This window comes from Mya arenaria, chromosome 6, assembly GCF_026914265.1.
Source record: "Mya arenaria isolate MELC-2E11 chromosome 6, ASM2691426v1".
NCBI lineage: Eukaryota > Metazoa > Mollusca > Bivalvia > Myida > Myidae > Mya > Mya arenaria.
Window position 1 is genome coordinate 82,103,676 of NC_069127.1, and position 144,179 is coordinate 82,247,854.

At 36.8% G+C, this 144,179-nt stretch overlaps 1 protein-coding gene and 1 pseudogene across 1 annotated transcript; one reads left to right on the forward strand and one right to left on the reverse strand.

The window, feature by feature from the left end:
- The first annotated feature begins 36,180 nt into the window (after window positions 1-36,180).
- LOC128238770 (protein kinase C-binding protein NELL2-like) lies at window positions 36,181-94,332 on the forward strand. The gene is made up of 13 exons (XM_052955010.1): window positions 36,181-36,508; window positions 37,207-37,411; window positions 71,707-71,829; window positions 73,888-74,038; window positions 74,348-74,621; window positions 78,916-78,997; window positions 82,812-82,894; window positions 84,263-84,391; window positions 87,590-87,689; window positions 90,786-90,865; window positions 91,322-91,433; window positions 92,203-92,322; window positions 92,508-94,332. Exons 2-13 carry the CDS (start codon window positions 37,342-37,344, stop codon window positions 92,753-92,755), a joined length of 1,572 nt encoding a protein of 523 aa, XP_052810970.1. The 5' UTR covers window positions 36,181-36,508; window positions 37,207-37,341; the 3' UTR covers window positions 92,756-94,332.
- A 37,406-nt stretch (window positions 94,333-131,738) lies between these two features.
- On the reverse strand, window positions 131,739-132,927 carry LOC128236591 (uncharacterized; annotated as a pseudogene).
- Between the last annotated feature and the right edge of the window lie 11,252 nt (window positions 132,928-144,179).

The window sequence follows — 144,179 nt, forward strand, 5'->3', positions numbered from 1 at the left end:
CTCGGTTTCGTGTTAATTCATAGTTCAAGTATTGAATATCCACTTCTCGGTTTCGTGTTAATTCATAGTTCAAGTATTGAATATCCACTTCTCGGTTTCGTGTTAATACATAGTTCAAGTATTGAATATCCACTTCTCAGTTTCGTGTTAATACATAATTCAAGTATTAAATACCAACTTCTCGGTTTCGTGTTAATACATAATTCAAGTATTGAATACCAACTTCTCGGTTTCGTGTTAATACATACTTCAAGTATTGAATATCCACTTCTCGGTTTCGTGTTAATTCATAGTTCAAGTATTAAATACCAACTTCTCGGTTTCGTGTTAATACATACTTCAAGTATTGAATATCCACTTCTCGGTTTCGTGTTAATACATAGTTCAAGTATTGAATATCCACTTCTCAGTTTCGTGTTAATACATAATTCAAGTATTAAATACCAACTTCTCGGTTTCGTGTTAATACATAATTCAAGTATTGAATATCCACTTCTCGGTTTCGTGTTAATACATAATTCAAGTATTAAATACCAACTTCTCGGTTTCGTGTTAATTCATAGTTCAAGTATTGAATATCCACTTCTCGGTTTCGTGTTAATTCATAGTTCAAGTATTGAATATCCACTTCTCGGTTTCGTGTTAATTCATAGTTCAAGTATTAAATACCAACTTCTCGGTTTCGTGTTAATACATAGTTCAAGTATTAAATACCAACTTCTCGGTTTCGTGTTAATTCATAGTTCAAGTATTAAATACCAACTTCTCGGTTTCGTGTTAATACATACTTCAAGTATTGAATATCCACTTCTCGGTTTCGTGTTAATTCATAGTTCAAGTATTAAATACCAACTTCTCGGTTTCGTGTTAATACATACTTCAAGTATTGAATATCCACTTCTCGGTTTCGTGTTAATTCATAGTTCAAGTATTAAATACCAACTTCTCGGTTTCGTGTTAATTCATAGTTCAAGTATTAAATACCAACTTCTCGGTTTCGTGTTAATACATACTTCAAGTATTGAATATCCACTTCTCGGTTTCGTGTTAATACATACTTCAAGTATTGAATATCCACTTCTCGGTTTCGTGTTAATTCATAATTCAAGTATTAAATACCAACTTCTCGGTTTCGTGTTAATACATAATTCAAGTATTGAATATCCACTTCTCGGTTTCGTGTTAATTCATAATTCAAGTATTGAATATCCACTTCTCGGTTTCGTGTTAATACATACTTCAAGTATTGAATATCCACTTCTCGGTTTCGTGTTAATACATACTTCAAGTATTGAATATCCACTTCTCGGTTTCGTGTTAATACATAGTTCAAGTATTGAATATCCACTTCTCGGTTTCGTGTTAATTCATAGTTCAAGTATTGAATATCCACTTCTCGGTTTCGTGTTAATACATACTTCAAGTATTGAATATCCACTTCTCGGTTTCGTGTTAATACATAGTTCAAGTATTGAATATCCACTTCTCGGTTTCGTGTTAATACATAGTTCAAGTATTGAATATCCACTTCTCGGTTTCGTGTTAATTCATAGTTCAAGTATTGAATATCCACTTCTCGGTTTCGTGTTAATACATACTTCAAGTATTGAATATCCACTTCTCGGTTTCGTGTTAATACATAGTTCAAGTATTGAATATCCACTTCTCGGTTTCGTGTTAATACATACTTCAAGTATTGAATATCCACTTCTCGGTTTCGTGTTAATACATAGTTCAAGTATTGAATATCCACTTCTCGGTTTCGTGTTAATACATACTTCAAGTATTGAATATCCACTTCTCGGTTTCGTGTTAATACATAGTTCAAGTATTGAATATCCACTTCTCGGTTTCGTGTTAATACATACTTCAAGTATTGAATATCCACTTCTCGGTTTCGTGTTAATACATACTTCAAGTATTAAATACCAACTTCTCGGTTTCGTGTTAATACATACTTCAAGTATTGAATATCCACTTCTCGGTTTCGTGTTAATTCATAGTTCAAGTATTGAATATCCACTTCTCGGTTTCGTGTTAATTCATAGTTCAAGTATTGAATACCAACTTCTCGGTTTCGTGTTAATACATAATTCAAGTATTAAATACCAACTTCTCGGTTTCGTGTTAATTCATAGTTCAAGTATTAAATACCAACTTCTCGGTTTCGTGTTAATTCATAGTTCAAGTATTAAATACCAACTTCTCGGTTTCGTGTTAATTCATAGTTCAAGTATTGAATATCCACTTCTCGGTTTCGTGTTAATTCATAGTTCAAGTATTAAATACCAACTTCTCGGTTTCGTGTTAATTCATAGTTCAAGTATTAAATACCAACTTCTCGGTTTCGTGTTAATTCATAATTCAAGTATTGAATACCAACTTCTCGGTTTCGTGTTAATACATAGTTCAAGTATTAAATACCAACTTCTCGGTTTCGTGTTAATTCATAGTTCAAGTATTAAATACCAACTTCTCGGTTTCGTGTTAATTCATAGTTCAAGTATTGAATATCCACTTCTCGGTTTCGTGTTAATTCATAGTTCAAGTATTAAATACCAACTTCTCGGTTTCGTGTTAATACATACTTCAAGTATTGAATATCCACTTCTCGGTTTCGTGTTAATTCATAGTTCAAGTATTAAATACCAACTTCTCGGTTTCGTGTTAATTCATAGTTCAAGTATTAAATATCCACTTCTCGGTTTCGTGTTAATTCATAGTTCAAGTATTGAATATCCACTTCTCGGTTTCGTGTTAATTCATAGTTCAAGTATTGAATATCCACTTCTCGGTTTCGTGTTAATACATAGTTCAAGTATTGAATATCCACTTCTCGGTTTCGTGTTAATACATAGTTCAAGTATTGAATATCCACTTCTCGGTTTCGTGTTAATACATAGTTCAAGTATTGAATATCCACTTTTCGGTTTCGTGTTAATACATAGTTCAAGTATTGAATATCCACTTCTCAGTTTCGTGTTAATACATAATTCAAGTATTGAATATCCACTTCTCGGTTTCGTGTTAATACATAATTCAAGTATTGAATATCCAGTTCTCGGTTTCGTGTTAATACATAATTCAAGTATTGAATATCCAGTTCTCGGTTTGGTGTTAATACATACTTCAAGTATTGAATATCCACTTTTCGGTTTCGTGTTAATATATAATTAAAGTATTGAATATCCACTTCTCATTTCCTCTGTGCATAAATCAAGTATTGAATATCCACTTCTCATTTCCTCTGTGCATAAATCAAGTACTGAATACCAACTACTCTCTTTCGTGTATACACATAAATCAAACTGTTTTGCATGGAATGTTTTGATGTCACGTAAATGCACGGATATTTTCAAGGAGACGACAAACTCGGAAGTCATTACATTGTATGTTATGCTTGTCTTAATCATCGGATATAGTGTCTGCCGGTTTGAATGATGTTTTAACGAAGGTGTTCAGTAGCAGTCTAAGTGAATGTTAAGGTTTTGTCCATTAATGCTGCATAACGATCGATGTGCAATGATAACTTATCTCGACAACAAAAAGATCTGCCTTTTTGTTGTTGATTCCGGTTATAAATGATGCTGATTTCTGTGCAAAATGAAGATGAACAGTCTAGACGTCTTCCATGAAGCGACAAAACAACGTCATTATTCAAGTCACATTGTGTTACTTTGAACCTTGGTTAACATTGGCTTGCACAGTTGTTTTAACTGAATCATATTAAAGGCAAACATCTATAAATATATTAACGGCTCTGTCATAATTAGTAATGTTAAACGTTAATGATCTATAAACAAAGAAGACATAAAAAATAATGGGTTCAATTATTGTTTTATGTCAAACATCTTTACAAACATAATTGTCGTGTGGAATTACATCAGTTTGAAATATGAAAGGAACACTCCATTAAAATCATTGAAGAAGTAATTGATAAACCTATATATACAAGGATAAATAAGTGTTACTTTTATCGCGCAAGTCTACTGCTACTGTTAAGTGAATCAAATGAACCGATATGGGCTGAGGACCGTTCGACTATTTGAAGTGAGTAAAATAAGACAGGGTCTTTTAGTCAACACATTCCATTTTTTGTGTAATTATCTATAATTAATTAATTATGATATACTCCCCTTGGTTCCTTAACAATTTTTATTTAAGATTCGTCAACTTGCTAAAAAAACTAACTTTGAGGTTGCACTATTTTAAACTGCTGAATTCCATACGTCATAGTTTTAACCCCGTTGCATTAATTCTTTCAACATTGTCAAAAAGTACATCTGACGATACATTATTTCGATTTCGCGATACTTAAGTCTAAATGTTTCTAGAAACAACTTGTAGAAACAACAGACAGTGAAGTGTATATACTTAAATAATGATGAAACGAAACACTGCCATGCAAAACTCTTACAAAATCTAATTTAGAATGACGCATAATTTAGAGGATACTTGTTTGTTTCAGCGAGATATCGATTTTATTTATCGAGTGAGCACCGAATGTCATATATATGAAAATATGAACTTTCGGTGATGTCGACTTATTACGTGGAAGTAAAGAAGTTTTTAGCTGCACTGCCACTACTGTCGGAAGTCTTGCGGATTCACACTTGTTGGCGGGGTGGAGCGTTATCGAACTGAGTAACTCGCGAATCGCGAATTTTTGGTAAAGGGAAAATGTGTTTGCTTTTAGTATCTGGTCTACATTAATACATTGTGAATCCTGTGTTTGCAGATAGTAATTTAAAAAATACAAATGGGCATGTGAATAAAATATTAATGTTTCTTGAAAACCTAGAGTTGCTAATTGTCCATATTGTATATTTTGTAGCGGGCGCCTAGAACATGTATATTTTAGACTACATGTTTAATCGAAAGGAAGTTACTTAAGAAATATTTTGTTTTGTATTAACTATGGTTACCACAAGGGGAAAAGCGACAATAGCAGTTTGTTTAAGGAACAAGAGGGACAAATCCGGGAAAAAGTACTTGCTTATTAAAAGAAAAACAAGGATCAAATATCAAAATGTTATATCACTATCTCAAAATCTTATTTCACTGTTTCAAAGCAGTGTAATATTAAATTTATTTCACTGATAAATCTCTATTAACCAGCGAAAAGCATAAAATAAAATATTGTTATTTAATCTCAAATTTCTTGCTTTAATTGTGTAGGGGATGTCTGAAAAAAGATGTCTTAAGATAAGTATGGATTAAAATGTTCATAATCACTCAGCGAACATTCTTATACAAAACAAGATAATATTGCTGTTCATCAATCGCGTGTGTGTATATTTCGGGATACCTGAAGTTCATTTTTACTGACGGTGGCCAGTTGGCATCATGCAGTTTACCACGGTTACCTAGACAACAGCCATGATAGACGCCGTTTACTGAGCCCATGTCTTGGTTGTTGCTTTCGTTAACATGGTAACCTGCATGACGTTAGCCGTCCACCATCATTAAAAAGAACTTCAGACATATCCAACACAAAAAAAATGCTTTGGAAACAAATACATACAAATACCTCAAGTGCTGGGACTAATTTTATGATTGTATTTTGGTGAATATGTATGGTATAGTGATTAAATACATCTAGCACCTTTAAGAATCCTTAAATTTGAAAGGTTTAAGATTAAGGCAAGCGAAAGGTAAATACGTTTCGATTGCTTTGCCGGCATGATTTACATTTACTACATACTATTATGCTTTCAGATGGTCTATAAAGATTCTTCAGTGAAATAAAAATGACAGTGAAATAACATTTTGATATTATTCACTTTTTATTATATAACAACTATCAATTCCAAATCAAACGTCAGCACGCACAGCGCTGTAACATAATTTCAACGACGTCACTTCCGAAATTACGTTATGTTCGCACACAAGTATGAGCGTTTTCCTGAAAGGAAACTTCAATAAACTTTCTTTTTAAATTATTTAAGGCGTATTATCAAAAAAGAAAAACAACAACAACTATCCTACATTTCTTGTTTTTCAATTTTGCGATACACAAAACAGAAAATAAGAACATTTTCTTCGGTCTTCAGCGAACGTCTTGCATAAATAATGCAAGTAATAAACGAGTTCTCGAAATGCGTCGACATGTTTTGACAAACACGACCGACTTGGCACTTACAAGAACAAGTCATTGTTTGTAAATGTCCTCTGGGAGCTGGAAAGGAAACACCATGTTTTACAATTGCTCCTGTTATCCATTTACAGGTGTTAGTTCATTGGAAATGTTAAAAGCTTGGGAGAATCTAGGTTCCCTTAAAAACTTTTGAACGATACGAAAACGAGGAAGTTTGCAAATATCTAATACAGGGAGATTCTGTTGCAACCATGGTGACGATTTAATATATTTACATGGTCAAACATGATTATAGAGAGGTTTCGTGTATAATGAGTACTACGTCATCCAGGTATATATATATATAGAATGTAAAAGTTGAATGCGTCTTGGCGATACCGATCACGCATGCGCAATGTCTGAACTACGTCACACTTGTTTAAGAAGGCTCACTGCAAGGCTAATTAAAATGTATATTTTGATGTCCGAATGAAAACTTAAACATCACGAGCTGACAAGTACAAAGAGGCAATCAAAAACGACATTTAAATCAAACTGAAACAATACACCTTATCAACAACAAAACATTTCCTTTGTATCTGATTCCAATTACTAATACAGTTGTTATATATGATATAGATGTTAATGTCCACAACACAGTTGTACTATATGATATAGATGTTACTGTTCAGAACAGAGTTGTTATATATGATATAGATGTTAATGTCCACAACACAGTTGTTATATATGATATAGATGTTAATGTCCACAACACAGTTGTTATATATGATATAGATGTTAATGTACTCAACACATTGGTTATATATGATATAGATGTTAATGTCTACAACACAGTAGTTATATATGATATAGATGTTAATGTCCACAACACAGTTGTTATATTTGATATAGATGTTAATGACCACAAGACAGTTGTTATATATAATATAGATGTTAACGTCCACAACAGAGTTGTTATATATGATATAGATGTTAATGTCCACAGCACAGTTGTTATATATGATATAGATGTTAATGTCCACAACACAGTAGTTATATATGATATAGATGTTAATGTACTCAACACAGTAGTTATATATGGTATAGATGTTAATGTCCACAACACAGTAGTTATATATGATATAGATGTTAATGTCCACAACAGAGTTGTTATATATGATATAGATGTTAATGTCCACAACACAGTAGTTATAGATGATATAGATGTTAATGTCCACAACACTGTAGTTATATATGATATAGATGTCAATGTCCACAACACAGTAGTTATATATGATATAGATGTTAATGGCCACAAGACAGTTGTTATAGATGATACAGATGTTAATGTCCACAACAGAGATGTTTATGGGTACTATTAACATTTCACCCCTAGCATTATTCATTATTAACTGTACATTACATTAAAATAGTATACTTAGTCTTGTATGTTATATCATAACTTGTAAAAATAAATGTTTTATACTTTATAAAGGAATGGAATAATTGGAAATGGCACCTGTTGAGTATTGCTAGATATATACTGTAGGTTATAAGCGATATTGAAAAATGCAGTTCTCTCCTAGGCATTAAAACGCTCTTGGGGTCTAAATGAAATGGCCACCAAAGAGGTGTGCTGCGAAACCAACCCATATTAACACTGAGCTGCATTGGTTGACACGATAAAAAGAATGCGTAGAGCGCGTGATGTTACATATATATATCCGGTCATTACAGCCATGGAAAAGTTCACGTATTTTCCATGGCCGCTCGCGTAAGATAGGTTAACCCCATCCCGAGCGTGGGGTGTTTTGCGGAAACGAGGTTTACCTTCGTTTTTAGTACCATCTGAAGTGATTTATTTGTATTTTAAATATTGCAACATGACAAGGTTTCCACGGTGCTTTAGACGACGGTCTTCAACAAGCGAGGTCATAGCGTGATGACAATTAAAAAAGTAGTTCCATGCGGATACTTTTTATCTACACACGTGGGAAAGATAAGGATTTCCAGCAAATAGTTGGATCTACATTCTACTGGGGTGGGAGGAACATCTATCTGCCATCCATACCAATGGAAAATACTTATAATCTGTAACGATGAATAACAAAAGTATGATGTGTTGCTAGCGCAGTGGTTTGCGCATTCGCATCTCACCTAAGCGACCCGGGCTCGACTCCTGACGCATGTGAGTTTGGTTTGTACTCACCTAGCCGAACAAGTGGTTTCCTCCGTTTCCCCCGCAATGCAAGACCACACTCGAGCGAAACATCGTGCAAACGAGAATGGTCTATACAATTTAGTAAAACTTGTTTCAAAATCATTGTTAAATACAGAATATTAAGCATACATTTTCTAAACAAATATTTACAGTTAAACCAATTTTTACTGTGTACCATACATAAAAAAATCATCTAACATAAATTCGACAAATATAAGCTACACTTAAAGTACCTTCCTGCATAGAGCTATATTAAGATAAACTTGTTTTAAATAAACAATGTTGTTAAAATTCTCCCGGAGATAATCGGAACAGGCTATTGGCAGCGTGGTGCCAAAACATCTTGAAAACTATTTCTGCGGTTAGCGCCTTGTGCGGTAAACGGGAAAACTGGAGAATAATGGTTATTTTGCTTTCATATTTCATCTGAGAAAAAACACTTGCAGTATAAGTTGAATAATTATTTTAATACTGACCTCATAGTTATTTCTGTAGTAGTATACCTGGGTGCATAAGAAATATGGTTTACAAGTAAAAGAAATATAATTGTACCACGTTTGAGAGTTGTTTATTTGTTATGTCTACAAGTTGCATATCAGAACGGTAACATAACGAGTGAGCGTAACCGTTCTATAAATACCGTATGGATAAGTAACATCGCTCTTCACTTATACCTTACACTATTTATTGAACGATGTTTTGACGACAGTGTACAAAAAAGGCGCTCGTGAATAATCTCAACAACTCTGATTGTTGGTGCCGTAACCAGTACATAGTTAACTTATTACTTTAATAACTTCAAGATTCCAAGTTTCAAGTTTATTCAGTTAAATATTGTCATACATGCAACACAAAATGAACATTGCAATGAACATATTATACAAAAAATAGGCTTTGAAAAATGAACTTTAACCATAATATAATAGTTAACATCATGTCCATTATATTCTAAAGTTAATTTTGCTAACGATATTGTATCGTGAATTTACACAACTTTAAAAAACATAATACAAACTAGATTTCATTTCATAACACGTTTAATGGACAATATATTTAGGGTTCTAAAGTTAAAGTGATAAATGGAACGTCGTCTTTCATTCATGAAATAACTACTCACTAACAAATGAAATTCATCACCAATACGATTAGAATCGCAAAGATGGTAATTTCTGTCATTTACATTTTTATTTCGCCAACTACCTACTTCAACTGGCAAATGATTGTTTCTTGGTCTATATCGTATAACATTCTTCTATAATTTTGGCGGTGTTTAAACAAGACAGTTTTTTCAATTTCAAAACGTTCTTTAAACACACTATAATTTACACATTCACTTCAAGCTCACAGTAGTGTACCATTCGTTTAAAAGCAAATCAGTGACAGTTTCTGCTTAACACTCTTTTGAAACCATTTTTAATTTGGGAATTCGTGGCTTTGCTCATCATAAATAAGACCACATTTGATGAAGATATTCATAACACGTTTAATCCATTTAAAGTCATTTGGTCTTACATTATCAGTATACAGGAGTTTACTCAATGTAACGTTGTTTTGAGATTGAAAGTTTATGGCAAGACTGTTCATGTTAGACCAGTAATGGACCATTCGTGAGTCTATATCTATTTGCAAAAGCTTAACACCCGTTTCACAATATATCATACATACTACTTTCAATTGAACCTTTTCGAGTATATAATTGTTACCAAATCCCCAACATTCACAACCGTATAGTAAAATAGGTTTAATAATTTTGTTGTACAAATCTATCTGTTAATCAATCGATAAACTTAAGCAAACAGAACATTGCCTTTGTTGCCTGTTTTACAATATAGTCCTTTGTTTTACAAAACGAACCACTTTTAGCAAGAATAACACCTAAATATTCACATTCAGTAACAACAGCTATAGTATCATTACATAAAGAAAGCGTATAAAGATTTACTGTACCTCTGGAAAAAATGACATCCTTAGTTTTTGAAGATTTTAAAGTTAAATTCCACTGGAAGCAATAGTTCTTATACAGGTATAGTGCATTCAGTAAATCTCTAGCTGATTCAGACAATTTAACAGTATCGTCAGCATAAACTAGTACAAACACCTTAAACAAATCAATTAATCTGCACTCATGTTCATGGTTAACAATAACAATATCATTTACTTCCAAGCTATTTAGAAAATATTGATGCAACTCATTTACAAGGGGTGAAATTACATAATGTAATTAAATAAACCCATTTGTACAATCTTAATGGAATATTATAAGTATCTTAGAGGTCGTATGTCAAAAATGAGCTATTTTTCTGATCGTGTTCATGGAAGTTACATCTTAATGTTGTTTTATTTCGTTTACCTACCTCGCAGAGTCTGGCTGTACTTCCGAAGGTGACTTGACTCTTGGTGTTCCAGGTTGCTGGGTTTCCCAAGCATAGCATGGGTCTGGTTCCCCTTGTTAAGGGTTGAATCTTTTCCTCGGAAGTTAATTATCTCGTTGGTGCTCCCTGGCTCAGCTATTCCCAGGGTATTTGTATTCGATTGTTTGACGAGGCGTCAGTTCTCGTAATACTTCAGATGACCGTACTGCTAGCATTCTCGCCCTTCAGAAGTGCCCCACATTTCCATCCAGAATGGCCGTGTCACAAGTCACCGCAGGCAGTTTTTACTATTCCTGTGAAGTGTGAATTACCAGGACGCATTTCAGAAAGTGGCGTGGCCAGACCCGGGTTTCAACCGGGTCCTATCGCATGCTAGACAGCGTCTTACTACCGGAGAAACTATCCAGCCCACTCTACTTCTTAATGTTGATGTTCGTTTTTTTAAATAAGGTGAGCAAGCACACACCGTTAACATAATTATAGTTGTTTGGTTACGATAACAAACAATTTATTTTACGTTTATTTATATTTTATTAGTCTATATTGTCATAAAAGGTCTGGCAACAATCGAACTGGCAATGTGTCGAGAGCTGTAAAGCCGTCACCAAAAACTGTTTGGCAAACTTTAAAGGATAAAAGCTAGGATAATGAAGCCTCCTGGCGAGGTATGAACTAAAGAAATATCATAATTTAAATAGAACGATTTAATGGTTAAGTTTCTGCGAAAGTTTTTAGCTCGAGTGTGACAAATATTGGGTAATAAATAGAATCACGAGAATCGAGTCCAGGCCGTACTGGCGTTTCCTCGGTAGCAGCCGGTACTCGCGTTTTCTGGGAAGCAGCCGGTACTCGCGTTTCCTGGTCAGTAGCCATTACTCGCGTTTCCTCGGAAGCAGGCAGTTCTCGCGTTTCCTGGGTAGCAGCCAGTACTTGCATTTTCTCGGAAGCAGGCAGTTCTCGCGTTTCCTCGGTGGCAGCCGGTACTCGCATATCCTGGTTAGTAGCCTGTATTCGCGTTTCCTCGGTAGCAGCTAGTACTCGCGTTTCCTCGGAAACAGGCAGTTCGCGCGTTTCCTGGGTAGTAGCCCAGTACTCGCGTTTCCTCGATAGCAGACAGTTCTAGCCTTTTCTGGGTAGAAGCCGGTACTGGCGATTCCTGGGTAGTAGCCAGTACTCGCGTTTTTTCGGTTGCAAGCAGTACTCGCGTTTCCTTGGTGGCAGCTAGTACTCGCGGTTCCTTGGTAGTAGGCAGTTTTCGCGGTCCCTGTGAAGCAGTCCGTACTCGCTCTTCCTGGGTAGCAGCCAAAACTCGCGTTTCCTTTGTAGCAGCCAAAACTCGCATTTCCTCGGTAGCAACCACTACTCGCGTTTCCTGGGTAGCAGCCAGTACTCGCGTTTCCTGGGTAGCAGCCAGTACTCTCGTTTCCTGTGAAGCAGCCATAACTCGCGTTTCCTGGGTAGCAGCCAGTACTCGCGTTTCCTCGGTAGCAGCCGGTACTCGCGTTTCCTGGGTTGCAGCCAGTACTCGCGTTTACTCGGTAGCAGCCAGTATTTGCGATTCCTGGGTATAGTAGCCAGTACTCGCGTTTCATCGGTAGTAGCCAGAACTCGCGTTTCCTGGGTTGCAGCCAGTACGCGCGTTTCCTCGCAAGCAGGCAGTTCTGGCGTTTCCATGGTATAGTAGCCAGTACTCGCGTTTCATGGGTAGTAGACAGTACTCGCGTTTCCTTGGTAGCAGGCAATACTCGCGTTTCCACGGTAGCAGCTAGTACTCTCGTTTCCTGGGTAGCGGCCAGTACTTGAGTTTCCTGTGTAGCAGCCAGTATACGCGTTTCATGTGTAGCATCCCAGTACTCGCGTTTCCTGTGCAGCATCCCAGTTCTCGCGTTTCTTGGGTAGCAGCCAGTGCTCGCGTCCATTTTGGGCGGGAAAGAGAATTTAACCATGTGTCCATGATTTCATATGTTTTGATTAATAGTATGATAAACTTTTGACTTCAAATGAGTATAAGTCATCTTGCATTAGTAATATATTGAGTGGTATTAAGAACTTAGGCATCGGTTCAAGTCAAAGTCAGAGCAAATTTGATATGGATTTGTCAGGTTGCACCAGACAATATATATTTAGCAATGCGAATGATTGCAGTTTAGAGCATATTTTAAAGTGTAGAAGGCTGTTTTTGATTTAGCCTGAATCAGATGAATGAGAAAATAATAGTTCACTGCAAGACCGACATTACGAAGCTCATTTACAATTTATCCTCTTTTTACCTTGTTTCATATCCATTTAATGCTAACCATTAGAAGACGTAGGTACCTGTTGCAATTAGTATAAACAGCTTTCTGATTATGAAGACATTGCCATGAAAACAGATGAAAGCCCCGGGATCGTAACGAACATGCAATGAAAATACAGGGGGAATGAACGTGCAATGTGTCCAAGTGCAAACATGAGCTGAACCACTGAGTGAATAGCGCAGAGGATTGAATCATTACGCAAACTATGACATCATTTGTCTTAATTAATGGTTTCACACGCTTCACCTTGTTTTAAGTTCAATACATCCATTACGGGCATTTTACATTACACAACTCTACATGGTATTCGAGAAACAAAAGAAATATACATAGAGACAAAATGACAACATTTTGAAGATATTTAAATACAGAATAATATAAAAGTCTTCTCAGAAGCATAAAAACGAGACTCAACAATTTATTTTTTATGTATTTTGACTAGGTAGCTTCTTTAAAAACCTTTCCTTTTTTATTTTAAAAGTGATGATAGCCGTTTTCCATTCTTAATGTGTTTTCAAATTGCTTTATTTTCTCTACGTGCATGCATTATAGCACTTTTACAGGAATATATTTTCTAAAAAATAGTTTACTTCAATTCTAGTTTTTTTATTTTTTTATTTTAACGCGGTACGGACATATACATGTATAACTACTGATAAAGTGTATCTGGGAATGGTATCCAAGTGATAGTTTAATGTTTGCACATGTGTATTTCAACCTTACTTTTATTGTTTATAATTGTATTACGTAATAGTTAGATGACATGAAGTAAATACGCGCCGCTCTCTCCGCCCCTTCTTTATCATTAAGATAACACTTTAGACATCTAACGGACTAAGAATACAACATCATTGGCTGACACATTCTCAATGACACAGGAAATTTGTATTAAAAGTCTTGCACTTAATGATTGCTTATCTGCAATTTCAGCGGCTGAAAAAGTATGTTGTATTTTAATCCGCATAATTGTTGAAACACAGATACTTGCTCAAATGGAATCGTTCCTGCAATTCATATTATTTAGCTTGTCGTTTTAATTGATGGTAAATCGTTTTATAAGTCTTCTACAATTTGTATAATACAAGGAGGTATAGTAGTCGGCACCGTATTTTGAATGGTTACCATAAACTTTTGTTTCCGAAATGTTTTTGTCAAGCGATACAAATGCATTCAGACAGATTCATCACTTCAAAGTTTTTCGTCTGTTACCGTAGAAACCGCCCCAGCAGCACATTCGGCCAGATTCATCCCTTCAAAGCTTTTCGTCTGTTACTGTAGAAACCGCCCCAGCAGCACATTCGGCCAGATTCATCACTTCAAAGCTTTTCGTCTGTTACTGTAGAAACCGCCCCAGCAGCACATTCGGCCGATTCACCACTTCAAAGCTTTCGTCTGTTACTGTAGAAACCGCCCCAGCAGCACATTCGGCCAGATTCATCACTTCAAAGTTTTTTGTCTTTAACTGTAGAAACCGCCCTAGAAACACATTCGGCCAGATTCATCACTTCAAAGCTTTTCGTCTGTTACTGCAGAAACCGCCCCGCAGCACATTCAGCCAGATTCATCACTTCAAAGCTTTCCGTCTGTTACCGTAGAAATCGCCCCAGCAGCACATTTGGACAGATTCATCACTTCAAAGCTTTCGTCTGTTACCGTAGAAACCGCCCCAGCAGCACATTCATACAGATTCATCACTTCAAAGCTTTTCGTCTGTTACCGTAGAAACCGCCCCAGCAGCACCTTCGAACAGGTTCATCACTTCAAAGCCTTTTGTCTATTACCGTAGAAACCGCACAAACTGCTCATTCGGACAGATTCATCACTTCAAAGCTTTTCGTCTGTTTTACTGTAGAAACCGCCCAACAGCACATTCGGCCAGATTCGTCACTTCAAAGCTTTTCGTCTGTTACTGTAGAAACCGCCCCAACAACACCTTCGGACAGATCCATCGCTTCAAAGCTTTTCGTCTGTTACCGTAGAAACCGCCCCAACAGCACCTTCGGACAGATTCATCACTTCAAAGCTTTTCGTCTGTTGCCATAGAAAACGCCCAAACAGCACATTTGGACAGATTTATCACTTCAAAGCTTTCCGTTTGTTACCGTAAAAACCGCCCCAACAGCACCTTCGGACAGATTCATCACTTCAAAGCTTTTGTCTGTTACCGTAGAAAACCGCCCCAGCAGCACATCGGACTGATTCATCACTTTAAAGCTTTCGTCTGTTACCGTAGAGAAACCGCCCCAGCAGCACAATCGGACAGATTCATCACTTTAAAGCTTTCGTCTGTTACCGTGCCGTTCATGAACTACGGTTTATTCGGTCGGTTACAGTCGATTTCAAGCGAAACGCACATTAATGAACACAAAAAAATGCATATTTTCTATCAGACCTTGTTTATATTATACGACCATATTTTTTATCCAAATGATGATAATTATGACACAATGTTTTTGTATCGGCTATGTGTCGAAAGAAGCTTTATTAACCCAAATCATGCACGCTACATTTTTTAAACATACCACATTTATTTATGTTTATTTCTCAAATATGATGGATTGATTGTTGAACATAGATATCGATAGCATACGCCGGTGCTGTGGGTTCTAGCAAATTTGCACCTACCACCACATGATGTGTCAGCGATGGAGACATTAATGTCACTCCTACCACCACATACGACATTACTGGTCATGGATGGTCACAATAGTGTAGACGTCAGTGTCGGTCAGACATTGATACAAGAATGCAGAGCATAGGCATAGGCAGCAGTATCTGACTACACGGTCATATCTACCGGAATAGGAGCAAGTATCGATCAGGATGACAAGAATGTTGTACCTACCATCATAGGCAACATTATATGACAACATGTTTACAACTACAATCATAGAAGCGAGTTTCAGTCAGTGTTGTTGATAACAAAGGCGCACCTACCATCATAGAAGTAGTAATCGGTCAGTGTACAACTCTTTTACATTTTCTTTTAAAGGCGGCATTATCGGTCAGGGATGGTGACAGCAATATTGCACCTACCATCACAGGCGGCATTATCGGTCAGGGATGGTGACAGCAATATTGCACCTACAATCATAGGCGGCAATATCGGTCAGGGATGGTGAAAGCAATATTGCATCTACCATCATAGGCGGCAATATCGTCAGGGATGGTGACAGCAATATTGCACCTACCATCATAGGCGGCATTATCGGTCAGGGATGGTGACAGCAATATTGCACCTACCATCATAGGCGGCATTATCGGTCAGGGATGGTGACAGCATATTGCACCTACCATCATAGGCGGCATTATCGGTAAGGGATGGTGACAGCAATATTGCACCTATCATCATTGGCGGCAGTATCGGTCAGGGATGGTGACAGCAATATTGCACCTACCATCATAGGCGGCAGTATCGGTCAGGGATGGTGACAGCAATATTGCACCTACCATCATAGGCGGCATTATTGGTCAGGAATGGTGACAACAATATTACTCCTATCATCATAGCGGCAATATCGATCAGGGATGGTAACAGAATTATTGCACCTATCATCACAGGCGGCAATATCGGTCAGGGATGGTGACAACAATATTGCACCTACCCTTATGGGCGGCAGTATCGGTCAGGGATGGTGACAGCATTATTGCACCTACCATCATAGGCGGCATTATCGGTCAGGGATGGTGACAGCAATATTGCACCTACCATCATAGGCGGCATTATCGGTCAGGGATGGTGACAGCAATATTGCACCTATCATCATTGGCGGCATTATCGGTCAGAGATGGTGACAGCAATATTGCACCTACCATCATAGGCGGCAGTATCGGTCAGGAATGGTGACAACACTATTACTCCTTTCATCATAGGCGGCAATATCGATCAGGGATGGTAACAACAATATTGCACCTACCCTAATGGGCGGCATTATCGGTCAGGGATGGTGACAGCAATATTGCACCTACCATCATAGGCGGCAGGTATCGGTCAGCAATGGTGACAACAATATTGCACCTACCATCATAGGCGGCAATATCGGTCAGGGATGGTGACAGCAATATTGCACTTACCCTAATGGGCGACAGTATCGGCCAGAAATGGTGACAACAATATTGCACCTACCCTAATGGGCGGCAGTATCGGTCAGGAATGGTGACAGCAATATTGCATCTACCATCATAGGCGGCATTTATCGGTCAGCAATGGTGACAACAATATTTTACCTGCCCTATTGGGCGGCAGGTATCGGTCAGGGATGGTGACACCAATATTGAACTTCTCTAATGGGCGGGAGTATTGGTCAGAGATGGTGACTACAATATTGCACCTTCTTTAATGGGCGGCAGTATCGGTCAGGGATTGTGAGAACAATATTTTTCCTAACCTAATCGCGGCGGAGTATCTGTCAGGGATGGTGACAACAATACTGAACTTACAATACTGCAACTACCGTAATGGATCTTATGCTTAGTATACATGTATATTTGCTTTTGGGATCTCATAGTTAGTATACATGTATATCTTTGCTTCTTGAATATCAAAGTAAGTATACATGAATGTTTTTGCTTCTTTAATATCAAAGTTAGTATACATGTATATTTGGTTCTTTGATCTCATCGTAAGTATGCATGCATGTATGCTTGCTTGTGTGATCTCAAAATAAGTATGAATGTATATTTGCTACTGTGATCTCATCGTTAGTATACATGTATGTTCTATACTGGGATCTCATCGTTAGTATACATGTATGTTCTATACTGGGATCTCATCGTTAGTATACATGTATGTTCTATACTGGGATCTCATCGTTAGTATACATGTATGTTCTATACTGTGATCTCAAAGTAAGTATACATGTATGTTCTATACTGGGATCTCATCGTTAGTATACATGTATGTTCTATACTGGGATCTCATCGTTAGTATACATGTATGTTCTATACTGGGATCTCAAAGTAAGTATACATGTATGTTCTATACTGGGATCTCATCGTTAGTATACATGTATGTTCTATACTGGGATCTCATCGTTAGTATACATGTATGTTCTATACTGGGATCTCATCGTTAGTATACATGTATGTTCTATACTGGGATCTCAGCGTTAGTATACATGTATGTTCTATACTGGGATCTCAAAGTAAGTATACATGTATGTTCTATACTGGGATCTCATCGTTAGTATACATGTATGTTCTATACTGTGATCTCATCGTTAGTATGCATGTATGTTCTATACTGGGATCTCATCGTTAGTATACATGTATGTTCTATACTGGGATCTCATCGTTAGTATACATGTATGTTCTATACTGTGATCTCATCGTTAGTATACATGTATGTTCTATACTGTGATCTCATCGTTAGTATACATGTATGTTCTATACTGGGATCTCATCGTTAGTATACATGTATGTTCTATACTGGGATCTCATCGTTAGTATACATGTATGTTCTATACTGTGATCTCAAAGTAAGTATACATGTATGTTCTATACTGGGATCTCATCGTTAGTATACATGTATGTTCTATACTGGGATCTCATCGTTAGTATACATGTATGTTCTATACTGGGATCTCATCGTTAGTATACATGTATGTTCTATACTGGGATCTCATCGTTAGTATACATGTATGTTCTATACTGGGATCTCATCGTTAGTATACATGTATGTTCTATACTGGGATCTCATCGTTAGTATACATGTATGTTCTATACTGGGATCTCATCGTTAGTATACATGTATGTTCTATACTGGGATCTCATCGTTAGTATACATGTATGTTCTATACTGGGATCTCAAAGTAAGTAAACATATATTTTAGTTTCTGGGATGTCATAGTTAGTATACATGTATGTTTGCTTCTGAGGTCTCGTAGTGTAGTATACATGGATTGTTTGATTCTGTGACCATTATCGAACCCAGAACGTCCATCCATTATCGAACCCAGAACGTCCATCCATTATCGAACCCAGAACGTCATCCATTATCGAGCCAAGATCCCATTCATTATTGAGCCTAGAGCCCCATCCATTATAAAGCCTAGAACCCCATCCATTATTGAGCCTAGAACCCATCCATTATTGAGCCTAGAATCTCATACATTATTGAGCCTAGAACCCCATCCATTATAAAGCCTAGAACCCCATCCATTATCGAGCCAAGAACCCCATCCATTATTGAGCATAGAACCCCATCCATTATTTAGGCTAGAACCCCATCCATTATTGAGCCTAGAAACCCATCCATTATCGAGCCTAGAACCCCATCCATTATCGAGCCAAGATCCCATCCATTATTGAGCCAAGACCCCATCCATTTCTAAGCCTAGAAACCCATCCATTATCGAGCCAAGAACCCCATCCATAATTGAGCCTAGAACCACATCCATTATTGAGCCTAAAACCCCATCCATTATTGAGCCTAGAACCCAATCATTATCGAGCCAAGAACCCTATCAATTATCCAGCCAAGAACCCCATCCATTATCGAGCCAAGGACCCCATACATTCTTGAGCCTAGAATCCATCCATTCCATTATTGAGCCTAGAATCCCATCCATTATTGAGCCTAGAACCCATCAATTATTGAGCCTAGAACCCCGTCCATTATCGAGCCTAGAATCCCCTCCATTATTGAGCCTAGATCCCCATCTATTATCAATCCTAGAATCCCATCTATTATTTAGCCTAGAACCCCATATATTATTGAGCCTATAACCCCATCCATTTCCGAGTTTAGAACCCTATCCATTATTGAGCATAGAACCCATCTATAATTGAGCCTAGAACACCATACATTATAGAGCCAAGAACCCCATTCATTATCGAGCCTAGAATCCCTCCATAATTGAGCCTAGAACGCCATCTATTATTAAACTTAGAACCCCATCCATTATCGAGCTAAGAACGTCCATCTATTATCGAGACAAGAATGCCATCCATTATTGAGCCATGAACCCCATCAATTATTGAGCTAAGAACCCCATCTATTATTGAGCCTAGGAACCCATCTATTATCGAGCTAAGGTCGTCCATCCATTATCGAGCCTATAACCCCATCCATTATCGAGCCAAGAACCCCATCCATTCTCGAGCCAAGAACCCCATCCATTATCGAGCAAAGATCCCATCCATTTTTTAGCCAAGAACCCCATCCAGTATCGAGCCTATGACCCAATCCATTATCGAGTCAATAACCACATCCATTATCGAGCCAAGATCCCATCCATTATTGAGCCTAGAACCCCATCCATTATTGAGCATAGAACCCCATCAATTATCGAGCCAAGAACCCCATCCATTATCGAGCCAAGATCCTATTATTATTATTATTATTATTATTATATACCATATTTCTATAGCACTCTTTTCATACATAAAGTATGTTCAAAAGTGCTTTACAATGTAATATAAAACAATAGACAAACTAAAATGCATAGTACATATGTACAAAATTAATATAATATAAAATGTTTGAAATAACTATAAAATAATAGAATAATAATTTCAGAGTTAGTGAAAACCAATAAAATTTAAAGATAAAGTAACAACAAGCTGTTAAATCCCGGATAGATCCATGCACTCGGAAATAAAATAATAAAACACTTATCGTCCATAATACTGTTTAAAATAGTGGGTTTTCAGAGCCTTCTTAAAACTTTGCAAGGTGTTACAGTCTCTGATGTCAGATGGAGGGCATTCCATAACTTAGCTGATGCTGACTGGAAACTTCTGTCACCATAACGCGCCGTCCGACATTTAGGCACAACTAACGTCAGTGACTTATTTTTCGACCTCAGATTTCTGGATGCTCTGTATATTTCTAACATGTCCACAATGTACGCAGGCGATTGGTCATGGAGCGCTTTAAATGTGTGTGTTAGAATTTTGTACTCTACTCTGCATTGCACAGGGAGCCAATGTAGTTCCTGTAGCACGGGGGTTATATGGTCGTACCTTGCTGTCCTCGTAACAATTCTAGCTGCCGTATTTTGAACAGTTTGTAGTTTGTTTAATATCTGCTTTGGAACACCGTACAGGAGAGCATTGCAGTAGTCTATGCGAGATGTAACAAGAGAGTTTACCAGAGATTTGGTTGCGTTCAGTGTTAGATAAGGTCTTATATGGCCAATGTGTCGCAATTGTGCGTAAGAATTTCTACAAACACTATTGACGTGTTGATCCAGCTTCATGTTTGAGTCAAGATAAGCGCCCAGATTCCTAACACTTGGTGATTGTTTGATTACAGAGCCATCGACGGTGACGGAGACATTTGAAACTGTTTTTGAGTTGTGCTCAGATGAGAATATGATTAATTCTGTTTTGTCCGCATTTAGTTGTTGTTCATCCATTTCACTATGTCATTCAGACAGTGTTCAATGCGATTGACAGATTCTTCAATTGAAATTGTGTTTAATGGTTTGAACGATAAGTATAATTGCGAATCATCCGCATAGAAATGGTTGTCCAAGTCATGGTTTCTACAAATAGCTCCAACAGGCTTTGTGTACATTGTATAGTTTTTGGGGCCAAGAACAGACCCTTGGGGTACGCTGTACTTCATCAGCACTGGGTCCGAGAGTTCACCATTAATGGCTACTGTTTGATAGCGATCACTGAGGTAGGACCTCATCCATGTAAGTGGTGTCCCTGTGATACCGAAGTGATGTTCTAAGCGAGTAAGAAGCGTCTCGTGGTCAATTGTATCGAAAGCAGCCGACAGATCTAACATTACTAGAATAGTTACATTATTTCTGTCCAGTGATTGAAGAATGTCATTTTGAACTTTCAACAGTGCGGTTTCGGTTGAGTGGAATTTCCGATAGGCTGACTGGTTGACTTCATGAAGTTCATTGTTTTTTAGATGATTTTCAATTCGGACATCTACCACTTTCTCCAAGATTTTTGATATAAAAGGCAAATTAGACACTGGCCTGTAATTTTTAAGAACATTTGCGTCTAGACTTGGCTTTTTTAGAAGTGGTCTTATTCGTGAGTGTTTGAATGATCGTGGCACATATCCAGATTGTAGGGATGCATTTATGACTTTGGTCATCACAGGTGTAAGCTCATCAAGACATTCTTTAAGTAACCATGTTGGGATAGGATCCAATTCACATGATTTACTGGCTGACTTACGGATTATCGATTTCACTTCATCCTCCGATGTTGGTGTAAACATCATATTCAACTCCTATATAATCAGCTTCTATATCACCAACACCAGATGAAGACTGCTTTTGTGAGGTAATATTGTCTCTGATATTTTCGATCTTCCCAATAAAGAAGTCGCTGAAATTCTGAGCGAGCTGTTTTGGAGACGAATGCAATGGTAAAATTACCTCATTTGTGTTTCCAAGAAGAGTTTTAGTTATTCTATGCAGACTTTTCTGGTCACTCCCATAAGATTCAATTTTGCTTGTGTAAAAGTCAACACGGGCTTGTTTCAGCATCCTATTTACCACAGCGCATTGTGATCTATAAATGTCATGATCAATTGAAAGTTTACTCTCACGCCATTTTCGTTCTAATTTGCGTTTCTGATGTTTTGCATCATGAAGCTGCTCAGAATACCATGGACATGAAGGTCTTAACGTGATAGTTTTGGTTGTCAATGGAGCGTGCTTGTCCAAAATTAACGTCAGTTCATTTGAGTATTCTTCAATGAAGTCATCAATATTTGAAGATATTCCTCGAGCGTTAAAAAATCTGTTTTCCTAATATCGTCTCTAAATGAATTAATGTCAATCGAACGCAACTTTCGGTAAGACACAGCTTTACGAATTGGGGGTGGCTTGGAAGCTTCCACATGAAATGTAACTGCGAAGTGGTCACGTGAGATCCTTCCGTTGGAATCTGACAGACCAGGATCTATGACTTCAACATTTGAAATGCATTGTTATTATCTCTGGTTATCACTACATCCAGTGTATGTCCAGCAACATGGGTTGGTTCTGCAACATGTTGATGCATGCCAAAAGCATCTAAATTGCTATTAAACTTTTTGGTGTCACTATTTGTAGGTTGGTCGAGATGAAAGTTGAGGTCTCCTACAATTACTGAAGAGTTGCCTTCTGTAGCATTTCGATAAGAAAAGGGGCCATTCTTGCTCTAAAAACGTGTTTGCGTTCAGGCCATTTTCTCTTGATGGGGGTGGTCTGTAAATAACAGCAAGCCGTATTGAATGTTTGCCTATAACCACATTGCAATCCATGAACTCAAACTGAGAAAAATCATGGTCTTTGCTTGATGCAATAATGTTGATGTGTATGGAAGCTTTGTGAATGATGGCTACCCCTCCGCCTCGCCTACCTCTACGAGGGACATGCTTCATTTTGTAACCCTCTGGTACTAGTTCACTGGTGCATGACTTATCTACAGAGCTACCGAGCCAAGTTTCGGTTATGGCACAAATGTCAAAGTCCTTTGTAAGGATAAAATCACATATTGATAATGTTTTTTTTTAACTGATCGAGTATTTACGGAGCAAATTCTTATGTTTTTCTTCCCTGCTGTTTGTGTGCAGTTGTCGGGCTGAATACGTATTATGTTTCCCCCATAGTGCTCACATATTTTAATTGACTTAGTCCCAATATTAGACCCAACAATACTTGTAATTTGTTGGGGCAGTAACTTTAAATTGTTGCTATTTACACCGTTGTTAGTGTCCCATGGTCGCCTAATCTGATAACTACCACCTCTAGTCCCTCTGTATTGTGCTAAGCCAATTTGCTTCAATGATTTGTAAGTCATAGGATTAAGCCTCCTTTGTGCACCTGATAATTGTCCAATACTGTACAGCTCTGCTCTTGTATACACCAACCGTGATGATTTTCGCTCAGTAAAACACATAATTGCTGCAGGTCATGAAATACTTTTCAAAATATGTCTCAAAATGTTTGTTTAAAATCCAAATACTCTAAAATCATTTACAAAATCCAGTTGAATTTTACACCACTGCAATCACAAAAATAATATCCAATATGTCCAACTTTCAGAATATAAGTCCAGGTATAAATCACTCAAACCTACTAATATTCAGGAGCTCTGAAAAATGCAGCCTACACCTGGCATATTAACTATCCATTTTTAGCCTAGAACCCCATCCATTATCGAGCCTATGACCCCATCCATTATCGAGTCAAGAACCCCATCCATAATCGGGCTAAGATCCCATCCATTATCGAGCCTAGAACCCCATCCTTTATTTAGCATAGAACCCCATCTTTTATCGAGCCAAGAACGCCATCCATTATCGAGCCAAGAACCCCATCCATTATTGAGCCTGGAACCCCATCTAATATTGAGCCTAGAACCCCATCTATTATCGAGCTAAGAACGTCCATCCATTCTCGAGACTTTAATCCCATCTATTATTGAGCCTAGAACCCCATCCATTATCGAGCCAAGAACCCCATCCATTATTGAGCCTAGAACCCCATCCATTATCGAGCCTAGAACCCCATCTATTATTGAGCCCAAAACCCCATCCATTATTAAGCGTAGAACCCTATCCATTATTGAGCCTAGAACCCCATCCATTAATGAGCCTAGAACCCCATATATTATTGAGCCTAGAACCCAATCCATTATCGAGCCAAGAACCCCATCCATTATCGAGCCTAGAACGCCATCCATTATTGAGCCTACATCCCATCCATAATTGAGCCTAGAACGCCATCTATTATCGAGCTAAGATCGTCTATCCATTATCGAACCTAGAACCCCATCCATTATCGAGCCAAGAACCCCATCCATTATCGAGCCAAGAACCCCATCCATTATCGAGCCTTGATCCCATCCATTATTGAGCCTAGAACCCCATCCATTATTGAGCCTAGAACCCCATCCATTATCGAGTCAAGAACCCCATCCATTATCGAGCCAAGAACCCCATCCATTATTGAGCCTAAAACCCCATCCATTATTGAGCATAGAACCCCATCCATTATTGAGCCAAGAACCCCATCCATTATTGAGCATAGAACCCCATCCATTATTGAGCCAAGAACCCCATCCATTATTGAGCCTAGAACCCCATCTAAAATTGAGCCAACAACCCCATCCATTATTGAGCATAGAACCCCATCGATTATCGAGCCAAGATCCCATCCATTATTGAGCTTAGAACCCCATCCATTATTGAGCTAGAACCCCATCCATTATTGAGCCTAGAACCCCATCCATTATTGAGCCTAGAACCCCATCCATTATTGAGCCTAGAACCCCATCCATTATCGATCCTAGAACCTAATCCTTTATTGAGCCTAGAACCCCATCCATTATCTATCCTAGAACCCAATCCTTTATTGATCCTAGAACCCCATCCATTATCGATCCTAGAACCCAATCCTTTATTGAGCCTAGAACCCCATCCATTATCTATCCTAGAACCCAATCCTTTATTGATCCTAGAACCCCATCCATTATCGAGCATAGAACCCAATCCATTATTGAGCCTAGAACCCCATCCATTATCGATCCTAGAACCCAATCCATTATTGAGCCTAGAACCCCATCCATTATCGATCCTAGAACCCAATCCATTATTGAGCCTAGAACCCCATCCATTATTGAGCCTAGAACCCCATCCATTATCGATCCTAGAACCCCATCCATTATTGAGCCTAGAACCCCATCCATTATTGAGCCTAGAACCCCATCCATTATTGAGCCTAGAACCCCATCCATTATCGATCCTAGAACCTAATCCTTTATTGAGCCTTAAACCCCATCCATTATCTAGCCAAGAACCCCATCCATTATCGAGCCCAGAACGTCCATCCATTGGGCATAGAACCCTATCCTTTATTGAGCCTAGAACCCAATCCATAACTGCGCCTAGAAACCAATCCGTTTTTGAGCCCAGAACCATTTGCGGTGATAAGCCGCTACCTGCATCCATCCCCATAACAACCACTAGATCTAGACCATGGCCGTATTTATACAAAATTTTAGGAATGTTTCGCCCGCTAGACCGTTTAAAGTCACCCTGAGTTCCTGTTTATATCACAGAAATGATCAAAATAAAAATAAGACTTTCATTAGGTCATTAAAAACTTAAATTAGAAATCCCATTGGTCATTGTAAAATTAGTCATACAAAAAGGACTATCGGAAACGATTGATCGTTTATAATAAAAACGATTTCATTTCACAGCGAACGATTTTCTAGATAAAAGTAAGACAGGTCCTCTTTCAAGGGCAAACACAGCGAGTACAACGCTAAAAATAGTATATATCTCACCTCCTACATGAATGACGCTATCCGATTGGCCTAGAGCGGTTACGTTCACGACGTGTATAATCCATACTCCCCCCCCCCCCCCCCCCCCCCCCCCCCCCCCCCCCCCCCCCCCCCCCCCCCCCCCCCCGTATTTTCCAGTATGTATCATACCACCTCTGTAACTTTCATACTCCGCAGTAGACGTAACAAAATGGCGGCCGGATTTTTTTTAACTTCTCTCTCGGCTTATCTTTTCACTGTAGGGGAGCTAACTCATGCAAGTTATTGAATATTCATTTTATTCAAGCAATCTGTTGTGTGTAAACCGACTGTTTACATGAGTCATTGGTTACAAAATGGCGACTAAAAAACGGTTTACAAGCACAACAAGTAAAACTAAATTCAGAAGAGGCGCTTCGATGCAACAAGAAATCTGCAAATGTGCTGAGGAGCTACCTTCAAGAAATTTTAAAAATTAAGTGTTAAAACAGTTAATTGATAAACTGTTGTTGTTTTTTTATTATTACATTTATTAAATGTGATACATCTTTCTTGTACAGATATAATTTAATGTAACCTTACTGAGAAAATATATAAGCTGTTAAACAATTTTATTACTATATTTACATTGTTATTGTATTTGTTCTAAATAAACTTGATTACATAAACTTTTTGTATTTCTTAAAATTTTGAGACAATATTTAAGCGTCACTGAATATTTTCATAACAAATACATTATATCTTAATATAATCTATTATGAAAAGTACTCGGTGAGATATATTCGTTTCACTGTTAATAGGTGTATATCACATACCCCCCCCCCCCCCCCCCCCCCCAAGCTACTAACAGTGAAACTAATAATACATTCTTTCCGGACTTGGTCGTTTGGTTTCCTTCCTTGCGTTGCGATCTACTAACCAAAAACGTCATTTTCGGTTGTGCTAAAGTGCTGACCATTTACCTGACGATGTAGTGCAAGCATTATATGCTATTGCAAATTGCAACAGAATTTCTTTTAACTGGTTTATTTTCATAAATATGTCCTGCAAAACATATCAAAAGTCCTAAATTAAGGAATCCAAGTCGTGGGAAGTATTCAAAAGAACGGAAATCGGTGATGGCATTTTTTTCCGTTGCCACCCATGTTGAAAAAAAGTGATTTTTGCATATCTGCTTGGCTGATGCCCACATTAATGGTTCAGTACTATCCACAATCAACCAGAAACTTTGATTAAAATGAGCCATGAGTTTGGATGCAGTACAGTGCATGTCCCGGTTTCATTTTTCCGGTCAGCTCCTTCTTTAACACTTATCTGATTCATAAAAAAGTATTAGCACGAGAAACAAGATTTTCATAGCACTTTTAATAAGCAGCAATGTAAGTCCATAACTTTAAACTGCTGTTACGATATGTTCTAGCTTCTTGTCATTGCATTATGTTTGAAAAGATAGATCAGTCTTTACAGCACATTTAATTTCTATTCTCCGTATATTCGGATAATCATATTTTTCTAATAATTGCCTCATTTGTTGTAACATTTAAATAAATTGTTGGTTCATTTGTATTTTAATAATTATACAACTGATAGCTGTACGGTCCAATGACAATTTTGTTAACTGATACAAACCAGTTACTGTATGAATAATCATTGTGTTTTATTCGAGATCTACTCGGATCAATGTGAGCAAATGTGCAAACTTCAGGTGTCTACCAGAAATTTGAAGGGGGAAACCATGTAGTCAGAAGACGTGATAGCCTATGGGCTGGCCTCTCAGTATATCCTATCATCGAACAGGTGCTAATGAGGAGTATAAAGACCATTGATGGCCTCACGAGAGGGCGAGGGATGACAGAGGAGCAGCGTGTAACAGGACCCCTCGCTATTCCAACTTGTGCTGAAGTCAACGATACCATGCAAGAGCTAACAATAGTCAACTACAACACTGGTGGGCAGAACAAGGACATGGCAGATACAAGACAAACACGTGACATGAAGGACACAAACATAGTTCTGAACCATATTCTTGAAAGAAACCCCTTCTACCCAGATCCAAGCGAAGTTGTGTCTAGACTGGGGTTCATGCACACATAACTGTGAAAGTTGACAAAGCGAAGACCATCGGGAACAACGTCTTGACCAGGGTGCATAGACACCGCTCCGCTGAGTACACATTCAAGAAGAAGGATAAGGCAGTCGTATTGGGCATATAGTACTCAGTGAAGATTGGTGGCGAAGCAGTAGAGGTGGATGTTCGACTTCTTTTCCAGCGACTCACAGTTGCTGCATCAGTGTTCAAGTATGAGCTGTGTACTCACCCGCCAGCACTTTTTGACACATCACTGATGTTTTGAAAACCACAGAAAGCAGTGTTAGCAGATGCCATATGGGCCCTTCTTACACCTGACCTTCCAGAGATCACAGGCCAAGTTCAGGATGTGCTAGATGGTGGAGCACTTGTTCAGCGCAACCTATGGACACGTGGACCCACATACAATTACATATGCAGGTTGTATACTGAGTACGTCAAAAGTAAGTGTGGAGAGGCAATTGATGTGTTTGATGGTTATGAAGCCACGAAGGACATGACAAACCAGAGACGAGCCGGTGGAAGAACTGGATCAACCATGACTTTTAATGAGGATATGCCTTTACAATGAAGAAAGATGAGTTCCTCGGAAATTAAACAAACAAGCAACAGTTCATCAACATGATCCGTGGCCACCTGGAGAAGAAAACCTGTCGGACGTTTTATGCCCAAGGTGATGCTGATATATATACATATAGCATTAAGCAGTGGAGTCTGCGACCACAACAAACCGTGCTCATTGGTGAGGATACAGATCTGCTTCTATAATGATGATACTTCTCATCCACCATACCAACATCGAATCACATGACCTCTTCTTCCAACCTGAGCCAAAGATGAGCACGAAGAATCCACGTGTTCGGACAGCTAAGTTCTCAAGCAGCAGCTGGGTTCCAGAGTGTGCACTCACATCCTCTTCATGCATGCGATCCTTGGGTGTGACACGACACATCGCCTGTGTAGCATTTGTAAAGAGCCGCCCTCAAGAAATCCATAACAAGTTATGATTTCCTTTATCATGCCACAGTTTTGGTACACCGTCAGCATTCACAGCAGATGGTGGCATCAGAAGAAAATGCTTTGGTGCGTTTGTACAATGGGAAGCCTAGGGACTCAACTTACTACGGTAAAATCGTTTTTTGTTTGTTTGAGGAGGTGGCTATAACACTTCTCATGTACAGCCACAGAGCCTACCACCTACCTTGACAGCAGCAAAATTCTCCGTGTGTACTACCAGGTGCAACAGTGGAAGGGAACCGTTGATGATTTCTGCCAAAAGACTGGGGATATAGAGAGAATGATGGGACACTGACTGGGGATATAGAGAGAATGATGGGACACTGACTGGGGATATAGAGAGAATGATGGGACACTGACTAGGGATATAGAGAGAGTGATGGGACACTGACTGGGGATATAGAGAGAATGATGGGACACTTTTCCCTGTCCAAACTGACTTACCACCAGCTCCACTGGAATTCCTGCAGGTCATCAGATGCTGCTGCAAGACAGATTGCAGCAGCCTGAGGTGCACATGCAAGTAGCATAACTTTGAGTGTTCGGTTGTATGTATCACTGCAAAGGATCAGGGTGTGCTAATTCATTTCAAGAGGCTGAATGTGATAACGTTGAATTTGATCATGAAAACATTGACTTCAGAGCAACCAGACAATGTCTGACAACTTAACAATTTATGTTGCCTTATTATAAAGTTTAATAATAGTGATGTTTCTATACAATTTTGTTTTAGAAAAAAACGATTTCTAGTCGTTTTGCATTATTATTTGTGTTGAACATCAGTGCATGCACTATGGAGGTGTTTATAGGCCTTATCTGAAGGCAATGGTCATCTAACTAATAAAACCATCTCCCAAATATGTGTTTAGCTATAAATATATTGTAAGAAAGTCGCTAAATATTCCATTATAACGTAGCAAAAAGTGATATCAAAGAAGGGTTAAGAATCAGTTTTATTAAATACTCTCCACCACTCGAATTCGTTAGGACCTTTTTGGTTATAGATGACACTTTTATGAGTAAAAACAAGTGTCAGATATTCTGTTGCAATCTGTGGTAGGTTCAGACCTTATCTATATGTATATTAGTTTCTTAAATATCAATTCTATAATAACATTTATAAAGGCTGATATTTATTAGAGGATTTAGCTGTAAGCTTTAAGCAAACTGGCTATCGATCATTATAGTCTCAACAAATGTTCTCCAGAACGCACATCCTTTCGGTCAAACATATTGTCACCTACAATAAATCTAAAAATACTGCACATGGCGTTTCGTTGGGAGTTTAGGGGTGAAAACATTTATGTGTTGAAATTATGTGCGCGCGCCCCCTCTAGAATCGTCCAAGTTTACTTTTTATATCAATAAGGGTTAGGGAAAGTACAAAATACGCTTATAATGCACCACTTCCGTCAACAAATTGTTATTTTTTTCTTAAGGTATTAACTCCAAATCACCATGCACACCGTGGCAGTTTATGCAACATACTTTCGGTTCTGAGGGAGAGGCGCTTGTCAAAAGGTTGCTCCCCCTCTCAGTTACGCCCCCTTTAACGTCAAAGCCTGGAACCCCACTGAATACCCACTATTATTCATCAAGATTTATTAAATGCATTTACAAATAGGACCTCTTTCTTGCTTATTGTCATACGTCTGTTAAAACAGTTTTCGTTTTCTTTATAATATACCTACACAACAATACAAATATTTTACTACAGATTGAACATGTTCACTACGATACTCCATGAATACGGCACCAGGTTACCTTCTACCTTACCTTACTCACAGACACAGCACTGGGGAGAAAAATATTCCGTTCGATGATCTCAGCTTTAATGTCCCGCTCGTCTGCTCAGCTTAAACGTACTGCGCGTCTGCGCTCTTACATAATACATTGAACAAAAAATCGGAAACTCATTCAAGTATCTGATTTTCCCTGACAAAATTTATTGTTGCTATCTGTTAAGATGGTCTAAAATCAAGAGTGTCTGTCTGGAGTGGCTCTGCTGGTTTTAATATCATCTCCGAGAATACAAACTTTGAAATCAATATATAATTCACTCCGTTATAAGATTCAACAAAAGATCATGATATCTCAAGAAATAATATTTTTTTATGCGAGGAATTGGATTTCGTAGTGCACAACTGCCTTTACTGTAAAGTGCTTAGTTAATATTCGAATGTAACAGAACATATTTACAATATTCAAGAGAATTTAAATATTAATAGGTAAGTCTCCTGTGAGTCTACAAACTACCTTTATATCGCCAGAACGGCCTGCCTGGTTGAGCAGAATTCACGTACATGTCCTGATTTGTAGGGAGTTAGTGTCAGACCCGGTTTTGAACTGTTACATATTTACTTATGTGTTTTTCAAAAGAAATAAAATACGTTTTATTGATGTGATTTGTATCGCGCTTATAGTTTCCATCTATAGTTGACTGTTTAATCTATATATTAAGTCCGTATAATAGCGATAATATCGGGAGTCACAGGCAACACAGGTTTGTGGAGAGAGGTTTATTGTACCAGTACATTACTGTGGCAGGTGGTTTATTGTACCAGTACATTACAGTGGCAGGTGGTTCATTGTACCAGTACATTACTTTGTACCAGTACATTACTTGGTACCAGTACATTACTGTGGCAGGTGGTTCATTGTACCAGTACATTACTGTGGGGTGGTTCATTGTACCAGTACATTACTTTGTACCAGTACATTACTTTGTACCAGTACATTACTGTGGCAGGTGGTTCATTGTACCAGTACATTACTGTGGCAGGTGGTTCATTGTACCAGTACATTACTGTGGCAGGTGGTTCATTGTACCAGTACATTACTGTGGCAGGTGGTTCATTGTATTAGTACATTACTGTGGCAGGTGGATCATTGTATCAGTACATAACTGTGGCAGGTGGTTCATTGTATCAGTGCATTACTTTGTACCAGTTCATTACTGTGGCAGATGGTTCATTGTATCAGTACATTACTATGGCAGGTGGTTCATTGTTTCAGTACATTACTGTGGCAGGTGGTTCATTGTATCAGTACATTACTATGGCAGGTGGTTCATTGTATCAGAACATTACTGTGGCAGGTGGTTCATTGTATCAGTACATTACTGTGACAGGTGGTTCATTGTACCAGTACATTAATGTGGCAGGTGGTCCATTGTACCAGTACATTACTTTGTACCAGTTCATTTCTGTGGCAGGTGGTTCTTTGTACCAGTACATTACTTTGTACCAGTTCATTATTGTGGTAGGTGGTTCTTTGTACCAGTACATTTCTTTGTACCAGTTCATTACTATGGCAGATGGTTCATTGTATCAGTACATTACTTTGTACCAGTTCATTACTGTGACAAGTGGTTCATTGTACCAGTACATTACTGTGGCAGATGGTTCATTGTACCAGTACATTACTTTGTACCAGTTCATTACTGTGGCAGGTGGTTCTTTGTACCAGTACATTACTTTGTACCAGTTCATTACTGTGGCAGGTGGCTCTTTGTACCAGTACATTTCTTTGTACCAGTTCATTACTGTGGCAGGTTACTGTGGCAGGTGGTTCATTGTATCAGTACATTACTGTGGCAGGTGGTTCATTGTACCAGTACATTACTGTGGCAGGTGGTCCATTGTACCAGTACATTACTTTGTACCAGTTCATTACTGTGGCAGGTGGGTCTTTGTACCAGTACATTACTTTGTACCAGTTCATTATTGTGGTAGGTGGTTCTTTGTACCAGTACATTTCTTTGTACCAGTTCATTACTATGGCAGATGGTTCATTGTATCAGTACATTACTTTGTACCAGTTCATTACTGTGACAAGTGGTTCATTGTACCAGTACATTACTGTGGCAGATGGTTCATTGTACCAGTACATTACTTTGTACCAGTTCATTACTGTGGCAGGTGGTTCTTTGTACCAGTACATTACTTTGTACCAGTTCATTACTGTGGCAGGTGGTTCTTTGTACCAGTACATTTCTTTGTACCAGTTCATTACTGTGGCAGGTTACTGTGGCAGGTGGTTCATTGTACCAGTACATTACTGTGGCAGGTGGTCCATTGTACCAGTACATTACTTTGTACCAGTTCATTACTGTGGCAGGTGGGTCTTTGTACCAGTACATTACTTTGTACCAGTTCATTATTGTGGTAGGTGGTTCTTTTTTACCAGTACATTTCTTTGTACCAGTTCATTACTATGGCAGATGGTTCATTGTATCAATACATTACTTTGTACCAGTTCATTACTGTGACAAGTGGTTCATTGTACCAGTACATTACTGTGGCAGGTGGTTCATTGTACCAGTACATTACTTTGTACCAGTACATTACTGTGGCAGGTGGTTCTTTGTACCAGTACATTACTTTGTACCAGTTCATTACTGTGGCAGGTGGTTCTTTTGACCAGTACATTTTTTGTACCAGTTCATTACTGTGACAAGTGGTTCATTGTACCAGTACATTACTGTGGCAAGTGGTTCATTGTACCAGTACATTACTGTGGCAAGGGGTTCGTTGTACCAGTACATTACTGTGGCAAGTGGTCCATTGTACCAGTAAATTACTGTGACAAGTGGTTCATTGTACCAATACATCTGTGGCAAGTGGTTCATTTTACCAGTACATTGATGTGGCAGGTGGCTCATTGTACCAGTTCATTACTTTGTACCAGTTCATTTCTGCGGCAGGTGGTTCATTGTACCAGTACATTACTGTGACAGGTGGTTCATTGTACCAGTACATTACTTTGTACCAGTTCATTACTGTGGCAGGTGGTTCTTTGTACCAGTACATTACTTTGTACCAGTTCATTACTGTGGCAGGTGGTTCTTTGTACCAGTACATTTTTGTACCAGTTCATTACTGTGACAAGTGATTCATTGTACCAGTACATTACTGTGGCAAGTGGTTCATTGTACCAGTACATTACTGTGGCAAGGGGTTCGTTGTACCAGTACATTAATGTGGCAAGAGGTTCATTGTACCAGTAAATTACTGTGACAAGTGGTTCATTGTACCAGTACATCTGTGGCAGGTGGTTCATTTTACCAGTACATTGCTGTGGCAGGTGGCTCATTGTACCAGTTCATTACTTTGTACCAGTTCATTTCTGCGGCAGGTGGTTCATTGTACCAGTACATTACTGTGGCAGGTGGTTCATTTTACCAGTACATTGCTGTGGCAGGTGGCTCATTGTACCAGTTCATTACTTTGTACCAGTTCTTTTCTGCGGCAGGTGGTTCATTGTACCAGTACATTACTGTGGCAGGTAGTTCATTGTACCAGTACATCACTTTGTACCAGTACATTACTGCGGCAGGTGGTTCATTGTACCAGTACATTACTGTGGCAGGTGGTTCATTGTACCAGTACATTACTTTGTACCAGTTCATTACTGCGGCAAGTGGTTCTTTGTACCAGTACATTACTTACTTCCAGTTCATTACTGTGGCAGGTGGTTCTTTGTACCAGTACATTTCTTTGTACCAGTTCATTACTGTGACAAGTTGTTCATTGTACCAGTACATTACTGTGGCAAGTGGTTCATTGTACCAGTATATTACTGTGGCAAGTGGTTCGTTGTACCAGTACATTACTGTGGCAAGTGGTTCATTGTACCAGTACATCTGTGGCAGGTGGTTCATTTTACCAGTACATTGCTGTGGCAGGTGGCTCATTGTACCAGTTCATTACTTTGTACCAGTTTTTTTCTGCGGCAGGTGGTTCATTGTACCAGTACATTACTGTGGCAGGTAGTTCATTGTACCAGTACATCACTTTGTACCAGTACATTACTGCGGCAGGTGGTTCATTGTACCAGTACATTACTGTGGCAGGTGGTTCATTGTACCAGTACATTACTGTAGCAGGTGGTTCATTGTACCAGTACATTACTGTGGCAAGTGGTTCATTGTAGCAGTACATTCCTGTGGCAGGTGGTTCATTGTAGCAGTACATTACTGTGGCAGGTGGTTCATTGTATCAGTACATTACTGTGGCAGGAGGTTCATTGTACCAGTACTTTACTGCGGCAGGTAGTTCATTGCACCAGTACATTGCTGTTGCAAGTGGTTCATTGTACTAGTACATTACTGTGGCAGGTGGTTCATTGTACCAGTACATTACTGCGGCAGGTGGTTCATTGTACCAGTACATTACCAGTACATTACTGTGGCATGTAGTTCTATGTACCAGTACATTCCTGTGGCAGGTGGTTCATTGTACCAGTCCATTACTGTGACAGGTGGTTCATTGTACCCGAACATTCCTGTGGCAAGTGGTTCATTGTAGCAGTACATTACTGCGGCAGGTGGTTTTATGTTCCAGTACATTCCTGTGGCATGTGGTTCATTGTACCAGTACATTACTGTGCAATGTGGTTCTATGTACCAGTACATTACTGTGGCATGTGGTTCATTGTACCAGTACAGTACTGTGGCAAGTGGTTCATTGTACCAGTACATAACTGTGGCCAGTGGTTCCTTGTACTCGTACATAACTGTGGCAAGTGGTTCCTTGCACTCGTACATAACTGTGGCAAGTGGTTCATTGTACTCGTACACTTATAGTTGGGGATGGTTTAAAGTTACATCGTTGATTACATACAACAAAATTATTTGTATCTTCAATAATATGTGAATGAAAAAACGCGTATGTTGCTTGCTTCGAAGTATTCACGGGACGCGTTTCTGTACACCCATTGTTGCAGGTCGGTGCGGTGTATTGCACTCTCTGAATATTATAAAAATACTGTCTGCTATGAGCCTCTTCCAAGTCGGAGCGTTCATGGAATTTCTGACTGTCTATACAAAAAGAACAGAATTTCTCGCCTGCAAATTGTTGCAGACGATACTTAGCCCCGCTCGTGGAAGTCGTGTGGGGGTATCGACGCGGCGCGTGCTTCCGTTATAGAATTGTCAGAGACGTTCAGGGTCTGTCATGAGGATACAGTTGTGTTAAACGTCCTCAAAGTGGATCATATGATATTAAAAATGGTGAAAATAATTAGGCAGTGATAATTAGTTTAAATTAATGTTGATACTTGTCTTGAACCTCAATATTGGGAATGTTTGTGAAAATTAAATTCAAGAGAATGGATTTTGTGTATAAATGTGATTTTAAAACAGACAGGAATTACAGCAGAATATCTTGAAAGAAGACAATCAGCCAAAACTCGTCTGAAACGGTGAGTAAGCGCGGAATTCTGCATTGCGCAAGGTGGTTTCCTCTTATGTAAGCGGGACATTTTTTTTTCAACAGAGCAACGCGACGTTCTATCAGAGGGTAGGATATTGTCAGTCAAATATTAGCTAGTTATGAGATAAAATACTGATGGTCAATCCAAAAATGTTGATAACAAATGTTTGTTTATAGATATGTCAACGCTAAGTACCCTTAATGTGACTAATTTGAGAATTCCTAAACTAAATATTAATTCCGTACCACGCACTCCTTATTCAGACAAGTATAACTTATTGTGACAGCAGAATTTAATAAACATATTCAACTTCAAAAGCGCTTTACTTGGGGTTAATTTAACATCGGTTATATGGTTAAATATATATTTATATATGCCCGACCATAGAATGAGAAAGCAAACATCATTCTAAGCAAAGGTGGTTCGGGATTGTTAAAGGTTTCGTCAGCTCTAAAATAATGGTAATGAGTAAGCTGTAAAGGGTTTCACAATGCCTATGTGGCTTATGAAAATGTGTTTTCAGAATGGCAAAACAACAGGTAACATTGATGTAGGTGGTCGATAGATTTCTTCTTAAATATACAGGTGTTCAATTAAAGATAATTTAATTTGATAGCAAAAGTTGTATACATTCGAAAACGGTTTGTTATCGATTTTCTTTTAAATTTTATTGATCACATTTACAGGAAACTACCGTGGCACCAGAACAAGTCGGAACTGTGCTTAAATCTTTAGGGATTTACGAAAAATTGGAACAAGTTTGGATATGACAGTATGTATATTATAAAAGGATCTACTGGTCACATCGACACAGGACAGGCATGGGCTTTAGGATTCGTCTATGTATCGTCGTGTCTAGTCTGGCCTTACTGCTGGGTACTATAGTTTCCGGTGAGTACTTACATTCATGTTTTACGTTTTTATTGTAGCTTGATTGTGGTATTCTAAACGAGTGGCCTATTGGGCGAACTTAGGGAAATGGCGGGCACCTATAGTTCGTGCTACTACAACTCTCGCCCCAAAATAACACGTCTTTGACGCTATAATCCTTTTCAAATCTGTACCCCCTCTATAATAATATGATATATCATCCTTATACTTGCCTCAATGTCGTCTTCTTAAACATCATTAAATCATTATATCTTTATTTTTAGTTTATTCTACACCGTGATTATAATCCCCTTTATTATTATTATGATCATTAGATTTTATTGTATTGTTTGCAATAACTCACAATCGAGTCGATTTATGATTTCATCATCATCATCATCGTCGTCGTCGTCGTCGTCGTCGTCGTCGTCGTCATCACTACAACGTCATTGTTCACTTGCAATCATGAACTGTTCACGAAACAATACCATGAAACCATATAAAATAGTGTTATAATTATTACGAAACTGGATATCACTCGCATTGTTTCTGTGTCACTGGAGGATACATGCGTTCTACGTTTGCAATTGTAACATCTGGTTTAAAGTATTCTTCCAACATAGTTTGTCTCAAACATAAGGCCAATAACATGTCAATGTCTGCTTTCGAGAAAATTCTTTACCTAATTCTACCCTATTGTATTGCGTTGGACGTATTTGTATTGCGTTCGGCATATCACCTTCGACTAACTGTAGTGCGTTCCACACATACGATGGTAATTCAGACATTAGTTTGGATCTCGTATTATGTTTTCATCAAGTTCTTTCTGATTTATGTCACAGCCATCAATGACCCGAGGCGGTCCTATTTCATTACTAGTCCATTTCCTCGTGGTGTTGTCCGTGCCATTATTGACACAAGATATTGCGGACATTGATTAAGAAATCCCCCGAAAAAAAATAAGTATGGACGTCAAACATCGCTGTGAGCATTAGAACCGCTGTATTATAAAATATGAACTGTAAGGTGATTGGTCATAAGTGAAAACTCACTACTGTAATCTAGTTTGGAACACAGTGATCACACGTCATACAAGTACAACTTCCAGGGGCAAAAAGCCACGACACACAAGTTGAACATTAAAGGGTAACCAGACACGACACACAAGTTGAACATTGAAGGGTAACCAGACACCACACACAAGTTGAACATTGAAGGGTAACCAGACACGACACACAAGTTGAACATTGAAGGGTAACCAGACACGACACACAAGTTGAACATTGAAGGGTAACCAGACACCACACACAAGTTGAACATGAAAGGGTAACCAGACACAACACACAAGTTGAACATTAAGGGTAACCGGACACCACACACAAGTTGAACATTGAAGGGTAACCAGACACCACACACAAGTTGAACATTGAAGGGTAACCAGACACCACACACAAGTTGAACATTGAAGGGTAACCAGACACCACACACAAGTTGAACATTAAAGGGTAATCAGACACCACACACAAGTTGAACATTGAAGGGTAACCAGACACCACACACAAGTAGAACATTGAAGACACAAGTTGAACATTGAAGGGTAACCAGACACCACACACAAGTAGAACATTGAAGGGTAACCAGACACCACACACAAGTTGAACATTGGAGGGTAACCAGACACGACACGCAAGTAGAGCATCGAAGGGTAACCAGACACGACACACAAGTAGAACATTGAAGGGTAACCAGACACCACACCCAAGTAGAACATTGAAGACACAAGTTGAACATTGAAGGGTAACCAGTCACCACACCCAAGTAGAACATTGAAGACACAAGTAGAACATTGAAGGGTAACCAGACACCACACCCAAGTAAAACATTGAAGACACAAGTAGAACATTGAAGGGTAACCAGTCACCACACCCAAGTAGAACATTGAAGACACAAGTTGAACATTGAAGGGTAACCAGTCACCACACCCAAGTAGAACATTGAAGGGTAACAGACACCACACACAAGTTGAACATTGGAGGGTAACCAGACACGACACGCAAGTAGAGCATCGAAGGGTAACCAGACACGACACACAAGTTGAACATTGAAGGGTAACCAGACACCACACACAAGTTGAACATGAAAGGGTAACCAGACACACAAACAAGTAGAGCAGAGGGTAACCAGACACGACACACAAGTTGAACATTGAAGGGTAACCAGACACCACACACAAGTTGAACATTAAAGGGTAACCAGTCACCACACACAAGTATAGCATTAAAGGGTAACCAGTCACCATACACAAGTAGAATATTGAAGGGTAACCAGTCACCACACACAAGTTGAACATTGAAGGATAACCAGTCACCACACACACAAGTAGAACATTGAAGGTAACCAGTCACCACACACAAGTATAACATTAAAGGGTAACCAGTCACCACACACAAGTTGAACATTGAAGGGTAACCAGTCACCACACACAAGTTGAACATTGAAGGTAACCAGTCACCACACACAAGTAGAACATTAAAGGTAACCAGTCACCACACACAAGTATAACATTAAAGGGTAACCAGTCACCACACACAAGTTGAACATTGAAGGGTAACCAGTCACCACACACAAGTAGAACATTAAAGGTAACCAGTCACCACACACAAGTAGAACATTGAAGGTAACAGTCACCACACACAAGTATAACATTAAAGGGTAACCAGTCACCACACACAAGTTGAACATTGAATGTAACCAGTCACCACACACAAGTATAACATTAAAGGGTAACCAGTCACCACACACAAGTAGAACATTGAAAGGTAACCAGTCACCACACACAAGTAACATTAAAGGGTAACCAGTCACCACACACAAGTTGAACATTGAATGGTAACCAGTCACCACACACAAGTATAACATTAAAGGGTAACCAGTCACCACACACAAGTAGAACATTGAAAGGTAACCAGTCACCACACACAAGTAGAACATTAAAGGGTAACCAGTCACCACACACAAGTGAACATTAAAGGGTAACCTGTCACCACACACAAGTTGAACATTGAAGGATAACCAGTCACCACACACAAGTAAACATTAAAGGGTAACCTGTCACCACACACAAGTAGAACATTGAAGGTAACCAGTCACCACACACAAGTGAACATTAAAGGGTAACCTGTCACCACACACAAGTTGAACATTGAAGGATAACCAGTCACCACACACAAGTATAACATTAAAGGTACCTGACACACAACAAACAACATAAATATACACACATTAAAAGTAACCTTACCACACACAAGTGAACATTAAAGGGTAACCAGTCACACACACAAGTTGAACATTGAAGGTAACCAGACACCACACACAAGTTGAACATGAAAGGGTAACCAGACCACACACAAGTTGAACATTAAAGGGTAACCAGTCACCACACACAAGTATAACATTAAAGGGTAACCAGTCACCACACACAAGTAGAACATTAAAGGGTAACCAGTCACCACACACAAGTAGAACATTGAAGGGTAACAGTCACCACACACAAGTTGAACATTGAAGGGTAACCAGTCACCACACACAAGTTGAACATTGAAGGATAACCAGTCACCACACACAAGTAGAACATTGAAAGGTAACCAGTCACCACACACAAGTATAACATTAAGGGTAACCAGTTACCACACACAAGTTGAACATTAAAGGGTAACCAGTCACCACACACAAGTTGAACATTGAAAGGTAACCAGTCACCACACACAAGTGAACATTGAAAGGTAACCAGTCACCACACACAAGTAGAACATTGAAGGAATGAGACACTTTTTGCAAAACGAATAACAACATACTGGATATCGGAGGACAGCACTTGTGTTAAAGAGTTAAGCTTACGTTATCCCATAAACACACTAAGCAGGCTTTGTTAAATTAATGGAGGCATCCCTGTCATAATGTCTGGTATAATGTGACTTGACCCAGACATAGAGCAGACAAGTTTAGAGTGATATTTCTAGTAATCACCATAACTCATACATTATTACCCCCGAGTCTCAGGCATGATGGCAGTAAATATCTTTCCTAAATACTTTCGACCATTGATGGGGGCAGTGATTAAAATCGTGATTGAAATTGCTTGTCCGGATTGATGATGTTAACTGGACATCTGTTTCTCTCATCCTTCGGTCGGTCATGGTGAATTATTGTGGTAAATGGTTTAGTAGTATGATGGTTCTGGGAACATAATTGGTTCAGTATATTTGATATATTTCACTGTCTACTCGTAACCATGCACCATTTAAATGATGTCTGGATAGTTTGCAATTTACTTAATGCAATGTGCACGGTTGTTATCTGTTAGCTATACACTAAACCAGACAAAGCCATACACACCAGGACCCAATACCACAGAAATACTTAAGTCAAATCTCAATCTCAATCACAACTCAATTTACCATATAAAAGCAAAGAATGATTCAAAATATTACATGTTTTTTGTAAACGTATTTTCTCATATAGAATGTGATAAAACCTTTTTCCATACTTCAGAGAAAACAAATATATAGCAAAAATGTACTTAAGTAATTGTTAAAAAACAATGAATTACACTCAAATACATTATTTGCTGTAAAATATTTTCCCCTAAGGATCTTAACCATAGGCGTTAATCAAGATAATATTCCATGCTAGAATGCGCTTTTAAAAGGTGTAAAAACATATTCATTTTTAACAACTTTTGATGCTATGTGAAAAACTGAGATTGAGATTTGACTTAAGTAATTTTGTGATATTGGGGTCTGCCCAATCTTCTCACTGACCAAAACAAAACATATTCCATACTTTAAATGTTCAAAATGTTTTATTTTTGTCCAATGGGGTGGCGATATCTTTCACCAATTTGTACATGTACATTAATTTTCGCAAATCAGCAGACAGCCGTTATTGATTTAAATCAGGTGAATCGGTAGATTTAAACAGAGGCTGGGCGTTTTCAATAAGCAGCTTAAATTTAACTTAAAAACGAAGTTATGCGCCAGTGATTCCAATCAGACTATTGGACAGCTAAATATACAGGCCCATCAAAAACACTTAATGTAATCTTAAACTTAAGTTCAATTAAAGTTGCTTATTGAATGTGGCCCTTGTCCAGTATACAAACTATAATCTCAAGTCATAATTAAAACTTCCAATATAATTAGTGTAGTGTTTAAATATATTGATTGCTGTTATGATTTGTGTCCGGTGAACCATTTTATTAACTTTGTGGGGTTCGCAAATACCTCTTTAAATACTACTATCGTATTTGAACAGATGGGTATGATTAAGTGGTTAGGATGTTATCACTGGAAAGTAATGTTGGAAATAAACATGATGAAACTGTACAGGAATTCCACGCATAAGTAGGACATATTCAACATGTTCCCTTTTTTACTACAAGCTGTGCTTCAAGTTTACTGAGTACGATCAGGGCAAGGAAATATATTATCAATTGTATAGTTGTTAGTTTTTGAAGCGAAATTACATTACTTTATTGCTCAATTTATTTTATTATTATCTTGAACTTTTTTCGATTGCTATTTTATTGAATACGGAGGTAAAAAAACTACTATTGATACAGCCACTACCACTACCACAACCACTACCACCACCAACACCCACACTTATTATACTTGTTTAGTTTCAAGTTTGAAACATATTTAATAATATCACCAATTTTCAGAATGATCCAAAAAGTGTAGTAAAAGTTGATGTGTTGATGCAAATTAGTTTTAAAGCTGCACTCTCACAGATTGAACCTTTTGACAACTTTTTTATTTTTTGTCTTGGAACGAGCCAGTGTATGTGAAATTCCATGGAAACCAGTTATATAAGACTGCTGACAAAAATCAGACCGCAGATTTTCATATTTAAGTTCAAAATATGATGATTTATGCGTTTTTTGAAACCGTTAGTAGCACTTTTAGCCACAAAACATTAATTTTCGCACGGAAATATGAAATTCTGCGGTCTGATGTTTTGTCAGCAGTATTATTTCATTGGTTTGCAGATTTTTACGCAAACATTTGCTCATACCAAGAAAAAAAGTTGTATCTGTACGGTGTATCTGTGAGAATGCAGCTTTAAACATTGTATTATGCCTGTTGAATTTACCATACGGTGAAAAGTTCAAAGAATAAGCCCAACAGTAACGGTTCACTAGGGGTCACAAGTATGGGAGCGTTTGTTACACTGACCTGACATGACCCCCATACATGAAAGCCAGTGCCCACGACGTCACAGCGCTCGAGCTTCGAGCATGCACGTGGCTCACTATGGGATCGGCTCGCGCCAGGCTCGCGTGCTGTAATTAGCCGGAACCTCAGACCGGGAGCAAGTGCACATTGTTCAATTTAATGTACCGTGATACCGCGAAAAACAGGCAACATGCCTTCTTAGAATTTGCCCCCCCCCCCCTCCATCTCTTCACTGTTTTTACGCCGCTAGTGATTCCTAGAAATTCGTAATTTTGTTACTTTGTCATCACAGCGAGGCATTTCAGGAACGTATTCATTAAGTTGGCCGTCCTCCAGTAGGAAATGGCTAGTTATGACAATTCACTGACACGTAAAGTCTACAATTATTCCGAGCCAACCATGTTGGTATATGACTTTATACCAGAAACCCGAAACTATCCGAATGCTATTCATCACGATCTGATCGATATAACGTTTTACAGTTCGGATCTGGAGGGCATATGCAGACAATATCAAATTAAGCAAACTCAATTATACAAATACTGGTATGCTCAGTCCAAAATTAAAGCTTTATCCAGTCTAAAGACGCACTTAATTCAAGGAATTATTCTCAAATTACGAGTGGATGTGTTTTGATTACAGGAGTTGATTTATGGGGAGCCTCGGCGCACAGTTAGGAAAACAAAATTATCGGTCCAACAGACGGCAATTATGCCAGTGTTTGAAAAATGAATCATACCAATACATGTACAGGCAATACATTGTATTAACGCTTCTATCTTATTTTCATTTCATTAGCAAAATACTATCAATTATGATTGACAACTAATCTGTTAAACTTTGGGAGCATTTAGAATCTGATTGCTTGGGTGATTACGCAGAATTAATTTCGCAATTAAGATGTAATACTTGGTTTTATATTAATTCCGGTATGATATATTAGAGAGTTTTCATAGTTTTGAAAGTATTATAAAATATAAAAAATACCCGACTTCAACACTTGAACCGCGTTGTTCCCTAAAAACCAGAAGAATATCAAGTGTTTGGCAAAATCGCAAATTTCCGAGAACATTTTGCAGAGCTTTCAAAATTTGACCTTTAAGTCTGGCATTCGAAAGTCATCAAACTAAAATCGTCATTAAAGTGGTTTCGATCTGCAAACAAGACATATCTATTTCCTTGCAGCAGCATATTTTCCCAGTTCAAAAAGATAATATTTATCGCAATTTCATCTTCTTAAAATGACAGCGTGATACATTTGTCCTATTTATACCGAATCACGTGATTGGTACTAACTACTCTAGTGTACTGTTTCCAACGCCTTCATTTTCTTCGTCTATCTGTGTATGTTACTTTTCTCTGTGGTGATTATCTAGTTTACATCATGACATTCCAGATTTGTTTAATCTGTTCGATCTTTAAAACCGCCGTGAATTTCATTCGAAACCGTAAATGCGTTCTATAAATAATTTATATTCGACTGTTGTCTGCATCCTTCAGTGAGCTGCACCGTTATACACTTTTATAGTCTTTTCCCTCTTGCATGTTTGACGTAATTGCGGTTGCACTCAATAAACAAGGCGATGTAATTGTACTCTTTGTAACATGAATATTGGGGATCAATATCACCAAGTTTGTACAACAGCTAATTAGTTTTAATGATACTTCTAATTTATTAATCGACTTGCTTTACTGAAATTCATTTTCGAAATTCTTCTTCATTTACGGTGGTCTTATATTTCTAATTTATTTGCTGATAACACAGGTTATGAATGTAGGTAATCGGGTTCGAATGTGGCAGACAATATAGTTATGCAATCAATATTCAGTTGTTTCTTCTAGCCTTGGCGAAAAGTTCTCATTTTGCACATTTATTTATCAGTGCTTAGTGCTGACGCTCATGTCTCTGACAAGAACAACCGCCAAATTTCCATTAAGTCACTAATAAAGTGGGTTATTGAAAGTACGCGCATGCGCAATGGCTAGTAAAGAGTCATTCCACGATCGACTCTAAGGAAGTTAGCATTTATTTTGTTTAGAAGACTAAAAATAAACAGTACCAATTAAAAAGAAACAATGTGCAATAGTTGTTCAAATTAACGTTCGGCCTTTTCTGGTGGTTGGATAAAAGTGGCATCAATGAAAACGCACTATAACACCAGGAAACCTTAGAAGAAGGGTCTCGTATCGGTCAGGCCATAAAAACTTCATTAATCCCTAATGAAAGATATATCTGCATTAGATTAGCGGGCGATGATATGTTTGTTTTATGATGAAAAGTTATGGCAATATTAAGCCTTAATCGCATCATGTTAAATAAAAGGCTTTTGCATAAATCACAGAAGCATCAACAGGTATCGTGTTGTCAAAGGTGAATAGGTTCCTCCTCTCGACATATATCTGCTGATTAAAGTGTAAAATCAATTGAAGTTTCTTCCTAGCATTTGCAAATGTAAGAGCATCACACAAAAATGTAAGCCGTGGCTTTTAGAAAGATCATTTCTTAATGTAATATGAATATGAGTTATACATGAACGCAACATCTTCGGATAAGAACGGATCGCGAATCATCGCATAACACTATTCATGATAATTGTTGACCTTTTTATTGTTTGAATTGTGTCAGAAGGTCACGTAAAATAAATAAACATTTACGAAAGTGTTAATTTATGATATGATTATTGTATTGTTGCCATTAGTGTTTCATATTTAACGTTTATAACCGATTTCAAGTGGTTGATCTTTTCCCGCGTTATTGTGACGTCGTTTGATAAAATGTTTCCGGTTACAGGATCTTCTAGAATGATGATCATGATTGGTCCTTTTTGAACAGCAACTGTCCAGAGGTCTGTGAATCTGTATTTTTTTACCGTAATGTCATGATTATAATTACGTCTGTAGAAATACAATATTCGCCAAAAACATCCGATTTTTTTATAATTGATACTGTTGTATTTATAGCAGACAAAAATGATAAATTTAGACAACAAGACATTCCAGCGTACAGTTTCAATTAGTAAACAGGTAAATGATAAAACTGCTCCAGACAAGCTGATTAAGTGTGCAAATCAAAGAATATGCAGCTGTTAATTAGTGCTTTATCGTTGCAAAAGAGCCACAGAGTGGTTTGTCTACACCCACCCACACTTGTAAGAATCACTTTCTATTGTTTCTAATTGTATTAGTAGGCATTGAACTCCTCCGGTTTTCGGTTAGGTTCTAGTTACTTGTTCACTCTTGCGCACAGTGGTCAGAAATTGGCTCATGGTGAGCATTATTTGATAAGATTATAGAGTGCTGAATTTTCTACCTTCTGTACCCTGTGCGTAGGAGTGTGTTGGCCTTTTGACGTAAAGCTACGTCTGCTTGCCGAGGACAATTGGGATGTAGTGTATAATTATGGTACGTTATAACTAAATGCCAAGTGCCCGGATGCCCTTTTTTTGCATTTGGAATTCCTCGGCCATTTTTATCGAAAACAACCTCGGATGTATGCCGGAACATCGGTAGAAGTAGTTCGTAACACTTTGAATAATATCATAAATTAAATGTATTAGTTTAGCTTATATTTGTCGATCTAAGTTTAATTTGATTGCCAGTGAAGTGTATCATTGCAAACATAATTAAGATAACCAAGATTAGCCATTAACTTTAACAGCAAAATTTAATAAGTACGCGATCTAATTGCAGCGGACTAATCATATCAATTATTCAGTATGTAAACCGTTAAAATACATCCGAGGTTGTTTTCGATAACAATGGCCGAGGAGTTCCGAATGTTTTTTTTTGTTGGCCAGTGAACTATCCACTCGTTCATGAACTGTGTCTATTGTTTAATCATGATTCTTATAGAAAAAATCACATGATCAAGTGTTTAAAATGCTAACAAAATCTTTTCCATCGCCACGTTTAAAATAAGCGATATTATATCTAGTAGAATACCGTAACCACTTATAAAACAAGCATTTCAGAAAGGTACCCATACGCGGGTGCCGCTTTCTGTGATAGCTTGCTCAGCAGTTGAAAATCCTCCAAGTACGTCTTGAAGTGGATTACCTAGCACGGATGCCGAGAAGCAGCTAAAATTTACACAATATCCCATTAACGTAAGCATTATTTACACGTTCTTTGATCAGTCATTTCTACTATAATCACATTATTTTTAGATTTTGCTCTCTCGGCGTGAATCACAGAATGGGCCATATGAAATTCCTGTGGCCTGGTAGGTTTCCGGTAATCTGTATCTTGCCAAAAAAGTGTGTAGGTGGCAAAACATTGTTTGCTTAAGTTTATACTCTTTAATGGCTTATGTGATTTAACTCTTTTTCATAATTTTTACTTTTTTTCATCTCAAACACGGGTGGGGATCGCACTTCGCTTACTTCTGAGGTGTTACAATTTGAAAGGGTACACATATATAGTATAATAATTTTACATAATACATAATCGTTTGAGGTGCAAAGTTATAATGTTAGCTTCAAGAATTGTACTCCTGTATTTTCATCATTTTTGCGTCTGTATTAACATGTACTTGAAATTTTAACCAGTTGATCTTATTTTGTTCAGCTCTACTTCACACCAGAGATAAATACACTTTAAAGGGCATAACAAGTTTTCGAAAGTTTCATTTATTTAATTTCTTTTTAAGCGGTTTAGAACAGAAGTTAAACTTGTAACTACGATGTTCTACCGGTACTGATAGGCCCACTGTTATGGGTTTTTAATTGTCTGTCTGCATCCTACCAAGTTTCATAAAACATGTAGCCCTATGTCATTAAATATTTGTCTGAAGGCGTTTCCTAACCACTTCCGCATTCTAATTGCTGAAATTCAGGAGGAGAGGTATTTTCATTAAATGTTACTTTATTTATATCCAGTAGGAAACAAAGAGATTGGAGTTTTTATCTACCTGGTCGTGATCTGAAACTCCCACAATAAAACCAAGCTCCTCGGCCTTGCATTCTTATTTAACTCATCGCCCTCATGACAAAATTGAATGGAATATAGTACACCATTCAATAGAATAGAGTCAATCATTGAATGGAATATAGTACACCATTCAATAGAATAGAGTCAATCATTGAACGGAATATAGTACACCATTCAATAGAATAGAGTCAATCATTGAACGGAATATAGTACACCATTCAATAGAATAGAGTCAATCATTGAACGGAATATAGTACACCATTCAATAGAATAGAGTCAATCATTGAACGGAATATAGTACACCATTCAATAGAATAGAGTCAATCATTGAATGGAATATAGTACACCATTCAATAGAATAGAGTCAATCATTGAACGGAAAATAGTACACCATTCAATAGAATAGAGTCAAAAATTGAATGGAAAATAGTACACCATTCAATGGAATAGAGAAAATCATTCAATGGAATATAGTACACCATTCAATGGAATAAAGAAAATCATTCAATGGAATATAGTACACCATTCAATAGAATAGAGAAAATCATTCAATGGAATAGAGTAATAGTAAATCATTGAATGGAAGAGAGTAAATCATTGAATGGAATAGAGTCAATCATTGAATTGAATAGAGTAAATCATTGAATGGAATAGAGTAAATCATTGAATGGAATAGAGTAAATCATTGAATGGAATAGAGTTAATAATTGAATGGAATACATTAAATTAGTCAATGGAACAGAGTACGACATTGAATAAAAAAGAGTAAATCGTTCAATGGAACAGAGTACGACATTGAATGGAATAGAGTAAATCATTGAATGGAATAGAGTAAATCATTGAATGGAATAGAGTTAATAATTGAATGGAAAACAGTAAATTAGTCAATGGAACAGAGTACAACATTGAATAAAAAGAGTAAATCGTTCAATGGAACAGAGTACGACATTGAATGAAATAGAGTAAATCGTTCAATGGAACGGAGTACGACATTGAATGAAATAGAGTAAATCATTCAATCGAACAGAGTACGACATTGAATGAAATAGAGTAAATCGTTCAATGGAACAGAGTACGACATTGAATGAAAAAGAGTAAATCGTTCAATGGAACAGAGTACGACATTGAATGAAATAGAGTAAATTGTTCAATGGAATATCCTCGCTTTAAATTTCTCTTAATACAAATGAGAAACGATTATTTTTTTCTGTAAAAAGAGAAAGAAGGACAAATGATGCTCGAATTGCGCCATTTTTATGCAAAAGGTGTTAATGAAGTATGTTCTGTCTCCATTATTAACACGAGACCCCCTTCCTTGATAGGTGTACCTGTTGGTTTCATCTAAAGCGGCTTGAATTAGTCTAGACATTTCATTTTCAACGCGAATTATGAACAGCTCTTATACTCTAATTACCTGTCACACCTCAAGGTCTTCATCAGCCGCGGTAATTGGGGCGACAGGTATCCGTCATTACAACAGCCTGCGAGCACCTTGCCTCTGTATTAACTTAACTCGTATGCTAATCTCGCTAATCCGCGTGCATGTTAGCATGGACAGAAGCACATGTTTCTGACAGGGGAATGTTAATGGGATTAATCGTTCTTTTGAAATAATGCTAAGGCTTTGAAACTTTTCAAATAACTTGAGTTGATGTATGTCAGCCGTAAACTGTCGCCCAGTACCTCGTCCACTGTGTAGTGATTCATATTTTGGTCATTCTTGATCATTGGATATAACTTGGTGATTCCTGAAAATGGAGTGTTTCAGCCTTTCCTAGGCTGCACCAATTTGCTTTCTACGAAAATTCTCAGTCGAGCTGAGATTGCTGTGTGCATATTATACTTTGAATGTAGTGTATGCCTTGGCTAAATAAAACAGTTCATACTAAGTGGATGTTAGAATCTTGCGGTCCTTATTTCCGGTTGCTTTACTTTGCTTTGTAGATATTTGGGTTGATAAAGAGTGGTACCGTCTACATAATAGAGAGAACTCGGTAATTAGTGCTTATCATCATTGTTTTGAAATAATGTAAACTTTCTATACAAATTTTGGCAAGCATTCTCTCTGTTGGTCAACTATTCAACCAAGGTATTTATGCAACGAAACGTTATTGTGAATCGAAATGATGTACACTTCCGTGAGACCGCGAGTTTATACGTGACTACGATGACTTCCTTACCGAATATAGCTCCAAATCAAGATCAACATAAAACTGATGATGATGTGAGATTGAGATATTGTAAGACAGTAAAACAAAGTCTTATCTTTATCATTGCATTTCACTTCAATCATTAAAGGGGCTGCACTCCGTATGATGAAATAGCGGCAAAAAAGAAAATTGTCGAAAACTGACATAAACTTGGTATCGATGTTAACAATGCATTGAAACTAACTAACTGTAGTACCACATAGTTTACAATTAATTTATTTTTCGCATTTATTTCGTATTTTTTTCCATTAAAAAAGATTACTAGGTATGTCTACCTAGTAGAATTCATTCCTAATGCGTAATTGGCTTGTCGATGTTATCACGTGATATTACCAAATTAGGTGTATAGCTTAAATATTCCTGCCGTTTAGGGTATGCCTTCGTAGCACCGTGGATGCAACACTGGAGTGAAATTTTGGTGACACTGGTTCGAACCCGGTCTCCGTCACAATTATATTTTACATTTTTTTTTTACAAGTATGATATCAAAAAGTAAAACATTTTATTAAATAATTGTCCTGAGATTCGTTACAGAAAAAAAACTTTTTTTGGTGCCAATCTGGTGTATAGTCCCTTTAACAACATTACAGCGAAAATAAATATGTGTGTTTCCTATTTCATTGCCATACATATAATGTTCTTTTATTAATGTTTTCTTCGATAAAGTTCTGACTGATTATCTTTGTCACACTTCAAAACAGCGCCGTTTTGTCTGTATAAACGTTGATCAGAGTGCTGTTTAAGTATTAAAACACCACATCTAGCCATCTTTTCCGAATAAAGAAACAACCGAAAAGATCATGAACCATTGGTATGTGTTTTGTGTGTATAACGATAGCTTTATATGTTCAGGTTAAATAGATACAATGTGCTTTTCTATTCTGTTCTGTTTTTGTTCAGTTCTATAAATTTCTGTTCTGTTCTGTTCTGATGTAATCCGAAAGAAAAGAAAGTATCGGATGGCAACAAAAAACAGGTTTGAAAACTAGGATATGTCGGAAAACCGTAAACACATTTCTCTTGTTATGCATTCATATCCTGGTTTAGCTTAACACCTTTAATTCAAAGATTACGTATTCTCTTTAATATTATTAAATATTAGGTTTATTTAATCTCTAGATCTTTATACGTTAACGCACAAAAACAACTTCAAAGAACACTCGTTCTGTCTTTTAAATAAATGCCTTGTTTCAAAAAATGCTTGGAGAAAGCGAGGAAAATAGCATTTGGAACTTGATGATATTTACTGTCAAAAGTTATCCTTGAAATCAAAAGTGTTGAACAAGGTTGAGTTAAATCTCGTATAATGTTAAGTAAACCGTAACAGCAGACTGATACAGCTTCCAATCTTGCAATCTGTAGACGTTGGATGACATCCAATAAAACAAATGATCCTGGAATTCCATGGAGTTCGTGTTCTTTATCAGATGCTGGTGTTATTCTGTATTTATATATTTATGATGAAATACAAAGAATTGTTGAGCATTATATTTGTACAACATTGCCCATTGAAATGTCAATGTAATTTAATATAAGCCTTAAAGGTAACGACAATTGCCGTCTGAATTTACGAACATTATCATAAATAGCGAAACTCTCATTTGTGAAATACTAGACAACTTATACCTTGATCCCTGAGATAACATAAGCAGCTATAGTATCTGTGTCAGAGTACGTGGCGGATCCGTGGTCTAGCGGTAACACACTTGACTGTCAACCCAAGGGTCGCAGGTTCGATTCCCCGCCGCACCACTTAAATACTAATCGTCTTTCAGGAGGGACGTCATATGGGGTCTCATGTGACAGTCCTATTCACTGGTACACGTAAAAGAACCAGGGTTACATTCTGTCTGTACACTATGCTCCAAAAACAAAATCACAATCTTATCGGAGTACTCGCCCAATGGGCAAGGCCCGAGTGCGAGTATGAATTAGCTTACATACACACACATGTCAGTGTTTCATTTACAATACTTACTCGCAGCATACCACATGTTGACTTAACAAATCATTGTCCTTATATTTGATATTCACACATGCCTCTGATAAACCGACCTCCTAGCTGCTTACACCAGCTGCAGTTTCCGGGTAACAAGGCACTTTAACATTATGACTTTCCATGTAAATGTACATTATAGTACGAGAAAAAAATATATGGGATTTTACCAATATGAGACTCTATCATAGTTATATACCCACGTTAATTCTAATTTTTTCTCTCTAATTGTTTAAAAGTGGCTCTGGGACTTTAACATATACTGACGACTATACTCGCACAGATACATCCAAGTAGGAATATTTTATGTTTCTTCAAATCATAGTCTTAATTCAACTGCATTATGTCCAAGGTGCCAGTTCCAGTTTGTAAAGGCAAGGCTAGTATATGTTGATAGGTAAATGCAGATATGTTTCCAGTATATATAGGTTATTTTTCAGTATATGTTGCTAAGTTTGCAGTATCTGTAGGTAAGTTTCCAGTATATATAGGTAAATTTCAAGTATATAGGCTATTTTCCAGTGTCTGTATTTAAGTTTCAATTATATATATATATATATGTTAGTTTCCAATATAAGTAGATATGTTTCCAGTATATATAGGTTAGTTTCAAGTATCTGTAGGTAAATTTTCAGTATAAGTAAATCAGGTTCCAGTATATAAAGTGTAGGTTCCAGTATATATAGGTTAGGTTCCAGTTTATAAAGGGTAGATTCCTGTATATATAAGTTAGGTTCCAGTATATATAGGGTAGATTCCAGTATATATAAGTTAGGTTCCAGTATATATAGGGTAGATTACAGTATATATAGGGTAGATTCCAGTATATATAAGTTAGGTTCCAGTATATATAGGGAAGATTCCAGTGTATATATAGGGTAGATTCCAGTATATATAAGTTAGGTTCCAGTATATATAGGGTAGATTCCAGTGTATATATAGGGTAGGTTCCAGTATATATAGGTTAGGTTCCAGTATATATAGGTTAGGTTCCAGTATATATAGGTTAGGTTCCAGTATATATAGGTTAGGTTCCAGTATATATAGGTTAGGTTCCAGTATATATAGGTTAGGTTCCAGTATATATAGGGTAGGTTCCAGTATATATGTGGTAGGTTCCAGTATATATATAGGGTAGATTCCAGTATATATGTGGTAGGTTCCAGTATATATAAAGGGTAGATGCCAGTATATATAAGTTAGGTTCCAGTATATATAGGTTAGGTTCCAGTATATATATAGGTTAGGTTCCAGTATATATAGGGTAGGTTCCAGTATATATAGGGTAGGTTCCAGTATATATAGGGTAGGTTCCAGTATATATAGGTTAGGTTCCAGTATATATAGGGTAGGTTCCAGTATATATGTGGTAGGTTCCAGTATATATAGGGTAGGTTCCAGTATATATAGGGTAGGTTCCAGTATATATAGGGTAGGTTCCAGTATATATAGGTTAGGTTCCAGTATATAAAGGGTAGATGCCAGTATATATAAGTTAAGTTCCAGTATATATAGGGTAGGTTCCAGTATATATGTGGTAGGTTCCAGTATATATAGGGTAGGTTCCAGTATATATGTGGTAGGTTCCAGTATATATAGGGTAGGTTCCAGTATATATAGGTTAGGTTCCAGTATATATAGGTTAGGTTCCAGTATATATATAGGTTAGGTTCCAGTATTATATAGGTTAGGTTCCAGTATATATAGGGTAGGTTCCAGTATATATATAAGTTAGGTTCCAGTATATATAGGTTAGGTTCCAGTATATAAAGGGTAGATTCCAGTATATATAAGTTAAGTTCCAGTTTATATAGGGTAGGTTCCAGTATATATGTGGTAGGTTCCAGTATATATATAGGGTAGATTCCAGTATATGTAAGTTAGATTCCAGTATATATAAAGGGTAGATTCCAGTATATACAAGTTAGGTCCAGTATATATATATAGGTAAAGTTCCAGTATATAAAGGGTAGATGCCAGTATATATAAGTTAGGTTCCAGTATATATAGGGTAGGTTCCAGTTTTTAAGGGTATATTTCAGTATGTGTACGTTAGTTCCAGTATATATAGGGTAGATTCCAGTGAATATAGGGTAGGTTCCAGTATATATAGGGTAGATTCCAGTGAATATAGGGTAGGTTCCAGTATATATAGGGTAGGTTCCAGTATATATAGGGTAGGTTCCAGTGAATAAAGGGTAGGTTCCAGTGAATATAGGGTAGGTTCCAGTATATATATAGGGTAGGTTCCAGTATATATATAGGGTTGGTTCCAGTATATATATAGGGTAGGTTCCAGTATATATAGGGTAGGTTCCAGTGAATACAGGGTAGGTTCCAGTGAATATAGGGTAGGTTCCAGTGAATATAGGGTAGGTTCCAGTGAATTTAGGGTAGGTTCCAGTGAATATAGGGTAGGTTCCAGTGAATATAGGGTAGGTTCCAGTATATATAGGGTAGGTTCCAGTGAATATAGGGTAGGTTCCAGTGAATATAGGGTAGGTTCCAGTAAATATAGGGTAGGATTCAGTATAATTATATAGGCCAGTATATAGGGTAGGATTCAGTATAATTATATAGGCCAGTATATATAGTGTAGGATTTAGTATAATTATATAGGCAAGTATATATAGGGTAGGATTTAGTATAATTATATAGGCCAGTATATATAGGGTAGGTTCCAGTATATATAGGGTAGGAATTAGTATAATTATATAGGCCAGTATATATAGGGTAGGATTCAGTATGATTATATAGGCCAGTATATATAGGGTAGATTCCAGTGAATATAGGGTAGATTCCAGTATATATAGGGTAGGATTCAGTATAATTATATAGGCCAGTATATATAGGGTAGGATTTAGTATAATTATATAGGCCAGTATATATAGGGTAGATTCCAGTGTATATAGGGTAGATTCCAGTATATATAGGGTAGGATTCAGTATAATTATGTAGGCCAGTATATATAGGGTAGGATTTAGTATAATTATATAGGCCAGTATATATAGGGTAGGATTTAGTATAATTATATAGGCCAGTATATATAGGGTAGGATTTAGTATAATTATATAGGCCAATATATATAGTGTAGGATTCAGTATAATTATATAGGCCAGTATATATAGGGTAGGAATTAGTATAATTATATAGGCCAGTATATATAGGGTAGGATTCAGTATAATTATATAGGCCAGTATATATAGGGTAGGTTCCAGAATATATATGGTAGGTTTCAGTAAATACGGGCAGTATATTCAGGGTAGATGCCAGTATATTTAGGGTTGGTTCCTGTATATTGGGTAGATTCCAGTGTATATATAGGGTTGATTAGGTTTCCCTGACTTGTCGTTAGGGTAGTTTTAGTGAATACTATCTTAACAGTCGTGCTATCTCAATGTTACCTGCTAGAGAATCCTGTCTCGCTGTTTTTGCGCTGTGTCTTTTTATCGTGAAGTGGTCTTGATCGAATTGAATTATTGAATTAGATTCACTATACAGATTTCTTGGACGCTTTATATTCAAAATGCTTCGTATTAACTTTGATGCACTCAATTTGAATCTACCACAGAGTGGTTTACTGTCCTCAAATGCTTGTTTTTTACTGTAGCAATAAGCATTGTTTGCATTGTTACTGCTGCCACAGTATGGGTAATATATGAATGAACACGTGTTGCGAAAGCATTCCCAAGACGCTATAAATATAGGACAGAAATATTTCTGTATTCGTAATTTATGCAGCATTGATGAAACAGTTGAATACAAAGACACTGATGAGGAAATGTGTATGACAGTTACTTTATCCAGGAGACCCACATCAACACACCAATTACATGAGATAGTGTACGATTGTTTCACTAATATATGAGTAGATGGCCAAAAACGATAAGGCTGTGGGGAACAGTGGAGGTGGTTGACGAGATCATGCACCTGCACCACACCTGTAGCAAGGTGAGGTATGTTCCGAGCCTTTGATATCGCCGCTACGCAGACGGGACGACACTTCCAATATCCTCTGAGCGACCTGACGGCAGGGCTTACCAGTCGCCCGGAATGCCTTTACAATCTCGTCTGTCGTTTAGATATTATCCCACCCGAGAGATGCTACAGTCTACCAGATTGCGTTGTTCCAATAATATGTCTCAATAATATGTTCCTTGTCTGGGCTCTTTTATTTACATTTTTCTCGTCTCAACGGTGAAAACCACCTTCTGATCTTCTTGAAACGAATTTATCTTATCATTCTTTACCAGAGGTATGACCTGTTCATCTGCTTGTACGTTTGTGTTGACCTTTCATTTTTCTTGTTGCGTTACACTACAAGTCATTATCCAGATTCCGACCTGAAGTCATGGAAAAATCTATGAATTTATTGGTTTAGTTTCTAAAGTAACTATGTCGCCTGCGTTGCATTGCACAAAAAGGATCTTTTGCCTGCATTTGTCATCGTCCGCATTGTAATACTTTCATGTCCGCTCTTTAATTTTTTATGCTTCTGGAGTTATTGCCCTTGATTTAAAAAAGCACCCAAACTTGCCTAGAGCGCTGTCAAACTTGATCCACCTTTGTTAAGCAATCCTTACTATATTGAGTTATAATGTTCAAGTGCGTACTATCTCGACCCACAGCCTGGGTCAACTATTCAATATGAAGTTATGGACCTTAAAAAAGCAGCACTCTCACAGATTTGCTGTTTTGACACTTTTTAACTTTTGTCTTTGAATGAGCCAAATTTTGCGTAAATATCTGCAAACCAGTGATATAAGACTACTGACATAGGACAACATCGCAGATTTTTCATATTTCCGTTCGAAAATTAATGTTTTAAAAGCGTTGCTAACGGTTTAAGATAAATGCATAAAACATCAGTTTTTAAACGTTAATATGAAAATCTGCGATCTGATTTTTTGTCAGCGGTCTTATATGACTGGTTTCCATGCATTCTTTGCATAAATTCACTCGTTCTTAGACAAAAAAGTTGTCAAAACATTAAATCTGTGAGAGAGCAGCTTTTATTTGGCCAGATTCCAATGGTAATGGCTATCTCATTTCCTTCTGGTAAACAGACGTATTGACTTACTAATTCCACAGTTACCGTCCATGAGTAGTCAAAACTTGATCAATTGAACACAACAACAATAGCTACATTTAGCATTTTTTGTTAACTATTTGATGTAACACCATGCATAACGCTGGAGCTTCCTATAGCAAGACACTAACTTTATCTAGTAAAAACGTACGGGGGGGGGGGGGTCGGAGTGGCCCGATAAGGCAGGTGACCCTTTCAAGCAGGTGACCGTTCAACCAGGTTTGACTGTACTTCTTTACACTGTATGATATGGGCATATCTTAAATGCGTGATCACGATAGGGATATGTGTTTCGTATGTTTAAGTGGCCGCGTGGGCGATAGGAACCTGCAAATCATGAAACAATGATAGACACAACAGTTTGAAAATCTTTATGATACGTGGTGCAGTTTTATTGCACACTAGTCTAGATTTAGAGAAGTTTGTACTGTTATGAAAAACTTCTTGACATAAGTGTCTGTACAGACACCTGCTTGTAAAAGTACTACGTTACAAAACTTATGTATAGTTTTTGTCTCGTTTTGTTCTCATTTTGTTCTCGTAAATTGCACATAAAATTTTAAATACTTATATCTTATGACCCAAACACATCCAATGAGCCGCAATTGTTTACATTATTATTTTATTATGCTTATAGCATGCTCGGAAATGATGTATAACAGTTTAACAAGGAAGTGTGGTCTGTCCTATGGCTCAATGTAGGGTTTTGATTTAAAGGCACAGCTTGTACGCCCCTATCCGTTACACCGAGGACCTATAAACGACTGTAACAACCTGTTGGTAGATCCCGTAGTGAACAAACAATCAGGCCGCCATCCAGACATTGTGTAATCTAAACACTGGATCTCAATGTAACCCTCGAAACCGCCTGTCAGGACACCTGCCTTCATCTAGATGCAATACGCTTCACAAGTCTTACCCTAGTTCAACTGTTATTTTTTCAATGGTTTTTAACATGATTACAAGATGAGTCAGAAAACCTCGTTATAACTGCTGCATAGAATATGTTCATATCCTCACAGTTCCCGCAATAATTCCATTTACCGAGATTTAAAAATGTTGATATGAAGGTTTTCAGACAGCAAATCAATAACAGGTCTTCTAAACGTTTCGAGAGCAGAATTGGCAGAGGTATACACACTATGCACGCATTCTACAATCTCCACTCATGAATGCTAATTTATTGATGGTGGGCTATGATCGTCTTGCATTGTTTAGACTTTGAGTAATGCATTGCTTGCTGCATGAAATTTAAGAAACAGATGTTGGAAGTTTCAAACTTTTCAGGATAAGTATTTAAATTCGGAAAATCTGACATATTTTCACAGGTTAAATCTACCGCCTCTACCTTACATCTGCTACAAGACAAATGTTTCCACTCGTATTTGTTTGTAAGATTTAGCATTTATATAATTGAAACAAGTCAGCGGCCTTGTTTGAAGACAACGTTCAAAGATATGTTCTAGCAGAATATTATTTGGAAATAGAATTGTTTATAATTGAACAATTTATTTGTATATTTCTTTGCAATTGTCTGATGCATATGTTCTGGGTCCGTAATCATAAACGACATGAGTCTGACTTTCAGACTCAGGCTCAGATAAAGTTAATATTAAGTGTTATGAATTATTTTCGATATAGTTAGTTTTGACAGAAAATATGTACATGCTTGTTAAACATGGTACTTGCAACATGTATGGCCAGTTAAACCATTGTTGCTTTCCAATAGGAACTGTACAATAAATTGAAGACATGTAATTTTGAGTTTTGAATCACAAAATCAGACTCAAGACATTAGTGTACACGGACCAAGCACTCTTGTTTTTAATGTTCTATTACAGAATTGAAATACAGAATTGAAGAACATACATCGTTAATCTATATTTTCATCCACGGGAATATTTTCCCAGAATTGGTCCGCCTTAACAGTGACCCAATCATTCATTTAAACATTTATTCTGACTTTATCAGTGTTGCTAAATTTATTAATTCTGTACATCTCTTATCCGATATGTTATCAGATATCCCAGTTAGGGACTACTTTCTTTTTCAGAGAATCATTTTCATTTATGTATTTGCATGAATAATCGTGATTTTCTTCTCGACATTATCATATGCATTGTAATCATTTGAATAATGCGAGTGTAGTCCTCATTGAAATGAAATGTACTATTAATTGTGCAGTGAATACTACTTGTTAAAACATTGATTATGACATATTAGTATTTTTAACTTAACTGACTTGACTTACAATGAATTGTAGAACTACTATCAAAGGAAACTGCAGTCGGAAACTATTTCTTTTATCTTATCGCCACCATTGTAAATTTCTCTATTTTTAGCAACGTGTCTAAATTAAAGGTTGCAACATCTCTCTTTCTCTGATAAAAAACCTATACTGCTTGCAACAATTTCAGAAAGAATTTTCTTAAAGAAGTACTATAATATTCATGTAGTTATAATGAACATGCGTTGTAAGAAGTATTATCTAGATGACATGAAGTAAATTCTTAATGAATAAGAATGGGTTGAGTAAGCGTAGCGAACGAGCCCTTCTTAATAATTAAGAAATTACTTCAGGTCATCAAAATGACTTAGAATACAACCTTTATTGGCTGATACATTGTCAATGCAAAACTTATGACCTGACGCACGGAGTGTGTATCGGATGAGTGGCAGTGGGCAGACCTTTAAACACCCGCGTAAAGGTGAAACTCTTAATGATTTAATCCAATTTCATTGGCTGAACATTTAGGTTGTATTCTAATAACCCTTTGAACACAACACAGGGCCGATTGTCAATGTATATGTTGCGCTTGCCAATGATTACATTGAACCACTGGGCGGGATGTCTACAACAATAGGTACGTACGATTACAGATGCCAAGGCTGAATGTCTGGAAAAACCATTCATCGATTTGGATGGCTGCCTCCAGACAGAGAATGTCTTGCCTCACGAAACGAGTTTTTTCTCTTCCTTTTGTTTTGTAAAGTTTGATGAACAACTGTGCTTAGAAAGCGTTATTTCAATACCACAATATTATTATTATACAATAGAACACGTCCAGAGGGAATAATGTAAATATATATAAAAATATATATTTACAATATTCCCAGTTAAAAAAGCAAAGGGTTTAAGTCATAACAACCACTGAACGAGACACACACAAACTGACATAACGTTATACAAAGACAGCACATCAATTTAGTTATACTATTAATGTTTACGACTCGTTGTTAATATAAGAAGCCTTGCGGCATATTCTTTGAAAAAGATGTACTTTAAAGGCATGACAGTCAACATAGAACAGCAACAAGCCCAATTCCTCGCACTAGAATAGGCCGGTTCAAGTATCATATTCCGAAGTAAGCCCAATTATAAACTTGCTCACTATTGATTTTGAAAATATCTTTCTTCAATAAAACAATGTATGAGTCTGGTGGTAACAAAATGAATGTTTCCCAGTTCATGTTTGAGTTTGGTGATAGCAACTGGAATGTTTTCCAGTTCATGTTTGAGTTTGGTGATAGCAACTGGAATGTTATCCAGTTCATGTTTGAGTTTGGTGATAGCAACTGGAATGTTTTCCTGTTCATGTTTGAGTTTGGTGATAGCAACTGGAATGTTTTCCTGTTCAGGTTTGAGTTTGGTGATAGCAGCTAGAATGTTTTCCAGTTCAGGTTTGAGTTTGGTGATAGCTGGAATGTTTTCCAGTTCAGGTTTGAGTTTGGGGATAGCAGCTGGAATATTTTCCAGTTCAGGTTTGAGTTTGGTGATAGCAGCTGGAATGTTTTCCTGTTCATGTTTGAGTTTGGTGATAGTAACAGGAATGTTTTCCAGTTCAGGTTTGAGTTTGGTGATAGCAGCTGGAATGTTTTCCTGTTCATGTTTGAGTTTGGTGATAGCAGCTGGAATGTTTTCCTGTTCATGTTTGAGTTTGGTGATAGCAGCTGGAATGTTTTCCTGTTCATGTTTGAGTTTGGTGATAGCAGCTGGAATGTTTTCTTGTTCATGTTTGAGTTTGGTGATAGTAACTGGAATGTTTTCCTGTTCATGTTTGAGTTTGGTGATAGCAGCTGGAATGTTTTCCTGTTCATGTTTGAGTTTGGTGATAGTAACAGGAATGTTTTCCAGTTCAGGTTTGAGTTTGGTGGTAGCAACTGGAATGTTTTCCTGTTCATGTTTGAGTTTGGTGATAGCAACTGGAATGTTTCCTGTTCATGTTTGAGTTTGGTGATAGCAGCTGGAATGTTTTCCAGTTCATGTTTGAGTTTGGTGATAGCAACTGGAATGTTTTCCTGTTCATGTTTGAGTTTGGTGATAGCAACTGGAATGTTTTCCAGTTCAGGTTTGAGTTTGGTGATAGCAACTGGAATGTTTTCCTGTTCATGTTTGAGTTTGGTGATAGAAACTGGAATGTTTTCCTGTTCATGTTTGAGTTTGGTGGTAGCAGCTGGAATGTTTTCCTGTTCATGTTTGAGTTTGGTGATAGCAGCTGAATGTTTTCCAGTTCATGTTTGAGTTTGGTGATAGCAACTGGAATGTTTTCCTGTTCATGTTTGAGTTTGGGGATAGCAACTGGAATGTTTTCCTGTTCAGGTTCGAGTTTGGTGATAACAACAGGAATGTTTTCCAGTTCAGGTTCGAGTTTGGTGGTAGCAACTGGAATGTTTTCCTGTTCAGGTTTGGGTTTGGTGATAACAACTGGAATGTTTTCCAGTTCAGGTTTGAGTTTGGTGGTAGCAACTGGAATGTTTTCCTGTTCAGGTTTGGTTTGGTGTAACAACTGGAATGTTTTCCTGTTCATGTTTGAGTTTGGTGATATCAACTTGTTTTCTTGTGCAATTTTGTTCAGTTCAGTGTACTGCCTTGTTCGATTTAGGGCTTGTGCTTGAGCAAGTTCAATTTGACAATCAAAATACACCGGTGTGATGGTAGAATAGTAAGAGTGAGGAAACAACAAACAATCAATTTTAAAATTATGCTTGGCCTGAAAGAAAAGAACGTACTAATAACCTATTTAAATGAAAAAAGTGAAATGAGTCGGATAATTAGTTCCACGGCAAATGCTAGCCAGGTAAATAGGACACACTTTATTAAATATTTTATGTTTTTTTAATACATTTCTTCAATTTTTGAGTGAAATACTCTTGAACCACTTAAGTGCACTGAAGACACTTTCCGAAAATCTACAGGTAGCGTTCCTAAAATACTGGTAGGCTTGGCTTATCAGGAGATTATTACAGGCATACCTAACACAAAGTATAGGAACTTTTGATACGGTATAAAAGGAAAGCAAATAAAAGTTGATGCTCTGTATATGAAATCACAGAACTACTTGTTCGCTGGATAAATTTAATTGCCTAAGGAATTCCTGAGTGGCGGAGGGTTTCCGCTGCATTCGTTCATTCATAAATTCCCCAGTCGGAGCCTGCAGGTATAGAAGCTTGAGACATATGGTAGGTTCATTTAGGATTTTTGTGATGAGTCAGCGGAAAAGAAATTAAATATAAGGTTCATTGTTGCGCCGCGCTTTACACAGAACCCCGGGGAGACTGATCTATATTTTCATACGTCTTACATCAATATTTAGCCCAACAGTAAGGGCTTGTAATGAAAGTTTCATTCATGACTTTGTATCATAAGCCCTATCCACTTTCAGATAGATCTCTCAGATTCGATCAGCTTTGATAGATCTTGTTCATGCTGTGATAATGGCATCGGTTGTGGGTGATAACCTGTTCTAATTGATTTTAATTGTCTAATCAGCGGCCATCATCGGGTGATTATGTTCTAATATAACAATAACTGTACCTACAAGGTCTCCTTTCGCCGTTCGTTCAGTGACATTTGCACCTTCTGAATATTTAAGAATACAATTTATGTGAGGTGAAGAAACTATCAACAACGAGCAGAACTCGGAAAAAAAACATTGGCTTGTTCAAGTTAGCTTCATCGTTATCATTTTCACCACCACCACCACCACCACCACCACCACCACCACCACCACCATCATCATCATCATCATCATCATCATCATCATCATCATCATCATTATCATCATCATCATCATCATCAGACCACCATCATCATCAGCAGCATTTGAAGCATCATCATCGCCGTCATCGTAGTGCATCATCATCATCATCAGCAGCAGCAGCAGCAGCAGCAGCAGTAGCAGTGTATATAAATAATAAAATAATAATAATAATAATAATAATAATAATAATAATAATACTAATAATAATAATAATTATTATTATTATTATTTTTATTGTATTATTGTAAATTATTATTATTTTTATTGTTATTGTTATTATATTATTATTGTTTTCATTTTCTAGACCATTTGTGACCATGATTTATTTTGTTATTCTTACTTTTTGAGTTTATTTTCATTAGGAATAAAGGAAGAGAGAATCATTTCCTGGGAAGAAAGATCTGTCTGTTTATTGTTATATGACACCCTCTTAGTAAAACGGCCGGTATAAGCTAATTTCTACAGGTGTTCCTCATAACTGGGCTTTAATCTGCGGGCTTCTGTCAAAACATTTACACAGTTAGCGGACATGTGGTCACTCCAGTGGTGAGAAACCTTTCGACGAGAGATACTGTAGTTGTTTCTCATGTTGCAGACTGTTGAAAGCGTCTTGTACAGTCATCAGTATCTGCCGGAGGAATAATGTAAATTGTAATTGCAGTTACCATGATTAAAAGGTGCACTATTACTCCCAAATAAGATTTAACACATTTAATACCATTGTTTAATATACCAAAAAGGATGAACAAATGTCGAAGACGATGGTTCTTATGGAGGATACCGAGTTTAATTTGAAAGAAATGAGCATAAAACACGGTATTTCTACCTTATGAGGCTATGGTAGACACAGTAAATGTTTTAACATTCACCTATCATTTAATGTTTTTGTACTTTCTGCTATTAAATACACGGTTACAATCTTGTTATCAGTTATTAAAATTTTCCATATAGGCATTTTTTAGTAAGTAGTTAAAGATGTATGAGTAAAAAATGTATGTTTATTATACATGTGTATGTATTGATTTTGAAGTGTCACTCTAATATTCACGTGAAAATTACTTAATAAACTCTAACCCTCACTTGGAGAACACATTTAAACGAAAGGCAAAAAACCTTCTGGCAGCTTCGCCTTTTTAAAAAATATTTGATTTTCAGCTAATGATTTTATAATTATGAATGGCATATTGCATCTCGACACACGTTTCGCTGCCAAACATATTAACCCAATCCTATTAAATGCCCATCTATTGCTCATGTTTCTTACTACGATTAACAAAAACATGGCTCTATCAAAGGCCCTTAGATTCTAACGTATTAATCTGATTCTCTTTATGTACTGAATAATAATGTATGGGCAATATTCCAGTTAATTTAATGTGTCTGTCTAAGTTTGAAGACCCCCAGTTGAAATTGCTTCCCATTACGTACTATAAAGGGTGAGTTCGTCTTAGTAGTAAAATTGATTAACAGTGATATAACATTTCAGTATACACAATTTAATTAAAGATGTAAGTCCGGGGTTATCTTGTTACCTACCTGTTGGTTGATTCTGATGCCAAATTCTATGAGTTCTAAATGAAGGAATAATCTGGCACCGCTCATGTAGGTAAATGTGTCTGTTAGTACGACATGAACACAGGTTCTAAACTATTTTATGAATAAAAGACTGCTCAAATATTCATTCAAATTTTTTAACTTTAAACTTATTTATTTAATAACGATTGTAATACAATTTATAACGAAAATATATTAAAGTTGCACTCTCACAGATTTACCGTTTTGACAACTTTTCTAATTTTTGTCTTGGAATGAGCCAATTTTTGTGTAAATATCTGCAAAGTAGTGATATATGACTGCTGAAAAAAGGTCAGATCGCAGATTGTCATATTACTGTTCGAAAATTCATGTTTTATGTCTTAAACCGTTACTAACGGTTTAAGGAAAATGTATAAAACATCAATTTTTGAACTTGAATATCTGCGTTCTGAATTTTTGTCAGCAGTCTTTACACTTGTTTCCATGGATTTTCGAATAAATTGGCTTGTTGAAGGACAAATATTATAAACACATCACGTTGAAAATAACTATATGCGCATGCGTTGTTATAGCAATTTACTTAATTGTGCAGGGACGTCTTCAACAATAAGCAACGATTCCTTTCGAATAACAGACTAAACATGTTAAAATCTAGCGCCCCTGATTGGCTGAAAATAAAGGCCAAACACATATGAAGAGTTGGTCAATATATTGACTGTCAATATTATTAGTATACTACTACTATAGAATGGTTGTCAGGGTACATATGAATCAGGAATGTTAGTAAAAAGTTTGCACATTCGGTTGGAAAAAGAATATTTTATTCAGTTAATATTATTGTCAACTTTACTGAATGTTGATTGGTTGAAAATATTTACATCAGAATCATTGGAAGCAGAATACCGGTCAAGCCGGAACACTGCGGCCATTTGTATCAGTTGGCGTGGACAGCATATTAGACTGCTATCTTTTCTACCAGTAAAAATATATAGGGCCTACAAGAAGCTCTGTAGTTATAAATTATTTTAATCAGTTTTTTTTTTGCTGTCTACAGATTATTTAATTATCATCGCCTAATTTCTCCTTATTTAAACAAAACACACACTGAAAGAAAAACAAATAATGGACTACTTGAATGTTCTCTTTTCATTGAAAGTCAGCCTAATAATTTAATCCTGTGAAACGAAACAACTACATAGTAAATATTAGGCTGTTGGGAATTAAGATTAAATATTTATTCTACACATTAAAAAAATACTACAGCAGATAATCATAAAGAATCAAAATCATTGTACCCGGACCCATAAAAAAACATATAATTATTACTGGGATCCAAAAAGCTCAAATAATTATTTGGCATAATTACTTAGATCTAAAATGGCAATAAAAATGGCAATCTGGTGTTAAGCTGTGTGGGAGGAAATACAAAGGAAGCACGACAGACGAACAGTAACTAGGTCTTTGTTTATGATGTCTGCTCCTGCTTGGCTCTTATCGCATTCCGACACCTTATGCCATGCGCTCAGTGAGAATACCTCCATTTGGTTTTTTATCAAGAATTATTATGTTTCTTCATTCATTAATATCATTAAAGATTGGCCATCATGTTATAATACCATTTACCTGCTGTAGTTGCCTTCTAAAAATAGTTTACTGGGGTTTAGTTTTTCCGCAAACAAAGGATTCCTTAAGTAAAGAGAAGTATGCAATTTTAGTGGTATGTAATTATACATACGCGTGTTCCAGCTCACTAATTGGCAATACAGTAAAAGGTCAACCCAAACCTCGACCACATCGGAGTCTCCTATGATGCAATACAGTAAAAGGTCAACCCAAACGTCGACCACATCGGAGTTTCCTATGATGCAATACAGTAAAAGGTCAACCCGAACGAGGCCCACATTGGAGTTTCCTATGTGGCAATACAGTAAAAGGTCAACCCGAACGAGGCCCACATCGGAGTCTCCTATGTGGCAATACAGTAAAAGGTCAACCCGAACGAGGCCCACATCGGAGTCTCCTATGATGCAATACAGTAAAAGGTCAACCCGAACGAGGCCCACATCGGAGTCTCCTATGATGCAATACAGTAAAAGGTCAACCCGAACGTGGCCAACATTGGAGTCTCCTATGTGGCAATACAGTAAAAGGTCAACCCGAACGAGGCCCACATCGGAGTCTCCTATGTGGCAATACAGTAAAAGGTCAACCCGAACGAGGCCCACGTTGGCGTTTCCTATGTGGTAATACAGTAAAAGGTCAACCCGAACGAGGCCCACATTGGAGTTTCCTATGTGGCAATACAGTAAAAGGTCAACCCGAACGAGGCCCACATTGGCGTTTCCTATGTGGCAATACAGTAAAAGGTCAACCCGAACGAGGCCCACATTGGAGTTTCCTATGTGGCAATACAGTAAAAGGTCAACCCGAACGAGGCCCACATTGGCGTTTCCTATGTGGCAATACAGTAAAAGGTCAACCCGAACGAGGCCCACATCGGAGTCTCCTATGATGCAATACAGTAAAAGGTCAACCCGAACGTGGCCAACATTGGAGTCTCCTATGTGGCAATACAGTAAAAGGTCAACCCGAACGAGGCCCACATTGGAGTTTCATATGTGGCAATACAGTAAAAGGTCAACCCAAACGTGGCCCACATTGATGCTTCCCGTGTTCAAGACTTTCAGGGGTATTGCACATATGAATTCGTGATTCTTGATAAAACAAAATACCGCTGAAGAGAGTTTTTGGTCGTTAAGATTTCTGTCGCTCAATTCAAGTTCTTTCTGCATTTAAGGATTCCGAAGGATCTAGTAGAGTGCCGCTTCAATGAAGGATTTTATTCGTAACTTTAATTATCCTTAATCTGTATAAACCTCACAAATGACCATACATTTCCCCAACTTTGTGTTTATGTTCAATTCAGGGTAGACTTCAATTCACACAAAAATGTAGCAAAATAATGCACTTATGACACTAACATAATTTCAATTTGCGACTAAAAATGACTTAAATTTTTGGAACGGCCCATCACACAGAAGAAATTTCGTAACACCTGGTATTAGAGTATTTGATATTTCACCGTTTTAATTGCACATTGCTGTTGTCACATTTTAATCAAGTAAACTGCTATGCCCGGTGCCTAGTTGATGGAGGAATATAAGTTGTTGCTTCATTATTATGATATGGCGAACGAGTGTTACAACATTCTGGAAAGGAGCCACCCTTCTAGGTACGAATTACATCCAAAGTCATCCTCGGCACCCCAGCGTATCATAACCTATTTGATACCCTGGGCAAATTGGCTAGGGAAACTTCGCAAATCTTGAATATTCATAAGCATTTTCCGACCAATGGAATAGCCGATAACAAAAAGGCAAGACTCTCGTATGTGAAGAGCCGCCGGCATATTTAATAATGTCCTGCCTAAAACGATTTGTAAGCCGTGATCTCATTGGGTTATTTCGAACCGAGATTACAGCTGTAACTTTTCGGCCATTTCCACACTGCATGAGGTGTGTCTCATGTGACCAATTAAGCGGCTGGATTTTACCTTATTAATTATTCATGAGTACGAGATTTTTACAGCTGATTTGCCCAGGGTGCCGAGGATTATCCAAAGTATGGACAATGTAGTTTCGGTTTTGTTAAACCTGTTCATTGATAGAAGTCAACACAGGGGATTTCAGCGTTTTAAACACATCTTTGTTTGTTCAAGACATACGCCGCGTCTATATGACGAGATTAACCCTCAACGCCAAATTCCCCACAGGGGCTGTGTGAGCATATAAACGCAAATACCTACGGATTTGAATTTACTCTGCCCAAATGTCTTGGGGTGGGGTAAAGCTAACGCGGTCGGTATTTAATCTGTTATCATAACATATCCATACAAATGACCTTTATAACTGAAAATTGTTTTATTGTCTGAAAATAAACACATATATAAAAATAATTCTTTGTGAAGAGAACACCTAGCCCAAACTGATGCTGTCTCTGAGATGGTTATCTAGACAGCTAGGGCACAACTACACATCAAATGAGAAACGATATTGCTTTACCAGATTTAAGAAGCGTTCTTCGTGGTTGGAGTTGCAATGATTAAGTACCAGGCCTCGATTTGTTCTCTTAAAAACATAACGGCGGTCGCAAAGCACAAGGAAGAAAACAACAAGGTTGTACTGTTAAATAGTTATCACATTTGTGTGTTTTTTGTGTGTTTATTCTCGATTGTTTTGACTGTTTTCTTGACGTAGGTTAGGTTATCGAGTTCCTAGTCAGGGGCGTAGCTAGCACTCTACTCATGTGTATTCATTATTTGCTGGGGCGGGGGGGGGGGGGGTCAGTGTGTATGCCCCCTCGGACAATTTTAAAAACCATGGTGCAATCTGGTGCCTTGTGGTCGTTCTGAGGTGCTTTTTTAGAAAATAGACAGTTATAGGAGCATATAGTCAATTACGCATACTGCAACTTTGCTTGATTTATTTCTCAGAATATTATGGATTCAGCCGCGTAATCGCGTATAGGCAGCTACGCCTATATTTATTCCCGTTTGTGGTCTTGATTTGACTGCTTTCTTGACGTGTGGTAATGTTTTATTTGGAGGACTAAGCAAACATACTGTAAATGACCATGCAAAGTTACTCACAGTTTGAACAGTTTTAATATTCCAAAAAGGATGAATAAATGTCGAAAACAATGATTCTTATACAGGATACAGAGGTTAATTTAAACGAAATAAGCATAAAACACGGTATTTTTACCTTATGAGAATATAGTAGATCACAGTAAATATTTTAGCATTCACCAATCATTTAATATTTTTGCGTTTCTGCTATTAAATATACGGTTACAATCTTATAACCAGTAATTAATATTTTCCATAAATGCATTTTTTAGTAATTAGTTGAAGGTTTATCAGTCAAAATTGATATTCGTTATACATGTGTTTGTATTGATTTTGAATAAGTGTTTATTTAAACTGACAAATTACGAACAAAATAATGTCTAGAGACTGCAAATATAATAAAAAACCCAATTAAAACAATAGTATGAATTCTTAAATAGTGTTCACTTACCAAAACCATGCGTCTTGGGGAGTTCGCCTGTTTTCACGCATCACAATACAAGCATTCTGAGAAGATGTTGCCGAAACTAGAAATTACAAGGCAAGCCCAGCTTCCTTAGATTTAGCCATGATTCTGTTTGAAGATACAACGGATCAAGGTCAACATACACCAACAACATAAATAGAAAAAAATTTCGTTATTAAATATTGGGCTTATCGCCTTGGATGAAGGTATCCAAAACTGTTTTCATACCTTTCCCAAAAGAATAATGACCACAAACCTGCACTGAATTTTTGTTTGTGTTACTCCAAATGTTCAGGTTTATTGTGCAAGCGATGCAAACGGTTCTGTTTACCTTCTTATTATGTACATGTATATACTAATATGAAATATATTTTGCACAATCGAAACTGCTACCTATGCCATGGTAATGTAGCATCCCTGACCGACACTGCTTCATATGCCATGGTACAGTGACGTCCCTGACCGATACTGCTTCATATGCCATGGTACAGTAACGTCCCTGACCGATACTGCTTCATATGCCATGGTACAGTAACGTCCGGACCGACACTGCTTAATATGCCATGGTACAGTAACGTCCCGGACCGACACTGCTTAATATGCCATGGTACAGTAACGACCCGGACCGATACTGCTTCATATGCCATGGTACAGTAACGTCCCGGACCGATATTGCTTCATATGCCATGGTGCAGTAACGTCCCTGACCGATACTGCTTCATATGCCTTGGCACAGTCACGTCCCGGACCGATACTGCTTCATATGCCATGGCACAGTAACGTCCCGGACCGATACTGCTTCATATGCCATGGTACAGTTACGTCCCGGACCGATACTGCTACCTATGCCATGGTACAGTAACGTCCCGGGCCGATACTGCTTCATATGCCATGGTACAGTGACGTCCCGGACCGATACTGCTTCATATGCCATGGTCCAGTGACGTCCCGGACCGATACTGCTACCTATGCCATGGTACAGTAACGTTCCTGACCGATACTGCTTCATATGCCATGGTACAGTAACGTCCCGGACCGATACTGCTTCATATGCCATGGTACAGTAACGTCCCGGACTGATAGTGCTACCTATGCCTTGGTTACATAGCATCCCTGACTACGTGTACTTATATATATATCCTTAAGTACGTGTACTAATATATAATTGTTCACTTCTCTTTTTCAGGGTTAAGTCTTGGCAGTGCAAGAACAACGACGATTGATTTCCTCCAGTATCTGAACAGATCAAATACAAATATCACGTACACAATTGGTCCTGAACCACCACTACCTGCTATCTACATTCAGGGTGAGTTCTTGTTTTTATACCTAATAAGGGGTTATACATTTTCTCAAAGGTCTGATGAGAAAGAGTTGGAATTTGATTCATGCATAGATTTCCTAAGTTTGCAGTCAAAAATAAGTTCATCAAGAGGCTACACCTAGTTCAGTGTGTCCATCAAGAGGCTACACATAGTTCAGTGTGTCCATCAAGAGGCTACACCTAGTTCAGTGTGTCCATCAAGAGGCTACACCTAGTTCAGTGTGTCCAAGTTCAGTGTGTCCATCAAGAGGCTACACCTAGTTCAGTGTGTCCATCAAGAGGCTACACCTAGTTCAGTGTGTCCAAGTTCAGTGTGTCCATCAAGAGGCTACACCTAGTTCAGTGTGTCCATCAAGAGGCTACACCTAGTTCAGTGTGTCCAAGTTCAGTGTGTCCATCAAGAGGCTACACCTAGTTCAGTGTGTCCATCAAAGGTCTATATTTCCTATATATGATTGAACCTTGATCCGGATGTCTGCTTCATGTTCAGGTGTTTACTTCTTTAAGAACAGTCTCAAGACCGAGTCAAGTCTCAAGTGTCAATTTTCATTTATATTTTTTGTCCCATTTACCACAAACATTTCCATTCACAATTTTTACTATCATTTACATACGCAAATGATGTAAAAATGATGGATTTATTTTCATTTAAAGATGTATGGTTTCCTGAGTTTGAGTCCAGGCTGAGAAATACTAGTAAGATTGTTCAATAGCATAGGGCCAGGGGATTTTAAGAGTGGACGAAAGGTGGGGCAGAGGTCGTACGTGTTGACTATCCTTTGGGTGTGTGCATTTTGCCTGAACAGCTACCAGGAAATAAAAGCCCGATCATATCTTCAGCTTCATTTCTAGAGATCTGTTACCGTAGTATAGACCTGTCTTTCGTGAGCGCTATCTCATTCATGTAAAAATCAAAGAGCTCTCGCAGACATCATATCATCCAAAAATGCTCCTGAAACTAAACAGAACCCGTCTGTGAATAACACTTGATATAACTAAATGGTGGTCCATATTACTAGAAATTTTATGGCAAATAATTTGTTTGAAAACATAAATACGTATATTTGATCTGCCGATAAACCGGCTGAAGAGCTGAGTTCTGGCCAATAAGTTACCGCCGTCGTCTTGAAAATGAAAAGATACAGGCCACTGATAAAGTCTGTAGGCTCAGCGGTGTTCTTGTACACATGGACTACAGCACGATCCCACTGAGAACATAATGTACAACTAACTATCTGCCAGCTGTATTGATCTTCACAATAAAGATAGATATTCATGGTCATTTTATTGTGTGTTTTTGTGTTTAATTGTTTGAATAAGATGAAATTGCGTTGCACTGCCTAGTATATTTTTGCAATATTTGGTTGAAAAAATCACAATATTTGTATGTTTCACATTCTACAGAATCAAGGTTTCTCTGAATTTCATCTGTTACAGTATTAATCAGAATTTTACAATGAAACTTAAAGGAATTTTTAATAAGGGATTTGTCAACTGTCTCTGCAAGTTTTTTTTTCAAATCAAAATCTGTATTTTTTTAAGGAAAAGGTGAATTTTGATTAACTTCTTCTCAAATGTCCTAGCTTACACATCGTACAAGGTTTACGATTAAAGGTCCACTCATTATGAAACAACCCATGTATTTTTTTCACTTTTACTATTCAAAATAAGACAGGAAACTCCTATTGGGTATATAAAGCTTACATATATAGGTATGCACAGTTCAGCCAAAATTGATAGGTTAAAACGAAATAGCACCACAACTTTGGTCCTGAAGTATGTGAAACACAAACTTAATCATTTATATTTACGCTTAAAGCAAATTGAAATGCAGTAACAGTCGAATGTGGTAAACACACTATAAACACGCGACTTCAGCCATACAATATATATTATTGGTACACCTATTAAAGGCATATCTTCTGCTTCGAATACAACATGTTCATACAATTCAGAACATGAAACTCTTTTTCTCAAAATTCTCCTCATTATGTCTAAAACATTCTTCACTAAGTTTAAAAATAATTCACCTTCGTTTTCCAGATTCATCTCGAGGTCTCGTTCTCCCAGAGAACGCTGTACGTGACGCCTTGATGTTGCTGCATAACAACGATGACGTCACATTCCTGGCGACCATCAGACAGGAAGCCGGTGATTCCGGGAGCATATTTTCCTTCACGGCCGGAGTTCATAGGTTGGTGAATGTTTTCGGTTTAAAATGCTTTGCCAGTGTCACTTTTTATTTAATGATTTGTTAATATCTAAGAACTAATTACATTTTTTTCATGCGAGTATGAATAACAATATAAATTCAAACATGTCATATTGAACAAAGCGCATTAGAAAGTGATACAAATTACCATATTTAGTATAGTTTGTTAAATATACTGCAACAATCCAAAGACACTTTGAAACTGAACATTTCCAAATGATTGGTGAAAAAGTTACCTAAACTTTATAGATACAAAATACAACTAATGAAAATGTTAACTTTCGTTTTCAGATATCTGGACTTACAAATAAGTGGTGGCCGTGACGAGCTGATATTGTATTATTCGCATGACCAACAAATCCATTCGGCAACATTCCCATACAGACTTGCAGACGGCCATTGGCACGAGATAGCATTAACTTTCAAAGGTGCAAGCTTGACTTTAAGAGTGAACTGTACAAATGTGTATGAACGAGTGCTATCGTCTCTAGATATACAATCTTTGGCAGGGAATTCTATACAAATCCACATAGGAGGTCGCGGTTCGCATGGTTCCCATTTTAGGGTAAGTACAAATACCATTTATTAAACTGTTGCGTTCAAAAATGTATTCCTTATTGTTTAAAAACCTTGGAAACCTCTTCCAATTCCATGTGCTTGTGGTGTTTTGTCAATTTATTTAAAAATGGTCGGAGCGCAACAAAAAAAAATCCCACACCTGCTGTTGACATAATTTTTGATACAGAGGTTAAATATACACATTTATCTTGATGACTTTCATCTGGGACTTCTAGGATCTGTCATCAGGCGATTTTCATACCTGTAGGTCAAACCGTACATATGCGCAAATCCATGCTTGTGACCTTGACCTCTGTGAACAATAGCGGTCATTTACTGGTCGAGGGCATCCTAACACTACAAATTCATGATCAGACGTCAATCTGTTCCTGTATCATGCGGACATTTTTTTCTAAAGCAATAGCTTTGATCTTGTCTTTTGCCCAAAGGCCCTCCAAAATAAAATATATGGTGTTCAATGGCAATTTACCAGTGAGGTATCATGTTGTTTGTTTGTTCAAAGACAGTTTTTAAGTTTTATAAGACTGTTGTTCGTGACACAATGACCCCCAAAGCAAAAGCGGTCATCTTCCACTGAACTTCATGGTCATGCACCAAACCGGTTCGAAATATGATACGGACGCATTTTGCATAAAACCCTGTCCGTTACCTTGACGTTAGACATACTGACCTTCAAAACAGTAGGCTTATCTACTGGCGAAAGGAAAATTTGATTTTTTTCTGTTCAAACTGCTATTGTGCGAACACGATATGGTCTACCGACCGACAGACATACCGACCGACAAACCTACAGACCTACCGACCGAGGGACCCACCGACCGACAGACCATCCGACCGACAGACCTAGCGACCGAGGGCCTACCGACCGACAAACCTACCGACGTACAGACCTACCGACCGAGGGACCTACCGACCGACAGACCTACCGACCGAGGGACCTACCGACCGACAAACCTACCGACGTACAGACCATCGACCGACAGGCCATCCAACCGACTGACAGACCATCCGACGGACAGACATAACAACCGACCGACATATCATCCGACCGAAAGACCTACCGACGGACTTACCCATATTTTTCGAAAGGTAGGGTTCGGAAAACTGATAAAACTGAGTAATAATAAATGACATATATAGTCTACTGCTTCTTGCAAAAGAAAGAGTCTAAACTGTAATACTTTCGAGGTTATTTCAACAGTTATTATGTTTTACATTGATTTAATACGTGTACTAATTCATGTTTCCTAGAAAGCAACAATTGTCTGATCTCTCCATGAATGTTATGCTATTTCATGTTCACCAACCACGCGAAAATAAATGACAAAATAAGTACAGTTAATAATTGACACGTATTGTTAATAATAGCTCGCACACAAATATTTCTAAAGGTACCCAACATCTGTTGAAATGATTATTGTATATATAACAATGATGTCTGCTTCCATTAATCATTTTGACTGCTTTCCGAGTGGAATAAACGGCGAATGAGAACTCATTTTGCAGATGCTGTAGTACCTATAGTTTATGAGCATTGTACCTAACGGGGGTTAGAACGCTTGGGTTGAAAAGTTGAGTAATATCGAGACATGTTTAAATAAATAAATCTTTCTTTTTTGTTCCCGGTTAAATACAGTCATCACGTGTTTTTTTCTGTATTACGCATGTGTATATAACATTGCTTTATTTCCGTTGGTCAGAAAAAGTATCACTCCGCGTACTTTTTAACAAAGTAAATGGCAAAAATAAATTGACTGTCAATATTCCGTCATACGTTTATTTTCATTATTTTTAAAAGATTTGTTTGAATACAGTAGTTCTTTTTTTTTCTTAATCTTAAGAGAAAATGTGATGTTTTGTCCCGATTTCGTGAAAAACATTTTTAAGACGTTCGGTATTTCATTTTAAACAGAAAATTACGTCATGAACTTATAACAAATTTAAAAGAAAGAAGATTTCGTCAAAAGTATAGTGTTTTCGTTGTAATTTTTATGTGATTTAAAGAATATGACACAAGTCATCATATAATACACAATTTTATCAAACTCGCCCTGGAAATATGTTAGCCAAAGGCTCGCTTACATTCCCTGAACTAGTTGGTTAAAAGTTAAAGATAAACGTTGTTCGCCCTTGCCAGCACATGACGCCTATTGTTTTTGGGGGTCTACAGGTTAACGCTCAAGGTCACAGTGTTTGTTTTATTTTTTGAAAGCAGTTCATACAATAACTCGAGATAGTAGATGACCCCTATTCTATCATTTTATCAACAATAGCGGCCTTGAATGGTTTGGACAACAACGGGTTTCCCATAATATATCCAAGACACTTGGTCCTCAAACTTAGTAGGACTATTGATCAAAACTAGTTTATAAAACCTATTTATTTTGAGGTTAGTATGTAAGGGGTGGTTGTTGTGATCCCTTTTACATCAAACTTGGTAATGCATTGATTTCGACGATGTTTGAAGTAGGTCGTTTCTTGAAACATACCACATGCTCCTGACAAAGCGGCGTTCAGTGAGCATACTGTTTGACAGACATTTCTAATATTGTATTAGATTCACTATTTTCTGCTCCTTTTTAAAAGGTTTGCTCGTTTCATTTTAATAAGTACAAACCTTCAACCTCTTGAACAAGTCATCCCTTCACCCTTTGATTGATATTTGAACTGTTCTTTTAACGTTTCGAGATATTTCAAGCTAATTTACGCTTTCGATTACAAACCCAGTCAAAAGGTAAATGGAGTTTTCATGTAAGTTAATTATCTCGAATGTTTTAATTGGCTTCAAGTGCCCTATGGTAGTGACAACAAGTGGAGTCACTCAGAAACATCCGACTGTAAAGTAAGAATGCTTCACTTTGAAAAATGTTTATTGATAACAGATTTATGTCAAACATGTCCGATATGTATAGTAAATTTGTTTTCATGACCCAGAGTACTTCCCACATCAATTGTCTGTGTTTGAAGGAATGTGAATTGCAGCTCTCTATATATAAACCCAGTCAAAGAGTGTCTCCTGAAACTAAGGGTTTCAATTATAAGAATAAAACCTACATTTTCAGCTAATGAAACTGCAGGTATGCAATTATTAAGTGCTGGGCTTAATCATTAAACATTTCAACTTTCGCGGGTGTTTTAAGGTCCACCGCTTCTACAACTCTTCCGATACACAATCCTTGCGCCAGATTTCATCCGATACACAATCCTTGCGCCAGATTTCATCCGATACACAATCCTTGCGCCAGATTTTACGTTAGTAACGTGTCAACCAAGGAGACCGTATTCTAAATCAGTAACATGACCTGAAGTAATATCTTTATGATTAAAAAGGGCTCGTTCGCAACGCTCACTCAGCTCAATCTTAATCATATTTTTTTTACTTCAGGTCATTTAATATAACTTAAAATCGTGCTTATAAACATTAAAATGGAAATAGGCATTGTTCGCTATTCTGTTCACTTTCTGCAAACAGAGAGACAGAAAACACACTCGTGAAGCAGAAATTTGCCCCAGATCATGAAAATGTGCTAAAACATTCGTAGACATTGCCAATTCTTCGATTTACCTTTAACTATTTACTTCCGGCGATTACCTGGTTAATTTCAACATAATCGTCTTGATCTTCATCGATTTACAGAGTTTTTGTTTATATATTATTACATATGCTTTTCGTAGAGCAAAGATTACGTCATTTTCAATAAATAGAAACCAAACTATTTTGTTGGAATTTCGATAAGAGCGGAAGCCTCAATTATTTAAATAAATTAATCGTACTTGGCTGTTTTAAGTCTTAAAATAATCCACTTGATATTACGTGTTTAGCTCATCCGTACCAAGTGTTCCCGGTTACATACCATCAGAATTCCGGTTACATACCATCAGACTTCGTGTTACATACCATCAGACTTCCGGTTACATGCCATCATACTTTATTATCTTTATGTCAAATTAAACTTTAAATAACTCTTATGTGAATCGCTTACATCTTTAGTTAATTCTATGTTCTATTTCGGTGAACATTTGCAGATATTTAAGTTCATGTTGGAAATGAGTACAGTAAAACTGCGATCGCTCGAGGACGCCGTGGTCCGAGCTGAAACCTCGAGGAAACCGATGTTTCGACGAATTTTAAAAACTAGAAATGTTTGTTTGCCTTTATTTGGTGCTACAGGAGTCACACCTGGTGGCATCAAAATCCATTTTAGGAGATTTATTAAACCCACATTCAGGTAAACTTTTTTTTAAACTAAAAATGTTAATTTACGTTTTCTTCCCTGTAGGTGGCGCTGCAGGAGTTACGCCTGGTGGCCTACAAAGACGGTCTCCAGCAGGATCCATGTCCACCTCAACAGGAAACCATAGGTCAGTTCTGTACCGCATGGTGAAATTATTCTCTAAACATCTGAATGATTACAGGACAATCCTATTTATACTCAAATATATATGAACACAATTTAATTGGTTTAATTTATCTTTACATATACATTCTTACTAACATGTATATATAAAGCGGAATTGACATTATCTCGTCATTAGCCTGGTCCCTTATTTCTCGATACATCTTAAGTTTCTTCTAACAGGATAAGGCTTACAATTTTTGTTTTAGTGTTTATGTAAGAGTCTACAGTGGTATTCGGGCTCGCACGGAAAATTGAGGAGCGGGTACCCGGAGCCGGACTGTCCACTTGTCCATGCCCTATTTGTAACTATTGAAACATTGTTAATATATATTCGTATCAGTGAGGACAAGAAGTCATGCAGTGATTTTCTCAATTGTGAAAGCTGGCAGATTAAATTCCCTCAAATATTGGACAACACTGATCAGTTGTATAGTGTATACCTTGACCGATGTAATAATTCAAACAGTATCGAGCTTGATCTAAATTAGATAGTAGATAACTAGTATATGTTCCTCATTACTTCACATACACAGATTTGTTTTTATTAAACCAATATCTCAAGTGTTCCATAATCTGGCAAGAGCGCCGAATCATTTTTGAAAAATGTTGTACGTGCCTCTTACAATGTTCTTGAAGTTTGAACACCTATGTGGTTAGACGATGGTACAGACATGTTCAAGTACAGATATTAATGTCTCGATAGTTCTGTGAACAATAAGTGTGCAGCCCTACCGCATTCATTTACCGACAATAAACTACAGAAATAAGTCATATTTATTGCACATTAGATCTTTTTTATGGGAAAAAGACTAGGAATTGTGTAGAGTTAGCTAGCGATCCAATGCATGGTGTTTGTACATACTAGAATAAAATAAACTGAAGAAAAAAGCACTTCGGATTGCTATCTTTATTACCGAATGGCAATATTCCGGAACAACTACGTTCATAGCTGAATGTTTAAATGATTTTCAACTACCTGTTGATTTTACTCCGGTTATCATTTTAAATTCGAAGATAAATGTATCTGTTCTGTTATATGAATATGCACCACCCTGAACTCGTATTCTGTTTCTATTTAAGAGCCTTCCAAAGTGCTAAAGCTGGCCCCAATGTCTCGAAATTTCTTAAGCTTAACAGGCTTGAGTAGCTTATTTCACATATCCCACACACATTCTTGAATTGAATTTGTATACATGATTTTTTTTAATTGTGATTATCATTAATATAATTCCTATATACAGTCTAAAAACGTTGAAAGAAGTAAATATTACGCAAATTATTGAAAAACCAAAATAGTGAGCTTAGCTTAATTCTTATATAAGGTATTAAAGAAGTTTCGAGAAATTTGAGCCAGGTGTATAGGACCAAAACATAAATGTTTCAATAATTCATTTTGTGCCCCCATAAAATACAGGGGTGGGGGGGGGGGGGTCGGTGCCAATAGATTTCCTCTTGGCCGTCCGTGCGTGAGTCAGTGAGTCCGTGCGATAGTCCTTGATTCCGTCCGTGAAATCCGTCCGTGAATCCTTGTATCCGTCTGTAATCAATATGCGAACCTGTGTCGCTGAAAACTCCAAAACTATATTAGCTAGAGACATTCCCTACAGGGCATGTTTATGGGGTGATAAAGTTTTGCACCTGGGGTTTCGTTTCCCGCTGCACTTAGTCAAACTATAGCTATTGCCCTTTGATTAGCAAGAATTAGCAATTCTGTAAATGAGTCGCTCATAACTGCAAAACTACATTTTATAGAATTATGAATTCTTAGGAGAATGTTAATGGGATGATGAAGTTGTGCATCTGCGATTTTGTTTGCCGCTTTTATCGTATATCCAAAGTTATGGCCCTTGAATTAGCAACAATTGGCATTTCTGGATTTATGTCGCACACAGCTCCAAAACTGTATAACCTAGAGTCATGAAACCTAACGGGAAAGTTAATGGAGTGATGAAGTTGTTCACGTAGGGTTTCACGTAGGGATGTTTGGATGTGCAACTGTGGTTTTGTTTCCCGCTGCACTCAGTAAAACTAGAGTTATGTCCCATGAATAAGCAATTTGTGTTTTTGAACCTTTGTCGATAAAAACTGCAAATTTATTTCACCTATAGTTATGAAACATGGAAGAATATTGTTCAGTTGATGAAGTTGTACACCTGCGGTTTTGTTTGCCGCTGCACAAAGTATATCCAGAGTTATCGCCATTGAATAAGCAGAAATGGCGTTTTTGAACTTGCTGAACTTGTATCGCCATTATTAAAAATGTATAGTCCTACACCCATGAGATCTTTTCAGGAAGTTACTTGATGTTATAACGTCATGGATCTCATACTTATAATACACATTTAGGAGAATGGACAAAATAATGGCCCTTGGTTTCATGCAAATGCGGCATATGGGGGTTTCCGTTTCCTATGGAAACACGGTTTTGTTATTGCATATTGCATACATTCTTTGCAATATATAATAAAAATATAAATGAGTTATAAAGAGTTAAGCAAATTCTCAGAAGTAATATTTAATCAAAAGTTCTGAACAACTTTACGACTGGGTGTCCGGTTAAATTGTAAAATAAAAAAATGTTTTATGTAGAGAGAAAACAGTGACTGTATTTTGGAAAAAACTGCATTTACAGAAATTAACTTGACCCTTCAAAACTCCAGATATGATCAAAGTGATCAAAAAAATGATGGCTAGGCTCTTAGCTAAGGGTAACATTAATGGAAGACTAACAGAAGTCTGTGATTTACTAGCTTATAAGCCTTTGCTGAAGGTCAGAAGCATTCTTGTATGAATGCATAGGGTTTAAAAAATGTGTGGTTAAGGTTGCATTTTGTCAAAAACCAGGTAGGTAGGGTGGTCAGCTTTTCTTGAGGGGCTCGATGTAAGAACGTTATTATCATCATTGGCTTATGGCATTAAAGTAATCAGATTGTCAGTATTCATCAGTATAAAGATTTACAAACTACAAGTTTTAACACACATATTTTCTGTTTACTGTTTTAACCAACGGACTTTAAATACAATAGGGTCGGCGCCTATTTCGTAGATAAGGGCGGGTAACCCAAACCAGAAGTATTTTTAGGCCAAGACCCTGGATACCAGGTAGTGGTCGTTTACCAACACACAGCCACTATATAGTTGACGAGTCATTTGAATCGTGTGAGCGATATATGGTCGTTTTGGCCCTCTTGTATTGTAGGTTTTGTAAATTGCTAAAACAAATAATCCTCAACTGCATAAACAAGGATGTTTGCATCCCGCCAGCGGTACAATGTCTTGGCCGCTGTAAACAAATACTGATAATAGATTCTACAGAAGAAATGTATCGATCGATAGTTACTCCTATATCCTCTTAGAATATTAACAGTTGAGCTAAATTCAAAGATGCACTCTTACCACCAAATCAGATTTACCACAATTTTTTTTTTTTAATATTCCAAAAAGGATGAATACATGTCGAAAACAATAGAATACCGACTTTAATTTGAAAAAAAATGTGCATAAAACACGATTTTTCTACCTTATGAGACTATTGTAGACCACAGTAAATCTTTTAGCATTCACCATTCATTTAATATTTTTGCATTTTCAGCAGTGAAATACACGGTTACAATCTTGTTATCAGAAATTGATATTTTCCATAAATGCATTATTTAGTAAGTAATTAAAGGTTTATCACTCGAAATTTAGGTTTGTTATACATTTATATGTATTGATGTTGAATTAGAGTGTAACTTTACCTAATGTAACTGATCTAACAAGTCTGTTTGTTTCAGAATGCCCAATGTGTGCAGAATTCCAATCTTTCCAGAACAAAATGAACCTCTTGTATAACAGATTCCAGAAATACAACATAACCGTAAGTAATCGTTATTTTAAACAAAAAACCACAAGGCAAAGTATCGTATCTCACACGAATTGTTTTATGAGAGGGACAAGTCAACAGGTGCACATTTTTATAAATCAGTTGTGTTTTCTTCGCTAGCTTTTTATGTAGTTTGTTTTGCAGATTAGTCACGATCTGTTTTTAATAGACTTTTTTTACTTTTTATAGAATTATAAGGTAGTGTACAGCAAATGTACTTGGACTAGGAATGGTCAAAGTAGTAAAGTTGCCTATAAAACATTGCACATTCACCTCTATCTAGCATTGAAATTTATACCTTGTATCAAATTCAATTGTTTTCACGATACGAAGGTATTATAAAGAATGTCAATGTCTTTTTCAACCTTTGAATATACTAAAATTTGAACTCTGTAAACAATCTAGTTCCAATCATCCCCTCTGTAAAGGCCACAGATTGTTAACATATAGTCAGAGTACATTTGCATTATTATATATAATATAATTTATTGTAACTAACTAACTGTATTAAGGTATTTATGTAATTTGGGCTTAATGTCATTTGATATTGTGTTGGTTGTCATTTGACTGTTTTGGTTGTCAAATGACATTGTATTGGTTGCATTTGACTGTTTTGGTTGTCATGACATTGTATTGGTTGTCATTTGACTATTTTGGTTGTCATGGCATTGTATTGGTTGTCATTTGACATTGTATTGGTTGTCATTTGACATTGCATTGGTTGTCATTTGACTGTTTTGGTTGTCATGACATTGTATTGGTTGTCGTTTGACTGTTTTGGTTGTCATGACATTGTATTGGTTGTCATTTGACTGTTTTGGTTGTCATTACATTGTATTGGTTGTCATTTGACTGTTTTGGTTGTCATGACATTGTATTGGTTGTCATTTGACATTGTATTGGTTGTCATTTGACATTGCATTGGTTGTCATTTGACTGTTTTGGTTGTCATGACATTGTATTGGTTGTCATTTGACATTGTATTGGTTGTCATTTGACATTGTATTGGTTGTCATTTGACTTTGTATTGGTTGTCATGACTTTGTATTGGTTGTCATTTGACATTGTATTGGTTGTCATTTGACATTGTATTGGTTGTCATTTGACTTTGTATTGGTTGTCATTTGACATTGTATTGGTTGTCATTTGACATTGTATTGGTTGTCATTTGACTTTGTATTGGTTGTCATGTTTATTGCTAGACATTTTGGTAAGGAAAAAATAGTGAGACATCCATGATGATTTATTTGCACAGCTTTACTACTCATCTTTGAAACATCAGTGTATTATTTGCAACAGATTGCGCGTTTGAGCGCTACCCTACCCTAGATATGCTTAATGTCACGATTACCACCTTTACAGTCCGTGCAGCAAGCAGAGGAGGACGCTGGGCTAGAGCGGTGCGAGTGTCTCAAGTCCTGTGAGCAGCTAAAGCAGCTCGTTCCCCACACCCTCTTCCAAATGGACCAGTGTAGGATATGTGCCTGCAACGTAAGTGAATGCAATAGCAAACAAGTGTCTGTTTTATATATAAAACTAAACCTTTAGATATGAACAGTATGTGGACAAATAGGTCTTACACGAAGGCGAGGTTAAAATGTTACAAATGTGTTGATACCAGACATGTAGCATTGCAAAAGCGAATCATTTATATCAACATGACCAGTTTCTTGCATTTCTTTTGCAACATATTTACCCAAAGTTCTACGCTAATTTTTACCCTCGCCTTCGGGTAAAACCCATTCGGCGTGCATACTTGTTTTGATTTAAGTTGTATGCTTTAAATAGATACTTTTTGGCTTAGAAAGTATGCTCTTATTCTATTGTTTTGTTTCTTCTAAACATGCAGTTAATTCTAAAGTAGCCAACTACTTTTTGCCACTCGTAATACCAGGCATGTATTACGCGTTCACTTTTAAAACGAATAACCGTATACATAATTCTTCGACAAAACGCACCATGTTAGCCAGCTGTTCATTTAACCTTTTTTTATTATAAGAGTAAACAACCATCCTTGTACTATACAAACTGTTAAAAACGTCATATCATGACTAATATTTTCTTGGAAAACTGGGGAACACAACCTTGTATTGCCAGATTGTCCAACTATTCGGATCATCTTGAGTTATTTTATCTCATAACAGCATAGCGCGATTCAAAATGATATACCGTCGAACCTTGTTGGCTCGAACTCCCAGGGACCGGAAAAAAAACCTCGAGCCTCAGAAAACTCGAGCCAAGCGGGATTGTCTACCTTCAGTATAAAGATTTGATCCTTTACATCTAGTTTGAGCCAACGAGGAATTCGACTGTATGTTTTACTCTCTTTAAAAGTGCATTATCTAATGAATTATGTTGAAAATCAACATCATTTCTCAATAATCTGAAGAAGAGTTATTCAAGTGAAATATTGTATGAAAGTAATAATTAAAAAGCAATGAATTGTACGCAATTGCTTAAAACATGGTTATCGGCATTATTAAGATTTCCTGCAAGATTTCACATTATTAGATATTGATGTTTCCGCAATAAAAAAGGGATTTGAAACAACCATAACACATTTACTACCCTTTTGCATTATTAATAATATTTGATATTTCCTGTCTTTAGTGTTTCAGTGGCATTGGAGCGAGCTAAATTCAGATAGAAAACTATCTATGCACAAATATATATATAAATTAATTACATCAAGCCAAAATACAGTGAATGCTGAATAAACTTCACAATTCATACATTTTACAGAATATATTTTTTCTTCATATCCTAATACAATAGTTTTCAAGTGATTATACGAAAAGGTACTTCAATTTGATTTTATTTTATTTATCTCATTTTAAAATATTCTAGGAAAAACGCAGAATGTATGGGTTCTAGAAATGGTAGTAACAATTGTCTTTTTTTCTGGCTGTTATCTCATTTCTTAGACTAATAGTGGCACAATCAAGTGTAGTCTGGGCCAAGTTCAAAGAAAACTAATGTAAACTGTGAGTGGCGGGGTGGGGTATTTTTGGAAAAGAGCTCGCTAATCATTCTAGCAGACCAAACATGAACTGTTGTGTGCAGCAAACTAACCAAGAGAAGCACTTGGGGGGTCGGTGGTTGCGTTATGTATTGTAAATGTTCTAAATGTGCTGACGGAGGTAAAAAAGCTGCCATCGATACCCGTTTGTTTCTATGAAATATTAAAATAAATGAAAGCGTCGTTTCGTTTTTCAGATGGGAATATTATCTTGTAAGAGCATATTTCATCTTTCACTTAAAAGTTAAACAAACGGATTTTTATATTAATTCAAAATGTTTATGATAGCAAAATTGATCATAAGAATGTCCAAATGTACCTACCGTTAAATGTACCATAATACCTTTGCTGTAAAGCTATCCTTATCTCTGATGCTGGACACTTAATATTCACAATACCGCAACAATGCATATTTAAGATACGGATTCAATTTCTCATAAGCTTTTACCCAGTGTAGTTTTGTACCTTCGTGTTCTTTCGAATCATTGAATACGTCTTGATGGCCTTTACCAGTGTTTAGCAAACTCTTATTACGCAGTGACCTCCCTTGACCAGCAGATTATAAGTATCTTCCATGGCCGAGAGTGTAAGATAGGTTCATTCCGACGCGAGCGTAGGGTGTTTTGCGGAAACGAAGTTTACCGAGTTTCCGCAAAACACCTTGCGCTAGGGTTGGGATGAACCTATCTTACACGAGCGGCTATGATAGATGCTTTTTCTCCCACCTCAGTTTAAAATTAAGTAAAAATGTATTTTTTTGCTGGAACTCTTTTGTGCTTAGTGAAAATAATTGCGTATGGATATGTTATAATTTGTGGTTGTCATGGATACGCGCGCAGTGATTAAGATTATGTTAATAGTCAAATCGGTCTTTAAATAGTTCTAAGGAAAGTGAAGCATGATTTCTTGAAAGGTGCGTGAAAACTGTTTTATGGTAACATTTGAAGCGAGAAATAATTAATTAGCGTTCTAAATATTGTCACAAGGCAATGCTACAGACGAAAGTCTTCAACTATAACGGGGTAATTACAATGTGGCGACCATTAAAAAGGAGTTCCATACCGGCATTTAATCTTCGCCCGTGGGCAAGATAAGAATTTATAGCATGGTTGAATTATTGGATCTACAATGTACTTATCTGAGGTGGGAGAAAAAGTCGTCTGCCACCATGTACAAAAATAGCTGGATTTCAGCTATATTAGTTCCTTTAATAAAACTATTTTGTTTACGTCTTAATGCACTCTTGTATTAAAAGATCATAAAATTAACGTTGTTTTCGAACATTTGTTTTATAGTTTCACATGAAAGAAACAAATAGTTTTTGAATGACGTCACGTGATTTTGATCGTCATCGGTGGCAGTGATTACTGTCCAGCAAAGGGAAGTAACCGCTGTATAGAGTTTGTTCATCATCACGTGACATGCGTGGTGGCAGTGATTACTGTCCAGCAAAGGGAAGTAACCGCTGTATAGAGTTTGTTCATCATCACGTGACATGCGTGGTGGCAGTGATTACTGTATGGCAATGGGAAGTAACAGCTGTGTGGTTTTGACTATGACCGTCATTGAACACTCTCGATCCAAGACTGTTGTTTTTAATACTTTGGATGTAGTCAGTACTCCCAAAGAATTTCTCTTCTTAAATATATTATTGTTGTTTTATTTTACAGGGGAGCACCCTGGAGTGTCGATCTCAGCCGTGCCCAGAGCCAGAATGTGCGAACCCAGTGATAAATGATGGCGATTGCTGTCCCTCATGTCCAATGAAACGTACGTCCGACGATATGTGTTTTGTTCGTTCTTATATAAAGTCATCAAAACTATCCGCGTCCTTCAAAACATTGTACACTTTTTTGAATGTCTTGTTAAACGTCAAACTTCTTGCTTATTCTATATTTAAATATGTAGTCGTCTTTTATAAAGCTGCATTGTTTTTCTTCCAAGAACTTTCATCTTTGTTACTTAGGGAATGCCAAATTGCTTGTATGTTTAATGCCATGTTCCAGTTTTAAAACCTCCCAACCAGGCAGAAAAAAACAAACAAACGTCAAGCAAATACAACAACACAATAAAGGAAGAACAGAACATGAAGTTTAAATTTGACTTTAGAATAAACAGCTCATCGTCTCATTACACAAATACAAAATACACACACACACAATCAATAAACACTTTCATACTTACATTATTATGCGTTTTAACTGACTTTTGTAATAGTATATAAAGCTTTTTTAGAAATTACACACGTCAACCAATGTTACCAACATGTTAGCGTGTACGATAGTTGATATAAAACACATACTCCGAACTTTATTTAAGATGTACAATTGGCGCCGTCAATTTAAAACATCAAAATAAAATTATTGACTTGCAGGTTTTTACAATTCTGGCGCATGCTGTTTTTATGGTAATCAAATTATTTCCTAACGTTTTTGTTGATTATATTGTTTATATAAGCAGATCCATTGCTTAATTATTTTATTTTTGGTTTGGGCAGCCTTAAAGCTGCACCCTCACAGATATACCATTTTGACAACTTTTTTATTTTGTGTCTTGGAAACAAAATATTTTTTTGCGTAAATATCTTCAAACCAATGATATAAGATTGCTGACAAAAATCAGATCGTAGTATTCCATTTGAAAATTAATGTTTTATGGCTTAACCGTAACTAACGGTTTGAAAAAAAAAATGTATAAAACATCATTTTTTTTTAACTTAAATATACAATTCTGCAATCTAATTTTTTGTCAGCAGTCTTATATTACTGATTTCCATGGATTTTTCGCAAAAATTGGCTCGTTCCAAGTAGCCAACAAATAAAAAAGTTGTCAAACCGTTAAATCAGTGAAAGTGTAGCTTTAAACCTACTAGCCAGGTGATGATAAACAAAAAACTTAATTTGGCATGGCCTAAGATGTATTTGCATAAATATGAATAATATGGCTGTGTTCAAATGCATTCGTGTGTGTTACAAACACGCTATTTTCACATACAGTTAATGTTAAAAAGAACGCATGGACGTGCTAAAAGAACATTATCATATCAAGACTCATTCCATATGCCCTAACGCAATCTTCAGTCCGAGTTTTAATTCTCCTTCACAAAAAGGGAACTTACAAATAATGACTCATCGACAATATATCTATATGTGGATGATTTGCAGGAGAAATGTTTTGTCCAATTCAATTTTGTCTCGAAGTCATAACATTTATTCATCAATCTATATTTCTCGTTCATATCTACAGCAAAACAATAAAACATGACAGATGAATCACTGGTTATGACTCAGAAGAAAAACACAATTGAGATTTTCTGCTGGTAAATATCAGACAGTTTGTCAATGGAAATAAAGAATCATCTCTTGTTTTTGAATATTATACAATTGTTGACTTATAAGCCACTACATACGAACTAATATGCTCTGGCAGAAAGACATATTTTCTGCACATCATTTTTGACATTACATCAGAAGGAGTAAATCGAAGATAACAGGATTTTATATTCACATGTGGAAGCAGTAGTGTTATCATATTTGATTAAGTCCGTAAATGTGTTATTATATTTCATTTGTATTTTGATATTTTAAGTTTAAAGTGAAGTTAGTAAAAAAACACTTAATTACTTAATTTGTTAATTGTGCTGCATTCTGTTTTACCATGATTAGCAGGAATTAACATAATGTTCTATTTTTAGAATTTTCACTGTGACGGTAGAAAACATCTTAATTGCATTGCATTCTGTTTTACCATGATTAGAAGGAATTAACATAATGTTCTATTTTAGGAGTTGTCACTGTGACGTTTACCCCTAATTGAGATTAAATAATAGAATGTTCTTTCTCCCACCTCAGATAAGTAGATCCAATAATTTAACCATGCTAGATATTCTTATCTTGCCCACGGGCGAAGATAAAATGCCCATATCGAACTCTTTTTTAATGGTCACCACATTGTAATAACCTCCCTTGTTGAAGACTGTCGTCAGAAGCATCAAAGAAATCTTGTCTTATGGTAATATTTAGAACGCTAATTAACTATTTCTCGCTTCAAATGTCACCATAAAACATTTTTCAAGCACCATTCAAGAAATAATGCTTCATTCTCCTTAGAACTATTTAAAAAGACCGATTTGAATATCAACATTAACTGGAGCATTGCGCGCATATCCAGGACAACCACGTGCTATCGCATATCCATACGCAATTATTTTAACTAAGCACAAAAGAGTTCCAGCAAAAAGTACATTTTTACTTAATTTTGTTTAACTGAGGTGGGAGGAAAAGCATCTACCATAGGCACTCTTGTAAGATAGGTTTATCCCGACCCTCGCGCAGGGTGTTTTGCGGACAACCCTACGCTCGGGTCGGGATGAACCTATCTTACACTCTCGGCCATGGAAGATACTTTTATCTTACACTCTCGGCCATGGAAGATACTTATAATCTTACACTCTCGGCCAAGGAAGATACTTATAATCTTACACTCTCGGCCATGGAAGATACCTATAATCTTACACTCTCGGCCATGGAAGATATAATCTATATATAGAATTGTCACTGTCACGTTTTGCCCTTATACGATTTTTTAACAGAATGTTTTATTATTAGAATTGCCACCGATTGTCCTGATTGAGAGTAATTAACAGAACGTTCTATATGTAGAATTGTCACTGTGAAGTTTTGCCCTAACTAAGAGTAATTAAAAAGATTAGAAGCGTTGCTTTGATATTGCATTAGGAAAAAAAACTAAGCGAATATGGCAACACATATATTGGTTTTACAGAAAGTGTATCGGCCAGTTGAAAAAAAGTTTAATTTTAAGATCAATCAAATGATAAAGATCAATATCTCTTTTTTCTATTTCCAGGAAAGTGCCGTTACCAAGGAGTGTTCTATGAACACGGGACGACCATGAGCCCCAAATCCTGCCATATATGTGTTTGCGACGTAAGTGTTCATTTTACCACATGTATGTGTGGTACATGGCTATAAATGTATGTTGATTCTTACAGAGCAAATAAATACATACAGCTGATGATGATTGACAATAATTGTTAAGGGCAACCATGTCATCTCACTAGCCCGGTCTTAGGAATCATTCAAAATATCCATCCGTCTGTCTGTCTGTCTGTCTGTCTGTCTGTCCGTCCGTCCGTCCGTCCGTCCGTCCGTTCGTCCTTCCATCCGTCCGTCCGTCTCTCTGTCTGCCTGTCTGGCTGCCTGTCTACCTGTATGTATCTCTACAAATACCAAAATTTAATACAACTGACCAGCGTTTACCTTTTGTCGAAGGAAATATCTTTCACATGGTCCTCATCACATATATACACGCACAAATGAGATGTTAACGATATATAATTCTGCATAAATTGTAACATCTATTGTGTTTCTTCTCGCCTTCAGGATGGTGTTATGCAGTGTGACCGACAAGACCCGATGACGTCATGCCCACGACTCGATTGCCCCGTCGAAGACCTTTTACATGTGCAGGGTCAGTGCTGTCCAATTTGCAGAGGTAAAGATGTCCTTCTATTATGGTAGTCGACATTTAAGAAATATAACACACCACTGAGGGTCATATGACATTATAAGGACCGGTCAGTCAGCCCCCGAAGGTGAATGGACCTCGGCTAACGCCACCGAAGGCGTATATGGACCGAGGCGTTAGCCGAGGTTCATTCACCTTCGGGGGCTGACTGACCAGTCCTTATAATGCCATATGACCCGAAGTGGTATATTTCTTTTATTATACCGAACACTTTTCATTACAATTCAATATTTTTAAAGCGATTTAAATGTGTTTTATTGAACAAAGCTAATAATGTTCACTCGCGACAAGTTTTCGCCGTTATTAAAATAGCAAAGCGCACTTACCAATTGTATGACGTCAGCGGTCCATATTACATTTTTGGCGAGGTCCGGACCGGCCAAAAACATATATGGACCGCTGACGTCATTAAACTGGATTTTCATAAAAATACAGTGATATACGGACCGATCGAGTTTATATATACTAAGAAGGGACACATTTATGTGAGGTATAATATATATTTCATTTTGATTTAACGGTTCTGTTTTTTGTTCATTGGCACGACATTCGATTAAAACAACAAAGATTATATTATTTCACCTTTGGTCGCAACTACAGTATTTATTGGCCTATTTTTAAAATAACATACTTTTACAACTAATGGTCGTGTTGTCTAAAAAGGTTAGTAAGATGTCTTCATTGAAACGTTTCTGAAATAGATTCTTTGTATAACTTACAGAATTGCTTTTTTCAGGAACTGATTTCTGTTCAAGGGGACACAACTGCCATTCAAATGCAACCTGTATAAATCTTTCTACAAGATTCACGTGCCAATGTCGCCGTGGTTTCCAGGGAAACGGAAGTTACTGCGAAGGTACCAAAATTGTGAAAAATGCCTAAATTATGTTCAACCCGTTAGTACTCAGATCGTTTGGAACGTCGGAATGTCGTTTGCCTCTGTTTCATTTCCAAAACATTTATTAAGAATAATGACAATAGATTAGTTACTGTTGTTTAAAAATGGATCTCTGTCTATAATTTTTGTTCGTTTGTTTTCAGATATAAACGAGTGTTTGGAAACTGGAGGAAGGAATGGACATTATTGTCATACTGATCAAAAATGTGAGAACACAATAGGATCTTACAAGTGTAAATGCATGACTGAACATAGCCACCACGAGAACCAATCGTGTGCGAGCACTCTGAATGGCCAGATGGCGCTGTTCCCGATCACGTGGGTAGTCACGTGGTTTGTTTCTGTGATTACTTTGTGGCTGTGTAAAAACATTCAACTAAGGATGAGATGATCACCACCATTTGTAATCGTCGACTTTAGTTAGTGCACAAAATAGATACTAATTATTAAATTGGATGTAATAGTTGTGTATATATTGTTGACATTCATTGTCAATGTGATTATTGTTCTAAACAATTCCGTCGCCTTGTGTTGTGATGCACGCGTTTAAATGTTATGTTTTGGTTATTATGAAATCGTTAAAAATAAATTTATTTTATAGATTTATCAAAATATGAACAGTTCATAATGTAAACTGAAAGATATAGAATAATTATAATATCTAATAGTTTCGATCAATCGTATAAAAGTAGTTTATATTTGATAAGACAGAGGCAACACTAAGATTGTTTGTTAATATTTTAATGAAGATTTTTTTTATATAAGTATTTTTCAATCTGATATACATCACAAGCATATTGACTTAAATTTGACAATTGCCAATGTATCTTTTATGTATAAAAAATGAAATTGTTCCATAATTATATGTGCAAGCACAAGTTGTTGTAAGTATGTATTAAATAAAGTGATCGAGCGTTTAAAACATGTAAACAATCACTCATAAGTCGTTCATTATGATTTTTTGTTTAAATTAAATACTTTCATTGCCACACATAAGAAACATTTTTACTAGCTGAATTCATCATTTATAAAAGTCTTGACTTACTATACTGCTTACTATTCTATTACTTGTATAAGTTCCATTGTCTGTAATGTACTATTCTATTACTTGTATAAGTTCCATTGTCTGTAATGTAGTATATAATTTCGTATGTTGATTTTCCTGTCAGGTAAATTATTACACTCGTTTCTTTGTTTAATAAGTATTGCTTATAATTACACCATTTATACATATATGTGTAAACGTCATTTAGGAGGGTATGTCTTGCTTATATGAAAAGATAAGAAACTTTTAATCGAACATTATGGTTTGGGTTTCACTTTTGTATATATACTCTCTAGCTCATACAACTTTTAATATGTATTGTCATCTTAATACAGTTTATCATACACATGCGTGTTTAAAATATTCATATATACGGTACACATACGACACGCTGTTCGTTTGTTGTTGTTGCTATTACAATATATATTATGTTGTTTAAGCATGAAACGTGCACACCATTCGTACGCTGTCTCTGATACACTCTCTGCGTTGACGTGTGAAATATGTACCCAATTTTGTCCAGGGTGGTTTTCATTAAGGGGCAGACTATACAATCAACAACGTAATCACATTATTCAAATAAGAGGAAAAGTCATAATGACGTTGGTTCCGCCTGCAAATGATATGTTAAACATTGAAAAATAAACAACATTTTATGTTTAAGAAGCCAATGAAGATAAAATTCTGATCGAAATGTAGCAAATAATGTTATACAATAGTACAAAATTGCAAAATGGATTTTTTTTAAATATATTACAAGGTTACAATTCCCTTAGAAAACTGTACGTGCTCACACGAGACATGCATCTGTAGTGGCAATCTTGAAATCTGTTCATCGCCTTATTTAATTAGAGATTCGGTGGGTTGACTTGAGACCCAACCTCGCTACTACCTCGGGTATTATTTTGTAAATATTTGAAATAATAAAATCATTTACACATTTGTGACTTTGTTGTTCGGTGGTATGATACTGTTATTACACAGTTAAAACTCTATTTTGAATTTAATTTCCTTATGGCGGGAATTTAAAACTTATAAATCTCATCTTATGGTATTCATTATCTAATTAATTCCTGTTTTGTGAGTCCGTATTAAGCATTTTACAGTTTGTTGTACCATAACAAGGTATCAACATGTGTTTAATACAAGACGGCGATTTATAAACATGTCAGTAAAAGCAGGATTTTCCATTCGTTGGGCCTAACACACTGTTTGGCCATACCACGTGGTTTGTGACGTCATATTTGGTTTATTGCGCTTCGGAAAGGAAACTCGCTGTATGATTGAAGCGAAAAGTATTTTACTTCTTGCAATAACCTGATGTGACGTCACAAACCACGTGGTATGTCCACAATGAACACGAGTATTCAATATATCTGTTTTACGGAAGTGTCACAATGCAGGAGCTGGACTAACACAAACGTTTGGAGCTTACCTGTAGATGACATTATACAGTCCGCCACATCCAACTTCTAGTATCTCGATTAGCAAGCTGACTATTTCTAAGGAAAAGCGAATGTCTTGTAACCAGGCATCGCGTTCAAACTATAAATAATACAGCTAATGCCGTGTTGACTTTGAATGATTCAAACCCTTTATGTATAATGTTTAAATTTCGCTTTTTCTTGCTCTTTATGCGATCGTTTATAAGCTAAGATCACCAGTCCACAGCAAAGGAATTTGATATCTTAATGCAAATTTGCATAAATATCTTTATCTGATTCTGCAGATGTTAATGCAAATGCCAGTTCAATAAAATGGTTTTAAACGAAAAGATTGTAGACATGATTAGGAATATTTACACAGGAAAGTTTTAGTATACTAAATGAAAAGTTCAAATCATCGAACAGTTGTCCTTCAGTTATAAGAGTCTAGTGCCACTGGAATCCTTGAGCTTTAAACTTGGCAATAAGTAGGCGGGACAATATTAGTTCTATGCATGTTAGGTCAAGATATTCAGACAAAACAGTTGTTTCATGTAAAATGGAAACACATTACACACATACCAAAACGAAACAAGGATAACGAATCCGTCTCAGAAGACAAGAAACAATGTATTGTAATTCGATATCCAAGTTTCAAGCGCTTTTCGCTTCTTCACCGAAATTTTGTTTTCTGCGGAAAAGAAGACCTAGCGACAACCTCGATATAGCCCAAACATTTGTTGTAAAGCGTCGTCGGGAAGCTATCGACAGAGCGTATCTGGAGCCATTGTGCAATGTAAAGCCCGAACCAACTTTTGCCATTAGAACAAAATGCAGACTGGACGATGAAGGAAAGTTGAGAGTCACTATCAGCCAAAAGGGAGAACTACCAGACTTCTTACAGAACGACCGCCTTACGAACATTTATTTGAGTGTCAGCTTATCACACGAGTCCGGTGAAACAACGAAGAACGTGCGTGTTGTACGGTATGGAAAACAACTCGGAGAACTATCGTTCGATATGGGAAAGACTTCGAGGAAGGACTTGGCGAACTCAAGGCTGTATTTCGCTACGTATTTTTCCATCCGCCGGTTTTTCATCAAGAGAACTTTCCTTATACAAAAGTGGGCATCAAGGCTTGATTTAAGTTAACCACATAACGGACAAAATGAGTGTTAATTTATCAAGAAACGTCGATAGAATTAACATCAAACATCTATTAAAGGTATATGCAATACTAACATTCATCTATTTATTAAACGTCAACTGTTTGCAAGTTTACCGTACCCTAAGAAAATTATTTTACATACTACTGTATGTATTTTAATGCACATTGTTTTCAGTTGTGATTAACAGAACACGAATCATGTAGCTGTTTCACGAATATTGTAGCTATTTCACGAATCGTGTAGCTGTTTCACGAATCATGTAGCTGTTACACGAATCATGTAGCTATTTCGTGTTTTAACTTATTGTTTTAGAAACAGTTTAGAATTCTCGTAATTCGTGTGTTCCGGGAATACTTTACCAACAATTGTATTATCCCGTCAATGGACATAGTTTGTGTTTGAATCTAGAGAAAACATATATTTATGTCTTTACTAGTTCCAATGTTCAATTCAACTCAAGTCAATAATCGTTTATTATATCACAGTTTACATTTGAATAAAAGCATATGAAAACTCAATTTTACTACATGTGTGCACGAGTATAAAGAGGTAGTTTAATGGCAGCTCTAGAACAGGTTTGGAATTTATCGTTGGACGAAACAATTATTATTAGTTAGGGGAATGTGGTTAGTTCAAATAATAATATTTTTTAAAACACAAATTCACTTGTTTGAATTAAGGTTCAATAAAATCGGTACAGTAGAGAGTTAAAGAAAACAAAACTTTTCTACACATGATCAGATTCGTTTAAGGTGATTACCTAAAAGTTTAATCAAAACGCTGTTTTCTTAAGGTTTCCGGGTTCTTTATATTCAAAACTTCACTTAAATTCACAACATTAGGTATTGAGTAAAAACGACAATGTATGTATTTCTTCCTGATAGGATATAGCAGTACGTAACCAATAACGTTTAGATTACAAAAATACACTTTCTATTGAAATGAGGTACAGCATTTTGTCTCCATCTACCGACTTCGACAGGAAATGTATGGTTTCTAGCATGGAACTGCAAAAAATGTTACACGAAATTTTGGTAAGATCTTAAGGTACTCTCCAAAGTGTTCAAAATTTGCTGCAATTGGTCTACAAGATTAGATTTCACAAGATTACTGGCCTGTTCTGCAGTTTTTTGTAAAGCCAAACGTATTAATAACGCGTTGAGTCAGGCATTGATGTTGACTTGATGTTATTGACCAAATCTGAATTATTGATAAGTATTAATGTGTCTAGAAACTTAGAGGATATTCACCAAGTTCCTAGTACATCATGTTACGTGGAGCACTCTTTCTTTTTTATGTAATTCGACGAAAAAATAACAATAAAGTTGCTTCAACATAGCTTGGTTTTCAGAGCCCCAGACTTCAAATCCGTACACTATAATTGGAACAATGGTATCATCAAAAAGTTTCAGTTGTATATCCAAAGGCAAGTCCGGGCTATTGATTCTAAGAAATAGAGTATACATTGCTGTGTTAGCATGGCGTAATAAAAATATTTACGGCAGTATGAAAAGCTACCAGCGGACGAGAGAAATACACCTAGATATTTATTTCCCTTGACAAACTTGATTACTTGGTTATTATTGCTTATGTTGAATTTCTTCAGATTTCTTGCACCAATTATTTCACGAGAGGTTAATATTTAATTTCCATTGCATACAGTAATCTTGAAAACTATTTGAGACTTTGTTGAAAATCACGTTCGTTGATTTCAAAGAGTACAGTGTCGTCAGCGCACAGGAGTAATAGAAGGTACTCTATTGTCCAATTTGTATCTACTTTTATACAAACGTCTAATTCGGTAAGGTACACAAAAATAAAAACGGAAAAGGAATTTCTCCCTGAACTTGGAACATCGGAGACGTTTGCCCATTGATAGAAACGCATGATTTTATAACATTCTACATGTATTATGACTGTGATAATTTTACCCTGTAAACCAGACTGAATTAGCTTATACCAAAAACAAGCCAACTAGACAGAGTCAAATGTGGCCGAAAAATCAATAAATAAGCAAAACAGTCTCTTTTTCTGGGCACCAAGTTTTCTTATAAGATAATGCAATGAAAGAAAACGGCCGCAGGTTGAATAATATGCACGGAATCCGGCTTGGTTCTTATCTAATAATTTTTAGCTCTACTGGCCAAAGGCCAGAAGACATTATGCGATGGTAATGTGTACGTAGGATGTGCGTCCGTGCGTTCGTGCGTCTGTAAACAATTCCTTGTTAACACGATACAGCCTTCAGTTTTGATTGTATCTCGATAAAACTTGTACAATATCTACATATCCATTAGAGCTCGGCTCCTTTCGAAAACCAGCTAGATCCGCCCATGCATGCCTAGATTATGGGCCTTGATAGTATAAATAATCAGTGCGCCTGTAAAAAATTCCTTGTTAACACGATACAGCCTTCAATTTTGATTGTATCTCAATGCAACTTTTACTGTATCTATATATCCATTAGAGCTCGGTTTCTTTCGAAAACCATCCAGAGTTTGGTTCTTTTCGTAAACAGTGATGTTGACCACACAAACCCAGCCAGTAGAGCATAGGCCCTTTTGGGCCACTTGTTTTAAAAAGGAATGTGTTGGTGCGTTTATTAAGGATGGACACGGATAATTTGCCTAAACAACTTAGAATGGTAATCGGTCTATAATTTTGGTGGTCGGTAGGAGAACCCTTGTTTTTAAAAAATTGCTTTAATGTCCCGATTAGCCTTTCATCCGGGAATTTACCAGTGTCAATGGTTATATTGAAAAGTGTATCGAAGGTTGGGACCATATCGACGCGCGAAGCTTTAAAGTATTCATTGATGCTTTTTTCAAACTGCGACGATGTTTAACCATTCTTATTTTTCAGTATCATTTTCTTTACCTCGTCCTGTTCAATTGGCATATTCTACACATCAATATCAGCGCCTAAGAAACCAGGGTGATTATTATCCGGTATATGATCATTCGCGTGAACGACGTTGTTAATATTTTCAATGTAATGAATGAATGAATATGTTATGTTAAATATTTAATTATTTCCAACATTTCCCGTTTGACAAGCTATGCCGTTGCTATGAATATTTTTCACGCTTGGATTGTATGTCAGAATTTACCACATAAAATAAAATAATAAATAAATATTGAAGCCCTCTGTGTACAAATTGAAGTTTATTTTGTAAAAAAAGGAGTGTGCTCCTGTTAGCACTTGTGCACAAGGATGACAACGTGATATTCACATCGTTTTATTTAAGAAGCCATTCCCATTCTCTGAAAAGAACAAATGTATGGTTTTCGAATCAATATTTTCGCACAGTGTTTGTGAAAAATAACTTGTTTTGAAATCCTATGTTGATATTCGATAACGCAATGAGTCTAATATTTATGCAAAAGGTTACAAAAACAAGCTCAGTAGCAAAAAGTTTAAACATAAACCCGATTTAGTGGCACTGGGCAAACGCCAAAGACATAGAACACAAAATCACAAACAAGAAACATAGAAAAACAGCACAAAACTCCACAAACAGCACAGTGCATACAAATACTTTATATAAAAAATAGGTATGTTTATCAAGAATTGTTAGGTACCGCCTTGGAACGGTCAGTAAAATGTAAATTTACTGAGGGTTTAAACCAGTTTATGTGCACAAACCTCACTCTTATCCCAACAATTCTTAAAAGATAAAACGCAAAAGGTAAATCTTATCAAATTATGCATTAACTTGAGGAAGCTTATCAATAAAACAAATAATAATAAACGTATAGGTAAACCCCAAGTAATTCTATGATTAGAGATCCCAACTCTATCTGCAGACGGAGGGATACAATTCAGAGCACCTAATGCAAAAACTTTTCAAAGATACGATGCAGTCATTGTTAGAAACTATAAACATCCCAAAAGGTTTAAAACTGTGTGATCATAGATTTTCATAATAAAAAGCATCATTGTACTAAAACTGGGAACAAAGAAGGAAAACATTATTAAAAATAAAAGCGACATGTATTCGCTATTCTTTCCTTCTAAATGATTTGAAAATGTAAAATATTTGGAGAAAATGAAGCCACAGCCAAAACACTGCTAAGACTCAGGACACAAAAGCTTTCGATCAAATTCCTAAATATTTAGAATGAAATATGTGTTGTCACTTATATATTTTCATGAAAAAATATGTTTAAACCAAGACTCAAAAGTGCAATCTTAATTTCATCGTAAAAATTCTACTTGAAGAGCATTTATGAAGATATTTGCTGCGTTTGTTGAGAATAGCATTATCTTAGAATACATTACACGTTTTTCGTCAATAACACCTACATTGAAGACGATTCGCAACATTGTAACTGTATTAACTGAGAATGTCTCTGAAACTAATGTTGGCGACTACGGACCTAGGCCTAAATATCAGAAAAATACTCAAATCGTATCTCAATCTCAATCTCAACTCATTTATTTAGTTGAACTATCAGCCGTGAATTCGATAAACTCATTGTAAACTAAGGAGTGAAAATATCAACGTTAAGAACTACTTAAAAATCAATTGTGGTTTCATTCCTTTGACCAAAAGTGAACAGTGTCAAAATGATAAAATGATGATGTGATATTATAAAAAGATTGCATATGTTAAAATAAAGATTTGTTTGATAAGAAACACAACTCTATTTTGCTTTCGTAAAATAAAACTAGCCTAATGAGTAAACGAAAAAGAATATTCGTAAATAAAGGCGATGTTTTATCCTCTATTTTGTATATTTTCAAACTGCCTGCCTTTGTGCTACGAACTTCACGGGCACCTTTTGATGCTAAATAGGTGAACTTATGTGACTTGGAGCTCTTCTGGTGTCCTGTTTTATTGTTTTAAAGAACATTCTGAACACGCTCATTAGATACTTTGCGTATATAATGTTGTATGTAACTATTGCCAATATATTGGTGTATATAGTTGTTTTCCCCTTAAATATACAGACAAGTGACGTTAACGATATTTATGAAGACATGTGAAGTATACTTTATTGAATAAACACACGCGTATAAAGATACTAAAATATTTTTATTATGATAATAGAAGAACAAGGGGGAGGACGTAATTTCGTTTCATGCAAACATAAAGTGAGAAAAATGTTTCATGGCAATCAAAATGGCGGATTTAGAATGAATAGAACCGATTCAGGTACCAACTTTTGCCTGGTAAGTGGTCTTTTTCTTTAAATTTTGAATAAAGTATCCATCCAGTATGTGACGAAGAGCATATTCTTCGATCAACATCTTAGTTGGTATCATAACTTTAAAGATAAAATATATTGAACAGATTGTCGCTTTGGAAGCAATGTTTACAAATAAACGTGTTGATTTTATCCACATTTTTTTCGGCAAATATGGCATAGCTGTGCATGTTGTTACTGTGCTTGCACGTATATATTCCTATTTTCCAAACTGCCTGGTTATTACTCGATTGATGAGCCTCACGTTATAAAGAAAATCACACAAGACCGCAGCATACCGCAGTGACAAAGAAATCCGTCAATACAAGAACAAAAAATGCTAGCCTGTGGCCGATAAAAAAACGCGCTTGTGTGATAACAACTCTCAAAGAAGTTAGATTCTCAGTGACAAAATGAGATGCCTAACGTCTTAAACTCCTAACAGAACACTCAAAAGCACTCGATCAGCCCAGAAAAGTGTATCCATCGAAATACCACATGAACAGAAGCATGAAATATTAAATGCACGTGAAAGTAAGAAACAACTGCTTTTTGACAGTGAAATCTCAAGCAAAGACAATACATGTGCAGTGAGTCGCGGAGAGCGGAATCAAAATATAAGTATCAATTATGTGTTTCCGGTACGGATAGAAAAATCCGACCCCAGAGCACGCGCGTAAGCCGGTAACGAACTTTGCCGAGTTACCGGCCACGCAGCGTGCCCGAGGTGCGGTTTTTTCGATCCGGACTGGAAAAACATGATTGATATTTTTTCTTGCATATCTAAAATGATCAATTTGTAGAAAGAATGACGTAGAAAAGGAACATTTGTTAATTTCACCAAAAAGCGCGTGCGGCGTTGTTTACTGACGTCATAAAGCACAGTAGTTTTAAATAACTAAAAATCGCGTTTTTCACGATTATTTATTTTTAATTTTGATTGAAAGTCTTGCTTACATATATATATAAGATTGCGCTTTATTGAAATGGCATAATATACTTTTCATAAACCATACACTAATGCATTAAGAAGTGGCGCGTTATTGTGCGTGACTCATCTTACATAGGGGTGTAAGATGGGGTTTTCCAGCACTGTTCACATGACCGGAAACACACGTCCGGTATGCAAGAACAATTTACAACATAATCTCATCCTTCATCGGTATGTTGTTGTGTGTGTTGCCATGTTTTGCCATGTTTGTCCATATGGTTTGTGTCTCAAATTCAGTGTCGTTTGGGACATTATCTTGTGCCTCTGAACAGGAATTATATTTGAGTTTTGGACTACTGGACTAGTTACTGTAGTTTGCATTGTAGAATATGTTCAACAAGTATTAAAATTCAGGCACAGAGGGACTGACCCTATTTCAAGAAAATCAAGAACAATGTCTGCTCTTTTATAATCAGGAAGTAAATGTTTAAACAATTATTTTACCATACCTTTGATGTTTTTAAAGGTTACACAAGGATGCTTGAGTAGGAAGCAAGATTTCGGCGGACTAACATATTCATATTGTGGATAAACTTCATGCAAAGATAATCAAAGCACTGAAAGTGCTGATGGACGGTGACATTGTTAAGTCTGCTGCAAGTATAGAACTAAGTCCTTTCTCTTATAAACACAGAAAATCATCGGGACCTAATCTTGAATATAGGAGCATAATTTGAACACTCTTAGGTGAGGACAATTAGACAATGCTTCAAACCAAATATCTAAGCTTGATATTTATTTTCCAAACATAATTATTCATCTTAATGCTGTAGCTTTGAAAAGTTGATGAAAAGGTCACCTGGCAATATCATCGTTAATGTTGTTTACAGAACTACATCATGGTCAAAATTCCATTCCAGTTACATAACAAATACGCCAAAAGGACACAATCAAGATAACTGAAGCATTACATTAACAGATGTTTTTAAAACAGTACACATAGTCTAAAGTACTCAAAATCAAAAACGAAGGCCTTAGTTGAAGCAACTGTGCACAAGATGATCAATTTGCAAGAAAAACAATTGTCGAAAACTGACATAAACTTGGTATTAATGTGTACAATGCATTGAATCTTACTTACTGAAGTACCACATAGTTTACAACTTATTTTAGCTAATCAGTTATTTCGTATTTTTCCATTAAAAATATTACTGGGTATTTCTACCAAGGTATATAGCTTAAATATACCACCTGTTTGGAGTAAGCCTTTGTAGCACAGTGGATACAACACTGGACTGCTATTTTTTTTAAATTTTGGTCCTTTTTCTATAATTATGGTTTAAAGCTTAACACATTCTATTAAATAATTGTCCTGAGTTGCGTTACAGGAAAAAAAATTGGTGCCAATCTGGTGTACAGTCTCTTTAAAGTAACCCGAGAACAACAATGATGAATTGTTTTCCAAACATAGCAACATTTTATTGCAGAGGCCACAAAAATAAAAAAAAAGTAAGTGAAAATGTCACAAACATGGTTAGCCTAACACAACATTTGTAATTATTTTTAAAGCAGTACATTTTGTCCAATCTGTAAACATATGAAAGAGGGTCAAAAGGTCACAGTAAAGGAGATCTGAGGACAACATTGATAATTGTTTTGCAAAACTTACTGAACTTTCGTTGCAGTACCTTAGAATAGAAAAGGTGATCAAACGGTAATTATCAAGGTTATCCAAGTACAATATTGATATTTGTTTTAAAAGTTATACACAGGGTCTATTTTTTTTTTGCTGTTGCTTCAAAAATAGAATGTATGTCAAAAAATCATATTCTATGTCATCAAAGCACAACATTGTTTTTGTTTTGAAAACTGTACTAAAAAACTTTCATTGAAGTAGCTTAAGAATAGGAAAGTATGTCGAAAGGACAACTTTATCCAAGCACAATTTTGATTTCGAATAAATGGTCTTAATTTCATGGCTGAAGCTTCAAATTTAAATTGTCAAAATGCCACAATCTAGGTCATCAAAAGACAACATTAAATATTGTTTTCAAAACTGTCTAAAACGCTATAGCTCTAAAAATAATTAGGTTAAAAAGGTCCCATTCAGGGTCATCCGAGAACGACATATATAAATATATGTTTGTTTTCAAAACAGTACAGATGTCAAGTTTTCATTGATGTAGCTTTAAAAAACATAAACTTCAGGAAATGTGTAAATAAGTTAGCTTTTGTCGAACTTACTAACATATTTCCTTGACGATTTGTATAATACAGTCTATTATATGATGACGAGTCTTAGTATCTTTTTATCAAAATATTCTTTAAGTAAAGACAGCAAAAACAACCAACCTGTTTTACTTGTCTAGTAAACAAGAGCTATCACAGGGACTGCGCGCTCGACTATTACGCCGCTGTTCAGTGTAAGGATTGAAAAGTTTTGGCGAAACATGGATCACTGTAAAATTAGATTAGATTAGATTTCAATGCAATACATTATGTATATGTTGAGATATTAACATGAATGTGGTTACATGGAAATTTTAAGCAGAATTTCTAAGTCCAATAATAATGGGCCGTTATTTGCAAAATATAGTTATCTAACTTGGTTATTCAAGTAGGTTGGGTGGTTGAGTACCATTGTCTAAAGTCTCAGTGCAATACATGAGTAGTTGCTGAGATATTAACCATGTTTGCTAACATGCAAAACCTTAATCAGTATTTCTAAGTTGCATAATAAAGGGGCAAAAATGATAAAATATAAAAGATAGAGTTATCTTTCCTGATTAATTAAGAAGGTTGAATAGTTGGGAGCCTGTGTATAAAGTTTCAATGCAATACATTATGTATTTGAATTTATATGTCAAATAATAAAGCAAAACCTTAACCAGAATTTTTAAGTCGAATAATAAAGGGTCATTATTTGCAGTAAATGCAAACTAGAGTTATCTAACTTGTTTAATTAGGAAGGTTGGATTGTTGAGTACCATTGTATAAAATCTTAATGCAATACATCAAGTAGTTGCTGAGATATTAACCTATGTGTGCTTACATGCAAAACCTTAACCAGAATTTCTAAGTCAAATAATAAAGGCCCATTATTTGCATTAAATTCAATTAAGTGTTATCTCACATCATTAATTTAGTAGGTTAGATAGTTGGGAATACATATCTTAAGTTTCAATGCAATACACGATGTATTTGCTGAGATAATGACTTAAAGGTGCTTACATGCAAAACCTTAACCAAGGTGTGACGCCGACGCTTGGGTGAGTAGTATAGCTCTCCATATTCTTCGAATAGTCGAGCTAAAACAGGATACAATTAAAGCGATGCTATTCTCTGCACTACATGCATGCATTGCAAAAAAATGTATTAGAAAACATTTCAAACCAAAGAATCATGCGATCATTCTCACACTGTTTGTAAGAAGAATACATATAAAGGTGATATCAAGTACAACAGAAAGGAATAACAACAAAAAACTAAATTCTTTTTAAATGTGACATCATAATGGTCACCGGTAAGATGAAGTCACAGATTACTATGTGTGCATGACGTCATTTCCTATTTAAACCAATAAAGTACCCCATTCAGTACCCAGCGTGATTGAAAGTTTTTTTATCAGGAGATAGATAAATATCACATTTTCCTCTTACGAATTGGTTGGAAATGTAATTTTACCTTTTTTCATCACAATGAATACAAAATGACAAATTGTCATTTGAAAAAAACAACTATTCTTGTCAATGAATTTGTTTAAAAACATGTGGAAGGATACTATTAGTTCCATGGTCAGTAGGCAACCCAATATGGGATATTCAATGTAAAGGAAACCATATTGCGGCGGAGTGAAGCTCGAACCTAAATATGGATTCTTGCCCCCCATATTTCCAATACTATGTCACCTACTAACCCTGTAATGTAAGTATAACGTTGACAACCTGTTACCCTGTTTAAATGTTTTATTTATTCATTGAAATATTCATCAAGTCCGAATAAAGACACCATTTTGGTTTAATATAAATTTGGAAAATGGAAAAATGTGGTGTCACCACGTGACCTGTCCTTGACCAACAGCGGTGTCTCATAAATATTGGAGTCGTGATAGTTTTTTGACCAATAGAAAAAGACCAATGTTATATTGATATCCCCATGTGTATTTAGGAGAGAAAAAATATGTGATGGCTGTATTTAACTGGATATATTTAGTATACAAGTAAATAAAAAAAAACACGAAAAAAAATCTTTATGAAAAAACATTACTAAGAATGGGTGGAGTGATTGCTGATAATGAGCCCTTCCTAATCATTAAGCTAGTTACTTAAGGTCATTTAATTTGCTTAGAATACAACCTCATTGTCTAATTCATTGTCGACGTAAATTCTTATGCAGGGATTGTGCATCAGGTGAGTGACAGTAGGCTGAGGAAAAACCAAACTTGAAGAATGAAATTGTTAATGATTAAGGATAGCACTTCATTTATGCCTATCTGACATTTCATTTGCTTAATTGTAGGTTTATTCTATTTTTGTTGTTAAAGCTGCACTCTCACAGATTGAAAGTATTGACAACATCTTTATTTTTTGTCTTGGAACGAGCTGGAAACCAGTAATGTAAGACTGCTGACAAACAATCAGATTATTGATTCTTATACTTATGTTCAAAAATTGATGTTTTACGCATTTTTTCTTTAACCGTTAGTATCAGTTTAAGCCATTAAACATCAATTTTTTAACATGAATATGAATATCTAAGATCTGATATTTTGTCAGATATCTTATTATTGGTTTGCACATATTTACGCAATAATTTGCTCTTTCCAAAACAAAAAAATAAAAGAAGCTGTTAAAATAGTCAATCTGTGGGAGTGCAGCTTTAAGGGCTCATTATTTCTTAGTCTTAACAAGTTGATGTTCAAATTAAGAGTCTTCTTATCCAAAAACATCTATTAAAATAAGTTTTTAAAAAAGAGGGCTTTTTGAAAATATCAAAATTGAATTAAGGAAAAGAATTTCATATTTGTCAGGTTTGAACTGACATTTCCAAATGCTTTATCCTTTGGAACAGGCCATGCGGTAACTAAGAAATATGTCAAGTCCAAGATATACGCATTACCACAAAATTAATCAAGCACAATTTTGATCACAATTCACACACTGTGCAATGTTAAAATTGCAAAATTTCCTTCTGATTGAAAAAAAAAATCACAGGCTGTCAGACTAAATTACTGACAGTCCTTTTCTATAAATGTTCATGCTGTCTTCAGAAATAGATTGAAATAACGAATAAGGGTAATGTAACATTCTGCCAAAGGGGGGAGTGCATTCATAGTATGTGGATGTCCTGGATTAAATATGCAAATTAACATACCAGGTCTCTGTATGGAGGGAGAATATATGTATATAAAAGGGTTAAGCATGATTTTCCCTGAAGGGATCTGTTGGCCTTGTACATTTCAGTAATATGGCTTGTTTTTTGTTGAGCTTTTTTAGACATACATGTTTGATGCTAGATAGGCATACCAATTAGAATAATTTGCCCAAAATTGCAACAGAAAAATTTCAGGGGCGCAGCCAGCGTTACACACTTACGCACATGCGTAATATCAATTTGAAAAATGAAAAATTGGCCAAACATGGCATCAAAATCGAGGGTTAAGCTATGTTTTGACATCAGAATAAAACCTTAAAGGGAAGATCAGCTATGGAAAGCATTGTTTCTTTGTGCTAGATAACTAACACAGCCTTAAAAATCACTTGGTAACTACAGTCGTCGGCCTTGAACCTATAAATCCCGACAAATACAAATCATTGCTAAACATGTTAGTTCCATTTTTCCGTGGGGAGCAGCCCCCACCCCCCCTTAACATCCTACAGTTACAGGGATTCCCCATCCCATAGCCTCTCACATTTAGTACAGCCTGGCTACACCCTTGAATTTAATTAATTGTCAAAAAATGTCAAAATCGTGTCTACATACTAGTATTTTGATTTTTTTTTTCATTGAGTAAGACCCTTTTGGGCTATTTAAACACTGTAAATATCTGTAAAGCTATATACATGTATACAATATTGATATCCCCAGCATGCACAATTAAGTTATGCATTATCTTTTACCATTGTTAATTTTAACATACAAAAAAAATACTGTAATTTACACTTACCTGAAAAATGTGTAGTCAATGATAGAGAAAAATAAGTGGCATATTTCAAATCAAGGCATTTAAGGCTTACCAGCGGCTTAGCACCGTCCAGATAATACAGACAGGCTAGCTCTGTGTCCTAATGCCAGGATTATTTATAGTTATCTTGTTGAAAAGTTTAATACTTGACTAGCCCAAATAAACAGCAACTTCAGAGTCTTTGACAAGTTTTGTTTTGGTGAGTCTTCATGTCCACATTCAACTTTTTCTCCTAGCAAAGAATGACATTTCAAGCACTAAGTTTATTTAGTTCAAATAATTGTACATTGAATGATTTTTTTTACCATTTTTGATATGGCACGTCACGTAGTGAACACATCTATAATTTTCGACTTGATGTATATTGAGCTTCAAGATGAGGCGCATCAGCTAGATAGTTTCAAAATGTGAATGCTATGATGACAGAAGCTGATCGGAATTTAAGTGTTTAATGAAACACTTGTGTAATTATACACACTTGTGTGATTAAACAATGATTTTGCCTCAAGATAAATTATGTGAAACTTTCGTGTTTCTATTTTGCAATGCAGTTTTTAATATTGAAGTGTTGTTACAGTTGAAGAAAATATTTTACTATGGTATGAATCAGATCAACATGGCATAAAGGGAACCAAATTATGTACTGGTCAGTCAATTGTAACCACGCCCACCCCCACCCCCACCCCCAGATCTTGGGAATAGCGGGGACTTTGACTTTCAGTACAGCCAACACCGGCTAAATTCCATGCAATGCGGGGACGAACAGTTGGTAAAACCCTCACCAAAATCCCTGCACCCCGGGGACTCTAGGTAAGGCCAATTACCCGCTATATTTAAAGCAGACAAAACCACCGCATTCACCAGGCAATGCGGGGCCACCTGAAAAGCATAAACGCGACCCATTTCACCGGCTATTCCCAGTATATCCCCGGACCTGGGATGGCCGTGGTTACAATTGACTGGTGCATTAATATCACAATTTTAAAGAAAATCTGAAATACCCTACTGTACTGTAATATATGTTTTATGCAGAAAGATGACAACTGTGACGCAGATGCAAGTTGTTTCGAGTTATTATCATTATTTTTCACATCAATATTTGCAACAATTATTAACTTCTACTAATGGCACGAAGCAAAACGACGTTATTGTTTTTTTGGATTTTCACTAAGTTTATATTTCCGTGTTTTACTGCAACTTTTAGTAGTGGGTGACCTTTCACCAGATGTATTTCAGTCATTAATTGTATTGCGTTAAATTCAGCCAATATGACCACAAGGTGATGATGTTATTCAATTAATTATTATTAATTCTCCTTTTTAGTACTAACAATCCATTGTAAAACTCTAGTGTATGCCATAAATCCCATTTGACATCGGAAATTCCACGGACATGTTTTGATTCGTCCTCCATCTTGGATTCACCGGGTCATTTTGGGTCATGCCATTAACACATCATATTTTGATGATTTTACTTAAGGAGTCTACAGAATGATATATATTTTAAAATATTTCGATAGTTCAAAGTATTGAATTAATTCTGTTTAGCAACAATGTACTTCAGTATTCAGTTCGAAACATTTACGGATGTATTTTTATCGATACAGTAAAATGGCCGAGGAGTTCCGAATGCAGTTTGATATTAATGTAGTGGAACTATTTCCATGTAGTTGTCGATATTAGCGAAAGGATTTATCAATATAAATATTTGATTTGAGTACCAATTGTCAATAAATTATACATGCCCCACTTCTCTCACTATTCGCCCAGATATTTTAGAAAAAAACACCTATGTAACAGCCACTTTAAGTCAGCTGTGTATTCAAAACAATGATACGAACTATTTCTGAGCGCACTGATGTTCTTTGGCTTGTAGTTGGATCGGCTGATGTGCCTACTTAGGACGGGCCCTGAGGGGCACCGTCCAAAAACGAAATTTCAATAAAACTCTGATAAAATATTCCTTCGTAAAATTTGAAAATCCTCTTAACACACCAACACATGAAACAAAGGATATGATAAAGTTCTACCCTTGCAAAGGAACATACCTCAGGTAAAGCATGATCGCTCAGCAAGAGCTGGTAAAACATGATTGCTCAGATGGAATCGGGTAAAACATGATTGGTCAGCAGGAGTCGGGAAAAACATGAAGGAGTTTTTGTTGTTCAGCACCAGTCAGGAAAAACATGACTGCTCAGCAGGAGTCGGGTAAAACATGAAGGAGTATTCGTTGTTCAGCTGAAGTCGGGTAAACATGAAGGAGTTTTCGTTGTTCGGCAGGCGTTGGGTAAAACATGAATGAGTTCTCGTTGTTCAGCAGGAGTCGGTTAAAACATGAGGGAGTATTCGTTGTTCAGAAGAAGTCGGGTAAAACATGAAGGAGTTTTCGTTGTTCACCAGGAGTCGGGTAAAAACTGAAGGAGTTTTTGTTGTTCAGCAGGGGTCGGGTAAAACATGAAGGAGTTTCCATTGCTCAGCAGGAGTCGGGTAAAACATGAAGGAGTTTTCATTGCTCAGCAGGAGTCGGGTAAAACATGAAGGAGTTTTTGTTGTTCAGCAGGAGTCGGGTAAAACATGAAGGAGTATTGGTTGTTTAGCAGGAGTCGGGTAAAACATAAAGGAGTTTTTGTTGTTCAGCAGGAGTCGGGTAAAACATTAAGGAGATTTCGTTGTTCAGCAGGAGTCGGGTAAAACATGAAAGAGTATTGGTTGTTCAGCAGGAGTTGGGTAAAACATGGAGGAGTTTCCATTGCTCAGCAGGAGTCGGGTAAAACATGAATGAGTTTTTGTTGCTCAGCAGGAGTCGGGTTAAACATCAAAGGAGTTTTCGTTGCTCAGCAGGAGTCGGGTAAAACATGAAGGAGTTTTCGTTGCTCAGCAGGAGTCGGATAAAACATGAAGAAGTTTTCATTGATTAGCAAGAGTCGGGTAAAACATGAAGGAGTGTTCATTGCTCAGCAGGGGTCGGGTAAAACATGGAGGAGTTTCCATTGCTCAGCAGGAGTCCGGTAAAACATGAAGGACAATTCGTTGTTCAGCAGGAGTCGGGTAAAACATGAAGGAGTTTTCATTGCTCAGCAGGAGACGGGTAAAACATGAAGGAGTTTTCATTGGTCAGCAGGCATCGGGTAAAACATAAAGGAGTTTTTGTTGTTCAGCAGGAGTTGGATAAAACATGAAGGAGTTTTCATTGCTCAGAAGGAGTCGGGTAAACCATGAAGGAGTTTCAATGCTCAGCAGGAGTCGGGTAAAACATGAAGGAGTTTTCATTACTCAGCAATAGTCCGATACATCACGAAGGAGTGTTCATTGCTCAGCAGGAGTCGGGTAAAACATGAAGGAGTTTTTGTTGCTCATCAGGAGTCGGATAAAACATGAAGGAGTTTTCACTGCTTCGCAGGAGTCGGGTAAAATATGAAGGAGTTTTCATTGATTAGCAGGAGTCGGGTAAAACATGAAGGAGTTTTCAATGCTCAGCAGAAGTCGGGTAAAACATGAAGGAGTTTTCATTGCTTCGCAGGAGACGGGTAAAACATGAAGGAGTTATCATTTGTCATTAGGAGTCGAGTAAAACATGAAGGAGTGTTCATTGCACAGCAGGAGTCGGGTAAAACATGAAGGAGTTTTCATTGCTTCGCAGGAGTCGGGTAAAATATGAAGGAGTTTTCAATGGTCAGCAGGAGTTGGGTAAAACATGAAGACGTTTTTATTGCTTCGCAGGAGACGGGTAAAACATGAAGGAGTTATCATTTGTCATTAGGAGTCGAGTAAAACATGAAGGAGTGTTCATTGCTCATCAGGAGTCGGACAAAACATGAAAGAGTTTTCGTTGATTAGCAGGAGTCGGATAAAACATGAAGGAGTTTTCGTTGATAAGCAGGAGTGGGGTAATACATGAAGAAGTTTTCATTGCTTCGCAGGAGACGGGTAAAACATGAAGGAGTTTTTGTTGTTCAGCAGGGGTCGGGTAAAACATGAAGGAGTTTCCATTGCTCAGCAGGAGTCGGGTAAAACATGAAGGAGTTTTTGTTGCTAAGCAGGAGTCGGGTAAAACATGAAGGAGTTTTCATTGCTCAGCAGGTGTCGGGTAAAACATGAAGGAGTTATCATTTGTCATTAGGAGTCGAGTAAAACATGAAGGAGTGTTCATTGCACAGCAGGAGTCGGGTAAAACATGAAGGAGTTTTCATTGCTTCGCAGGAGTCGGGTAAAATATGAAGGAGTTTTCGTTGATTAGCAGGAGTCGGGTAAAACATGAAGGAGTTTTCACTGCTCAGCAGAAGTCGGGTAAAACATGAAGGAGTTTTCATTGGTCAGCAGGAGTTGGGTAAAACATGAAGACGTTTTTATTGCTTCGCAGGAGACGGGTAAAACATGAAGGAGTTATTATTTGTCATTAGGAGTCGAGTAAAACATGAAGGAGTGTTCATTGCTCATCAGGAGTCGGATAAAACATAAAGGAGTTTTTGTTGTTCAGCAGGAGTCGGGTAAAAACATGAAGGAGTTTCCGTTGCTCATCAGGAGTCAGATAAAACATGAAGGAGTTTTCATTGCTTCGCAGGAGTCGGGTAAAACATGAAGGAGTTTTCATTTGTTAGTCGGAGTCGGGTAGACATGAAGTAGTTTCCATTGCTCAGCAGGAGTCGGGTAAAACATGAAGGAGTTTTTGTTGCTCAGCAGGAGTTCGGTAAAACATGAAGGAGTTTCGTTGTTCAGCAGGAGTTGGGTAAAACATGAAGGAGTTTTCATTGCTCAGCAGAAGTCGGGTAAAACATGAAGGAGTTTGGTTGTTCAGCAGGAGTTGAATAAAACATGAAGGAGTTTTTATTGCTCAGCAGGTGTCGGGTAAACCATGAATGAGTTTTCATTGCTCAGCAATAGTCCGATACATCACGAAGGAGTTTTCATTTGCCAGCAGGCATCGGGTAAAACATGAAGGAGTTTTCATTGCTCAGCAGGAGTCGGGTAAAACATGAAGGAGTATTGACTGTTCAGAAGGAGTCGGGTAAAACATGAAGGAGTTTTCGGTTCGCAAATGTGGAAACGGATTTGCAAACTTGTATCATTACAGCTTGCGTGAAATGCCATGTTGAGTATGTTAATATTCTTCCCGTTCATTGTCCACAGTGTCATTATAGATTCTCAAACTAATGGTTCTCTTTATTAATTTGAACTTCTACATATGTCTTTCATCACAATACACTATCTGATATATTTAGTGTTTATTATGCAATAAACCTCTATGATTTTCTATCTACATATTATGACAATTATTTGTATGTTTTTTTCCCTAAGAATTATTGCATGTCACACTACCAATGCTAAAGACTATAATATAACTCAAAGCCGGCTCTTTATTGCGTTATCCTTGGTATGTTGGAGCTTTTCAGTTCATGAAGTAGTATTTTATATTTCTTATTTTATGCGATGTTGTGAACTGTCTGTCTGTCGGTCGTTGTCTGTCTGTCTGTCTGTCTGTCTGTCTATTGGTCTTTCGTCCTTCCGCCTGTTTGCCCGTCTGTCCATCTATTGGAAAAAAGAATACCGTGACTGTCTGTGCTACAGTGACAGAGCTCTTTGTCAGAAAAAAATCTTCCGTAATAAAGGCTGTAACGTAGACAGGTAATTGACTTTTGAATAAGTTCCATAACACAATTAGGGGGTAGATAATGTCATTGTTGTGCCAAGTGGTAAATGCGTTGTACCATTGTGCACCGTTTTAGCTATCTGGTTGTTTTTTGTTTTATTTTGCATAAAACAGGTTTGTTTGTTTTTTAACAATTTAGCGAACGTTAGTGGCAGTTATCAATGGGTGTGAAATATTAGGGAAGTTAAGATATTTGTGTTAAGATGCAATTGACCAAGATAATACATTCATGAAAACAGTGATAACGACACCCGTATGTTTCTAACGCTAAATTAAAGACCGAAGATAAAACACAGACATACAGACAACAACTAATTTAGCAACTTCTTTATTTTACAGCGATTGTGAAACAAATTATTACAACATTATATTACTCACAGGAAGCCAATCTCCCGGCCGGCTTGTTTATCCACACACGAAACTCACTTTCATATAGGCAGGGGCTGGAACCCGGGACATCTTGGTGTGAAGCTTGCCAGTTTCTAAAGAAATAACACGTACGCACGCACACGCACGCGCTTGCACGCGCACGCACGCAAGCTCACACACACGCACGCGCGCGCACGCACACACCCACACCCACACCAAATGACATGGACAAAAACCAGGGACAAAAGACAGGAACAAACTGTAGAAACGAATGACCGAGGTATCGTCTATTTTCAACAAGAGCTCTAACTGTAAAGTAATAAACGGTCCCACTCCCTAAACGAATGACCGAGGTATCGCCTATTTTCAACAAGCGCTCTAACTGTAAAGTAATAAACGGTCCCATTCCCTAAACGAATGGGCGAGGTATCGCCTATTTTCAACAAGAGCTCTAACTGTAAAGTAATAAACGGTCCCACTCCCTAAACGAATGGGTATACACTGCCGCGAAATGCCCGCCTTATCAGACAGGCTTATTTATGCAACTCGTTTCCGGGGCTTACGTCAAGGCAATGTGCGTCAACCGAACTCAACGACCTATCGGTAGGATCCCTAAAGACGGGTGCGTCAACATAAAAAGCGTAGGGATGGGTAGCCATAGTGTATGTATAAACCATTTTATAGCGATACGGAGCTGGAGCGATACATGAGGGAGCTTATGAAAAATGCGCAGTAACAAATTTCTTTGGTTGTATAAAAAGAAAACTAAGATCATGTTTGTATTTTCGTATTTCCACCATGGCTTATTTGCTTATCTCTGTAGTTTTCATTGTATAATTAACCCACCATCAGGAAAGCAAAAAGGCTCTTAAATGTCGCATAAATTGCTCACAAATTGGAACCCGACCTATAGTATAAAAGTGTGCTAGTCCTTTATATACGAACGATGCGGACGCTCATAAATCACGCTTGTCGCTCAACGCATATAAAGTTTTGCTTCGAATGAAGACTTTAAACAAAGATAACTTCACTATTTCTTCACCATTTTAAAATAGCGCAGAATACGCCGCTTACGGAGCCTTCGGTCTTTTACCAGAGTTAGATTTAGAGTTGAGCTTCTTAACACACTTTTTAAAACTGCGCTGTCAAAACATTATTTTGGAAACAGGTTTGTAGAAGTATTTGATGAAACTAATCACCTTATCAAACTTCGATGATGAAACAAAGGCGGGGCTCTTTAAGCGGCATAGACTGCCCTTTGTTTTATTTAAAATGGTGAAGTTAAAGAAAAGTTATATTTGATTTAAGTCTGTATTTTAAGCAAAATGTTGCCTTCCGACTTAGCATATATGACGTAATTTATCACGTGGTAAACATGCTTTCCAAAACTGAGTCTAGACTCAGACTTAAGAATGTTTTTATTCATGGCCATAGCATGGCCGACACTTCGGTGGTGCAGCGATGCCTTATGTTTACTTCCGAACACGTGAGTATGATTTATATTCTATTTGATTATTTTATCAAATGGACATTTCGAAAATCGGAAAATGTAGTACCGAGTAACAGGTTGGCTACAATTTCGTTTCAATATTGTGCGAACTGTTGTGTCAGGAGCTTTTCTCCCGACTCGGACATGTGCATAATTTGAGATCTGCTAACATTTCATGAAGCTTCACTGCTTACACACACCGTAAGAACATTCTGGCGCATGCAAATATAACTGTTTGTGAATAGTTCTTACATCGGAACACAACACAACTAATGAGCAATTCTTAGAAATATGTTTGCACTGTTACTCTGATAATGGCGCTGTCGAGTACTGGTGGCGCTGTCGACAATGTTTTGCGCCTTTCCTTATATGGCTACCTATCCAACAATTTAAAGGCGTACAATCACCGCCAATGACGCCAATGACAGTCCATGACCTTTCAAGCTGTAAATTGGTAAACTTTCCAAATATGAAAAAACTATCGCACCAGAATCAATTCAATTTAATCAACTTTAAATACACAATCTCAGGGATATATTAATAGTATGTATAGGCAAAAACAAGAGCTGGCATTATCAAAATTTAATGTCTGCCGGTATGCAGCCATGTTTTATAAACATGTGTATTTTCCATAGAGAACAATACCTGTTAACAAACTATTGCGAAGGCATAGAGTCCGTGTTTTATCAACCTGCATTATATTGGTTTGCGACTGTCTGTCATTTGTTGATATATTGTTTTAACTGGTATATTCAGTGTGTGTAAACCAAGTAATTAATTATGTCATAATTGCTACGTCGGAAAGCAATATTTTCCTTTAAATGAAGACTTTAAACACAGATAACTTCACCATTACTTCTCCATTTTAAATAAAACATAGCGCAGTCTGTGCCGCTTAAATGTCCTCTACTAGAGTTTTTTTTCTTTATTGAGGGTTAAGTTTATTGATAAATATTACTATCAGTATCCAAATACACTTAAGTTTCAGAAATTAATGTGTAGCACTGACACCTCTACTACAATTAGACTAGCTAAATTCATAAAAAAATATTTTGTTCAAATTTAAAAGATAAATTTTATTTAGTGCCAACTCCACCATCCTTTTATCTTTTCTTTTTTTCTTCTCATGCAAACTATTTTGTCTTTGTCCATTGTACATATGTCTTGTTGTAGTGTTGTAGAGAGTAATTTTCATGTCATTCTTTGTATGTTATGTGTATCCATTGTTCGCCATTCCATTTTATTATTGCATTTTGTTTGTTAACTCTGTATGCCTGTAATCGGCCATGAGTATTTGAATATAAGTTCCAAAAAAAGTTCAAAGTTATTGAGGGTTTAGTTTCTTAAACACCTCGACTAACCTTTCTACAAAACGGCCGTCTCACAGAGCACTGTCAAAGCATTATTTTAGAAACATATTAGTCGAATTGTTTGATGAAACCAATCACCCAATCAAAGTTTGGAAATAAAACGAAGGCGGTGCTCTTTGAGCGGCATGGACTGCCGTTTGTTCCATTTAAAATCGTGAACAAAATAAAAGTTATCTTTGTTTTAAGTCTTCATTCGAAGCAAAATGTTGCCTTCCGACGTTGCATATGTGACTTAATTCATAACGTGGTATACACACACTGAGTATACTAGTGTTTTTGTTAATATAAACATTTCGGTGCGAACATGATTAGACCTTAACTAACCGTTGTCTGTCCGGTTGGAGCAGAGGTTAGCGCTGTCGCTTCTCACCAAGGCGACCCGGACTGGGCGCATGTGAATTTGGTTTGTGACCACAAAGCCAGCCAAGTGGGTTACCTCCGGTTACGCCGGTTCACCCAACAACATAAGACCACATATTAGGGAAAAAGTGTGCCAACGAGAGTGAATAGTATATAAATATATTTTTGTTTTCAATTTTATTTTCTCAAATATACATCATACATATATTCATAAAGTATAGAAAAGTCGTGTACCAAATTCAATCATGAAAACTATTTGGGTTTTTCTGTTTTTGGGTGTTAGTTTATAAGAAATTAAGAAATGTTGAATAGAAAAAAAGCAAGTAAGCAATGTGGATGAAATTTACATTCTTACATTGGTGTAAACGTGCGGTATCATGAAACGTATGCAATTTAGTTTTGGCCATAGCTATTATCTTTTCTGTTTGCAGTCTCTTTGAAAAATATGGAACAAAAGCCTCAAAGACAGGCGTACTTCCTTCACACTTTGATTTAAAGATAAAGTATTTTGCAAGAAGTATAACAAAGTTAATTGCATATTCATAATTCCCATTTAATGACTTAAAGTAACAAAAAGTGACATCACTGTAATTTATTGTCGAAATATCAACCTCAAATATGCGTGTAAGCGTGTTATTTTGTTCCAGAATATTTGGGTGGAATGGCATTCCAAAAACATATGTTTGTTCGAATCTATATACATTGAGCAAAAATCACAAAGACTGCAAGAACTAATTTTGTATCGATAAAGTTTACTATTATCAGGCAGTATTCTAAGAAGAAATTTGTACTGAAATGCTCTTAATTTGGTATCAATGCAAAGTTTGAATGATTGGGTATACATATTTTTCCTATTTAGATCATTTACGCTTAGTGCATAATATAATATTGAAACAACTTGGTTCACAATCGTTATAAAATTTGTTTAAACTAAATGACCCTTGTTTGCTAAAACGTGTCGTTCATGCGAATAAAACAGAATTCAGACAATTAACATTACATGTACAAAGTACGTATTCTCACAGTTTTCAGACGATGTGATACATGTTGGAAATGAAAGTCCAATATTTTGTACGCATACGTAATATTTACAAGAATACTTAGTCGTTTTAACGTGAAACGTAAGTCGCTTTAACCAGCTACTAAGCCCTTATAACGAGATATTTACGTCGTTTTAAAGAGATAAAAAAAATGTCACCTCTATGTCACCGTAAGAAACACATGCTGACCGAGAGACCACAACGCTTTGATTAGCTGACTTTAGGTATGTTATGCAACTGGTATTACATAAAGGAACACGTATATTAGGATATAAACATCGGTATTACATCAGTTATTGAAATAAGACTTTTAGATGAAAAAGCCAAAATTCTTATACCTCTGCTTGGCATCATTTTTTTAAACAAGCTCTGGTATATATAATTAATAATATGAGCAAGCCCGGAAGACATTTCACCAGTGCAGGGCTTGCGGACTTGTGTTTATTTCCACCACTGTAAATCCATATTGGTTTTATATTTCGTTTTGGTGTTTGCATTAAGTTATTTTTCAACAATACATCAACTGGTTTCGCTATTATTATTTTAAGTACTCTCTAGTCGCAGCAGTTTCTAGACGTATGAAATGAAAATAAAACACAATCCAATTTAACTAAAATCGGCGAAAATACCATAAGAGAAGTTCACAACGTACGTCAACCTGTACGTACATTGACGCTTGGCCTACCCTAGGCTTGGAAATAAGTCGTTAAACATAAAAAAATGTGTTGACAATGCAGTGCATTCTTTTGTTAGGCGTCTTCAACACCCAAAGTGCCATAGTTAATACAACTCCAATCGGAGAGTAAACAATACCTGTCGAATGTAAACAAATTTGAATTCAGAATCTATAGTTATAAGAACCGCATAACGCAGTAAATAATATTCTATAAAATAACCACACAACGCATAATGTCGAGTAGATGCTGCTAAGGAATTTGATTTTATATAACCAGGTTTCAATGACGATGAAGAATCATAATTTAGTTCAAGCTTTTCGGTGATGTATTGAAGAATCACGATAAATTATATCCTTATATACTCACCGTTTGAAACTGTGAGTTTATTGAGGTATAATATCACTGCCTTCATCATTTTAGTCAGTTTTACCGTAAGAAAACCAAAGTGCTGAGAATAAAAATCAATGACGTTGTTTCCGGTATTAAGTTATTTGTCTTAAGTTTTGCGCGATACATTGCACTAAAAGAAACAATTATTCTTTACACATCCAGACATACTACCTTTGTTATCGAAATTCATTTTCACACCACGTGATTAGGTACAGACTTTTTCCGTATATACATTTGTAATCGAACTACATTTGTAATCAAACTGCTTGTTCATTGCATTGTTGCTTATGTTTGCAATTGTTTAAATTCATTACATATCTGTATTATAACAAAGTCCTAGCGGTTATAAATATGTCCATCACTTTTTGAAAGCAGTAAGCCAACAGCAAGTATCAACTACCGAGATATACTGCCTTTCATTTTGTTTCAACCACTGTCAAGCCTGACATGACATTGTAAAGACATCTTTGCAAACGGTTTCCTATCGTCAACCCTGGTCTGTTTTCTTATGGTAATTCATTTGGGTACATCGAATAAGAAGTTTTCTCACAAAAAGGAAATGCATCCAAATATAGAATGGAAACTAAAGGAAAAGGCCCCGCCTAAAAGTTACGAAATATCATGTTTAAAGGCACACTTATTGTGACCAAACAAACTATAAACAAGAGACACAATAATACAAGATATGAAGAAGGACACAACGATCAAACTATCGCAATTGAAACACGCTGCATGAAGCTACTCAATCCAGCTTGAGGTTGCCGCAAATAAATAGCTTATGACTTAATTTGAATTGACATGTAGAAAAAAAATCACTTGATATGTCATGATCAGAACGTGTGCCTGAATGTAGAGATAACACTTGATATGTCATGATCAGAACGTGTGCCTGAATGTAGAGATAACACTTGATATGTCATGATCAGAATGTGTGCCTGAATGTAGAGATAACACTTGATATGTCATGATCAGAACGTGTGCCTGAATGTAGAGATAACACTTGATATGTCATGATCAGAACGTGTGCCTGAATGTAGAGATAACACTTGATATGTCATGATCAGAACGTGTGTCTGAATGTAGAGATAACAATTGATATGTCATGATCAGAACGTGTGCCTGAATGTAGAGATAACACTTGATATGTCATGATCAGAATGTGTGCCTGAATGTAGAGATAACACTTGATATGTCATGATCAGAACGTGTGCCTGAATGTAGAGATAACACTTGATATGTCATGATCAGAACGTGTGCCTGAATGTAGAGATCACACTTGATATGTCATGATCAGAACGTGTGCCTGAATGTAGAGATCACACTTGATATGTCATGATCAGAACGTGTGCCTGAATGTAGAGATCACACTTGATATGTCATGATCAGAACGTGTGCCTGAATGTAGAGATAACACTTGATATGTCATGATCAGAACGTGTGCCTGAATGTAGAGATCACACTTGATATGTCATGATCAGAATGTGTGCCTGAATGTAGAGATCACACTTGATATGTCATGATCAGAACGTGTGCCTGAATGTAGAGATCACACTTGATATGTCATGATCAGAACGTGTGCCTGAATGTAGAGATCACACTTGATATGTCATGATCAGAACGTGTGCCTGAATGTAGAGATAACACTTGATATGTCATGATCAGAATGTGTGCCTGAATGTAGAGATCACACTTGATATGTCATGATCAGAACGTGTGCCTGAATGTAGAGATCACACTTGATATGTCATGATCAGAACGTGTGCCTGAATGTAGAGATAACATGTTGATGCTTTCTTTGACACTTGTTTTTATGTTCGTGCAATTAGGAGGGTCCAAAATATTTTCAAAATAACTATATGGAAGACAAAAAAAAATCAAAAAAATCGTATGACTCCATCAAGATCACCTCCTTGCTGAAACTAATGAAAAAAATGAATTTTAAAACGAACTGACATCGATTTGCAGAAATGAAATAACTAGCTAGCAAATGCTACGTGTACATCTTTTAGTGTGCTATTTGTCCAGAGGAAGGACGTGCTTTTCAAGAATGTGTTAATTAGAAGGAGGAGCGTTTCCTTAGCGATGAATATAAGACCAAGCAATACAGACACGGAACAGTACCGTCTTTATTCTGAAAAGATATTTGAAACCTGTGAATTTACAGAAACTGAAGGAGGGCAATAACTACGGAAGTACAATGACGTGTATGAGTAATGCAATATCCAAGTGGAAAGCAATGATTTCGTTCTCTCCAAAGCTTCACTTCTTGCAAAATCGAAAGTCCAGCAAAATACTCCGTGACGCTCAAGTACTTGCTGTAAAGCGTCGTCGGGAAGCTATCGACAGGGCGTATCTGGAGTCATTGTGCAATGAAACACCCGAACCAACTTTTGCCATTGGAACGAAATGCAGACTGGACGATGAAGGAAAGTTCAGAGTCACTATCAGCCAAAAGGGAGAACTTCCAGACTTCTTACAGAACGACCGCCTTACGAACATTTGTTTGTGTGTTAGCTTATCACACGAGTCCGGTGAAACTACGAAGAACGTGCGTGTTGTACGGTATGGGAAACAACTCGGAGAACTGTTTGTCGATATGGGGAAAATTTTGAGGAAGGACTTGGCGAACGCAAAGCTGCATTTTGTCACTTATTTTGTGACACGTCGGTTTTTCATCCAAAAAACTTTCCTCATACAAAAGTGGGCGTCAAGAGTCGATTTAAGCAAATTATGTAATGGACAAAATGAGTGGAAACTTATCAAGAGGCTTCGATAGAGCAGAAATTGATGATATAGTCTATGCTATATTATGTTTTATATGTATCAAATATATTATTTGTCATATGTTTGTAAATGTACTGTTAGACATTATGTTATGATAATTTCAATGCTGTCTTGTTATTAATTCAAAAATGTTTAATTGCAATAAATGAATTACAAAACATTAAGCTGTTTTGTGTTTGAATTTATGTTTTAAAAATAGCTCAGTACATAAGTAATAAAAAAGACCTCCGTGTGTTTTGGTGATAGGTTACCAACATATTACTCAGACATGTTGCCTTTTTAATGGAGGAAAAAGCATAAGTAGCTTATTGCCACTTTTTAACATTTATATTAACATATTTTCAACAATTCCTGTTAAGCAAATTTCAAATAATCTAGTATCGACTCCTTTGGCCCCTTTTCAGATAAAATATATCTTCTAAATCATTAATATAAAGATAAAACAAATTCGGTGAAAGGCATCCACCTTGCCTTAACCGTAGATGACTTTCCATTATTGCACCTTTGCCATTGTGAAGATTAACTATTGTGTATACATGGTTATACATGGATATGACATTACAACATAAAGAAGTCTACTAGAATACCAAGTTTATATTTCTTTAAATAACGGGGTTCCCTTACAATATAATCAAATGCTTTAGTTTAATCAATAAATGTGCATAATAATTATTTTGATTAGTGAACTGAGTTATTAAATTTTCCTCGGCTTCCAGAAGTACATGATAACGTTGACAGCCTACTATTAATTACTTCTGTTAATAATTTTCTAAGGACACTTTACACAATACCTCTAAACTTGTTTGGTTCATCTTTTATCTATTTGCATAATCAATCCTTCAGTTCATTTGTCATGTCATTTTATTTCGGGATACACAAATAGTGCATTTTACAAAAAAGCATAAGCGAGTACCTATCTGCGATTTTTTCACTAAACAACATTGATGCTATGCTCCGCCCACTTGTCTGTATCATTAACATTTAGTCATTCAGTGGAAAGCTTTGGAATTTCGTTGGAAGTTTAAATTCTTTTATTTTTAATAAAGCATCGTGTGGACCTCGGGAACCTACCAGACATTTTGTGAAACTCTTACATAGTTATACACTCATTTTTTCTCTCTAATCACCCAATCCTAAGCGACACTGAGTCTTTAATGCACAAGTATACACATATAATATATTTACATCCTTATTCGCCTTTTTAATTAATTTAATACGATTCATTTAAACTGCATTTATATCATCGGCAAGTGTCTTCTCATTACACATAATGTTCAAACAACAGAAAATAGGCCTATGCCTTGAGATGGTTTAAGCAACTATCACCAGTCACTTCGAAATCTATAAGACAAACAACAAATTTAACTGGTATACATAAAAAGTCAAGGATTGACGAAGCGCAAGATCAATAAGGCAGTCTTGTATAATTATGAAGATGACAATACTCTTTCTGTGTTTGATAAAATCCTGATGTTGTTAAGACCACTCTTGAAGAAAAAAGAAACATTAACTGTTTTACTTGCAATCAAATGCAGGCTAACCATGACACATTTCAAGCAATTTAGTTGGCTAAAGTAATAAAGCAAATCAATTTACGTAATCACACTTTTGTTTGTGAAGAGCAACTTAAACCGTTCTGTTGAAAAGCATACACTGCAATCGGGAAACCAAATCAAAAATGGTTAGCTATAAACACCGTTACTGTACGCAGCGCTGCGTGTGGTCGTGTGTTGCAATGTCGGATACCCCCAGTACTGGAGTGGACGGTCATGAGTTGCAATGTCGAATACCCCCAATACTGGAGTGGACGGTCATGAGTTGCAATGTCGGATACCCTCAGTACTCGAGTGTATGTTCGATACGCTTTACAGTGTACCGTGGGTGTAGATGATTGTAATAGTGTGCCTAGTCTACCTTGAGTGGAGTCTGTTCACTGAAGGCAGTAACCCCCAACAATTATTGATACAGCTTTTTGTACTAATCGCGAATAAACTGTTGTTAGCGGTACGCAGGACCCAAAATATGGCATTAATCCGTATGAAGACTCATGCGATAGGTGTTTTTCTTACTCAGGATTTGATATCCCAGTGTTGTTATACAGTACTGTTGTGTTGATCTGTCATTTTGTACAAACAACAGTTTATGTCTATATAATCAATGTGTCTTATGTGAAAACAAAGATTTGATAGTTAATATGTATAATAGTTATTGTCCAAATAAAAACACACAGCATCTATGCTTACATCGAAGAGCGTTTGCATTAAAACATGATGTTTATTGCAATTGGCTTGAAATCATCAACTATAAATGGGAAATTGTAAACAAGGGAAGTTATTTTGACAGAACTGGCATCGGCGCCGGTTACATACAAGTAGTATTTATATTTGTTGACCCCCGCCAGCCCCCCCCCCCCAAAAAAAAAAACAAAAACAAAAACAAAACAACAACAACAAACAAAAAAAAAACACAAAAAAAACACGCAACAACAACAACAAAAAATAAACTCAACAAACAAAAACAAAAAAATAAAATAAAAATAGAAGTATATATATATATTGTCGAAGTTAATGAAGAGTAAGATTTATTTGGTAAACAAGCGCGACATGACCTGGTACGACGCTTTGAGTGTACATCATTTAATGCATGTATGAACTATCCGTATTGTAATCTATAATTATTTCCTAATATTCGAGTTTCAGTTAACTTCAACCACAAATCATATTAAGACAAACATAAGCAGCATCACTTAATATGAATGCGTAACGTATCCTTAAAGTGACACTCTGATTCAAAATCAATACATACACATGTATAACAAACATACATTTTGTCTGATAACTCTTAATTACTTACAAAATAATGCATTTATAAAAAATAATTAATAACTGGTAACAATATTGTAACCATGTATTTAATAGCGGAAAGAGCAGTATTTATTAAATGACTGGTGAATGCTAAAAGAATAACTGTGGTCTACTATAGTCTCATAAGGTAGAAATAACGTGGTTTATGCTTTATGTGTAAGAGTGCATCTTTAAAGCATTTATTCCAATGTCTGTTAAAACGTTTACAGACATGAGCTAACATCGAAAGGGAACAAACTCGTATTATACGTATCAATACTAGTCGAAAGAGTTAGTGCAGCTGTATAGTTATGGTGTCGGCACTGAACGGCATTCCCTTCTTTGTTAAATGTAAAATCACTCCTGGATGCCACTTTATTATGAATTTGCAGAAAAGATTTCAAACATAATGAACATTTTGTCTGTAGTTTTACATCAGAAAACAATATCAAGCCAGTTTTGTGGGTCTTTTTGCTAACATGATTTGTTAACAGTCACTATCTTTAACGTCCATACGCATCTTGGGTATCTCTGAATCCATCAACCCACGACAGAGGGCCTACAAAATAGCATTCAAAACTAAATTAATAATTTTAGATATGATATTTATCATGTAGTAAACTTAAAAATACATACTCGGCTGCAATCTTAACATCATCAAATGCTACCTAAATGGAGAGAAACATTGTTTTAATAACTACAACGAACCGGAAGCCTTTCGTTCTGGCCAAGCAACACTATGCAAATGTTTAAAGATGCACTATTACTCCCAAATAAGATTTAACACATTTAATACAAACGGTTTATATACCCAAAAGGATGAACAAATGTCGAAAACAACGGTTCTTATGAAGGATGCCGAGTTTAATTTAAAAGAAATATGCAGAAAACAGGGTATGTCTACCTTATGAGACCATAGGAAATCGCAGCATATCTTTTAGCATTAACCAATCAAAATTTTACCCTTTTTAGACTATTAATTTCTTACCTCTGAAGTGTTTATTTAAGAACGAAAAACACATTTGTTTTTGTTTTCTTTTGCTATGAAAAAGTGAACCGCAACAGCAATTAAAAGCCAGTGATACCCCTTGATGGAATAGGCCCTCTGGACAGCTACATTTTCTGAGAAATGGAGATCAGACTAAAATTGAAGTTTCTCCAGGTATAATTTATAAATGTACATGAAATTAAAACAAAACATGACACTTCTTTTGTGTAATATTCGTTCCTTATCCCTGATTAAGTCACTTCACACCTTTTGAAATGCTTTCTGTAAGAAAAACATATTTGAATAATAAAAAAAATACAAAAGATATAAAACTTGAAATATGTTTAGCAAATACAGTATTGTAGATATACAATCATTAGCTTCAAAGTGGTGATTAAATAAAAACAAACAAACCCTATAAAACAGTGTTTACTTTCTTATCTTACATATTTAATCTTCCCTTACCCCAGTAAATAATGAAAGCTCCACAAGGCCTCTTAAAACCCACGAGAATCCTGTTTACATATCTGATTTTAAAGCACCAAAAAGGCTCCCTATATAATGGTTTCTCAATTTGTATATAGTCTCAACAGTTGTCATAGTGGTGATTTCATTGAGAAAATGAGCAAAAACTCAACGTGCTGTAATGAGTCTGATACTATTTTTGGCTCAAGTTCTGCTGGAGAAGTCGATTCTATACAGCTGGAAAACTGGCCCGGTGTCCTGAAACTACGCCCTTTGCAAAAGGAGGTTTGTAAATCTCGGAAACCGCATAGTCAACTTGAGAAAGATCTTATCCATCATAGGTAGTGTACAATTAGAGCTTATAGATCATGATAAGAAGTGCCAGAATCTGAATTTAAGTATTCTAGTATGCAAGGAGTGCAAAGGAGCTGCAATACAATGTTTCTGAGCTGCAGGGTATGTCTACTAGAACTAGACAAGTGCGCTTCTCATATACACATATTCCAGCCCCTGCAAGAAGTCACATGCAGAAATGTGTTGATAAAGCTAGTAGAAACACTATTAAACTCAATGAAGATGACATGACAGATAATCGCTAGCTTGTCACTGCGTAGAACCGTAAATGTGGCACCTAAAATCCAAATCACTTCAGTCTGTCAGTGGATATAACTCCAGCTGCATTGTTGTTTTTTTATACAAACCCCGACTGGACAAGCTGCTTCTTATGTCTTTAGTGTGGCTATTGAAAATCACATTAGTCACACGCATGTGGTGGCACTTGTAGTCCAAAAAAAGCTGTGCTGGACTGGTTCTTACCTGAGCAATAGGAACTTTGAAGTTGAATATCAAGATGGCCATGCTGGCTGTATAGCAACCCTGCAATACATGGAGCCACCGTCAGAGAGAAAGATTGACTATGTAATTGCAGAAGAGTTGTAAAAGGATGATATACTGTTCGCACAATGACGCCGGACGGCGACGCAAAAACCTGGAATGCAGGATTTCTAAGAGGAACTTGGTTGTACCTAGATTTTTTTAAGAAAGCTGGCCCACAGCATCTTGGACCTAGGCGAATTAAAAAAAACAACAGACGTGCTTTTTCGGAGCCCAAATATGTTTCCAAAATTGCGAACCAAACTGTCTAAACAAGAAGATGCTTCGGTACTTGCCGAGGACATAAATGCTCGCTGTTCTATAATTTCTGAAAGATTTTGAGATATTGGTAGTGGCAACATTATGGGCCAGAATTACCAGAAGTTCGTAAGGCTACAGTTGAGCGCTATTCTGAAAACTGCAGTACTGTTTGCACAGTGGACAGACAGCTATGAGCATATGAGATGACGCTTCCGATTAAAATCTTGAGGCGTTCAGTACAAGAGTACTGTTAACAATGCCGAAACATTTTAATGTGTAAAGGATCGTTGCTGGTTCTCTGGCATCGTAGACATTCCATCTTAACAACTCACTAAAAATCTGTTCAGAATAAATTACAACTAACAACGGTTAGCCTTTGTTACCCAGAGCATTTATTTACTAGACATAGCCTCAGAAAGGTCTAAACGTCACTAAAAGTATCAAGCAACTGTTAAATAACGCACAAAACGAGAACTGATGTGGGCCGATATGAAGCAAAGGCATTGTGATGGAAAGAAACCGGGAAAGTATGATGAAGAATATGCCAAGGGTCTGCTTGATGATTTGGGTATTATTGAAAGTGTTACACGGAGGGAGGGGGGGGGGATGGCCTTAAACCCTTTACCTAATAAAAACCTCATTTCTACCCATCTCAGTTTCGATGACCAAAATAAACATTATCTACGGTCATAAACATCTACTTCATGTTAAATGTACATCCATCACCACAAAAAAAGTAACTGGAGCAATGAAATTACCTAGTTACTATTAAGATATTTTAATAAATTGATCCATTCTTGGAACAGGCAAACTCTGTGCGGTCTTTCCAACTCTCTCATCCGGGTCATAAAACACTGCCACAAGTTTCATAAAACACTGCTGGAACTCGAGTTCAATACCCTAATCAGTGAATATGCATATGACTGATGGCCTGTCAAGCTTTGACAAGGATACTGGAAAGAATAAAGAATTGATGACCCAGTCTTGAAATGTTCCGAACAGAAACTGCAGTTAGATTTTGTTATCTTAAGTTGTTTACAGTGTTTGACTCGAAATGAAGACGGTTTACATTAATATTAAAGTATGTTCACACAGCCGGTCCAAACAATATATTCTCCATTTGCATCCTGTGCACTGAACTCTTTCAGCTTCCTATGCAATGACACTCTTCAATAAACTGACTAAAACAAATGAAGAAATAACTACCAGAAAATAAATCTAAATGAAAACTATTTTTATTGCAGTAAAGTTGGCTGAAATTGTTAAGGAAGTCTTTATTATTAAGAAAGTCTTATGTTGCCAAGGAATTCTTTGGCGGCTAAGGAAGTCATTGGTTACTAAGCAGGTAAGTGGATGCTAGAGAATAATATGGTTCCGAGGTAGTCACTGCTTGCTAAGGAAGTCAGTGATTGCTATGGAAGTCATTTGTTTCAAAGAAAGTCATAGGTTGCTAAGGAGGTCTCTAAATTTTATTAATGTAGGTAGTTGCTCAGTAATTGCTAAGGAAGTCATTGGCTGTATAGAAAGTCATTGATTTTAAAAGAAATCATTGAATGTTATGAATGAAGGTGGTTGGTAAAAAGGTCATGATGCAAGGGAAGTCTTTGGTTGCTGAAGAAGTAAGGGTTGCTAAGGAAGGCAGTAATTGCTATGAAAATTATTGGATTCTAAGGAAGTAAGTTGATGCTCGGGAATTATATGGTTGCTAAGGAAGCCATTGGTTGCTATAAATATAGGTAGTTGCTAAGATTATCAGTTGTTGCTAAGGAAGTCATTGGTGCTTATGTAATATACAGCACTAAGGTTAGGACACATGTTTCTCCCGTCCCATATAAGTAGATCCAAATATTTGGCCATGCTGGAAGTCATTATTTTGCCCACGGGCAAAGATAAAAAAGTGCCCTTATGTAAAAAGATAAATTAAAATACATTTTTACTATTGTATTGTATTTGAGGTGGGAGAAAAGCATCTACAATGGGCGCTCTTGTAGGATAGGTTCATACAAACCCTCGGGCAGGGTGTTCATTGGAAACTTGGCAAACCTCGTTTCCGGAAAATGCACTACGCTCGGGTTGGGATGAACCTATCTTACCTGAGCGGCCATGGAAGATGCTTATAATCACATTCCCGACTCGGGGCAGTTTGTCTTGTTTCCAAGTTGAAAGTGATTTTGTTAGTGGTCGACATGGAAGTAAGGGTTGCTATCTTTAATAGACATGTCGAATAAATGTTAAGATAATTGGTTTCACAAAAGTAGTGCTATATTCACTTTGTAGCAAAATTATATAATAAGTATTTGTTGATTTCAGTGTAAGATCGTATTTATGTTCACAAGTGTCATAGAAATACATAGATGTAAGTATTTTTGTGATTGAAATAAAGTACGAACGTACACTGAAAGCAGCATATGTTTTGTTTCGTTTATGCTTATTGTTTTTTTAATTTATTGATATTTTAATTCATTTTCTAAATACCCCCTTGTTTTGAATACACCTTTGCTACTCGCCTACCCTTAATGTGGGGAAGCCCCTCATTTACAGTTAGGAACGTAGACTGTCATTCCTTCCTCGGCTTGTGGAAAAATTATGGATCATAGTGAAAGTATACATTTGAAAAAGCAAGGTTAAGGGTAGAATTATGTACCTGGGAAATTACAGCATGGTATAGCAGTGTGAAGCTAGTAAAACATGGTCAATTATTGACTAGTGAGCCATTAAATATGATATTGCTGACACCGTCATTTTTGGCCATTTATCAGTTTATTGTTGTGTGAATTTCCCGAGACGTTCGTATTACAGCAAAGAGTCAATAAAATGTAAATAAGCATATATAAGAAAATCATTTTTTAGAAAGGGAATCAGTTTTGAAGTATATTTAATAACGACATCATATTGAATGTTATATACGAGCATTTGTTTTCGTTTACAAATAATTTGTACCGAAACAAATGTAATCAGCTAAAACCTCAAGGAAACGATTGAGTATTGAAATTTTCGTTTTTGCACGAATGAGCATAATAGCAAAGGAATCACATTCTGACAGAAATATAGATTAAGAAGTAAGAACAGTTCTTTCTTACGTTATTTTGTAACTTGTGTTTAACATTTACAAATAATATAATACGAAATTGCTATTCACATAATGTCAGTTCATTTTAAGGGGCACAATACCATTTTAATATAATTTTAATACATAATTATGTTTAACCCATTTGACTAAAATTATCAAAACAGATTCAGTAAAAAAAAAAATTAGTATTTTTATAAATTGATAGCTACGTGGCCACAAATTTCCCGCCTAAAAGCGCCAGAATATCGCTACCTGTATCAGTAATTATGCATTAAAATAAAGAATGAATATTTTTTGCATCAATTTATAGTATGCCCTTTAATATATCAGAGTGGATTGTATTTTATACCGCAATGTTTCTAGAAGATAATGCATTAAGTAGCCAGTCCATATCAGAAAGACGGGTATACAAAGAAATAAGATAAACATCTTAACGCGTTGACATTTTGAAGTCTGTTATCATTCGGCATTATTCTTTGATGATTAAAAGATACGAGGTATTCAAACATTTTCTCCGTGGGTGGATTTAAACCGAAGATTGAAACACAATAAACCCTCGTTGAAGTACATTTAAAGTAGCAAACACATGGTGCATAACGTTTAAGGTGTTCACAAAATCAGATATATATGACTTATATATGATATGTACACACATTCGAATGAAAATAAAAATAAAACTTAATAAATCAAATTGCACGGATTGAAACAGTAAAACATCATATTTAGTTTTTACGGTATTAAACAAATCCAACTGTAAATATTAGATGTAGCAAAAATAAATCACATATATATATATTATAATTACACAATATATCAATATATGTAATATGAAAACATTCAAATGAAGTATATATTTATCAATTAAAGGAAAAAATCATTCGAGTTTGGCCGTATTCGTGGTTTTCAATGTTTTTAATAAGTATAAAATTAACTGTTGATGTTTTTTTTTTTTTAAATTATGCAATGACACGTCGGATAATGAGTCGCTTCTCCTCAGAATGAAACCCGGATGTCGATTTCAGCCAAACAATCATGGTGGATAATTTCACTATCAAGGGTCGGCGGCGGGTCAAGTTCAAGCGCGGAGTTCGGTGGTGGCGAATGACCACTAGTCAGTTGCAGCTGGGAAGCTCGTGATGGAATGCGGCAGCGTGAACGGTTCTGGCCGTCCACCCTCTACTGCCGCGCTGCGTGTCGTGTTCAACGTAAGCTGCGTCTTTGACCGCTTGCCCAAAACGAGGCGACTGGTGGAAAAGCATGTGTCGCCCCTCTCCAGGCGTTCAATAGACGCGGGGCCGTACTCGCTCCAGAGAAGGAAGCACCAGGGGCGCTAGATCCGGTCTAGGACTCGTGTAGTGATCTAGCTGTATAGGGCCGTTGATCTGCTGGCGGTGTGCAAGCTTTGCTCTCAGTGTGGCTATCTGGGAGTCTGAAGATGACGACATTGTTGGCTGCCTATCAGTCTCCACTTTTGGCAACATGGTCGGCTGTCGCAGGAACTCAAACTTTGTTTGTTGTCTCATTACTCTGCGGGCCGGAAACTGTTTATAGTTTTTTTCAAAGATTTTCGGCTTGACATCAGGCGAAACGCAGTCATTTTCTCTTTGAACGTCGAATTCGTTTTCGTTCATACTTCCTCTGTTATGAAACTTTGATCCCATAAAAGTCGCTGAATAAAACGTCATCTCTTTCGGCTTGCCAGCTCGATGTATGTTCACTTTCGCAAGAGTTTACTGCTAAGGTCGTTAATTCCTGCGCCCGACAGCGCTCAGAAATGTCATTAAGAATTCTCTGGTGCTTCCCCAGGCGGCGGCGCTCGAAGCTTGGACAATTCCATGACCGCCACCTTTTCCGGTGTGGGCAGGCGGCGGCCGTCCCGATACTGGTTAAGGTAGACCGGCATGACGCGCGTCACTTCCCGGTCTATAGAGAATGGGGGCGGAGGCGGCGGGGACGTTGTGTCCCGTAAAAGTTTTGTGCTTTGAACAGCCGCATTGTTGCTTGCGCCACAGGTGTTTTCCTTCTGTTTGACGACTTATATTATATATTAACACTGCTGAAATCACTTTCTTTCCGTGGCATCTGGTCATTGATCCAGCTGTTTTTTTCACAAGTTGCACCACTTACTCACATTTAGACACTGTTTAACTTCACCATTACCATAATATCTTTATTTATATTTAACTGTTTGTTTATCCAATACTTTCATAATTCTGTACCTTCTGTTTTAACAATTTCACAGGCGGCAACTATAATCCGTTAGGTAAATTGCCAAACGCCTAGCTCCAATTCAGGCAACAGTCACTGCAAAATATACGGTCTAAACACAATAATCCGCATACCGGATTATCAGTTTTTAATCCAGTTGTTTATTAAGTTCATTAGAGTCGTGTTCTCGTTTTCCTTTTCATTGTATTTTTTCTGAATGTTTAAGTATAAAGCCTTATCAGAAGATATTTTTAAATAAAACTCCTGTAAAGATAACAGTTTTGTATGGTTTATTCCTTGGCTACGAATAGAACTACGTGCGTTTTATTCTCGCAATTAATGTCTTGTATCAGTTACAAAGAGAACCACCGCGTGCCATAAATTCTCTTCGTAACAAAATCGATCCAGTTTTAATTTCCCTTGTTATTCTTTGTTTCATTGTAGGTTCTGTGTTTTCTTATTAAACATTTATCTTTGAAAGGCACACATTTAAAATGAATACAATTTAGCAATTGTGTTGAATAGCCTGTCAATTTAACAACTCTACCTAGTTATTTAATTACAAAGGCGAACATGAGTCGACTCTATCACATTATAATACATAATTTTAACTTATATTGATAAACTGACAAGTGCCTTTATTAAACGTCCCGTTCATAATCGCAGAAAATATGGTTCTGATTATCTGTGTTAGGTTTATTTAGCTTTAGAAAAAGATAACATTGTGTGTTCGTTATCTCAAAGGATACCATTACCTGTGTATATACTTATAAATAAAGTCACTCGTGACAACATAAAGCATTCCTTTAAAATCATAACACATGTGTAAACGCTTATCAGTAACTTCGTTAATAAGTAACATTTTATTACTACTAAAAAGGGCATTTAGCTCAATTTATCGTATATAGTCTCTGTATGCCATAGTGTTGACTCGCACTGATCATCTAAAGTCTCCGTATGTTATATTCCTGACTCGCACTGATCATCTACAGTCTCCGTATGACATATTCCTGACTCGCATTGATCATCTACAGTCTCATCATTGCATAGTGCGGACTCGCACTGATCATATACAATATCCGTATGTCATATTCCTGACTCGCACTAATAATCTACAGTCTCCGTATGTCATATTCCTGACTCGCACTAATACTCTACAGTCTCCGTATGTCATATTCCTGACTCGCACTAATAATCTACAGTATCCGTGTGTCATATTCCTGACTCGCACTTATAATCTACATTCTCCGTATGTCATATTCTGACTCGCACTAATACTCTACAGTCTCCGTATTTCAAACTCCTGACTCGCACTGATCGTCTACAGTCTCATCATAGCAAAGTGCTGACTCGAACCGATCATATTCAGTCTCAGCATTGCATAGTGCTGACTCGCACTGATCATCTACAGTCTCCGTATGTCATATTGCTGACTCGCACTGATCATATTCAGTCTCATCATGGCACTGTGCTGACTTCCACTGATCATCTACAGTCTCCTCATGGCACAATGCTGACTCGCACTAATAATCTATCGTCTCCTCATGGCACAGTGCTGACTCGCACTAATCATCTACAGTCTTCGTATGGCGTAGTGCTGACTCGCTCAAATCATTTACAGTCTCCTCATGGTACAGTGCTGACTCGCAGTAATTATCTACAGTCTCCGTATGTCATATTGCTGACTCGCACTGATCATATTCAGTCTCCTTATGGCAACGTGCTGACTCGCACTAATCATCTACAGTCTCCTCATGACATATTCCTGACTCGCATTAATCATCTACAGTCTCCTCATGGCATAGTGCTGACTCGCACTAAACATCTACAGTCTCCTTATAGCATAGTGATAACCCGCACTGATCATCTAAAGTCTCCTAATAACATAGTGCTGACTCTCACTTAACATCTACAGACTCCGTATAGCATAGTGATAACCCGCACTAATCATCTACAGTCTCCTAATAACAAAGTGCTGACTCTCACTAAACATCTATAGTCTCCTCATGGCATAGTGATATCCGTAATGATCATCTACAGCCTCCTAATAACATAGTGCTGACTCGCACTAAACATCTACAGTCTCCTTATAGCATAGTGATAACCCGCACTGATCATCTAAAGTCTCCTAATAACATAGTGCTGACTCTCACTTAACATCTACAGTCTCCTTATAGCATAGTGATAACCCGCACTAATCATCTACAGTCTCCTAATAACATAGTGCTGACTCTCACTAAACATCTACAGTCTCCTTATAGCATAGTGATATCCGGAATGATCATCTACAGTCTCCTAATAACAAAGTGCTGACTCGCACTAAACATCTACAGTCTCCTTATAGCATAGAAATAACCTGCACTGATCATCTAAAGTCTCCTAATAACATAGTGCTGACTCTCACTTAACATCTACAGTCTCCTTATAGCATAGTGATAACCCGCACTAATCATCTACAGTCTCCTAATAACATAGTGCTGACTCTCACTAAACATCTACAGTCTCCTTATAGCATAGTGATATCCGGAATGATCATCTACAGTCTCCTAATAACATAGTGCTGACTCTCACTAAACATCTACAGTCTCCTTATAGCATAGTGATATCCGGAATGATCATCTACAGTCTCCTAATAACATAGTGCTGACTCTCACTAAACATCTACAGTCTCCTTATAGCATAGTGATAACCCGCACTGATCATCTAAAGTCTCCTAATAACATAGTGCTGACTCGCATTAATCATCTACAGTCTCCTAATAACATAGTGCTGACTCTCACTAAACATCTACAGTCTCCTTATAGCATAGTGATATCCGGAATGATCATCTACAGTCTCCTAATAACATAGTGCTGACTCTCACTAAACATCTACAGTCTCCTTATAGCATAGTGATAACCCGCACTGATCATCTAAAGTCTCCTAATAACATAGTGCTGACTCGCATTAATCATCTACAGTCTCCTAATAACATAGTGCTGACTCTCACTAAACATCTACAGTCTCCTTATAGCATAGTGATAACCCGCACTAATCATCTACAGTCTCCTAATAACATAGTGCTGACTCTCACTTAACATCTACAGTCTCCTTATAGCATAGTGATAACCCGCACTAATCATCTACAGTCTCCTAATAACATAGTGCTGACTCGCATTAATCATCTACAGTCTCCTAATAACATAGTGCTGACTCGCATTAATCATCTACAGTCTCCTAATAACATAGTGCTGACTCTCACTAAACATCCACAGTCTAATTTTGTCATGGCATATGCGTTTCGGATTTGAAATTACGGCTCTGTGGGAGGGTACATGACAAAGGCTTACGCCCCCCCCCCCCCCCCCCAGTTACGCTCCCTCTTACGTGAACTCCTGGATTCTCCCCTGCGAGCGTAGAAATAAGTTTGTTTAGTTTGTTACACATGGACTATAACCAACCAATAGTTTATCGTTGAAACTCAGGTAAAGGGATCATTAGTTTGAAGTAACGGCCTATAATCGGAATCGACCTAGTCACGTACACTTATAAACAAAATAGAGTGCTTGAAATTCTTTGACCTGATTGGCCTGTTTGAACCGATGAACTAATGAACTAGAATTATAATAATGAATCGCTCGTGTACATGAAACGTGGCATGATGAATACATTGATAAGGCGCGTGCGTGCCACAAACAAACAAATTGAAATGTTGCACGCAGAAATAGATTTTTTTCAATTCGTTATTGAAAGAACAAATAAATTGAAAAGATTAAGAGCAATTTATTTAAGTGGAATGAGAATTAAGCTTTTTGTATACCTGGCAATGTAAAGTGTTTAACAGGGTAAGCTTCCTCTATAGTTAATTGGAATTTCAACAGCCTTTGCGGCCTTAAATCGTACATGGCTCGGTGTGAACCTCTGTGAACAAATCTCTGTTTGTGGACATCTCGTGAAGTTAAACCAGTCGAAAAATGACATATCCACTTAAGTATGGTACATATACCTTTGTGATTCAACTTTTCTGTTTGTAGATTTATAACAAATTAAAATGTGAAACGATTTAATAAATTCAAATGTCATTTCATTCAAATATTGCATATTTCGACAGTTGACCGCCAAAAAAAAACGTGCAATGCCCGGCCACATAATATTTTGTATTGTAGCTTATTGTAAGTTAGCAGGACATGTGCTTAATAATCTAAAGGTAGACAACCCCGCTTGGCTCGATTTTTTCGAGGCTCGATGTATTTTCGCCAGTTCCTTGGAGTTCGAGCCATCGGGGTTCGACTGTATATAACTACCAGTCCCAAGGGAGGCTACTTTTATCTTCATTCGTTTATACATTGTGTACGAGTATTGTCTTCCTGATGGAACTAATACCATCCTAAGGGCTACTTTCTCTTTCGTGGCAACACCAGCTTCTCATAGAATTGTTATAATGAAATGGATTATAGGATTTTGGTATAAATAAACTTATAATAATGGCTACTTATCTTCGATAATATAAAAGTTTAAATGTTTAATGTAGGAAACCCAGAACTATGACGGTGCAAATAATAGTGAGATCAATACAAACAGACTTGAAGTAGTATTGTGATTGAGTCTCCAACATGTTCCAATTATAGGTATCACCGGTACCACTCTTGTTCGATCTCTTGAGTATAATAATATATGGGTTTCCGATGTTAGCATATGAACTTTGCTGATATCTAATAAACACACCAGAAAATACCAAGTATAAAACACAGAAAATATCAATTCTAATACACAGAACATAACAATTCTAATACACAGAAAATACCAAGTATAATACATAGAAAATACCAAGTTTAATACACAGAAAATACCAAGTATAATAAACAGAAAATACCAAGTTTGATACACAGAAAATACTAACTTTAATACACAGAAAATATCAATTTTAATACACAGAAAATACCAAGTATAATACACAGAAAATAACAATTTTAATACACAGAAAATACAAAGTATAATACACAGAAAATAACAATTTTAATATACAGAAAATACCAAGTATAATACACAGAAAATAATAATTTTAATACACAGAAAATACCAAGTATAATACACAGAAAATAACAATTTTAATACACAGAAAATACCAAGTATAATACACAGAAAATAACAATTTTAATACACAGAAAATACCAAGTATAATACACAGAAAATAACAATTTTAATACACAGAAAATAGATACGAATTTATCACGGATGTACTTAAATCTTTAGGTGACCCTCTTTGGCAATGAAGACATACCTGATTTAATTTTCTGTATGAATAGTTTTGCCATATTCCTTTAGATGTTTACTAAGTGTATTTTATGTCTTATGTCTTATTCACACATGAAATTAATAAATGTAAAAATCGCGTGGCACAAAACCTATTGTACAAAAAAAATCATGTTAACATGAATATAAACCTAATTTTGTATATCCAAATTAAGACGACTAAGAACAATTTATCAAAGACGAACGGAGAAATATTCCTTTTGTATATACTTTAAGAAGGTGATCGGCCGGTGCTTGAGGTGTGCGCCCGGTCCTGGAAGGTGCATCTGGTACTGGGGCTGTTCACCCGGTGCTGGAGGTGATCGGCCGGTGCTTGAGGTGTGCGCCCGATACTTGGAGTGTACAGCCGGTACAAGGGGTGTATGCCCGGTGCTTGGGTGTTCGCCCGATGCTGGAGATGTGCGTGCCCGGTGCTGGAGGTGTGCGTGCCCGGTGCTGTATGGTACATCCGGTACTAGGAGTGGTCACCCGGTGCTAGAGGGTGCAGCTGTTGCTGGGTGTGTGTGCCCGGTGCTGAAGGTTTGCACCCGATACTTTCGGGTGTGCCTCCCAGTACTGGGAGTGTAAGCCCGGTACTGGGGTAGTGCGCCATATACTTAAAGTGTGCGCCCGGTAGTGGAGATGTGCGCCCGATACTTGAAATGTGCGCCCGGTTCTTGGGGCGGGGCGCCCGGTGTTGAAGTTGTGCGCCCGATTCTTGGAGTGGGCGCAAAAATGTTATTTAGAAAAAAACACGTCACTTTCTTGTTTGTTTACATCAGTTGTGACCTGTGGTGACCCATTCGATAAGCCTGTTGGAGTCACGTGATTCCTCACCATGATATATAAGCGATTTAAAACACTTATCTTGACAAGGCATTTGGGTACAAAATTACTCCTTTGGCGAATATCCCATCAACCGATGTGGTTAAAACTTCCCCTTTGGCTTCAAAATTCTGTTTAAGTCACACTTGTGAATGTGACGGGGTCAAGCCATAATGCAGCCATTATAGGGCGCAGGCAGACCTTAATAAACTCAACAACAACAACAACATTATCTTGACAAAGTTTAAAATATAACTGATTCTTATAAATTATTTAGCAAATCAGCAGTCAGCCATTATTGATTTTATTCAGGTAAAGCGATATATTTGCAGAACTTGATGGCCCCGTCAGTGCTAGTTTTCAGATTATAATGTAGACCACTAAAATCAACTTCAAAGGACTCACTGACCAGCCCATTAGTATGGAATAGTAAGATCATTATGTGATAGCCCACGTTAAAGGTGAGATAATTAAGTAAAAACCCCACGTTAACAATAAACCAGCACAAGTATGCTCAAAGACTGAAACAACATTGTGACATCGACAATTCATCGTTGTTAATATTCGAATATGCTCCATGGTTCGTTTGATTTGCAAAGGGAGGCTACTATGTTCATAATTAAGTATCAGTTTTATACGAGTAATGTCTACGGCTTTTATCACCGGGTGAAATGCAAGACTACTCATAGGGTCTTATTCACCGGCTTCGGTATATAAAGCAGGACGATAAATATAGGTTTTTCATCCTCAAAACAATTATCGAAATGGTGCGTATAATTTATTATGTTTGATGCTGTATGGTATGCGTATAACAAATTTAAAGTAGCGAAAGAAAAGCGAACACAAGCGTTCTAAATGTTTGTAGAGTTGACGTTTTCAACGTCTTGCTTATTTTCAAAATATGAAGTGTAGGCGAATGTAAACGCTGTTTTCAGCTGAAGAATAGGACACCCTTTTATTCATTATTTATTAAAACATAGTGATAACTCAGTATTTGACAAACAATTTACCAGTACAAAGATTAACATCCATATCGTTCCGTGGTGACACATAAAATAGATGTTGATGGGTGGACAGAAGGATATGAAATGATTTTATTAATCCCGTATGCATCAACTGATCCTGAAATGTATATAGAAGCCGCTGTTTTATCCCAAAGGATCCGTTCCGACGTGCTGTGAACCATTTCGCTCGACAACCGTGCAAATAATAATGTTGTTCTGTTTCAAAACTATTGAGAGAGAGAGAGGAAATTTATTGATAACAATCCACAGGAATTTCCCCTGGTAAATGATTTAACTGTAGATACGAATATAATTTCTCCCGGAATTATTTGTCAACCGGACTGGTCATTAAAGGGGCTGTCTCACAGATGATAAAATAGCGGGGAAAAAAAGAAAATTGTCGAAAAATGACATAAACTTGGCATCGATGTGTACAATGCATTGAAACTTACTAACTGAAGTACCACATAGTTTACAATTTATTTAAGTTCACCAGTTATTTCGTATTTTTTCATTAAAAAAGATTACTGGGTATGTCTACCAGGTAGAATTCATTCCTTATGCGTGATTGGCTAGTCGGTGTTATCACGTGATATTACCGAGGTAGGTGTATAGCTTAATTATGTCACCCGATTAGTGTAAGCCTTGATAGCTCAGTTAGTAAGACGTTGAATTTCGTCATTTTGGCGACGCGGGTTCGAACCCGGTCACCGACACAATTTTTTTGTTCTATTTCGGTACTTTTTTTACAATTATGATATCAAAGCGTAACACATTCTATTAGATAATTGTCCTGAGATTCGTTTTTTGGTGCCAATCTGTGACACAGTCCCTTTAAGCCATTGATTAAATAAACACACCAAGTGATGGGATGAACGTCACTGTAAATCAAAATCGTTTTGAATAACATCTGATTATTTATGTTTCATTTTCCGTATTGGCAAAACAGAGGCATCAATCCCCTTCACTCGTATCAGGGCGTAAACAAATCCACCTATAAAACGAGATAGCTCAATGACATTTGAAGAAGAATATTTACGACGACGTATATTTCATTATGATATTAACTTCTGTAATACATGATACTTAAAACATCCTGAAAACTTTCAGTACTTCGACGACACCAGTTTAGATTCTCAATCATGTTTCCTCGCCACCATTGAATATATATATACTCATTATGACAATATGAATATACAATATGTATACTTGGAGCCGGCGCTATGGAGCGTTGACATGTTGTTGTTTCACATACCACTGGACCTTGCTAAGCCACTGGACCTTGCTGGGCTTTGCTGTCAAGAAATTGTCCAAAACCGAAACTTCTACTTCAAAATTTACAAACTAAGTTTATTTTTGCGTTTTCAAGATATCACATTTCAAGAATCTTTCAGGATTATCACAATGGGTCATATTGCAAGTATATTACAAGTATCTAGTCTACGATTGATGTTTTTGGTATGCACACTCAAGAGATATGAAAACGAACAACTGGATATAGAGGAGTATACCTGTGAGATGAAAATAGTGACAATGATATAAGAGAGGTACCGAAATATTCAGTAATATCTCTTCTAAACTGTCAATTAGAGGCAAGAGGCATTTTATACGAAACTGTTATCTAATCGCCATTCATCTGATGTCGGACAACAGGAATCTCAGTAACGGGTGTGACCTCCGTGTTAACGAAGACTTCCCGTATGCGAGATAGCATTAATCGACAAAGTGTTATATTTACCGGACGTGGAGCGATTCCATTCTTTGACGAGGTCTTGTATGGTGGTAGGGACATTCGGACGACGTCATATCCGGACTCGTCCAACCAGTGCTCTATAGGGTTGAGATCCGGAGACAATAATGGCCGGGCTAAGACGAGAATTCCATGCGTGTTAAAAAAGTGTATAGTAGCTCATGCCCTATTATGAGGGGGCGCGTTATCCTGTTGAAACGTCAGCCGATTTATTTCTGGGACATGGGCGAAACAATTGGTGTAAGATTGTTGGTGGTATACCAGTTGGCGTTCAAATTACCATCGTAAATTACTAGCACTGACTTAAAGTCACAATAGATAGCCCCTCCCCCACAACAATCACACAGCCACCACCGTAACGTTCGTGTTCCTATACACAGTTGCGGGTATAACGTTCGTGTTCCTATACACAGTTGCGGGTGTAACGTTCGTGTTCCTATACACAGTTGCGGGTGTAACGTTCGTGTTCCTATACACAGTTGCGGGTATAACGTTCGTGTTCCTATACACATTTCCGGGTGTAACGTTCGTGTTCCTATACACAGTTGCGGGTATAACGTTCATGTTCCTATACACAGTTGCGGGTATAACGTTCGTGTTCCTATACACAGTTGCGGGTATAACGTTCATGTTCCTATACACAGTTGCGGGTATAACGTTCATGTTCCTATACACAGTTGCGGGTATAACGTTCGTGTTCCTATACACAGTTGCGGGTATAACGTTCATGTTCCTATACACAGTTGCGGGTGTAACGTTCGTGTTCCTATACACAGTTGCGGGTATAACGTTCGTTAGCCCTAACCTGCCGTCGGCGTTAAACAAATTAAATATGTACTCGTCCCAAAACACAACACAACAACAGTTTGTGGTAATCCACTTTGCAAAAGTCCCAAAATTCTGTTTTGAATTTCATGATTTAATCTTGGCATTTCGTACACTTTAACTATTATTCTAAATGTTTTAATAATTTTCTTATTTGCAATCCGAGCACACATGCATTTAAACAAATGTTATATCAAATCGACCACATGGTACACGTGCACGGGACGCACGTAGAAATATACCGGTTTCTCCCCATAAGACTAAACAGTCGATTGCACTCAATAATTTTAGTCACATCAGCGACACCATATCCTGCTCATGGAGAGGTGACAATAATTATCATTATTATCACACACAAAGCCCTTTTTATATTAAAATTACAACCAACACGTGCTCATTGGAAGAGCGTTTGCAATATAAATAGGGTGCGGAAAGACATTAGTCGTCAGGTGGCGGATCCGTGGTCTTGAGGTAACACACTTGACTATCAATCCAGGGGTCGCAGGTTCGATCCCCCGTCGCATCACTAAAAAAACTAATCGTCTTCCGGGAGGGACGTTAAATGGGGGTCCCGTGTGACAGTGCTATACACTGGTGCACGTTAAAGAACCAGGGTAGCTCTAACCAGGGTTACATTCTGTCTGTGCACATTGCTCCAAAAACCTAAAATGACTAACAATCTTAACGGAGCACTCGCCGAATGGGCAAGGCCCGAGTGCGAGTATAAATAAGCTTACACACCACCATTAGTCGTCAGTGAAAGTAGTAGCCCCATCACCTGGCGCTCGGTATAAGATGGTAGTGCTGGGGAATTTGGAGTCCCAGCTACTGGTTAAACCAAGGAAAGTTATTTCATTACAACAGGCCATGAATCAGTCAACAGGTTTGAGAAAAGCTAGGGCCAATCAACCTTGTTTTTTAACTCTTATAACAGTTTTCTATATGTGAATGGGAATTACAGTATTAACCCTTGTCACTTATAGTATTTAAAAACTCATTTTGTCGGATCAAGGATGGGTTAATAATACTTTGACAACTGCAGCGAAAAGCGAAATAATAATAATAATAAAAAATAATAAAAAATAATAATAATAATAATCATCATCATCTTCTTCATCATTATCATCATTATCATCATCATCCATCAAATAATATGTTGTTTTGCTTTTCTCACATGTTTATTGAAAGGACAGATGTCAACAGTCCTATTTTAAAACACATTCCCATCTTTGATGAATGGAATGTTGTACTTTGGTGAATTTAAGACTGTTATGAGAGCAATAAGTGAGAAAGTGAACCAAGCCTTTTAAATAGCAACTGTTTCAAATAACAAACAAACCATTTGTCTAAAACGCACTCATGAC

What these genes read in the sequence shown, in the direction of transcription:
- LOC128238770 (XM_052955010.1), top strand. Translation starts at nt 37,342, where the DNA reads ATGGGCTTTAGGATTCGTCTATGTATCGTCGTGTCTAGTCTGGCCTTA. An exon ending in ACCTGCTATCTACATTCAGG is followed by an intron (nt 71,830 to 73,887) that starts GTGAGTTCTTGT and finishes TTCGTTTTCCAG; the next exon opens with ATTCATCTCGAGGTCTCGTT. An exon ending in TCCCTCATGTCCAATGAAAC is followed by an intron (nt 87,690 to 90,785) that starts GTACGTCCGACG and finishes TTCTATTTCCAG; the next exon opens with GAAAGTGCCGTTACCAAGGA.